At 39.2% G+C, this 144,179-nt stretch overlaps 3 protein-coding genes across 5 annotated transcripts in view; 2 read left to right on the top strand and 1 right to left on the bottom strand.

Annotated features, from left to right (window-relative positions):
* The first annotated feature begins 19,276 nt into the window (after window positions 1–19,276).
* On the top strand, window positions 19,277–34,866 carry LOC133620291 (chromobox protein homolog 1-like). The gene is made up of 5 exons (XM_061981651.1): window positions 19,277–19,522; window positions 21,759–22,020; window positions 22,094–22,265; window positions 31,833–31,927; window positions 33,268–34,866. The coding sequence occupies exons 3-5, from the start codon at window positions 22,155–22,157 to the stop codon at window positions 33,416–33,418; spliced, it is 357 nt and encodes a 118-aa protein (XP_061837635.1). The 5' UTR covers window positions 19,277–19,522; window positions 21,759–22,020; window positions 22,094–22,154; the 3' UTR covers window positions 33,419–34,866.
* A 50,242-nt stretch (window positions 34,867–85,108) lies between these two features.
* Window positions 85,109–117,722, top strand: copz2 (COPI coat complex subunit zeta 2). Of its 2 annotated transcripts, XM_061981649.1 has the most exons (10): window positions 85,112–85,453; window positions 94,377–94,445; window positions 94,598–94,682; window positions 100,580–100,671; window positions 107,740–107,795; window positions 110,579–110,656; window positions 110,758–110,809; window positions 114,742–114,780; window positions 115,807–115,839; window positions 117,371–117,722. In XM_061981649.1, the coding sequence occupies exons 1-10, from the start codon at window positions 85,436–85,438 to the stop codon at window positions 117,416–117,418; spliced, it is 570 nt and encodes a 189-aa protein (XP_061837633.1). In that variant the 5' UTR covers window positions 85,112–85,435; the 3' UTR covers window positions 117,419–117,722. The 2 variants fall into 2 exon arrangements, with proteins under 2 accessions (XP_061837634.1, XP_061837633.1); XM_061981650.1 differs by lacking the exon at window positions 115,807–115,839 and having other exon boundaries at window positions 85,109–85,453.
* Window positions 117,723–139,058: 21,336 nt separating this feature from the next.
* Window positions 139,059–144,179, bottom strand: part of igf2bp1 (insulin-like growth factor 2 mRNA binding protein 1) — a 66,914-nt gene continuing 61,793 nt past the window's right edge. Inside the window, exons 13-15 of one of the 2 annotated variants that reach the window (XM_061982191.1) lie at window positions 142,243–142,374; window positions 142,054–142,167; window positions 139,059–140,771 (exon numbers count right to left, since the gene is read on the bottom strand). In XM_061982191.1, coding sequence (XP_061838175.1) covers window positions 140,625–140,771; window positions 142,054–142,167; window positions 142,243–142,374 — 393 coding nt within the window. In that variant the 3' untranslated portion in view covers window positions 139,059–140,624. The remainder of the gene's footprint in view (window positions 140,772–142,053; window positions 142,168–142,242; window positions 142,375–144,179) is intronic. The other variant, XM_061982190.1, reaches the window with a different exon arrangement.

Raw genomic sequence — 144,179 nt, 5'->3', positions numbered from 1 at the left:
GAGGACATGTGGACATGAGGACATGACCACATCAAGACATGGGGACATGAGGACATGAGGACATGAGGACATGAGGACGTGACAACATGACGACATGACGACAATGATGACATGATGACATGACGACATGAAGACTTGACGACATGACAACATGCGGACACAAAGACATGAGGAGAGAAGTGAGGTTGTGTTCCACTGGTTTAGGAAATGTGACCCAGCCTTCAACTGTGACCTTTGACCTGGGCTGAGTTCATGCGGGGGTCTGACTGTGGGGTTCATGTGGAGGTCAGCGTGATCACATGACCCACTTCATCTTTCATGTGTGGCACATCAAAGGAACTCCTCAGCCTGCTTAATCACAATTAGAAGTACTTTATTAATCCCCCAGGGGCAATTTTATTGATACATGAACATGAATCATACGAGGGTTGGTATCAGTATCACAGTGATACCAGCCTCCTCAAATCGGTTGTCTTTGACTTGTATGATCCTAAATAGTTGTATTCAGATTTTAATTCTAAACAACATGAAAGACAAAATATATTAAAAACATTCCAGTACAAACTGTTAATCTTTACAATATTTACTGTATTGACATCTTTTTGATATCCCTCCCACCACAATATTTTTCTGTATTGACCTCTTTTTGATATCACTCCCACCACAATATTTTTCTGTATTGACCTCTTTTGGATATCACTCCCATCACAATATTTATTGTATTGACCTCTTTTTGGTATCACTCCCACCACAATATTTACTGTATCGACCTATTTTTGGTATCACTCCCACCACAATATTTACTGCATCGACCTATTTTTGGTATCACTCCCACCACATACAAAATATAATTATGTTATATCCTGAATATAATTATTTTGCACACAGAATATTACTATTTTAGGTGCAAATATGATAATAGAGAATATTGATCAGGATGGTGGAGTGATACTTTTGACTTTGTTTTGCTAAAATAATGATGTTTTATTAAAAGAGAATAATTGTATTGTTTTGTTGACATTGTCTTGTATTGATTGATGTATTTATGGTTGATGTATTTATTACTAATGTAATGTCATGTAAATCCAAGACAAAATCTTTGACTGATATAAAAATAAAAAGTCAGAGTTGATATCATCCATAATCACTTTGTATCTTCTTGATATCGCACAGCACAAAAACAAGTAAGAATATTCTCTCTTTCTATTCAATTGACTTCCAACAATTCATTCATTTTCTTTATGCTATGAACACAAAAGCTCAGTTTTAACACCCTTGTTGATGTAGTATTATTATTATTACATGAATAAATATTGCAGTGTAAACAATTACCATCATGTAGTGTGTGTGTAAGTACTTTAAATATCATGTAGTATTCTCTCTTTAAATTCATGATATGAATGTGAGTATTGAAATGTTTTCAATACTCCAAAAATACTCACTTCTTCAATAATTTCATATTTTACAGATTTATGTGTATATATATATATATATATATATATATATATATATATATATATATATATATATATATATATATATGAGATAGGCTCCAGCGCCCCCCTCGACCCCGAAGGGAATAAGCGGTAGAAAATGGATGGATGGATGGACATATATATTTATGTATATATGTTACACACACACACGTACACAAGCAGTATATAAATAGGACGTCAGTGTGTGCGCGCCTCCTGGTGGCAGCTTGTTTCTCCCGCTGGTGACGTCATATGTGTTGCCATGGTAACATGTGGCGTCTGTGGTGTCGTCCATCTTGTTAGTGACTTCTCTTCTTCCTGTTTCCTATCTGGGGACATCTTTGATGACATCACACATGTGACTCAGTCAGGACATGTTGTTCACTCAGCTAGCTGGGAGGGAACACACCTAACTTTATCACCTTTCAACTCATCTTCTCATTTTTACAACACAAGTTTGCAAATGAACAGAAACACTTCATCTTATACTTTTGGTACAATGGCATAAAAACCATAACTGCTCGACTTACTGACACTACACCTTATAATAGTCACACAACACTTTATGATAGTCACACTACAATTTATGATAGTCACACTACATCTTATGATACTGACACTACACTTTATGATAGTCACACTACACTTCATGATACTGACACTACACTTTATGATACTGACACTACACTTTATGATACTGACACTACACTTTATGATAGTCACACTACACTTCATGATAGTCACACTACATCTTATGATACTGACAGTACACTATGATACTGACACTACACTTTATGATAGTCACACTACACTTTATGATACTGACATTACACTTTATGATAGTCACACTACACTTTATGATACTGACACTACACTTCATGATAGTCACATTACACTTCATGATAGTCACACTACACCTTATGATAGTCACACTACACCTTATGATAGTCACACTACATCTTATGATATTGACACGACACCTTATGATAATGTCACTAAAATTTATGATAGTGACACTACACCTTATGATAGTGTTACTACACTTTATGATACTGACACTACATCCTATGATTGTCACACTACACATGATAGTCACACTACACCTTATGATAGTGACACTGCACTTTATGAGAGTGATACTACGCCTTACGATACTGACACTACACCTTATGATAGTCACACTACACTTTATGATACTGACACTACAACTTATGATAGACTACACTTCATGATGTAACACTACACTTTATCATAGTCACACTACACTTTACGATAGTCACACTACACTTTTTAAAAGTGACACTACACTTTATGACAGTTACACTACACTTTATGATAATGTTACTACACTTTATGATATTGACACTACACTTTATGATAGTCACACTACACTTTATGATAGTGACACTACATTTTATGATAGTGTTACTACACTTTATGATATTGACACTACACTTTATGATATTGACACTCCACCTTATGATAGTCACACTACACTTTATGATAGTGAGACTACACCTTACGATACTGACACTACACCTTATGATATTGACACTAGACCTTATGATAGTCACACTACACCTTATGATAGGTACACTACACTTTATAATAATGACACTAAACTTCATGATAGACACACTACACGTTATGATAGTCACACTACACCTTATGATAGTGTTACTACACTTTATGATAGTGAGAGTACGCCTTACGATACTGACACTGCACATCATGTTAACACAAGAGTTGTGTACATTAACACATCATGTTAACACAAGAGTTGTGTACATTATCACATCCTGTTAACACAAAGGTTGTGTACATTAACACATCATGTTAACACAAGAGTTGTGTACATTAACATCGTGTTAACACAAAACGTGTGTACATGTGAACACAAAAGTTGTGTACCTTAACACATCATGTTAACACAAGAGTTGTGTACCTTAACACATCATGTTAACACAACATCTGTGTACATTAACACATAATGTTAACACAAGAGTTGTGTACATTAGCACAACATGTTAACACAGAAGTTGTGTACATTAACACATCATGTTAACCCAACATTTGTGTACAGCAACACATTATGTGAACACCAGAGTTGTGTACATTAACATATCATGTTAACACAAACGTTGTGTACATTAACACGCCATGTTAACACAAAAGTTTTGTACATTAACACATCATGTTAACACAAAAGTTGTGTACATTAACACATCATGTTAACACAAAATGTGTGTACATGTGAACACAAGAGTTGTGTACATTAACACATCATGTTAACACAAGAGTTGTGTACATTAACACATCATGTTAACACGAAATTTGTGTACATTAACACATCATGTTAACACAAGAGTTGTGTACATTAACATATCATGTTAACACAGAAGTTGTGTACATTAACACATCATGTTAACACAAGAGTTGTGTACATTAACACATCATGTTAACACGAAATTTGTGTACATTAACACATCATGTTAACACAAGAGTTGTGTACATTAACACACCATGTTAACACAAAAGTTGTGTACATTAACGCATCATGTTAACACAAGAGTTGTGTACATTAACACATCATGTTAACATGAAAGTTGTGTACATTAACACATCATGTTAGCACAATAGTTGTGTACATTAACACATCATGTCAACACAGGAGTTGTGTACATTAACACATCATGTTAACACAACATTTGTGTACAGTAACACATTATGTGAACACAAGAGTTAAGTACATTAACACATCATGTTAACACAAACGTTTTGTACATTAACACATCATGTTAACACAAAAATTGCGTACATTAACACATCATGTTAACACAAACGTTTTGTACATTAACACGTCATGTTAACACAAAAGTTGTGTACATTAACACATCATGTTAACACAAGAGTTGTGTACATTAACACAACATGTGAACACAAGAGTTGTGTACATTAACACATGTTAAGATAAAACTGCGGGCAAAAACTTAACTTTTTTGTTTGTTTGTTTTTACTGGGGGGAACACAATAAAACATGCTGGATCACAAAATGTAAAATTAATCAACAAAAGAATAATGACTGTAAATGTATATATGTGTATACAGTATGTATATATTACTTTGTGTATATATGTGTATACAGTATGTATATATTATTTTATGTATATATGTGTATACAGTTTGTATATATTATTGTATGTGTATATGTCTATACAGTATGTTTATATTATTTTATGTATATATGTGTATACAGTATGTTTATATTATTTTATGTATATATGTGTATACAGTATGTATATATTATGTTATGTGTATGCATTATGTATATATTATTTTATGTATATATGTGTATACAGTATGTATATATTATATTAGGGACACTCTATACTATAAAGACTTTAAAGTTGTCTTTAAAGTACATGTTTGACTGTGATGTACTAAATCAAGTTACATAAACTGCTCAAATGCTGACACACATTTTTGTTTCATTCAGTAAAATGCTGCCACTTGACAAATTATCATCGAACTGTATTTGGAAAAATAATGTTTTCTTTTAAAGAACTCAGCACATTTGAAAGCAACTTTAGTTGAAGGCCCAAACTTGTGCATAAAAATGCATGAATTTGTGTCGTCGTTGGGAGCACGTCTGATGTTTTACCACTGGATGGCAGCATTGTATAAACTATATTCATTCACTGTCAGTGATTTATTGGCCACTAAATGGCAGCATTGTATCAACTTTATTCATTCACTGTCATTAAATGGTCGACAGGCATCAAAATTAGAACGAAGTCACAAGGTGAGCCGACCCCATCTCTGATCTTTTTAATAATTTTACCTTACTTTATCATTTCCATCGTTTTTTACTTCACTTCACTCAAATGAATACACTGATACTTTTATTCTGTATAATTTATTAGTCAACTAGTTACTCTTTTGGTTGATTATGCATTAGTCAACTAGTTGTTACACATTTAGTGTTATGGTTGGAGGAGGGAGTTGTGACGGCACAGAACCACAAGGAGGCAATATTGCTCTATGTATTTATTATATATATATATATATATATATATATATATATATATATATATATATATATATATATATATATATATATATATATATTAGAGATGCGCGGATAGGCAAATATTTAATCCGCAACCGCATCAGAAAGTCGTCAACCATCCGCAATCCACCCGATCTAACATTTGATCAGAACTGCATCCGCCCGCCATCCGCCCGGTATATCTAATATAGACAATGCAAGGCATTAGTGAGGCACCTGCCAACTACTCCGGTTTTCCCGTAATTCGTACGGTTTTCATCAACCTATTCCGGGTTACGGGTGCAGTGATAAAAAATACGTTTTTTCTTTAATTTTAAAAAAAAAGGGTGAAAACTACGCGAATTGCACCTTGTGCAGACAAGATTTTTCGATCGGACACGGAGGAATTAGCGATGTAAAAGACCACTTTGGGACAAAAAAACACAAGTCTAATGCCGTTGCTAGCGATACAAGTGGAAAGCTTTCAACGTTTTTCGTCGCCCAAACAGATTCTTTGGATGTGATAAATGCCGAAGTTTTATTTACGGAGGCAATAATTGAGCATGGACTTCCAATCGCACTGGCTGATCACATGGGACAGTTACATGTTTGTAATGCAACCTTTAAAAATCATTACGCGGTGATCGCGGTCCCAAAAATAAACTTTTCTTGCATGATAATGTCCAGAAAAATTCGCTTTATATTACTATAGAGTCCTTTTAACGAATGAGTTTGATGGTTTATCACAAACCTTAAATGAAAGAAGTCCTTTCTTCTCCTGCACCTGCATGCACTTTGGCCTTGCTTCCTGTGTGGTGCGCAATCCTGTCGGCTGTATTTCACAGCACGACATACTGTTAAAAGTGTTTATACTATTTATGCTTTCAAGTCCAAGTTGAAGAAATCTTGTTAAATGTTGACAGCATAACTACCAAAATACAGAAGTATGTCCTTAATATTTTTGCAGTGCTATTTCTGTTGAAAAGTTAAAATGATTACATTAGAGATGTGATGTGCCACTTTTCAAGTGTCTGATGGCTTAAATTAATTTTCATTAATTTTTCATATTTTGAATTCTTTTGAAAGGCTTACAAAAAAACTACATTTGAATTGTAATTCCATGCTATTGACAGGACTATTAATTTTAATGAAGTTAGCTTACCATGTTTACAGTATGATAATTGTGATAGAAATGTGAATTTCGGGGGGTGGCGGGCAGGTAAGCTGCTTACCTGCTGCGCGTGACGCCGGCCGCGGCGAAGGCGGACGAGGCGGGGTGTCGGTGCGGTGGGCGCGGTAGTGACCCTGGACATGCGTCGGGCCCTTCTCGCGGATCGCCTCAGCTACGGCTCCCGGTGGGGCCCTCTCGGGGGAAGGGGCCTCGGTCCCGGACACCGGCGAGGCGTCCCTTCTCCGCTCCGTAAAAGTGTCCATCTCTTTTCTTTTTTCTTCTTCTGTTGTGGCATATGCAGCAGGTGCCTGCTCGTTTTTTGTATGTGGGTAACAACATTTAACTATGTGTATATATTTCCGAATTGGTTTAACTGCCACCCGCAAAAAAAAAATAAAAAAAAATAAAAATCTAATTGATCCGCCCGACCCGACCCGACCCGCACGCGGATAAAATCTTATTTTTTTAAATTTCATCCGCCCGATCCGCGGATAATCCGCGGACTCCGCGGTTGTGCCCGCAAACCGCGCATCTCTAATATATATATATATATATATATAATATAATAAATAATGAACAATATTATTTAATTAAACAACAAGGAATGGATAGTGACAAAACCCAAAGGGGTGTATGGTGTAAGACTATGTGTAGGAATTAATTGCTGAGTGTTTACCAGAAGTGATGAGTGAGACGCGGAAGATCAGGAGGACAAGGGAGCTCGAAGGTCCGTGAGACGAGCAGGAAGTCGGGGGCTAAGCGGGGCGCCAAGAGGTCCGTGTCCAAAGCGGGGGTCGAGGATCAAGGGAGGCAGTCGAGATCCAGGGGGCCGGGGGGGTCCAAGGAAGCGAGACCCAAGGTAACGGAAGGAAAACACTGCGGGCACAAGACAGGGGACAAATCAAACACGGGGAAGAAAACACGGAGAGCAAAGAGCTAAGTTGCATAGAGCCAACTATCGCTTACGGGACATCAATAGATGGTTATGTTCCGGCAAGGATCCTTGGGTCCACTGGTTTTTATTCAGCTCGCCCTCATCGGTCCCAGGTGTGCTGATTGCCGGTGATTGATTGCAGCTGTTCGATGCCGCTGGTCTGGGGCGCGCATCGCGCGCTCTCGGAGCTACGCTCGGTGCAGCGCACAGACGAATGCGCACTGTAGCGCGCCCGGACAGTGACATTTAGTTGATTAAGCTTTAGTCAACTATTTGTTACACATTGAGTTGTTAACTTTTAAAGTCAACTAGTGTTTACCAATTTTTTGGTTAACCTTTTAAGTCAACTAGTTGTTACACATTTAGTTGTTAACTTTTAAAGTCAACTAGTTTTTACACATTTAGTTGATTAAAATTTAGTCAACTATTTGTTACACATTTTGTTGTTAACTTTTTAAGTCAACTAGTTGTTACACAGTTATTCGATTAGGCTTAAGTCAAGTAGTTGTTACACATTTCTTTGTTAACTTTTTTAGTCAACTAGTGTTTACACATTTATTTGTTAACCTTTTAAGTCAACTAGTTGTTACATATTTAGCTATTAACTTTTATAGTTAACTAGTGTTCTTTACGACCTCCTCTGTCAGTGCTGGGAGGAAGGAGCAGTACCTCAAGACATGAGAGACGCCAACATTGTTACCCTGTACAAGAACAAGGGTGATAGAAGCAATTGTAACAACTACAGAGGAATATCTCGCCTAAGCATTGTAGGCAAAGTCTTCGCACGCGTCCTCCTGAACAGACTGCAGAAGCTTGCTGATAGAGTATACCCAGTAGAGATGCTCGGTTTGCGGGCACAACCGCGGAGTCCGCGGATTATCCGCGGATCGGGCGGATGAAATTTTTAAAAATTAGATTTTATCCGCAGGTCGGGTCGGGTCGGGTTGGGTCGGGCGGTTGAAATTTAAAAAAATTTGATTTTAAATAGATTCAGGCGGGTGGCAGTTAAACCAATTCGGAAATATATATACATAGTTAAATGTTGTTACCCACATACGAAAAACGAGCAGGCACCTGCAGCATATGCCACAACAGAAGAAAAAAAAAAAAGAGATGGACACTTTTACTGAGCGGAGAAGGGACGCCTCGCCGGGGTCCGGGACCGAGGCCCCTTCCCCCGAGAGGGCCCCACCGGGAGCCGTAGCTGAGGCGATCCGCGAGAAGGGCCCGACGCACGTCCAGGGTCACCACCGCGCCCACCGCACCGACACCCCGCCTCGTCCGCCTTCGCCGCGGCCGGCGTCACGCGCAGCAGGTAAGCAGCTTACCTGCCCGCCACCCCCGTGGCTGGGGGCTCGTAACAGGGGTCACTCCGCGCGCTCCGCCCGCGCAGCTTACCTGCCCGCCACCCCTGTTGCCGGGGGCGCGTAACAGGGGTCACTCCGCGCGCAGTGCGCTCACGAAAGGGGTGGGGCTCACCCTGGTTGATATAGACAGCAGGACGGTGGCCATGGAAGTCGGAACCCGCTAAGGAGTGTGTAACAACCCACCTGCCGAATCAACTAGCCCTGAAAATGGATGGCGCTGGAGCGTCAGGCCCATACCCGGCCGTCGCCGGCAGCAAGACGCGCTTGGAGGTGCGCTCAGCGCGGCTCCCATATGATTGCGCACTGGTGTGCGTCTGGGTCGTGACAGCGTGGCACGCGAATGTCTGTACTGCATTGGATCAGCCTCCTTTCTTTAACAGGCAAAAGCTTTATAACCTCACTAATGCCTTGCATCGTCTATATTAGATATATAACAACGGGCGGGTGCGGGCGGGTGCGGTTCCGATCAAATGTTACATCGGGTGGATGGCGGATGGTTGACGACTTTCTGATGCGGTTGCGGATTAAATAATTGCCTATCCGCGCATCTCTAATACCCAGAGTCACAGTGCGGGTTCCGCTCGGAAAGATCAACCATTGACATGGTCTTCACCATCAGGCAACTGCAAGAAAAGTGCAGAGAGCAGCACAAGCCCCTCTTTCTGGCCTTCATACACCTGACCAAAGCGTTCGACCTTGTCAGCAGGGATGGGCTCTTCACAGTCCTAGCGAAGATTGGCTGCCCACCAAGACTCCTGAGCATGATCAAGTCGTTCCATGACGGCATGAAAGGCACAGTTCAATATGACGGCTCGACGTCAGATGCCTTCGACATCCGCAGTGGCGTCAAGCACGGCTGTGTCCTCGCTCCCACTCTCTTCGGCATCTTCTTTGCCGTTCTGCTGAAGCACGCCTTCGGATCGTCGACCGAGGGTGTTTACCTCCACACTCGGTCAGACGGCTGACTGTTCAACCTGGCTCGCCTAAAAGCGAAGAGCAAGGTCCGGGAGGTAACCATCAGAGACATGCTGTTTGCAGATGACGCTGCTCTGGCCACCCACACAGAAGAAGAGCTACAGAGCCTGATGGACCGCTTTGCAAAGACATGCGACGAGTTCAGCCTGACTATCAGTCTGAAGAAGACAAATGTGATGGCCCAAGATGCTGAACCACCCAACCTCTCACAACAAGAGGATTGGCAAGGCATCCACAACTTTGGCCAGGTTGTCGCAAAGAGTGCATGTGGAACAACAGCATGCTGACAATAAACACCAAGATCGCTGTGTATCGTGCCTGCGTGCTAAGCACTCTCTTGTACGCCAGCGAATCCTGGACTCTGTACTCCTCGCAGGAGAAGAGGCTAAGTGCCTTTCACATGCGCTGCCTCTGTCGCATACTCTGGATTATAAGGAGCGATCGTGTGACAAACAATGAGGTGCTGATGCAAGCCAAGATTCCCAGCATGGTCACTCTCCTCCGTCAGCGTTTCCTTCGATGGCTGGGCCATGTGCGTCGAATGGACGATGGCAGGATCCCCAAAGACATCCTCTACGCAGAGCTTGCCTCTGGCAAGAGGACAACGGGACGGCCACATCTCCGCTTCAAGGATGTCTGCAAGCGTGACCTGAAAGCGCTCGACATGTACCTGAACACCTGGGAAGAGCTTGCTCAGGACAGATCCAGCTGGAGACACACTGTGAACACTGGACTGAACACTGGCGAAGCAAAACTGCGCCAGCTTGTAGATGAGAAGCGAGCTCAGAGAAAGAGCAAGCAACTACATCCTGTAGCTGACTCAACCTACAAATGCACCAAGTGCAACAGAGACTGTCACTCCCTTGTGGGTCTCTACAGCCACAGCAGACGCTGTATGACCAACTAACTCATATCCAAGGGGCGCCAATCCATTGTCTTCCGAGACTTACGGATGCCAACAACAACACTAACACTAACTAAACATGAACATTGATCTTTATAAATGTCAGTTACTTAACCAGCATACGTATTGTACCTTGCAGGTTTACAATACAAACATGGATCATTATTATATTGTTATTATCATCTTAGCATTTAAGATAGCTAGCGATTAGCGCTGCAGTTGGCAGTTTATGACTAGCGACGCTAGCTGCCAGCCAGAGATTAGCACGCTAGCTACCAAATAGGAATTATTGATTTTATTTTTGGTTCATTTAATTTTTTTAACCTGTCCTGTCTAGCCAAATCATAATGTTGATGTAGATCAGGGGTGTCAAACTCAAATACAGAGTGGGCCAACATTTTAAACTGAACAAAGCCGCGGGCCAAGGTTGAACAAATTAACCTTTTAATAGGGACCCAAACAAGTTTTGCATTAAATATTGAACAACCAAGGCTTATATAACTTTATAGTGACATACAAAATCGAGTTTCAAATAATAACAATAAAAGAATATCAATGGCATATCAAATACAATTTAAATAAAAATTGAATGCCTCTTTTCTATTTGCAGTCTTCTGAGGTAAATATCAACATTAACTTTTTCCACAGGCTAATACATTTGAAAATAAAATAATGAATAAACCAACCATTCTGGACTTTAAACTGCTCAGTTTGCAACACACTGATCTAATCTGATGTGCCCAAGCCAGATACCTGCCATCTTTTCTTGGATGCTAGTTCATTAATGTCGGGGCTCAGGCTTTGAGCTGAGGCAACCTTCATTATCGAATGAAGGTGTTCATCAGTCATTATTTCTCGTATTCCACAGTCTTGGGGGCGTGCCTTACAGGCACTGCTTTTAACGTCCTCTACGAGCTGACGTCAAGTCCGCTTTTCATCCTTTCTAACAACGTGCCCGCTCAGTCACAAGATATGAGTGGCTCCTGTAGGCACACACACTAATGTTGTGTCGTTCGCGAACGATTCATTCGAACGAACGAATCTTTTAAGTGAACGTACTGAACCGAATCACTTCATGAACTGATTCGTTCCTTTCTCAGTTCAGTTGAGCTCCGCCGCGACCATGCCGGTATGAGTGGAACTGGCGCATTCTGTGACTCACTGAAACCTCGACGTCGGCGAACGACGCAGCCAGCTACTCATCATGGGGGCGGGGGGAGGGACTGAGCGAATGATTCGTTCACCGCGGATTAACGACATGAATCACTCAGTGAACGACAACGCTCTCGCTCTCTGCTCTGCTTGCCCCAATGCCGCGAGTGATTCTCCTCCCGTCGCGGGGATATGTTTCATGCCATTGGCATCCGTTCTCCATTCATTCTCCAAGCTAACGGCTAATGTTGACTCAAGCCACATGAAAACAAACACACACACGCGCCCCATCCCCATTATCTCAACACATAAAGTTATGAGAGTAGAGGAGACAGAAAGAAACTCAGTGCAGGCAGGGCAAGGCTGAGCAGCAGCGACGCGAGGTGGAGGGGCGGGGGGTAAAGTGTAGGGCAGGCTGTTTAGAGAAGATTTAAATAAAATAAATAAATATTTAAAAGAAAAATAATAACTAATGTATGTGCACATACATAGGCTATTATTTACACAGTTATTGTAACAAAAATAATCGGCTCAGCTCATCCAAAGTCGGCCAGCTTGTATTTTTAAATGCAAATCTGGAGTAGGGGCAAGATCTTTGGACGAAAATACCTTGAAAGAGAACATAATGTGCAAGAACAATCTTTCCTTTGTTTGACACTTTTGGTGTGTGTGTGTGTGTGTGTGTGTTTAGTTTCTTGATTTTTATAGTATTTAAGCTATATATTTTCTTTTTTATTGCATATTTAAATTGATATTTCAATTTTTATATTTCTAAATGTAAGCTACAGAAATTTTAGTTTTAATGTTGGCATTTCTGGCACTTGGTTTAATATTTGTTTTGTTTTATTTAAGGTAGCCTATTTATTTTCTTTTTGTTTGCACATTTAAGTTGAACGAATATTTTGAACGACTCAATTTAAGGAACTGATTCTAGTGATTCAGTACAGTCAAAAGAACTGCCGATCCCATCACTAACACACACGTAAATGCAAAGCATACTTCATCAACAGCGATACAGTTTACACTGAGAGTGCCCGTATAAGCAACTTTAACATTGTTAGAAATATACGCCACACTGTGAATCCACACCAAACAAGAATGACAAACACATTTTGGGAGAACATCCGCACAGTAACACAACATAAACACAACAGAACAAATACCCAGAACCCTTTGCAGTACTAACTCTTCAGGTGTTGTGCCGGATAATGCACCCACGCCGTAGAATGCACCCCCTGACGGGAGTGTTATATCAACTAAAGCCCACACTTAAAGTTTCCACATGCAAGATTGAATCTATTTAAAAAAGTAATTTAATAAGAAGCCAAAAGTGCAAAAACAATAATGTTCGTGTTGGAGGAGTTGTGAATGAATGAAATATGAAATCCGTGCTGCAGTCGCTGCTGGGCCACAACATTAGGTACACCTGCAGACTGCAGCACTGATTTCATATTTCATTCATTCACAACTCCTCCAACACGAACATTATTGTTTTTGCACTTTTGGCTTCTTATTAAATAACTTTTTCAAATAGATTAAATTGTAGTAGAGTAGTAGATATAACACTCCCGTCAGGTGGTGCATTCTACGCCGGGGGTGCATTATCCGGCACAAAACCTGGACGCTACAATATACACCCCCGCTACTACCCCCAACCCATCCCCCACCCCCCCACCCCCACCCCACCCCACCCCCCCACACACACACACACACACACCTTGTAGCGTCCCGGAATAGTTAGTGCCACAAAGAGTTCTGGGTATTTGTTCTGTTGTGTTTATGTTGTGTTACTGTGCGAATGTTCTCCCAAAATGTGTTTGTCATTCTTGTTTGGTGTGGATTCACAGTGTGGCGTATATTTCTAACAATGTTAAAGTTTTTTTATGCTGGCACCCTCAGTGTAACCTGTATCGCTGAAGATCAAGTATGCGTTGCATTCACATCTGTGTGCGTGTCAAAGCCGCATATATTATGTAAGTGGGCCAGCTCTTGTTGGACTGGACAAAAAGGGGACGTTACAATACTCGTGAGGGGCACTGAATTTGGGAGTCTCCCGGGAGGTTTGGCAAGTATGAGATTTAGCGATGTACCGCGGCACCGCCGCTTTATATGATCGGCGGGCCAGCTCTAGTGTTAATTTGATATCACCTCATGGGCCAAGTAAAATTGGCCCGCGGGCCAGAGTTTGACACCCATGATGTAGATGATCATAAGTGTGACATCGCTGCAGCCTTTAAAGCGAAGAAAGGAGGAGGTGGAAATACGGGCTGAAAGCAGAGATATGTGAGTACATTTAGCTAAGTCATTTTTAGCGTTAGCATCATGACTTTTCCTTTATGGGCTCACAGCAACAACAGGTTGTTGTTGTTATTCCTATTCAGGATGGCAAGAATACTTTGCATACGGCAATTCTCAGCTCCATTGGGTGTACTTCTGAAGTAAACAGAAAGTAAATAAGCAACATATTTAAAGAAAAAAATTCTGAAATACACGGAGGTGAAAAAGTCGGTAACCCAAACTTAAACTGTATTTAATGTAAGATTGCAACGTAAGCTATCATTTCAATGAAATAATGGATGTTATTTGCTATGATTTGAATGCCATCAGAATATATTTGCAGCACATGGAGAGACTGTGTTCACCTGAACCTCACCGGGAAGAAACATGTAATTCTTCACTTTTGGATATGTTTTATTCACCAATAATACAATTTGAATGTAGAAAAATGACTTTAGAGTTACAAAGCATGCAGAGATGACATGTGTGCCCGGTGCGCCTAATGTACGGAATAATTTTGATTGTGCTTACCGACCTCGAAGCCATTTTATTTGGTACATGGTACACAGCAGGCGAGTTGCCAGCTAACGATTACTGCTGGCGTTGCTAACTAGCATTTAGCTTGCTAGTTTGCCAGCGATCAATTAGCTTGTTAGTTGCCAGCCAGCGATTAGCGCATTAGTTGCCAGCTAGCTATGAGCGACATTATAGCGTATTATCTGAATAGCTTAGTATTGCACAATAATAAGGTACCTTTAGGACCAGTTTAACTTACAACACACTTTTATACAAGATATAGAAGTAGGGGCCCCGGGCCAAGTTCTGGGCCTGGAACATGTAGAAGTCTGCCGACCTGCAATATGTCATAACTACATGACCCTTATGAGAAAATTCATTTTGCATTCATGTTTCCCGCATTAGTGCACGGGTTGTGTACTTTTCTGCATGAGCAAGACCGGATGCGTTTGGCGTGTCCTAGAGGGCCCTGGCTGAATGTGCTTCTCTTCCTCATCTTCTTCCTCCCATCTTTTCATCAACATAAACAGATGTGTTGAATTTCACACACCAAACACATATTTGACATTCCTCCTCTACATCCAAACTCAACAAGATCATTTTCATTGTAGTGCAATTGTTTCATGGCTAGCTTTTATTTTTGTCTTTAATGGTTTAGTCGGCCTGCCGGAGTAATAAATAGTTTTCCTTGAGGATTGTGTCTCTTAAATAAGCAAATTGGTGTCACAACACATTGTGGGCTTGATCTACTAAGATCCAAATACACTCAACCACATGTGCAAAGTATGACATTTTGTGTGCGTACAGCAAAACCTCGATTTACAAATCCCTTTATTTCCGTTTACAAACTGTAAGATTCCACAAAATGTGCCTCCGTGTGCGAACCATGTCTCTGTGTGCGAATGATTCATTCATTCATTTTGTCTCCCGCCTGCAGGCAAAAAAACAGGGTGCTGCATTCTTGCATGACTTGCTGCACACTACACTATCAGTCACTTCTCAGCATGTCTACTTTTTCTGTGTTTTCTTCACCTTTTGACAAGTTTTGTCCCATTTGCTAACTCATGAGACTCCAAAAAAACAAAGGAGCAGCGTGGACAGAATGAGGGAATCACTGTGGAGTTAAAAAAAAAAAAAATACTATTTCCGAGGAGTACATTAATTGTGTCACAATAATGGAAGAACTGACGAAGCGGCGCAGCAAGTTTTAGTCAGGATCAGACCGGACTTGTCTGGAAAAATATGCCAAAGCAGACTTATTTCACAGCGGAAAAGAGCTACTCCTGTTCAGTGGCACCTCAAACACATAGCCCCTCCCCCCAAGCCCTGTCATCCCTCTGTCTGCTCTTTTCTAGTCAGCTCCTCCTTGCCAATGTTAATTTAAATGGATTTTACGTCCAAAATGTTTTATTATTGTAGCAATATGGTTGTTACAGTTAAGAATTTTAGTGATTTCTGATCATTTGTGAGGGCACCAAAGTGACCTCTGTGTAGCAGAGCAGCAGTTTAATGAGGGCAACAGCTTGTTGTTGTTATTTTAGCTTGTTAATAAATAGAAAGTTGACCCATCACCTTCTTGTTATCTTTGTTTGATATACAGTTCTGTGTAGCACTGAATATCATGGTCAAAGCGTACTAACCTTCACTAAAATATGGACTTCTGTCCAAGCTGGAACATATTATTCATATTTACATTGTTTCATATGGAGAAATTTGCTTCAATATACAAACTTTCCCATTTAGGAACCTTGGTCAAGAACCAACCAGGTTTGTAAATCGAGGTTCCACTGTATAAACTGCTGTCACCATGGAGACACTGATTTACTGCACATTCGTGTTAAATCATGATCCTGTGGTATTTTGTCTTTACATATATGCAGAATATATGCTGATTTTTAGAACACACAAAAATAGTCATTCAACGTCCGCCATGTGATTTACCAAACATGTAAGTGTTATGCTTCTATATTTAGCATGTTTGGAAGGTAGGAGCAAACTGTCACAGCCATGCACAAATGGCCGCAAGAAAGGAGGTGATCGCTTGCAAAGACGGACGATGGAGAAATAATAATCTTTGTGCGTGTCAACATATTTAAACAGTCAATATTTCAATATTAGACACGTTGTCTATTCAGCAATATCATTTTATATTTATATAGCTACAAAATGACTTAAAGGGTCGTTGAAAACGAACAATAATACTGTTTATTTTTTTCATATCTGAAAAAAATTATAATAAACATTTTCTTGTGAATTGTCGCAGCGATATTTTGTATTGAAAAACTACCAAGGCTAAATAAACAAATATATTTCAAACCGATAACCCCCTAACCCGTGGGTGTCAAACTCTGGCCCGCGGGCCCAATTTGGCCCGCCGTGTAATTTCACTTGGCCCTTGAGGCGAAATCAAATGATCACTAGAGCTGGCTGAGTTCTGGGTATTTGTTCTGTTGTGTTTATGTTGTGTTACGGTGCGGATGTTCTCCCGAAATGTGTTTGTCATTCTTGTTTGGTGTGGGTTCATAGTGTGGCGCATATTTGTAATAGTGTTAAAGTTGTTTATACGGCCACCGTCAGTGTGACTTGTATGGCTATTGACCAAGTATGCTTGCATTCCCTTGTGTGTGTCTGTCTGTGCTTGAAATTAATATTATAATTAAAAAAGTTAAAAGATCATACAACGTGTCAGCATTTCTTGATATCTTCGAGTAAAGACCATTGTTAAAACCCGTCCAACGCTACATTGTTGTGTGACTGTGCCGGCACACTGTTTATATGGAGGAAAAGCCCAATATTGTTGTCTGGATGGAAATCAGGAGAAATTCGGGAGAATGGTTGACCCGGGAGATTTTTGGTACGGGCACTGAAATTCGGGAGTCTCCCGGGAAAATCGGGAGAGTTGGCAAGTATGGTATCAAGGCATGCCGTGGTCGGAGAAGGCACATCTATTAATTTTCCTGAGGGAACTCTCCTGAAGGAATCAATAAAGTACTATCTATCTACTATCTATCTATCAAGCTGCATACGGAAGACGGTTTAAACAAAAACACCCGTAAACATGTTTTCATTGGTATGTTTTTTTATTATTATATAATCTTGTGTATTAACAGAAAGTTTTACGTTGACAATACAGTAAACCGCATGACATTTTTTATTTTCAAATGTACATGCATTGTCTTGGATGGGAAAGTTTCCCCCACCAAGATGACCAGCAAGTAGGTACGCCAATATTTTTGCATGTACTTTCTGTACTAATATCAATATATAGGTCAAAGTGGGCAGCACGGTGATACAGGGGTTAGTGCATGTGCCTCATAATACAAAGGTCCTGAGTTCAATCCCGGGCTCGGGATCTTTCTGTGTGGAGTTTGCATGTTATCCCCGTGACTGCGTGGGTTCCCTCCGGGTACTCCGGCTTCCTCCCACCTCCAAAGACATGCACCTGGGGATAGGTTGATTGGCAACACTAAATTGGCCCTAGTGTGTGAATGTGAGTGTGAATGTTGTCTGTCTATCTGTGTTGGCCCTGCGATGAGGTGGCGACTTGTCCAGGTTGTACGCCGCCTTATGCCCGAATGCAGCTGAGATAGGCTCCAGCCCCCCCCCCCCCCCCCCCCCGCGACACCGAACGGGACAAGCGGTAGAAAATGGATGGATGGATGGAGGTCAAAGTGTCAAGGCATGCCAAGCTTCATACGGTTAAAACAAAAACACCCGTAAACATTTTTTCACAAGTATGTTTTTTTTGTATTATCAAATGTTTTGTATTAACATTAAATATTTAATTTTTGATGTACATGCATTGTGATTATCTTGTGTGATGACTGTATTATGATGATAGTATATATCTGATAGTATATATCTGTATCATGAATCAATTTAAGTGGACCCCGACTTAAACAAGTTGAAAATCTTATTCGGGTGTTACCTTTTAGTGGTCAATTGTACGGAGTATGTACTTCACTGTGCAACCTACTAATAAAAGTCTCAATCAATCAATCAATGCCTTGGATGGGAAAGTTGCCCCCACCAAGATGGCCGCCAGGTAGGTACGTCACAAGCATGGCTCTTACAGCGTGCTGGCATAGCTATCTATATCTATAGTTTCAACAACCTTTTTTCTTATATGATATCCTATCTTATTGACTCTGTGATACCTGTTTACAAAATCCCCATTAACGATTTCCCCGGGTTATAACAGCGCATTTTCGCTTTGCATTCTTGCTCGGCTTTCTCGCCCTCACGTGCTTGAGTCCGAGACGACCGAAACCGGAAAACGCAACCAGAAGAGCATTGAGATACAGCCACATATTTAATGGAAATAATTAATTGTGCGCTCATTATTATTTTTTTAAATATCAAATAAAGGTGATATTTAACAACGGGGCTGATAAAACAAATACTTAGGAGGCATGTGAAAAAAATACAAATACCCATGATGCTTTGCTGTTGACGTGACTTCCGGTATTGGTGTTGGCGGGTAGACGAGGTTAGCTTAGTGTGCTAGCTGTGCTGGAGGTATTGTGTTATTAGCCTCCGTTAGCCGGACAAAGGAGCCAAGCATTGTTGAGTCTTTTGCAGTTTTTTGCTCACAACTACTGTAGTTCGCTCTGTTATTAGCTTCAAACAGAGCCGAAAGTACAGTTCAACTCTGCTTGGGGCCTACAAGCTCATTCAACATCTCCCAAGTTTTCTCCGATAAGGTAAGCTTGTCGGCGGGCTGCTGGTGAAGAGAAGGGCGCCATGTTGGCTCCAGAGGCCTCTTATTATATTATTTTATATTATTATTTTTATTTTTTTAAAGCATAATGATATTTTTCATTGCTGCTTGATGTTGTTTTTTTTTTAAACCTGTAGGCTTTGTGGTGGGCCTTTGTTTGTAGAACATGCTACTTTCTACCGTTTGTCCTTTCGATGCATAACGTGTGCTGATAGTTAGTGATAAGGTTTGATATCAACTACAAGTAAAAATAAAAAATAAAGCTCATGTTAATGCGTTTAGTGTACTTTTTTCCTTTTTTTTAACATTACTGTTTTTTAACGTAATTAAATAAGTGGGAGGAGCCGAAAAACCACCACTAAGCTAACAGGCTAATTTTTCATCCGCGTTTCCGTCGTTGTTAGCCACATCGTGTCTATTTATCGTATTATTTTGTTTATCATGTTTATGAATGTGTCACGCCAATTTGCTTACTGGCGAAATCCTGGCCGGAATCGAATGCTTTGAATGGTAGAAGCGTGTTCCACTATGATATAACTAACAGGCTAAAATACCCTTGAATAAAAGCACCAAGCTAACATACTAAAATACACTTGAATAAGTGCACCAAGCTAACATGCTAAAATACACTTGAAAAAACGCACCAAGCTTACAGGCTAAAACACACTTGAATAAATGCACCAAGCTAACATGCTAAATTACACTTGAATAAATGCACGAAGCTAACATGCTAATATACACTTGAAGAAGTGCACCAAGCTAACAGACTAAAATACACCAGAATAAAAGTACCAAGCTAACATGCTATCATACACTTAAATAAAACGTACCAAGCTAACGGGCTAAACACACTTGAATAAACACACTGAGCTTACAGAGTAGAATACACTTGAATAATTGCACCAAGCTAACAGGCTAAATTACACTTAAATGAACATACCAAGTTAACAGGCTAAAGACACTTGAATAAATGCACCAAGCTAACAGGCTAAACTACACTTAAATGAACATACCAAGTTATCAGGCTAAAGACACTTGAATAAACGTACCACGCTAACATGCTAAAATACACAGAATATTCGCACCAATCTAACGTGCTAAAATATACTTGAATAAACGCACCAAGCTAACAGGCTAAAATACACTTGAATAAACGCACCAAGCTAACAGGCTAAAATACACTTGAATATTCGCACCATGCTAACAGGCTAAAATACACCTGAATAAAAGTACCAAGCTAACATGCTATCATACGCTTAAATAAACGTACCAAGCTAAAAGGCTAAACACACTTTAATAAACGCACCGAGCTTACAGAGTAGAATACGCTTGAATAAATGCATCAAGTTAGCAGGCTAAAATACACTTAAACGTACCAAGCTAACGGGCTAAAATACGCTTAAATAAACATACCAAGCTAACAGGCTAAACACACTTGAATAAATGCACCAAGTTATCAGGCTAAATACACTTGAATAAACGTACCACGCTAACATGCTAAACTACACAGAATAGTCACACAAAGCTAACAGGCTAAACACACTTGAATAAATGCACCAAGTTATCAGGCTAAAATACTCTTGAATAAACGTAACAAGTTAACAGGCTAAAATACACTCGAACATTCGCACAAAGCTAACGTGCTAAAATATATTTGAATAAGCGCACTAAGCTAACATGCTATAATACACTTGAATAAGTGCAACATGCTAAAATACACTTGAATATTCGCAACAGGCTAAAATACACTTGAATAAACGTGCCAAGCTAACAGGCTAAAATACACTTGAATATTTGCACCAAGCTAACAGGCTAAAATACACTTGAATATTGGCACCAAGCTAACAGGCTAAAATACACTTGAATATTCGCACCAAGCTAACAGGCTGAAACACGTGAATAAAAGCACCTAGCTAACAGGCTAAATAACTTAAATAAATGGGGTGGCCACCTGTGCAGCATAACTAGCAGAAAGGAGCGGTGGTTATTTCCACTAACTTACTGCACTAATAACAATGTTTTTAACATTAAATACTTGTATTGTGTGTGTGTATATATTGATATATTTATGTTGTAGTTGTAAAAATATAAATATTGTCCAATGTTGACATACATCAAAAAGCCAAATATCGGAGCTGATAACTGGTCAATCCCGAGTCGAAACCAGGTTACACACGCTTTCAATAAAATGCTAACTATAACTTTGTCTCCATTGTTAGCTTTCACTTTGCTGGTCAAGCTGGCGACTGTCGCAGTGAAGACGAGCAATGAGGAGGTGGAGGAGCAGCAGCAGCAGCAGCAGCCGCCGCCACCACAGCAGCAGGAGCAGCCTGTAGTGCCTGAAACGCCCGTAGCAGCTACAGAAGCATCAGCAACACCCGAGGAGGAGGAGGAGGAAGAGTATGTGGTAGAGAAGGTGTTGGACCGTCGAGTGGTGAAGGGCAAGGCAGAGTTTCTGCTGAAATGGAAGGGCTTCTCAAAGTGAGCGCTTCTTTTTCACACATCCTTCAACTGATCTGGCATCACTTGTAGCTAATTCCTGCTTGCTCTGCAGCGAGGACAACACCTGGGAGCCTGAGGAGAACCTGGACTGTCCAGACCTGATTGCAGCCTTCATGCAGAAGTACCGAGAGAAGGAGGAGAAGAAGAAGGAAGGCAAAAGGAAAGCTTCTACTGACACTGCAGGAACACCAGAAGAGAAAGGAACCAAGAGGAAGAAGGAGGAGGTAATGCTCATGTACCTAAATACCTCAATCATGTACATATAAATAAATGATAAATGGGTTATACTTGTATAGCGCTTTTCTACCTTCAAGGTACTCAAAGCGCTTTGACAGTATTTTCACATTTACCCATTCACACACACATTCACACACTGATGGCGGAAGCTGCCATGCAAGGCGCTAACCAGCAGCCATCAGGAGCAAGGGGTGAAGTGTCTTGCCCAAGGACACAACGGACGTGACTAGGATGGTAGAAGGTGGGGATTGAACCCTAGTAACCAGCAACCGTCCGATTGCTGGCACGACCACTCTACCAACTTAGCCACACCTAAATCATGTACATCTATACACACTTAATGTACATGTATGTGTGTGTATATGTATGTATGTATGTATATATATGTGTGTGTATATATATATATATATATATATATATATATATATATATATATATATATATATATATATATATATATGTGTATATATAAATAAATAATTAGGGCTGCAACTACAAACCCCGTTTCCATATGAGTTGAGAAATTGTGTTAGATGTAAATATAAACGGAATACAATGATTTGCAAATCATTTTCAACCCATATTCAGTTGAATATGCTACAAAGACAACATATTTGATGTTCAAACTGATAACAAAAATTTTTTTTGCAAATAATCATTAAAGGGGAACATTATCACCAGACCTATGTAAGCGTCAATATATACCTTGATGTTGCAGAAAAAATACCTTTTTTTTTTTTAACCGATTTCCGAACTCTAAATGGGTGAATTTTGGCGAATTAAACGCCTTTCTATTATTCGCTCTCGGAGCGATGACGTCACGTTGTGACGTCACATCGGGAAGCAATCCGCCATTTTCTCAAACACATTACAAACACCTAGTCAAATCAACTGTTATTTTCCGTTTTTTCGACTGTTTTCTGTACCTTGGAGACATCATGCCTCGTCGGTGTGTTGTCGGAGGGTGTAACAACAAGAACAGGGACGGATTCAAGTTGCACCAGTGGCCCAAAGATGCGAAAGTGGCAAGAAATTGGACGTTTGTTCCGCACACTTTACCGACGAAAGCTATGCTACGACAGAGATGGCAAGAATGTGTGGATATCCTGCGACACTCAAAGCAGATGCATTTCCAACGATAAAGTCAAAGAAATCTGCCGCCAGACCCCCATTGAATCTGCCGGAGTGTGTGAGCAATTCAGGGACAAAGGATCTCGGTAGCACGGCAAGCAATGGCGGCAGTTTGTTCCCGCAGACGAGCGAGCTAAACCCCCTGGATGTCTTGGCTCACACCGTCCCTTATGCCACCGAAGATGATCAAGAGAAGAATATCGACCCTAGCTTCCCTGGCCTGCTGACATGAGGGTATGTCTACAGAATATATTAATTGATGAAAATTGGGCTGTCTGCACTCTCAAAGTGCATGTTGTTGCCAAATGTATTTCATATGCTGTAAACCTAGTTCATAGTTGTTAGTTTCCTTTAATGCCAAACAAACACATACCAATCGTTGGTTAGAAGGCGATCGCCGAATTCGTCCTCGCTTTCTCCCGTGTCGCTGGCTGTCGTGTCGTTTTCGTCTGTTTCGCTTGCATACGGTCGTCTGTTTCGCTTGCATACGGTTCAAACCGATATGGCTCAATAGCTTCAGTTTCTTCTTCAATTTCGTTTTCGCTACCTGCCTCCACACTACAACCATCCGTTTCAATACATGCGTAATCTGTTGAATCGCTTAAGCCGCTGAAATCCGAGTCTGAATCTGAGCTAATGTCTCTATAGCTTGCTGTTCTATGCGCCATGTTTGTTTGTGTTTGCATCACTATGTGACGTCACAGGAAAATGGACGGGTGTATATAACGATGGTTAAAATCAGGCACTTTGAAGCTTTTTTTAGGGATATTGCGTGATGGGTAAAATCTTGAAAAACACTTTGAAAAATAAAATAAGCCACTGGGAACTGATTTTTAATGGTTTTAACCCTTCTGAAATTGTGATAATGTTCCCCTTTAACTTTAGAATTTGATGCCAGCAACACATGACAAAGAAGTTGGGAAAGGTGGCAATAAATACTGACAAAGTTGAAGAATGCTCATCAAACACTTATTTGGAACATCCCACAGGTGTGCAGGCTAATTGGGAACAGGTGGGTGCCATGATTGGGTATAAAAACAGCTTCCCAAAAAAGGCTCAGTCTATCACAAGAAAGGATGGGGCGAGGTACACCCCTTTGTCCACAACTGCGTGAGCAAATAGTCAAACAGTTTAAGAACAACGTTTCTCAAAGTGCAATTGCAAGAAATTTAGGGATTTCAACATCTACGGTCCATAATATCAAAAGGTTCAGAGAATCTGGAGAAATCACTCCACGTAAGCGGCATGGCCGGAAACCAACATTGAATGACCGTGACCTTCGATCCCTCAGACGGCACTGTATAAAAAACCGACATCAATCTCTAAAGGATATCACCACATGGGCTCAGGAACACTTCAGAAAACTACTGTCACTAAATACAGTTAGTCGCTACATCTGTAAGTGCAAGTTAAAGCTCTACTATGCAAAGCGAAAGCCATTTATCAACAACATCCAGAAACGCCGCCGGCTTCTCTGGGCCCGAGATCATCTAAGATGGACTGATGCAAAGTGGAAAAGTGTTCTGTGGTTGATGAGTCCACATTTCAAATTGTTTTTGCAAATATTCGACATCGTGTCATCCGGACCAAATGGGAAGCGAACCATCCAGACTGTTATCGACGCAAAGTTCAAAAGCCAGCATCTGTGATGGTATGGGGGTGCATTAGTGCCCAAGGCATGGGTAACTTACACATCTGTGAAGGCACCATTAATGCTGAAAGGTACATACAGGTTTTGGAACAACATATGCTGCCATCTAAACGCCGTCTTTTTCATGGACGCCCCTGCCTATTTCAGCAAGACAATGCCAAGCCACATTCAGCACGTGTTACAACAGCGTGGCTTCGTTAAAAAAAGAGTGCGGGTACTTTCCTGGGCGCCTGCAGTCCAGACCTGTCTCCCATCGAAAATGTGTGGCGCATTATGAAGTGTAAAATACGACAGCGGAGACCCCGGACTGTTGAACGACTTAAGCTTTACATAAAACAAGAATGGGAAAGAATTCCACTTTCAAAGCTTCAACAATTAGTTTCCTCAGTTCCCAATCGTTTGAGTGTTGTTAAAAGAAAAGGTGATGTAACATAGTGGTGAACATGCCCTTTCCCAACCACTTTGGCACGTGTTGCAGCCATTAAATTCTAAGTTAATTATTATTTGCAAAAAAAATAAAGTTTATGAGTTTGAACATCAAATATCTTGTCTTTGGAGTGCATTCAATTGAATATGGGTTGAAAAGGATTTGCAAATCATTGTATTCCGTTTATATTTACATATAACACAATTTCCCAACTCATATGGAAACGGGGTTTGTAACAACTAATTTGATAATCGATTAATCTGTTGATTGTTACTTCGATTAATCGATTAATAAGCGGATAAAAGAGACAAGCTACATTTCTATCCTTTCCAGTATTTTATTGGGAAAAAAACAGCATACTGGCACCATATTTATTTTGATTTTTGTTTCTCAGCTGTTTGTAAATGTTTCAGTTTATAAATAAAGGTTTATTTATTAAAAAAAGTAGCTTCTGCGCATAGCATAGATCCAACGAATCGATGACTAAATTAATCGCCAACTATTTTTATAATCAAATTAAATCGATTAGTTGTTGCAGCCCTAATATATAGATATAGAGATAAATAGATAGCCTTAGGTCTGTCACACCTCCACCGGTGCCTGTGGTGGACTGCATGGCAGGGACGTCCTCTTCCCTGAGGCAGGCCTAAACCTGACCGCATACCAGAAAAGGTTTTGCTGCAGGGTCTTCAGCTGGGGACCACCTCTCATTGATGTTTCACCCCTTTAGCCCAGAACATCTTCTGGTGGCAGGGCAGTGAACAGGGACGTCTCCCTGACACCCCTGCAGCAAACCTACTCGGATGTTGCTCCCCAAGCCTTGTCGCGTCGTTTCAGCCAGAGCCAGTGGCTAGCTCTCTGCTACTTCTGAAAGCTCCTTGGTGGATCTGCTCAGGGTGGCTCCACATAGTCCCACCAAGCCATTGGTGGAGGTTTTTAGGGCTCGGGAGGGTGTCGTATGTTGCCCTGAAGAGGAACCTGAGCTGAGCCTGTGGCAGTTTCCAGGCAATCTGCCCAGCTGATTGCTCGGCTCGAGACACCTTCCTAAGTTGTCCACCTCCCCTGCTGCCCCTGTGCCACAGACCTCACTCTGAGCTCCTCCTGCTCAATCCTGGTGACCTCAGCAACAACAAGGTCATTCCTCTCCTTCCTGCCTGCCTTGGACCATAGGATGGGTTGATCTCTCCATTCAAGGCCTGCCCGGCCTGTCTGGACCATGCCCACGACTTCTTGGTGTCGCAGTCTCCCCATCATCTTCTGGACCTCCTCCTTGGCCCTCCACTTCCTTCGAGTCTCGACTCTGGCATTTGCATCCGCCACTACCGTGTCGGAGGAGTCCTTTAGCTCCATCACCAGCCTTGCCTTATTCTCCTGCCTGAAGCCCAGCGTGATAGATTTCAGGGGTAGCTGGAGTGAGTTCCATCCATACAGGCCAGCAGCTGAGAAGCACCGTTGCAGGCCAAACCATTTTCGGATGAAAGAGTTGGCTTTTGCTTGCTTACGGCAGATGACGTGACTTCGCACAGCTTCAGAGGCCACATCATCCTTGGGTGCAGGGTGAAGTGGTAACACCACACCTTGTACTTCCCAGGTAGCTGGCTTGCATCGATCTTGGACAGGCCCTCTGAAAGCTGCCAGAGGATGATTTTTCCCATGTCCTTGTCTGAGAGACCAGGTGTATAGAGTCTTCCCAGGCTTCAGATGGGCTGATCAACGATGCGTGGGATGTCTTCTCCGCTAATGCTGAAGGTGACGCTGTCGTTTGTCTCCCCCTTTCGCATTGAGAGGCTCCTTGACTTTTGAGGCTTGAACTTCATCCTGGCCCAAGTGATCAGCTCATCCAGCCTCTTAAGTAGCCTGGATGTGCATGGGGCGGTTCGTAGCATGCAGGTGATGTCGTCCATATAGATCCTTAGGGGCGGTAGCCTCTGGCCTGCAGGCAGCCGGACACCACCTGCCTTGCCCTGATCACTTCTTCCGTGCAAAGCACATGTGCATGTCCTGGAAGTAGATCTTGATCATGGTCCTGATGTTGTCTCGGATGTAGAAGAATTCCATGGCATAGTCTATGAGCAGGTGTGGCACTGACCCATAGGCATTGACTAGATCTTAACCATATGACGTGCAGATTTTTCTTCTCTCTCTTAGTGGTCTGGATCTGTTCCCAAATCATAGAAGCAGGCTCTACGCAACCAGGAAAACCTGGAATCCCAGCTTTCTGGCAGCTGGTGTCAATGTAGTTCTCCGTGAGGTAGGTAGTCATTCTTCTCGCCATCACAGAAAAGAAAACTTTTCCCTCTATATTCAGTAGGGCTATGCTTCTGAACTGCTCGATGGTCTTGGCGTTCTGTTTGGGAATAGAAACTGCCATTGCCCTCTGCCATTCGGATGGTATGGTCTGCTTAGTCCAGGCAATTCTCATCAGGGTCCATAACATCATCTTCTGGACCTCCTCCTTGGCCCTCCACTTCTTTCCAGTCTCGACTCTGGTATTTGCATCCGCCACTACCGTGTCGGAGGAGTCCTTTAGCTCCATCACCAGCCTTGCCTTATTCTGCCTGTAGCCCAGGGTGATAGATTTCAGGGGTAGCTGGAGTGAGTTCCATCCATACAGGCCAGCAGCTGAGAAGCACCGTTGCAGGCCAAACCATTTTCGGATGTAAGAGTTGGCTTTTGCTTGCTTACAGCAGATGACGTGACTTGGCACAGCTTCAGAGGCCACATCATCCTTGGGTACAGGGTGAAGTGGTAACACCACACCTTGTACTTCCCAGGTAGCTGGCTTGCATCGATCTTGGACAGGCCCTCTGAAAGCTGCCAGAGGATGATTTTTCCCATGTCCTTGTCTGAGAGACCAGGTGTATAGAGTCTTCCCAGGCTTCAGATGGGCTGATCAACGATGCGTGGGATGTCTTCTCCGCTAATGCTGAAGGTGACGCTGTCGTTTGTCTCCCCCTTTCGCATTGAGAGGCTCCTTGACTTTTGAGGCTTGAACTTCATCCTGGCCCAAGTGATCAGCTCATCCAGCCTCTTAAGTAGCCTGGATGTGCATGGGGCGGTTCGTAGCATGCAGGTGATGTCGTCCATATAGCTCCTTAGGGGCGGTAGCCTCTGGCCTGCAGGCAGCCGGACACCACCTGCCTTGCCCTGATCACTTCTTCCGTGCAAAGCACATGTGCATGTCCTGGAAGTAGATCTTGATCATGGTCCTGATGTTGTCTCGGATGTAGAAGAATTCCATGGCATAGTCTATGAGCAGGTGTGGCACTGACCCATAGGCATTGACTAGATCTTAACCATATGACGTGCAGATTTTTCTTCTCTCTCTTAGTGGTCTGGATCTGTTCCCAAATCATAGAAGCAGGCTCTACGCAACCAGGAAAACCTGGACTCCCAGCTTTCTGGCAGCTGGTGTCAATGTAGTTCTCCGTGAGGTAGGTAGTCATTCTTCTCGCCATCACAGAAAAGAAAACGTTTCCCTCTATATTCAGTAGGGCTATGCTTCTGAACTGCTCGATGGTCTTGGCGTTCTGTTTGGGAAGAGAAACTGCCATTGCCCTCTGCCATTCGGATGGTATGGTCTGCTTAGTCCAGGCAATTCTCATCAGGGTCCATAACAGCTTCAACACTCCTGGGCAGTTCTTGTACAGGTTGTACGGTATTCCGTTCGGGCCTGGTGTTGAAGCAGATCTTGCCTGCTGGATCACCTTCCTGACCTTGCTGAGCTTGGGTGGTGATGTATCAAACAGGGCTGATGGTTCTGAGGGTCTGGGCACATACCCTGGGGAACCTAGGGGGTTGTTCCTTGCTGGGTCACTGTACTGAGTGCGGATGTGCTCCTCCAGTTCTTCTTTGGAGATATCCAGGGTTCCACTTGTCTTCTCAAGAAGCCCGCGTGCAGAAGAAACTTGACCTTTCCTTCTCCTTCCTTTATCTCCGTCTTCTGATACGTTCTGCCCTCCAGAGGTTAGCGAGGCGTCTTCTGATCTCATCCCAGAGAGCTTTCAGGCCTTCCTTATCAGACTCCTCTGCCTTCCTCCAACGCTTGCGGAGCTGCCTTCTGTTTGCCACCAGGTCATCAATCTCTTTCTCCCTCCTGCTCTTTGGTCTTATTGTGGCCTCTCTGATGGTCACCTCACCATACCTGTTGCTGCATTCTTCATAGAGGATTTCCCCGAACAGGTTTAACTTGGCTACCACTGACCCGCGCAGAGCATTTTGCAGCAGCCCGCTGAGAAGTTCATCCAACCTTCTCCACTCCTCTGTCTCGTTGGCCTTTGGCCACTTGATCTTGTTCCTTTGGAGTGGGTTCTTCAGGTTTCTGGCCCTTTGGCTTGACTCTATTCTTGGGGTGCTTCTGGGTTCACTTCTTGGGGCTCATCAACATCCCTTTCTTCTTCCTCCCACCTTTCCTCCTGCTCTACCTCTGCAACATTGGGCCCATTGGTACTGTGGTTGTCAACCTGTCCTTGGATCCCATTTGTCTGACCTGCCCTTACCGGGGCAGTGCAAGGTTGCATCAGGCTCCCGCCACCACACTTCTTCTTTCCCATGTGGATATGAAGTCTGCTTAAAGTTGTTTTCTCCCAGCCGCACCCACACTTCCTTGGGATCTTCTCTTATGCCGATATACTTGCGGTCGTTACCGTGTGATCCGTCCTTGTTGGCCCTTCTTTCATCCTGCCTCTTGGAGGGCGTTCGGGTTGTTTTCTCTCACATAATCATGTACAGTTATACATTATTCATGTACAGCTATACATTATTCATGTGTATATATATATATACGTAATCAAGCACATATATATATGTAATCATGCACATATATACGTAATCCATCCATTTTCTACCGCTTATTCCCTTCGGTGTCGCGGGGGGCGCTGGAGCCCATCTCAGCTACAATCGGGCGGAAGGCAGGGTACTCCCTGGACAAGTCGCCATCTCATCGCAGGCCCAACACAGATAGACAGACAACATTCACACTCACATTCACACACTAGGGCCAATTTAGTCTTGCCAATCAACCTATCCCCAGGTGCATGTCTTTGGAGGTGGGAGGAAGCCGGAGTACCCGGAGGGAACCCACGCAGTCACGGGGAGGACATGCAAACTCCACACAGAAAGATCCCGATTCCGGGATTGAACTCACGACTACTCAGGACCTTCGTATTACGAGGCAGACGCACTAACCCCTCTACCACCGTGCTGCCGTATCATGTATACGTAATCATGTACATCTATACACACTTCTTGTACATCTATACACACTTCATGTGCATCTATACGTAATCATGTGCATCTGTACATAAATCATGTGCATCTTACTAAATAAAGCTTGGTGCTGGGCTCAGCGATCAAGACAGAAAGGGAAGAAAATGTCAACACAAACATGGAACAACCAAATAGTCAAATCACATTGAACACTTAACTATAACCTCTTAATATGTCAAATACGTAAGAAAAATGCTTAAAGTGAGACAAAATAGTGAAAATATAAACATAGAGAAGCCTAAGAACTATTTTCTGCGGGTTTAGTGTCAGGAAGTTACAGCTGTGCTCTAAAGGGTGAGCAAAGGTGGTGTGGTTTTGTCTAGCATCATTTACAAACCACAATGGTCTGACTACGCTCCCTTTGGAAATCCAAAAACTTTCTTTTATCCACAATCTCTTCATTTTGACTTTCTCTTCTTCCTCCATGCAAAGAATCAAGCAAACCTGATAGTTGATACTGTCACCTGATTGGCTGTTGGCGTGTCATGTGGTCACTTCCTACGTTACCAGAGAGCGAGTGTCTTTGTTCATGCAACCAACCTTGCTTCTATACTTCTGCTTTCTTCCCACCAAGAAGAAAAAAAAATCCCAAACATTTTATGGAAGACATTTTTTGTTGATATAAATTACGTGTACTGTCGATCTGGATGGTTATGGCACCAATAAAAATCACAACTATTTTTGATTATTTTTCATTAATCTTCAAACATAAATATTTATTTTAACACTAACTCAACTTTAAATAAGATTTAAAAGAAAGGATAAAAATTGGTAACGGTTAAACGGGTAAAATAATAGTAACAAAAAAATCAACATAGCAATATAAAAATACTTGTTTAGAATTATTTTTATTTGTTTTCCCCTAAAAAGTAGAAAATCAGAATTCGTGAAAATAAATGTCAGCTGTTATTTTGAGTTGACGTGCTGGAGGACATGAATTATGGACATTGTGATATTTAGTGATGACTAAACATATTTCAGAGTGGAAAAAACTCCTGTTTAATTATCTTGTGTATCTTGTGTGGTAGGCATGGATGTGAAATACTTTTCTCTCTTCTTTGCTGCCCGCGTCTCCAGGGAGAGAAGGTGCGAGGTTTTAAACGAGGCCTGCAGCCTGAAAGAATCATCGGTGCCACAGACTCCAGCGGAGAGCTCATGTTCCTCATGAAATGGTGAGACCCTTTTTTTTTGTCTTTTTTATTTTTTTTTTATTTTTTTTTTTTACATAATCCTCCTTTCAGCCATGTGAAATGTCCGCCAAAACTTAGACATCCGCGTTTTTAAACATACATTTTTGTGTCAAAATAGGACGTAAAGAAAATGTGTTAAAGTGGCAGGTACTGGCTGTTCTTCTTGCCTAAACACCACTGAGTTCCAGGACGGGGAGACGGTCTGGAGCATCCAAACTAGCTCGCGAGTTAGCTAACCACCCAGCTAGCTTATTTGTTGTCTTAGACAATGCTGCTCATATTTTGATGATTGCAATCCCAACACTTAGTTCCCAACCACTTGTACTTGTAGACTATTTATTAGCAGCCAGACAGAAGGTATATTTTTGACAGAGGTCGCAACACAGGAAGTATATAACCCAAGAGGGCGTGGCTACAGGATAGTGTTGCCAGAAGGGAAACTTGTTCTGACGTCTTAGCATGCATGTTATAGAATTAGACATTTTCAAAGATGATGTTAGTAAATTATGTGACACACTACATGGGACGTGTGTCAGAAGTATTAGGAAATGAGAATACATTTAAAGGTAAAATGTAGTATAGAAATGCACCCCATCGCAGGAAATAAGCCCTCATTTTCTTTCGGAGTTCATGTGGCGGCACTTCGTATTAATAAATGTTTTCTCCTTTGTACCGTCTATTTTCTTACTTTTTACCCTCGATTTTCCTACCGTTTTACCCCTCTATTTTCCTACCCTTTTACCCCTCGATTTTCCTACTCTTTTACCCTTCGATATTCCAACCACTTGTACTTGTAGAGTATTTATTAGTAGCCAGCCAGAAGGTATATTTTAGACATATAAAAAGAGGTCACAACACAGGAAGTAGATTACCCGAGGGGGTGCGGCTACAGGATAGTTGCCAAATGAGAAACTTATTGGGACTTTTTTGCATGCATGTAATAGAATTAGACATTTTCAATGATGATGTTGGTGAATTCTGTGACACACTACATGGGACAAGTATTGGTAGATGACAATACATTTAAATATAGTGAAGAAATGCACCCAATCGCAGAAAATTAGTCTTCATTTTCTACATTTTCTTTTGGGGTTCATGTGGCGGCACTTCGTATTTATCGTTTTCTCTTCTTACCCTCAACTTTCCTAACTCTTTTTAACCCCTCAATTTTCTTACCCTTTTACCCCTTTAACGTTTCTAAACCCCCCCTCACCCCCCAGCCTCCTTTGTTCTCCAAATGGCAATACCATATTTTATTGCCGTTGATGCAAGAAGAGTGACTGCCTGATTGATAAGATGTGTCTTTTTGTTGTCGTCCACAGGAAGAACTCTGACGAGGCGGACCTGGTCCCTGCCAAAGAAGCCAACATGGTTTGTCCCCAGGTGGTGATTTCTTTCTACGAGGAGCGACTCACCTGGCATTCGTACCCCACAGAAGAGGAGGACAAGAAGGAGGATGAGAAAAAGGACTAAGAGGACAAGATGGACGTGCAGGTTGGTGTTGAACAGCAGTTACAAAGCAACAACTGTTCTGTTGGAGCTCAAAGCTTTTCTTTACGCTTCTGAGGATTTATCATCAAATACTTGTATTTTTTTTCTTGTTTTTTTTTAGTATGACCAAACATGTTTTTGTTTAAAGTGTCTTGTTAGAATGATTTCACCTTTGTTGCCCTGCTTTCAACCAACACCATGAATTAGATCAGCTCTGCAAAACAATTGAGTCTCTAAAGTCATGTGACATGTTTCTCTGTAGTCATAACCATACCATCACTTCATGACTACAGTCAGATAATATTCAATGTCTTCTTTCACATCTTAAACATGTTTTAATGACGTCGACCTTGGTAAAGGTCTGTTATGTTTTAGGTATAAATCATACATTGAAGCTACTGTAATTCTCTGTGCTGTAAACACAATCATATTTCATATTTCTGCAAACACTGTTCTCGAAAGGATAAATATTGTTCCTATTTCCATCACTTTGTCACGTCGGTGCCCACAAAAATTTTGCTTTGACGCCTTTCCAAGCGTAATTAGGTTTGCAACGTCTTAATTTGTGACGTTCTCGCTTCTGATGGAAAGCTAAGCTAGTAGTTAGCCGCTGTTCACCTTCTCAAATACGTGTGAATGTGTTTGAATGGACGGACCGTCTCACACGTGAGGACCACGTTTTCTACATTAAAGATGCTAAAACCAACATTAATTAGTGCAACATCTCTCAAAGTGACTTTTAATTTTTACAATAAGGTTAAACTATTTCAATACATGCAGTGGGTCAAGTTACACATTACATTGTGACTTCCTGTTCAGTGCAAAGCAAGCATCAAAATAAAAGCCTGGCAGCAAGAATAAATGCACCAGAATAAAGATGAGCTTGTATACAAAATATTTGTCAAAACACACAAATGAAGAGTGTAGAAAATATGAAAGCACAAAAAATCCTATGTTCAAGTCTCCAACGAGCCGTTTTAATTTGGTTTATGTTGACTGCCTATGAAGCGTCGAGGTAAACGGTCTCCACTGTACTTAACGTGACAAACTGCATGCAAATATGATCGTCCCAGATATTTGATATCAAAATTGACTCAAACCACATCTTGTGGGTGAGGGGGAGTAGTGCACCCATTCATCTGTAGTAATCACTTTCACTTTGTACATAGGTGAAAGTAGACTCTTCCAGTGCCATCATTTGGACTAAGTGCTGGACTTGTAGTTTGTTAGTCATCACTGGGAGTTACAGTAAATGTGTAAAAGTGCTTAGCTTTCACTTTTCATTTCACTTGGTACATCAGTATTACTTCTCGCTAGATTGCTTTTGTCTCGTCTCCTTCCATGTATTGCTACCTGTTGTGTTGCATGTACTTGTTCTTGCAGTGTCTACTTGGAAAGGTTTTGAGCAATAAAGTTTTTAATTTTCCTAACTTGCTTATGTTGCGGTTTGTTTGACAAATATTACTGGATGAGTATTAGAGATGTGTAACGACTCACCGTTCAATTTGAGTCCCGATTTCATTCAACGCCATTCTTGATCAATGATTCTCACCAAATGTGGAATATGAAGTCTGATTTTCAAAAGCTGGTCTTGACAGGAAGTGGGGATGGTTTAACCGTGTGTGTGAATTTGATCGATCAGATTCCTTGGGTCACCATTGGTTTTCAGAATCAATTCTGAATTCAACACGATTCTGGCAATGTATTTGTAATAATTATATTGAAACTTTTTCTAAAACAGGTTGCAGGTTAGAAAAGCTACTTTCGCTCACATGGAGATGGCCTAAAACGTCCTTAAAAAAAAAAAATTCTTATAAAAATATATATTTTTTTAGTCTTTTAGACTGATAAATCGATTTTTAATCGGGATCAGCATGATTTGAATTTGAATTGAATTTTTAACATTACAACTACAACTTTGGAGAGAAATAGCCTTTTGGTCATGTGACCTACAGCCCTAAAACCACTTCTTTGTCAGGTCTTCATTCCCGTACTTGGCTCATGTGTGGCTTTTTTAGTTTTACATTTCTAACATGCTATAAATAATTGCTCACACGTTTAAAATACTTTGAATTGACAGGCTAATGGAAATTAGCATCGCTGTCAATGAGATAGTATGTTAGCATCAAGCCAACAGCATAAGCAACCACTTTTTCACTGTTTTCATTGCTTTTGTCACTTTCTACCAAACTGTACTGTTGATTTAACTTGATTCTTAGATGTTTTTGGACTTCCTGTGCCTATTATTAATGTACCATTATCTGCTTAGTTTTACAGTAACTTCATTGTGGAGGCCATCAATAAACAACCTCAAGTTGGAAGTTTCTTTCATTTAAAATATTATTTATCTGCCAAACTACATTCCAACACTCAGAGGGCAGAATAACATTTAATCTGCATAACTCTTAGTGACTAGTGTTTGAAGAACATCATTTTTTGACATTAATTCATTCATTATTATTCTTCTCCAGATTTTGGCGCGCTCAACCGTCCACATTCTTCATCCACTTCAAACTGTTCAGCCTATTCGGGAATTGCAGACTTTCCATTGACAATTCCAAAGATTCCCAGTTTTCCAGGACATTTTTACCATTCAAAATGAATTGGCCATTTTCCAAATTTCAACCCTTTCCACATTTTTCAACCGATTCAAACCATTCCACCTTCAACATATTCCACTCATCCTGGACATTCAAACTATCATTTTTTCAAGTTAAAAAAATTCCAAGAATTACCAGTTTTTCAAACAATTTTTTTTACCCTTTTTTCTGTCGACGACTCCTTCCACATTTTTCAACCCATTTCAACCGTTCCACCGTCAAAACATTTCTCTTAACCAGGACAAAAGACAAAGTTGTTTTTTGAACTGGAAAAATTCTCGGTTTTCCCGAAATTCCAGGAATTCTGTAATACCATTTGTCAATTAATAATGTTACTACTTCAACATTTGTCGACTGATTTAGAAAAATTCCAACACCAACCATCATTCAGTACATTACATTTATTTAGCATTAAAAAAAAATACAGCTTTTCCCGAACTTTCAATGGAATTCCCATTGTAAAGAATGGGATATTTTTCAAAGTTCCGCAACTCCTACATTTTTCCACTAATTCAAACCGTTTCAACTTCCAAATATTCAACCTGTTCAGGAATTGTGTGCTCTCCTTCAACAATTCTAAAAAATGTCCCGGATTTCATAGAATTCCCAGTTTTAGGGACATTTTCCCCATTCAAAATGAATTGGCCATTTTTCAAACTTCAACCATTGCCACATTTTTCAACCGATTCAAACCATTCCACCTTCAACATATTCCACTCATCCTGGACATTCAAACTATTATTTTTTCAAGTTTAAAAAAATTACAGGAATTCCCCGTTTTTCAAACCCTTTTTTCGGTTGACGATGACTCCCACCTTTTTCCACCCACTTCAACCATTCCACCGTCAAAACATTCCTCTTAATCAGGACAAAAAACGAAGTTGGTTTTGATCCGGAAAAAAGCAATTTTTTTCTGAAATTTCAGTAATTCTGTAATACCATATCTCAATTTAAAATGTTACTACTTCAACATTTCTTGACCGATTTTGGAAAAAGTCCAACACCAACTCATTCAGAACATAAATTTTTTTAGCTTTTTCTAAAAAAAATCCTGCTTTTCCCAAAATTTCCATGAAAATCCCATGGAAAAAAATGGGAAATTTTTCAAAGTTCCATAATTCCCACATTTCATCCGATTCAAACCATTCCAACTTCAAAATATTCAGCTTGTTCAGGAATTGTGTGCTTTACTTCAACAATAAAAAAAATCCCAGATTTCCTAGAATTCCCAATTTTTAGGGACATTTACCCCATTCAAAATGAATTAACCATTTTTCTACCAATTGAAATCCATCCATTTTCTACCGCTTATTCCCTTCGGGGTCGCGGGGGGCGCTGGAGCCTATCTCAGCTACAATCGGGTGGAAGGCGGGCTACACCCTGGACAAGTCGCCACCTCATCGCAGGGCCAACACAGATAGACAGACAACATTCACACTCACATTCACACACTAGGGCCAATTAAATCATCCTGGAAATTCAAACAACAATTTTTCCATGTTCAACACATCTCCAGGAATTCCTGTTTTTTCTAACCTTATTTTCAACCTATTAGTGCGATGACTCCTTTCACATTTTTCAACCCACTTCAACCGTTCCACTGTCAAAACGTTCCTCTTAGTCAGGACAAAAAACAAGTTGGTTTAAGAACTTGGAAAAATTCCCGGTTTTTCCCGAAATTCCATACCATTTTTCAATTTAAAACAACTGTTTCTACTTCAACATTTCTTGACCTATTTAAACAATTCAAACACCAACCAATTCAGCTCATTCAGGACATTAATGCTCCTGATCTTTTTTTTAAAATTCCCGCTTTTTCTCGAAATTTCAAAATTTCCGGGACGTCCCCATTGAAATGAATGGGACATTTTTCCAAGTTGCACAATTCCCACACTGCTCAACCTATTCAAACCATTCCAACATCAACACATTCCAGTCATCCTGGACATTCAAACTAGCACTTTCCCAAGTTCCACACCAAATTACAGTTTTCCTGGGAATTCAAACTATTCTTACATTCATACTACATTCTGTCAGCATTTCAGTTCAACTTCAGCATTGGAGCATTCACACGCAATTCCTTCAGGAATTGCTTAATCTAGTTATTTTAATAAATGACTCCAGTTTCTTACAGGTTGAATGCGTTTCAAATACCGTCTGATGTATTTCGTCTTTAGTACATTTCAAAATGAAATTAATACATTTTGCGAGCATTATCAGTGTTGAACCAAGGAAACGGTATTTAAAAAAAAAACAATGTTCATCCTCACAGAGCAGTGAAGCACATTTTGATACCCCTGACAGGATTTAAGATCAATTCTTTCAAAGAAACATGTTCTGTCTGCTTTCCAAAATTAAATTAGTTTTTTCTTGCCCTTATGTGGGCTCTGTACCGAGGATGTCGTTGTGGCTTGTGCAGCCCTTTGAGACACTTGTGATTTAGGGCTATATAAATAAACATTGATTGATTGATTGATAAACACATTTTCCCCCCAAAAAACTTTTTTTTTTTTTAAACATAAGTTTAAAGTGTCAGTATAAAATATCAGCAGGCACATTAAATATTCATATAAAACTGACATGTAGATTTCTAGCACAGTAAAGAGTGACATCACAACTTAACTGGTTGAGGCAGATGGCCGCCCCACACACACAGTCCCCTTTTATTAGGTGGAGTTACTTCCTCGCCTCCGTCGCTACATTGGTTTTCTGTAATGTGTGAAGATTATATTAAATTCATAGTGGAGGAAATAAGTCTTTGATCACTGCTGATTTTGTCACTTCAAACTTCAATTGACATTTTATTTTGACAGCGACAGAATATGAGTCAATCCCTCAGGATTTCATAGGCTCTTGTGATTGTTGCGGCCTAAAATACCAGAGTTTTTGCAGCCAAAATGGATATTATGAGGCTTATTTTTTTCAAGAACATTGAATCAACTTGTGATTTGTAGTTATTTATAATGTTTAAGAGTTCCTTGTAACCTTCCAAAAGAACAGGACTTCAACTAAAATTGTAAAACAAATCGTGTATTGATGTTTTACTCGTTCTATAGCACACTGACTTAAAAGAAGAAACTAGATGGTAGTAAAAACACGTACTCGGAGCTCTGTCAAATTACTGTACTGTTTTAATTATAACAGAAAACAGCAGCAAAGGCTTCCTTATTGTACGCTGTCTGCTCTGTGGTCCACAAGTTGCAGACATTCTCTGTGTACGTTTTACACTTAAAGTCTCAAACATTCATTTATGTTCCAACTAGTGTTGACCCGATACCAATATTTTGGTACCGGTACCAAAATTATTTAGATACTTTTCTGTACTCCTCTAAATAAAGGGGACCACAAAAAAGTGCATTAATGGCTTTATTTTAACAAAAAGAAGCTTACCGTACATTAAACATATGTTTATTATTGCAAGTTTGTCCTTAAATAAAATAGTGAACATACTAGACAACTTGTCTTTTAGTAGTAAGCAAGCAAACAAAGGCTCCTAATTTAACTGCTGACGTATGCAGTAACATAGTGTAATTTATCATTCTATTATTTTGTCCAAATTATTAAGGACAAGTGGTAGAAAATTAATTATTAATCTACTTCTTCATTTACTGTTACTATCTGCTTACTTTCTCTTAACATGTTCTATCTACACTTCTGTTAAAATGTAATCACTTACTCTTCTGTTTGATACTTCACATTAGTTTTGGATGATACCACAAATTTGGGTATCAATCCGATACCAAGTAGTTGCAGGATCATACATTGGTCATATTCAAAGTCCTCATGTGTCCAGGGACGTATTTCCTGAGTTTATAAAGATAATATAAATTTAACCGGACCGGTACTTTTCAGAGGTAGTGTAGTCCGTACAACCCTAGTTCCAACACATCTACCCCGCACATTAAGAACATTATCAACTGTTGACAACGATCTATGGGGCTTATTTTTGTTGGTAAACAAGAAACAATGACAGATGATCATGACACTTCAACATCTCTGGCATACTAAGTCAGTGCCTGCATGGATTGCACTTGCAGCAGTTGTTGTTCTGCGTTTAGCATTCCCCAAAACTTCCCCGATGATTGTGTCTCAGTTTTCGACCTGGTGGCCTGTAAATACAAAGTTCACAAGAAGGATGACCCATCAGAAGAATGTCCCAAATGAAAATATGTTAATTGTCTTACCCTGGACAAATACATGTCAGCTAGAAAGAAAACTTTTATACATTACATTACCCAGAAGACAGGAACAGGAAGTAGATGGTTATTGTTGTATGTTGTTGTCTCTGCTTTGTCCACACAAGAAACAAACATAAGTTTGGATTGGACCGTTGACGCAATCGTTTGAGAGAATTTGGTGAAAATGACGACTGGACAAAATGTGCGGGGAAGTTGCAGGCACTGAACAAAATTGCGCGGTTTGGTTGAATTATTGCAGAGACTGATTCATTTCTGTTGGATTTCCTACCAACCAACTGGCATTGTGACCCACATAAAGTGAGCACATGAGTACTGTCCCTTTTTAAGAAAGCATTCCTAGACTCAACTAACCAAATCTTTATTTCCTCTACTGTACACTGCTCATTTATATACTGTAGATGAAATACTTTTTTGCAGCTATAAAACTTTGATCATCAACAGTATGTGGGCTAATATTTCTTTTAAGCACATTTCCTGTATTGACGTCCTCAACATGTTTGCAACAAACAAACTCAGAAATGTTTGATCAGATATAATTTTTCTGCATTCAAGCTTGTTTTCTCAAGCATCTTCATCACAAAGAATTACAAATCTTTGAATTCCATATGCGATATTTGTTTTTTATTATTAGTGGAAAAGTCACGGTATTTTAGAAACATTACAAATCTTGTTCAATGTAATAAAGGATTGAAATCAAATCATGGGTTAGCTTGAAAAGTTGATCAGTTGTAGTTTCTTCTGTACTGTAAATGTCAAACATAAGCCGGTGTTGAATATTGTCCTGATAATTGCATATTTAAAATGCTTTATCAAGTCCCTACTAAAGTGGGAAGCAAAGATATTAACGTGACTTTTTTAACAAGAAGGTAAACATTATTTCTTACCGACAGTCTGCTGGATGTTTAGTCTGCTTGTCCAGCAACATTTCTATAAAATATGATTGTTTAAATGAACACAGTTCACACTAAATACTTGAAATACTTTTAGGCACACTTTGTTTTAACGATAAGGATGTGATGGTACAAGTATATTTGTAATCACAGTTTTCAGTACACACATGCTAGCATGTTTCCACACAGCCACCTTAGGTGAGGGACAGGAAGTACCGTATTTTCCGCACTATAAGGCGCACCTAAAAACCACAAATTTTCTCAAAAGCTGACAGTGCGCCTTATAACCCGGTGCGCTTTATATATGGATTAATATTAAGATTCATTTTCATAAAGTTTCGGTCTCGCAACTACGGTAAACAGCCGCCATCTTTTTTTCCCCGTAGAAGAGGAAGTGCTTCTTCTTCTACGCAAGCAACCGCCAAGGTAAGCACCCGCCCCCATAGAACAGGAAGCGCTTCTTCTTCTACTGTAAGCAACCACCCGCCCACGTAGAAGAAGAAAAAGCGCGCGGATATTACGTTTCATTTCCTTTGTGTGTTTACATCTGTAAAGACCACAAAATGGCTCCTACTAAGCGACAGGGATCCGGTTCATGAAAAGACGCAATCTCTCCATCCGCACACGGACTACTATTTCACAACAACTGCCTAAAGACTTTCAAGAAAAGCTGGCTACTTTCCGTGCATATTGTAAAAACAAGATAGCTGAAAAAAAGATCCGGCCAGAGAACATTATCAACATGGACGAGGTTCCACTGACTTTTGATATTCCTGTGAACCGCACTGTGGATACAACGGGAGCACGTACGGTGAATATTCGCACCACAGGGAATGAGAAGTCATCCTTCACTGTGGTTCTAGCTTGCCATGCTAATGGCCAGAAACTTCCACCCATGGTGATATTCAAAAGGAAGACCTTGCCAAAAGAGACCTTTCCAGCCGGCGTCATCATAAAAGCTAACTCGAAGGGATGGATGAAGAAAAGATGAGCGAGTGGTTAAGGTAAGTTTACGCGAAGAGGCCGGGTGGCTTTTTTCACGCAGCTCCGTCCATGTTGATATACGACTCCGTGCGCGCCCACATCACGCTGGTTTTTAATATATTATTAAAGTTTGACTGACCTATCTGACTGTTTTTTTGACATTCCTTTAGCGCAGTTAGATGCGGCTTATAACACGGGGCGTCTTATAGGTGGACAAAGTTTTGAAATATGCCGTTCATTGAAGGCGCGGCTTATAACCCAGGGCGCCTTATGGTGCGGAAAATACGGTATGTATCATATTACGTTTATATTATATTGCTGAACAAAAACAATCAAGTCTGACTAAGGATGGTGCCAAGGGGACCCCTGAGCATAAAAAAAAACCCTCTTCAGGCATCCCCATTAAAACGTAAACAAAGACCAGAAGAAGTAGGTTATTGATTGTTTTTCAATTACCCTTTCTGGCTGACACTTGATTTAGTTTTGGTCCCCCGACTTAAAACAAATAGGAACTCGTACAAATCAAAGAATGCTTCACTCTTCAAACTCTTAGGTTTGTCTTCACTGAAACTAAGTGCTTCTAAAAAGTCCTAGCAGTTCATCTTTTTGTTCCCCTATTATTGCAGTTGATTTCCTAAAAGTTCCACTTTTATTACAAGCTAATGTTCCCATCTTGCTCTTGAAGAAATCATGTATTTTTCTTTGTTTGTTTCTTGCTTAATCTTTTATTGGACATTGGTAGCCCCGCCTCTTGTTGCCGTGACGACGCTCTAATACTGCTTGGCTCCGAACCAAGCGCTTGCTGCGAGGTGTCGAGTGGTCTTTCCTCCTCGTCCTTCAGACTGGAAAAGAGCGCTTGGTACAAAATGCCGAGGCGACGCTTTGTTTCTTGAAGCTTCTTCACGGCTTCTTGGTTTTCTCTGCTCAATTTCAAGCGATGGCGTCTCAAGCGTGACACGTCTTCCTCCAGACTAAGCAAAGTATCGAGTTTCCTCCTCCGGCAGTTCTGAGCAGCTATCTTGTTCTTCCCGCGTCTCCGTATGTCCTTGATGAGGGTGAGCTGCTCTTTGCTGAGTGGGTGGTTGTCCAAGAGCTCGTTGAATTCCTCCACTGGCAGATGAACAAGAAGCTCGTTTGAGAAATTAATCTTTTGATGTTTCTCATCTCGAGTCCTACCTCGACTTTGTGACTTGCGTCTGAAGGAGGAGCGCTTGTAGGTCTTCCCAAAGTCATGTTGGGGAAAAGTTCTCATGGTCATGAATGAAGAAGGCGTTGACCTCTGCTTGTTATACGAGTGATCATGGACAATGTTCTCCATCCATGAGAAGTTCTTACAAATCTTGTGATCCCGAGACTGGAGAACATGATTCTCCTCCACATCCTCCTGCTTGATGGTCAGCCCGACTTCCACGTGTGATGCAAACAACTCTTCTTCCTCTTCCTTGTCCTCAAAGAAGGAACTTCTCACAGTGGAAGTGCCAGAGAAAGAAGAGGTTCTAGAAGTTGAAGGAGAGCAGGAGGAAGATGATGATTCAGATGTGCATGTAGAAGTAGGGCTATAGCTGAAGTCCAGAGAAAGTCCAGAATCTGAGTCTGCTTCGTTGTCACAGTCTGAGAAGAGAACACAAAGAAAAGGTTGAGGTTCAAGTACAGTTTTTTTGTTGATGGGGCCACTGGCAGATCTTAGAATAGTTGACTATTGACCGTAGGAGGGAGGTCATCGGAGTGCCCGAGGCCCCGTGTGCAACGAGTGTGTTGGGAGGATGTTCCGAGATGGACGCCTTCGGAACTTGCCGTAAGCTCCCCCATCCAACACAGCGCATGCCTCAGGAGGGCCGACACCCATGGTTGGCCGTGGTGGAACTCACCTGAAACTACAGCTGGCGTGCACCACCAAGGTGTAGCTTGGCCTGGAGGACTCACTGCTCCCCTCTGGCAACAGTAACGATCCTTTCACAGGTCCACCTACTAAAACAACTCACCACCATTACTTGCTCTAGAAGATAGTCAAGCTTAATTGTCTTCTTGGCACCAATCTGAGGACTCTACTAAACTATCCAATTCCTCGTGTTCAGTCTTTACACTTCTGGAGGTGCAAAAATCGCAAGTAAGATGGGTATTTTCGTGGGGATCCCCTAGAGTTGCCAAATCCCAGAATAATGTATTTATTTATTTGACAGGGAGAGGACAATAAAACATTGCTGCCTATAAGTAACAGATGTCAAAATACATAAGACTTCTATCCACAGGCTAATTTGCAACTCTCGTCCTTGCTTAGGCTTTTAAAGAAAAGTTGAGAAAAGTGAAAAACACATATACAAAAGGATTAAGACAAATACAAAAATAAAATTACATAAAATAATTGTCCCCATTTGTCCATACTACACCCAGTTCTAGTGCTCACACTTCTGATTTTCCTTAAGCCTCTTTTTCAGTTTTGTGTAGAAAAGTTTAATGTCCGACTGACTTTAACTCCAGTGGCAAAGAGTTCCACAGACGTGAGGCCTTCACTGAGATCAAGACTGACCCAGAGTGGTCCGGCACATTTTCACTCTACAGCTCCCACCAACTGCAGCTCCAGTCTGCACACCTTCACTGCTGTACTTTAGTCTACACATCACTAATCCATTAAGACACTTAAAAATAGCTTTTAAAAATGAGAAATGTATAAAATGATCAACTCATGTTATATTTTTGGCTAATATGGCAGTGATGTTTCATTGGTTTTTGGTCAAATATCTTTAGTATTTGTTTATATAACAGAGGCTTCACTACACATCTTGTGGCCTGTCCCCAGACAATGGCTCAATAAGACATATGGGATCAAATCACTGCATGCATGTAAACGTGTGCAGTTTGAACAGATAAACAGCCTGAAACAGTTTATTTCTTTTTATGGTCTTAGTCATTTTTTATAATATTGCCATCAAATTATAGCAAAATAACACCCAAATATTTAAATTCCTTTACCTGCTCTATTTTATTATGTTGACCTGAATTTCATGATTGTTTCTTCAAAGACATTGAGACTGTTTTGTTATAATTTAGGGTTAAACAGATATTTCGAAGCCATGTTAATATTTCAGCAAACTGTTTAATATCTCTGAAGCCTGTTGAATGAATGATTGTACAAAACCCAAAAGCAGTGAAGTTGTCACGTTGTGTAAATGTTAGATAAAAACAGAATACAATGATTTGCAAATCCTTTTAAACCTATATTCAATTGGTGCCATGATTGGGTATAAAAGTAGATTCCATGAAATGCTTAGTCATTCACAAACAAGGATGGGGGAGGGTCACCACTTTGTCAACAAATGCGTGAGCAAATTGTTTAAGAACAACATTTCTCAACCAGCTATTGCAAGGAATTTAGGGATTTCACTGTCTATGCTCTGTAATATCATCAAAAATCGAAATCACTGCACGTAAGCGACAAGGCCGAAAACCAACATTGAATGCCTGTGACCTTCGATCAATCCCGCAGGCGGTACTGCATCAAAAACTGACATCAGTTCGTCTGATTTTACACCATTTATTTGAACACATTGTGGGCGAAATTCAAGATATGATTTAAACCAATTTATGGTTTGTTTTGATACATTAAATTGTTTTTAATTTTGTCATCCAAACTAAGTGATTTACAGTGTCGAAAGCTTTTTTTAAATCTAAAATACTGCTCCGACATATTTACCCACAGCCGTTAGGGACACTTGGTTGGCAAGACCGCTTGATGGCCACTCGTCAGACACAAAAATGGCTCAACGCTAACCCCATTCATTCAAAAGACCAAATATTACTGTGGTGAGAAGTCCAAAGACCAGATACTCGACAGGTAACTCGCAGCCGTCCAGCTGAGGCAGAGCAGAGAGACCGCCAAAGCAAAGGGATTACGTGAAAATAGTTAAATAATTAAGCGATCAACACTTTTATAGACTATTTTGGATTTGAGCCCCTTTTTATCCAAACAAGGGACACATTCATCAATTCAGTTTTTCAAGGGACGATTGGCAACCCTATGACCCATTTAGATCTCCTCTTTTTAGTGTAGTATCTGTTACCATGTGAAGACACATGTTTTTCAAAAGTGTCAGCAGACATCCAGTTGTATTAGTAATGGGGCTGGACGATATATCGAGTTTGTAAGATATATCGATATATATTTAAACAAGATATGAATTAAGAAAATATCGTAATAGCGATATCATTTTTTTCACGTTAATATGACCAAAGGCCGCTTATTTGTTGTGTTCCTTGTTCTCCCCAGCAACACTCCATGGGCTATAAAACTCCTCCCCTTCCCCTTTCCAAGCCATGCTTGTCGCCCCCCCCCCCCCCCCCCCCCCCCCACTGCACTGACCCACAACAACAACACACAAGCAAATCTGAAGTCTGACTGTGCCACAGAAGTGTGCCAGTGACCAACTGCCAACAATTACGGTTTTCCTGTAGTGAGTACGATTTTTGATAATCCATTACAGTTTACGACTGCAGTGGTACAAAATACTGTTTTCAAATTAAAAATAGTTAACTTAAAAATTGAAGCTGCGTAGTTTAACTACATTTTCCAGTAGCTTCGCAGTACCTTTGTTACTTTTTAAACAAGTAACTATTTCTGTAGCTTAGCTATTTTTAGACCCATGTAGCGGTTAGCTAAACTACATGCTACAAAAGAAGAGAGCGGGAGAAGAGAAAGAACTGGTCAAGTGTAACTCCACGGGCAGGGGACAACATATACGGGAAAGATCAATGATTGGTTGGTTTACGTATAAGAACATCCATGATTGGTTGGTTGGTTTAAAATGAGTCACGATCGGTTAAGAGTAGAGCAAAACATTAGAGACAGGCCAATCAGAGGCAAGATAGGGCGGGTCATGGAACCAGGAAAGGGAAATCATAACAGACATCCCAAATGACGACGAGAGTCAGAGAAGAGAAAAGAGAATATTCCAGCGAAATGTACGCCGAAGTGAGGAAGATCATCGCCGCACAATGAGGTAAAGTCACTTACTTGGCGCTGACCACTTCTAGTAGGACCACAGGCGTGTGGTCTAGTTTAGTAGGACCACAGACGTGTGGTCTAGTAGGACCACAGAACAGTACGCGTGTGACCGTCCATTACATCGTCGACTGGGAATTAAAAAGTGCCTGCCTGCAAATGTATTTATCTTGAGTTTGATACATTTTGTTATATTTGCACAGCTATGTTATTTATTTTACGTCAAAATATTTTTCTATTTTATTTATGTTATGTAATTCTGTGCTACTTAAACAGTTTCTTTTCTGTGCTGTTAATACCCATCTTGACGAACTGGTTAATAAAAGTGCCACTGACTGTTTACAGTACATTTGTCATTCACTTCAATTTCAGGGAATATCGCTATATATATGTATACTTTCACCGGAAAATATATCAAGATATATATCGTACATCGAGTTTAAGTAAAAATGTATCGAGATGTACTTGTTCGTCCATATCGCCCAGCCCTAATTGGTAATAGTTGCTTATTGGCCAAACCTAAATAAGTTGATAAGTGTTGCCTCCAAAGGACGAAGTCAGGATTTCAGGGCTATTAGATAAAGATGGAACATCAAAGCCCTACCTCAGGACATCACTGAAGTAGGTCCATTGTGCATTGACCCGGTGACCCTAGCTTTATCTTTGGCTGCACACATCTGGAACTCATTACCAGCCCAAAGGCTAAGGGTCACGGGCTGTGACACGGAGACAATTTTGGGGACAAAAGAGTTGACGCAACTAACTCGGGAGGCTATAAAGATGGATGTTTGGTGCACACGCAGGAGGTTGGCTTCTCCCCTGCTTGTTCAATCAAGCAGTCTTTGTTCAAATGAACATCACCAGAATCGACCATGAGCCTCCACACACCCCCGCCACCCTTCAGCCCGAGACAAGGCCATGGTACAACACTACTGTATCGGCCTTTCCAAGATTTCCCAGGTTCTAAACCAAAGGCCGTGGGCTGAGCCAGCTTAAGTTTCTCATAAATATTTATTTGCAAAAAGGTCTTCAGTCCATGTACGTCCAACAGTACATCTAAGGTGAACAAAATACTAGTTTGACTACGTACAAAGCTATAAACAACGTTAGAAGTGGTCAAAAACTGTTTTCACCGCCAGACGTTAGTCCAATCAATTTCGCCTGTGCGTCCCTTCATGCTCTCGTCACAGGTGCTGTAAATGACAGTTTCTAATTCAATTATTTGCAATATATCAAAATATATTTTCATGGTAATTCAAAAAATCAATAGTTTAACTTAACATATGCAGTACTAGAAAAATATAAACACAAAAATGGCTACCACAACTAGCATACTTGCTAGCATGCACATTTAGTTTCTCATAGTTGACGGCAAGAAGCGACAAATCCAGTTTAATAATAATAAAACCCTTAGTCAAAGACCAGTCCTGATACATGTGACCTTGTATAGCTGATTAAGTAACCATCAGACAAACTTAATGCTAACACTTCAGTCTTAAATTGCCTGCTCCTCAGGCACACGGTGAGAAGTTTATAGGAACACGTTCTTAGACACTGGTCGACCAACACTGCATTTCAAAACCAGTCCACCACTTCTATGCTAGATTTATCCATAAAAAGTGCTGTCCATGTATGAAAGAAGGTGTATCTTACAGCTGACTAATGAATATTAGGATTGTCGGTCAATTACCTTGAGGATGAGTCTTTGGTTCCCTATCATCTTCTGCGGTTGTCATGGCTGAAATTGGATCTTCTCTCTCCGTCCTACTGGCTAACTTGTGCCTAAAGTGAGTTGCTTCCTGTCGGGCCGCCTCATGATCAAGGTAGTCATCTTGTCCGCCCGCCATCTCCGGACCAAAGCAGTCAAACGACGTCATCTGAAGGAAGTCACTCAGTGGACTCAGGAGATGATGGTCTTCAAGAAGGAAGCCACTTGAAGGAGATGAGAGAAAGTCCTGGTTGATGAAATGTCCCTCAAAGGACGGCGTGCAGCTCCAAGTGTGTGACTGACTGTTAGCATCCCAGCTAACGTAGTCCTGGTGGGACAAAGACTGTGAACTTTGCCATCTTTCCCTAAGATCTAATGTGCAGTTGGCATTCTGTCCCACGTGGACGTCTCCTAAGGGTCCTTCAACCATAAAACCAAGGTTGTCAGGTGGGAACATTCCAAAAGTCACGTCGTCTGCTGTAAAAGCTGAAGTGTGTTCATGGATCTCTGTGATGGAGCCAAGTGGCAGCAGGGACCATTGTGGTCCTAAATGAGGACATGGACATTCCAAACCTGAACAAATATAAAAAACACACAAATACACACGTAACTAACATATTTCTGAAATATTTGTTGGTATCAACTAGGGTTGTCCCCATACCAATATTTTGGTACCGGGACCAAAATGTATTTTGATACTTTTCCAAATAAAAAAGTTTCAATATTGACTTTATTTTAACAAAAAATCTTAGGGTACATTAAACATATGTTTCTTATTGCAAGTTTGTCCTTGAATAAAATAGTGAACATACTAGACAACTTGTCTTTTAGTAGTAAGTAAACAAACAAAGACTCCTTATTAGTCTGCTGACATATGCAGTAACATATTGTGTCATCTATCTACCTATTATTTTGTCAACATTATTAAGGACAAGCTGTAGAAAATTGATTATTAATCTACTTGTTAATTTACTGTTAATATCTGCTTACTTTCTGTTTTAACATGCTCTATCTGCACTTCTGTTAAAATGTAATAATTGCTTATTCTTCTGTTTGATACTTTACATTAGTTTTGGATGATACCACAAATTTAGGTATTGATCCGATACCAAGTAGTTACAGGATCATACATTGGTCATATTCAAAATCTTCATGTGTCCAGGGACATATTTCATGACTTTATGAATATAATATACATTAAAAAAAAAAGAAAAATATTTTGTGATGCTAAAAAGTATCGATGTAATCATAGTAGTATTGACAAGATACACTCTTGTCCTTGGTATTATTAGTGGATGTCAGGTGTAGATCCAACCATGGCATTTGTTTACATTGTGACGCCGGTGAGCTATTGTATCCTCCTATGGTGTGTAGTGAAGCATGTTTAGCTTCGTTCTTCGGTGATAATGCTATGTGTTTTAGCTACTTCTAAATCACTAATCCTCGTCTCCATGGCGACAAAGTAAGTTTCTTACAAGTAACATTATCGCTGCAGGAGTTCACTACACCATAGGAGGATACAATAGCTCACCGCTAACAACAAGCTAGCACCCCTGAACGTAAACAAATGCCATGGGTGCATCTACACCTGACATCCACTGTAATGATACCAAGTATCTAGTCGATACTACTATGATTACATCAATATTGTTTATCTTCACAAAATCTAAATCTAGATTATGTTTATAAACTCACGAAATATGTCCCTGGACACATGAGGAATTTGAATATGACCAATGTATGATCTTGTAACTACTTGGTATCGGATCAATACCTAAATGTGTGGTATCATCACATATATATGTATGTATATATAAATGTTGCTTGGAATGACCTTGTTGTCTGTCCTTGAGATTCTCTCTTGCATTTTTGTAGTTGTTGACATTTTTCTGCAGCACCTCTGAGTCGTAGCAGTCGTCCTACAGACAAAGAGGACATTTGGAACTTCATGTACAGTGATATAGAAAATAGAAGGATGACCATTTTTAAACATTTTCCTTTGATGTTAGGGGTGTGCTGATACTGATTTTGTTTTGATATCAGAAAAAGAAGAATGGCACATGTAAAATATCCGATACAAGCTGTTTTACTCAAGTCATTTACAAAAGGAAAACATGCTAGGCTAAAGGCTCCTAGGAGCTAGCAGCTACACAACAGCTAAGCACACAGTAGCACGCGAGCTCGACATAGGTAATAATCATTGAACAATAAAAGGGGACATTTGTCAATATAAACAAATACTTATAGTTACATATTACTTACACATACAACGTATCTAAGGCAGTATTAGAAAGTATCCAGTAACAAATGTGTTCGCATCATTCAACTTACTGCAGTATGAGCTCAATTTTATGAAATATTGTGACCACTAGGTGTCACCAAAACAACAACTACTCCACTTCAACTTAAAGAGAGCATAAGTCCATTCCAGAGGTTAATGATAATAAATTAGTGTTTTTAAAAACTACCATTGTTCTATTTGACTCATTCCACTTGATCAAATCTTTTATAACATTCCGCACTACTAAATAACACAAGTATGTGCGATTACTGCTGATATCGTATTGGATCGATATCCATATCGGCCAATACAGAAGGCTCCAGTATCATAATGCTACTAGGTCAGCTGTGGTTGCGGTTTTTAGGAATCTATAGGACTTTCCAAAATAACACCTGATACCTTCTGACCTCGTCTTATCAATATATCCATCACCTCAGGTTGGATGACAGCCAGCACGTCCTGCCAATCCAATTCCAAGGAGGAGCTCCAGGTGGGCATCATGGGGGGCCAGAAGAGGGCTCCAGGTGTAGTTGCACAACTGAGGGGAGAAACATTAACACGTCAGTTCCTGGTGATGGGGAAGAAGTTTTTTAATAAGAAGGCAAACCTACAAAATTTGTTGCTGATAGAGAATGAGACTTAAATGGTGAGGTGGTGTAAGAGTCAGATGCCATAATTTTAACAAGAAGGCAAGCCTACAAAATGTGTTGCTAATAGAGAATGAGAATTAAATGAGTTGGTGTGAGAGTCACATGCCATCATTTTAGGAGGAAGGCAAACGTACAAAATGTGTTGCTAATAGAGAATGCGACTTAAATGATGAGTTGGTGTAAGAGTCAGAAGCCATCATTTGAACAAGAAGGCAAACCTACAAAATGTGTTGCTAATAGAGAGTTAAATGAATTGGTGTAAGAGTTACATGCCATCATTTTAATAAGAAGGCAAACCTACAAAATGTGTTACTAGTAGTAAAGTGAAGTGAAGTGAATTACATTTATATAGCGCTTTTTCTCAAGTGACTCAAAGCGCTTTACATTGTGAAACCCAATATCTAAGTTACATTTAAACCAGTGTGGGTGGCACTGGGAGCAGGTGGGTAAAGTGTCTTGCCCAAGGACACAACAGCAGTGACTAGGATGGTGGAAGCGGGGATCGAACCTGCAACCCTGAAGTTGCTGGCAGAAGAGAATGAGAATTAGACTTAAATGAGGTTGTGTAAGAGTCATCATTTCAATAACAAGGCAAACCTACAAAAATGTGTTGCTAATAGAGAATAAGCCACAAAATAGCGGCATGTTGACATTTATATATGTATATACACATATACATATATATATATATATATACACATATATATACACACATACATACATACATATATATGTATGTATGTATGTGTGTATATATATATGTATATATATATATATATATATATATGTATATATATAGTCAAGGTTTCTGTAGTTTATCTGTTGTACAGTGCTCAATACTGGGGTAGAGCGGAATATACGTTAGGTCAGGAAAAACATATAGCCTTTGTGTTTACTCTGACCTAAGGTGTGTGTGTGTATGTATATATATATATATATATATATATATATATATATATAATTGGCGTACATCCCAAGCATCAAACTGAATCCTTGTCCCGATTTTACAGAACATGATGATGAAACATTTCCAAACCTTATTAAAGGTTGCACCAGAAATACATCTTTGACCCAGACACAGTACATCTTTGACCCAGACATCTTTAGAACAACTGTGAAGATAAACTCAACTGTCTGCAGCTAACACATGAACCTAGACACCCCTGGCAGCTGAAACCATACGCACTGTATCACTCTGATACTGTACGACTCTGATACTGTATCATTCTGATACTTTACGGCTCTTATACTGTACGACTATGATACTGTGTGACTCTGATTTGTGTATAAATCTGATACTGTGCGACTGATACCAGTGTAATAGTACCAACAATCGATACCAGTGTAATAGTACCAACGATCAATACAAGTGTAATAGTACCAACAATCGATACCAGTGTAATAGTACCAACGATCGAAACAAGTGTAATAGTACCATCGATCAATACCAGTGTTATAGTACCAACGATCGATACCAGTGTAATAGTACCAACGATTGAATTGAATTGAATTATTTATTTCAAACCTGCACAGTACAACAACACACATTTTTTTTACATTTTGGCAGAGACATTTATTTATGCAAGGCTTGAAAAGGGGTTGGATGAAGCAAATGCTTATAATATCCCAACCCCTAACGATCGATATAAGTGTAATAGTACCAACGATCTATACCAGTGTAATTAGTACCATCAATCGATACTGGATCCTTGGTACTATTACACTGGTATTGATCGTTGGTACTAGACATCAAAGGTCTCACACGTCCAGGACTTGGGAACATCTGGGGCAACGACCTCTCATGTGAAGACCATTTCACCAAAACCAAAACCACCTACCTGTACTTCAGGACTGTCTCGTCCTCCGCTGTCCCACACATGGAACCTTCATGGATCACCTCCAGATTGGACTACTGCAACAAAATCTTCTGAGGTCTATCCAAGTGATCTACAACATCAGTTCTGTGGTCCAACAAGTCAACTGGCTCCCCATCCCTCAGTGTATCCAGTTTAAGGCCACTCACACCCCTCCCACATGCAGGTCTGACCATCCCAGGAACCTCTGTCCAACTTGTCAGAACCCAACACCTCAGCAGGGTCTTCATTGCCAGTCTGGAATGCTGGCTCCCTACCAAACACAACATGACACCTGGCATCTCATCAGACTGGAGAACTGGATTGCTCCTGGTCTGAGATTCTTCCAGGTTCCAGGTGGGCGAGTGAGAAAATTATGTCCCAGAGATCTACAGACAGTTCCTTGGACTTGATGATTGCACCTCCACCTGGTGGACATTAGATAGGTGTGTAAGTTTCCAAGTCACCTCCAATCAACTGGACTCCAACGAATCTCATGATGGACAAATCAATTTTGTACCCTAAATTTCAGACTATTCCTATACTTTGAACCCTGCGGCTTATAGAACAGTGCTGCTATTTTATGGATTTGTCTTCGCTGACGGCCATAATGCAAATAGTTTAAAAAAAAACATGCAAAGCCACTTAAGTGTTGTTATTGTTTGTGCTGTGGCGCCTTCTTTTGGACAAGTTCACTCGTGCTGCAGTGTCCTTTTTTGAAACGGAAGTACAAGTGCCGTCCATAGCATTGCTACTCGTATGGATTCTTCATTCGTCACTCCAAGCAATGTGTGTAAGTTTTACAATATAACTAAAACAAGTCTTACTTACTAAAGTGTGATGTGTGTAGGAGTGTTTTCATGCATATTTGTACGTGCTGTTGTAATGTAATCAAGCTAGTGTCGTTAGTATTCGCTAATATGCTAACACGTTTATTCATGTCTATGTTACCACCAGAAAAACTGAATTTATTTTTTTCAAATTGCTATTGTTCTTTAAATTTCTGTAAAATTCCAGACTTTTAAGTAGACTCGCTTTCAACCGGAAGTAGAAGTGCCGTTCCGTCTTCTATCCGTCATAAGTTCCGTCTTCTATTCGTCCATTGCGTTTCTACCCGTATGGATTCTTCATGCATCACTCCAAGCAACGTTTGTAAGTTTTACAATATAACTAAAACTATTCTTACTTACTAAAGCGTCCCATATGTGATGTCTGTAGGAGTGTTTTCATGCGTAATTGTACTTGCTATCGTAATGTAATCAAGCTAGCGTCGTTAGCATGAGCTAACATGCTAACACGTTTACGAGTGTCTGCGTTAGTACTGTAAATTCTGGACTATAAGCCGCTACTTTTTTTTTTACACTTTGAAACCCGGCGGCTTTTAAAAATGATGCGGCTAATTTATGGATTTTTGTCTACCATAATAAAAATAGGTAAAAAAAAAACAAATACACCTAAAAAGTGTTTTATTGTTTGTGCTATGGCGCCATCTTATGGACCTGTTCGCTCACTGCAGGTAGTGATTTGCGTTGATCTTTCAGCCGTCCATAGCGTTTCTACTTGTATGGATTCTTCATTCATCACTCCAAGCAACGTTTGTAAGTTTTACAATATAACTAAAACAATTCATACTTCCTAAAGCGTCCCGTGTGTGATGTCTGTAGGAGTCATGCATATTTGTACGTTCTATGGTTGCTAGCATGCGCTAATATGCTAACACGTTCACGAGTGTCTGTGTTAGTATTATTAACTTACAACGGCATTCTTTTTGTATTGTGGTCAGTTTCACAAATTCTTCAGTAAATTCACCAAAACGTCAGCGTGGAGTTATTGAGTCAGTTTAGCTGATTGGAGAGCTAGCTTGCGCAGCTAGTGGGTCCATGACGACGACTGACGTTTTGTTTGATCAGCCGTTTTACTGCCGTGTTACAGACACCATTTGGAAACAATTAAGGTATATGTAAATAAACATTTCTGTGTAAATAAGTCATTTCACAAGGTATATATCTTCGACTTATAGTCAGGTGCGACTAATATATGGAGAAATATTTGTTTCTAAAATGTAGTGGGTGCGGCTTATATACAGGTGCACTCTATAGTGTGTACAATAAGTGTAACAAGTGATTTGAGAAGTAGTTGCTAGAAGTGTGCAGGTAGCAGGATGGTGTAAGACTTGTTTACTGGTCTGTCTCTGGCAGTCAACAGAAGTGCTGCGTGTGAAAGCGTGTCAGGACACTGGGATCAAGTTTCAAAACAAGTCGGTCATGAGGCCAGCTAATAAAAGTGCATGTGCACTTCTGTTGGCCACAAAGTGAAACTGAACATGAAATATGTCACTTGGATTACAGACTGAACGTCTGGAGCAGCAGCTGATGTTTTTGTAACTGCTGGAGGAAGGACAACATGTCCAACAAGGCTGCAACATTTAATTTTATATATATATATATATATATATATATATATATATATATATATATATATATATATATATATATATATATATATATACTGTATATATATATATATATATATACAGGTTATATATAGATTATATATATACATATATATATATATATATATATATACATATATATATATATATACATATATATAGGGTTGTACAGTATACTGGTATTAGTATAGTACCGTGATACTAATGAATAATTTTCGGTACTATACCGTCTCTGAAACATACCGGTCCCGCACAGCCAGCCCAACCCTCCCCCAACCCCCCTGCGCCCGCGTCGAAGTCACGTCGTGACATTGCTGGTTTACGAGCAGAGGAGCATGTTCGGCAGCGCGCGCACACAGAGTACTTACAAGCAGACACAGTTTGTAGACAGAAAAGGGAGAACGAACGCATTTTGGCTTAGAAAACTACAGATAAAGGTGAAGTTATAACACTGATACGCCCTCGGGAAGAGATGCTTTAAGACAGCTAACATCCATCCGCCGTCGGCAGTGATTTAGCTACTTCTAAATCTCTAATCCTGGTCTCCATGGCGACAAATAATGTAAGTTTCTTACAAGTATCATCCCTGCAGGACGATGAATAGCTAAACATGCTTCACTACACACGCTCACCGGCGTCAAAATGTAAACAAACGCCATGGGTGGATCCACACCTGACATCCACTGTAATGATATCAAATACGTATCTAGTGGATACTACTATGATTACGTCGATATTTTTTGGCATCACAACATCTTCTTTTGTTTTAAAAAAATGTATATTATGTTTATAAAGTCAGGAAATACGTCCTTGGACACATGAAGACTTTGAATATGACCAATGTATGATCCTTTAACTACCGGTACTTGGTATTGGATCGATACCTAAATGTGTGGTATAATCCAAAACTAATGTAAAGTATCAAACAACAGAAGAATAAGGGATTATTACATTTTAACAGAAGTGTAGACAGAGCATGTTATATAAGAGAAAGTAAGAAGATATTAACAGTAAATGAACAAGTACATTAATAATTAATTTTGTACCACTTGTCCTTAATAATGTTGACAAAATAATAGAATGATAAATGACACAATATGTTACTGCATACGTCAGCAGACTAATTAGGAGCCTTTGTTTGTTTACTTACTATTAAAAGACAGGTTGTCTAGTATGTTCACTATTTTATTTAAGGACTTAACTGCAATAATAAGCATGTTTAATGTACCGTCAGATTTTTTTTGTTAAAATAAAGCCAATAATGCAATTCTTTTGTGGTGCCCTTTATTTAGAAAAGTACCGAAAATTATCCAAATAATTTACGATACCAAATATCGGTATCGTTACAACACTAATCAATATATATATATATATATATATATATATATATATATATATATATATATATATATATATATATATATATTGGGACTCATTCCATATACACAACAGCAATAATACCGGGGTTAGAATGTGGGTACAGTATGGATCCTTTAGCTGGCTGCAGGGGGCGGAAGGGAGACGTCCCTGTCGCTGCTCCACCACCCAGAGATGTTCCGGGATTAAAGGAGCGAAACATCCGTGAAAGGTGGCTCCCGGCTGATGACCCTGCAGCCAGCACCACATGGCACTGTCGGAGGTGCGTCAGGCAGTAATGCCCTGCAAGTGTTAACTTGTGCTTACATCTATCTTAACTGGCCTTCCAGTGACTACTGTGAACAGAGCAGTTGGCATCCAGGAAAAGACTGGTGGGCTGCCAGGGAAGACTGGCTGGCAGCAGGAAAGACTGCACCAGGGGTGGAGGGGCTAGTTACCCTTTTCCACATGTCTGTGAAGCAAGCTCCATGGACTCCCTAACCTAACTACAAGCAATATAAGGAAGAAACAGCCCGGCGGTCCACCGAGAGGCGGGATGAAAGATGGACCAATCAGGACGGATAACACGGAAACGACTGGCACGACAATGACGAACGAGCAGAGGATCCTCAGAGAATGTGGCTGTGGGTGGGCCAAGGAAACAACCTACCTGGGCCTGTGAATACACCAGGGAAAGGCAAAATGCGGCGGCGGCCGCAACCAGATGCAAGCTTGCACTGCAGAAGCAGATCAGACAAGGAGGAATCTTAGCCAGGTTGAGCACCACAGTGCTATTGATCCCACCATTGCAACTGGTGAGGGAGAGGAGGACCAGCCTTCCCAGCAGGACGTGCAGCAACAACAGCACAGCCCGCAGCACAGTGAAACACCAAGTAGAGAACCCACAAGAGGAACATCAGTGAAGCTTATCCGGAAAGCCAAAGTGAAGTGGCCAAAAGCCAACGACAAAGACTCCTGGAGCAGCTTCGATTTTAACTTATGCACCACCCTCCAAAGTGCGCTAAGAGGCAGTGTAACTTCCAAACTAAACATTATGGGAGACATCATCTACGAAGAAGGGAAAGAGCGTTTTGGATTGATGCCACAGAGGAAGATAGTTCTCAAACAGAGCGGGAGACGGGAGAGGGAAATCCTCCAGCTTGTCAAGGAACGCCGCCTCTTACGCAAGCAGTGGAGGAAAGCCAATGACCAGGAGAAAGTCGGCCTGAAGAACTTGTGGGACCAGATCAAGTTAAGACTCACACAACTGAGGAGAGCTGAAAGGATCAGGAAACGCAGAAGCCGCAAGGAGAAAGCAAGGGCCAGCTTCTTCCGGGACCCCTTCAAGTATGCTCGAAGCCTGCTAGAGGAAAAGAAGAACGGGACACTCCAGACCAGTGAGCTGGAGTTGGAGGAACACATCACAGTCCAGCTCAGTGATAGCCAAAAGGACCTCCCCCTCGGATCACCGGGGCACGTACCTCGCCCACCTGAGCCTTCCTCGCAGTTTGACACCACACCCCCGAGATGGGCTGAGCTTAAGCAAGTGGTTGAGCGTGCAAGAACTGCTTCAGCACCTGGACCGAACGGGGTACCTTACAAGGTTTTCAAAAACTGTCCTGGACTCCTGAAGCTGTTGTGGAAGCTGATGGGCGTTGCCTGGAAAACCCAGTCAATACCATCATCGTGGAGCAGAGCAATAACAACTTTTATCCCAAAAGAGAGTAACTCCTGTAACATCGACCAGTTCAGAGGCATTGCCCTACTGAATGTGGAAGGGAAGCTTTTCTTCACCGTGGTGGCAAAACGGCTGACCAGCTACCTTCTGGCAAACAATTACATCGACACCAGTTGTCAGAAGGCAGGCGTTCCAGGCTTCCCTGGCTGCGTGGAGCACTCGGCCATGATCTGGGAGCAAATCCAGTCAGCAAAGCGCAACAAAGCGGACCTGCATGTGGTTTGGTTGGATCTGGCAAATGCCTATGGATCGGTTCCACATCAACTCATCAGCTTTGCACTCAACTTCTTCCACATTCCATCATGCATACAAAGCCTGGTAGTAAACTACTTTAACAACTTCAAAGTCTGCTACACGACCCAGGAGATCTCAACTGGTTGGCACCAGTTGGAGAAGGGAATAGCAATGGGTTGCTCTATCTCTCCAATACTGTTCATAACAGCCTTCGAGATCATCCTTATCGGTGGAAGACAGATGGTCCGAGGAGTGAGATCTGAGTCAGGCCAGCGACTCCCGGCGCTGCGGGGCTACATGGATGATGTTACCACCCTCCTCCAGACGGCTGCATGTACCACCAGACTCCTAAAAAGGCTCGGGGAGCTCCTAGCATGGGCACGGATGAAAATAAAACCTGCCAAGTCCCGCAGCCTCTCCATCCGGAAAGGAGCCAGGAATGACACAATCTCATTCTCAGTGGATGGTGAATTAATCCCACGCGTGGTCGACCAACCTGTGCGGAGCCTCGGAAGGCGTTACACTGCTGACATGTCTGATAAGAACATGGCTGCCTCTGTCACTTCTCAGCTGAATGATGGCCTGAACAAAATTGACCAATGCTATCTTCCAGGGAAATTCAAGGTCTGGTGTTACCAGTTTACCTTATACCATCGCCTGATGTGGCCCTTGAAGTTGTGCGACATCACCTCCACAACAGTCCTCAAGATGGACTCAAAAGCCAACAACTACATTCGCAAGTGGCTGGGCCTTCCCAGATGTCTTTCCAACACGGCGCTGTTTGGAAGAACCATCCTGAAGCTGCCACTGAAATCCATCAGCTTGGGCTACAAACAGGAGAAGGTGAGGCTCGTGTTTGAGCTCAGAGACTCACCTGATTCGTCTGTCCGTAACACCAAGACCCAAGTCTGTACAGGGCGTAAGTGGAATGCGACGCAGACAGTAGACCAGGCCATCGTCCGACTGAAACACCAGGAGATGGTAGGACAGATACAGTCTGGCAGAGCCGGCTTCGGATGGGTAACAGCATCCAAGATGTGGTCCAAAGCCTCAAGGAAGGAAATAAAAGATCTGGTGATCTCAGAAGTGGTCAAGATGGAAGAGGAGAGCTACATGATCAAGGCTGTGGGCCAACAGCAGCAAGGGAGATGGACCAATTGGGAGGCCGTTGTCAACAGAGTTGTTACGTGGGCAGACATGTGGAAGATGCCCCAGGCGAGGCTAAGTTTTCTCATCAGGGCCACGTACGATACCCTCCCCAGTCCCGGGAACTTGCATGTGTGGTATGGGGCAGAGGTGACCTGCCAGCTCTGTGACTCCCAGAACCCAAGCTTGCATCACATTCTTTCTGGCTGCAAGGTCGCTTTGTCGCAGGGCCGGTATGGATGGCGGCACGACCGCGTCCTACGGAAGCTAGCTGAAATCCTGGAGGCACGCAGAGTGGAAGCAAATAATACATATATATTAATATATATATATATATATATATATATATATATATATATATATATATATATATATATATATATATATATATATATATATAATATTCATATATATTATATATATATTAATATATATATAATATTCATATATATTATATATATATTAATATATATATAATATATTCATATATATTATATATATATTATTAAATGTTCTGTCAGTCATCTCAACACGATGAAAGTTGCACCTTCATCTCACAACAACTCAACATTATTGTTTGATTTATAATGAAATATGTTCCTGTGACATAAACACAGCCAGTTAGCATTAAAAAATGTATTTTGAAAAATCCTTTTTCAAAATTATGAATCGATTCAGAGCAGTGATTTTCCACCCCCCATTTTCCTGTTATGAAATATATATATATATATATATATATATATATATATATATATATATATATATATATATATATATATATATATATATATATATATACACATACACACACAGTCGTGGTCAAAAGTTTACATACACTTGTAAAGAACATAATGTCATGGCTGTCTTGAGTTTCCAATAATTTCTACAACTCTTATTTTTTTGTGATAGAGTGATTGGAGCACATACTTGTTGGTCACAAAAAACATTCATGAAGTTTGCTTCTTTTATGAATTTATTATGGGTCTACTGAAAATGTGACCAAATCTGCTGGGTCAAAAGTATACATACAGCAATGTTAATATTTGGTTACATGTTCCTTGGCAAGTTTCACTGCAATAAGGTGCTTTTGGTAGCCATCCACAAGCTTCTGCTTGAATTTTTGACCACTCCTCTTGACAAAATTGGTGCAGTTCAGCTAACTGTGTTGGTTTTCTGACATGGACTTGTTTCTTCAGCATTGTCCACATGTTTAAGTCAGGACTTTGGAAAGGCCATTCTAAAACCTTAATCCTCGCCTGATTTAGCCATTCCTTTACCACTTTTGACGTGTGTTTGGGGTCATTGTCCTGTTGGAACACCCAACTGCGCCCAAGACCCAACCTCCGGGCTGATGATTTTAGGTTGTCCTGAAGAATTTGGAGGTAATCCTCCTTTTTCATTGTCCCATTTAAAGCACCATTTCTATTGGCAGCAAAACAGGCCTCGTTTTAATACTACCACCACCACCACGGTAGGCATGGTGTTCCTGGGATTAAAGGCCTCACCTTTTCTCCTCCAAACATATTGCTGGGTATTGTGGCCAAACAGCTCAATTTTTATTTCATCTGACCAGAGAACTTTCCTCCAAAAGGCCTTATCTTTGTCCATGTGATGTCAGATGAAACAAAAATTGAGCTGTTTGGCCACAATACCCAGCAATATGTTTGGAGGAGAAAAGGTGAGGCCTTTAATCCCGGGAACACCAAGCCTACCGTCAAGCATGGTGGTGGTAGTATTATGCTCTGGGCCTGTTTTGCTGCCAATGGAACTGGTGCTTTACAGAGAGTAAATGGGACAATGAAAAATGAGGATTACCTCCAAATTCTTCAAGACAACCTAAAATCATCCCAGGAACACCATGCCTGGTGGTGGTGGTAGTATTAAAACGAGGCCTGTTTTGCTGCCAATAGAAATAGTGCTTTAAATGGGACAATGAAAAAAGAGGATTACCTCCAAATTCTTCAGGACAACCTAAAATCATCAGCCCGGAGGTTGGGTCTTGGGCGCAGTTGGGTGTTCCAACAGGACAATGACCCCAAACACACGTCAAAAGTGGTAAAGGAATGGCTAAATCAGGCGAGAATTAAGGTTTTAGAATGGCCTTTCCAAAGTCCTGACTTAAACATGTGGACAATGCTGAAGAAACAAGTCCATGTCAGAAAACCAGCACATTTAGCTGAACTGCACCTGCAGCTTGTAGATGGCTGCCAAAAGCACCTTATTGCAGTGAAACTTGCCAAGGGACATGTAACTAAATATTAACATTGCTGTATGTATACTTTTGACCCAGCAGATTTGCTCACATTTTCAGTAAACCCATAATAAATTAATTGAAGAAGCAAACTTCATGAATGTTTTTTGTGACCAACAAGTATGTGCTCCAATCACTCTATCACAAAAAAAATAAGAGTTGTAGAAATTATTTGAAACTCAAGACAGCCATGACATTATGTTCTTTACAAGTGTATGTACACTTTTGATCGCAACTGTATATAGATATAGTGTTTTATATATATGTATGAAACACTATATATATATATATATATATATATATATATATATATATATATATATATATATATATATATATATACATATAAAAAAAATATATATATATATATATAGTGTTTTGTATACTATTTTGGTATATTATTGTTTTTGATTATGCTTTGTAATATATTTCTATTATAAATATTACAAAAATGAAATATTAACATATTAACATTGTAAATGAATAATGTCAATGTCTGTGTACAATGTATGTATATAATATGTATAGTGTACATTATATATAATATGTATAGCATATATTATATACTCACACCCCCTGAATCAAGTGTACTTAGAAATAAAGTGTTGTGTCATAAAAACACGTTGATGTGTTCAAGTAAATAACAAGATCAGATCACAGAACATTCATTCATTCATATTCATATGAATAATATTCATCACTGGCTCATGTTAGTACCATCTTGGTGTGTTTATCTTTGAAGATATATACTTCGAAGATATATACTCTGAAGATATATACTTTGAAGATATATACTCTGAAGATATATACTTTGAAGATATATACTCTCAAGATATATACTTTGAAGATATATACTCTCAAGATATATACTTTGAAGATATATACTATGAAGATATATACTATGAAGATATATACTTTGAAGATATATATACTCTGAAGATATATACTTTGAAAATATGTACTTGTAATATCCCCCAGGAAGGTGTGTAGATTGGTATTAGTTTATTAGGGCTGTGTGAATTAAATACATATATTGTTATGTTATGTTGTATTAGAGATTGATAAATAGTATACATTGTTATATTTCATCAAATATGATATTATTCATCCAAACTCCAATTATTTGTATATCTTTTATATCGAATTATTCTCATATCTTCTTAAACTTGTCCTAAACAGAAAGTAAAACAACTGAAAATACTGCAGAACTTCGATTATAGTACTACAGTATTGTATTATAGATTTAACTATTTTTTTGCTGTACGTGTTGTTTCGTCACCACTCCAACAATATTTAAATGTATTTTCTCTTTCACATTTGCTTTAGTCCTTTTCAAACACGCCCATAAAAGTGTCACGTGATCAGTGGGGGTTCATCTTTTCCTTCCTATTTCCAAAACTATGCGTGTGAGATGGCGCTTCCCACAGGCAGGACGCAGTACTGCACACGGGAAGGTGACGTCACCGCTGGGTGATCTGACAAAATGCAGAAATGAGAAACAAGACATATTGAACTCAATCATCACGTTTTAAGGATTACACCCAAAATGTGATTTATTTCACTCTTTCAATGTTTATTTGTATTCGTTGGACTTTCTACTGTTACCTAATATTATTATTGTAGTCTGTTTTTGTCAAAGCATCTTTTTAATGTGTTCATTCCTTCTGTTATTATTTGTATTATCTTCTGTGTGTGAACAAAACACAGTCGCAAATACAACTAACTTGAAGTCCTTTGCAACTTTACATATAAACATTCATTAGTATTGGTCCCAGTATGGATCCCTGGGGTACACCACAATGTATATATGTAGTTCTGTATTCACGTATTATTTCCTGTTGATTAAAGTACTGCTATTTTTTTTTAACAGGTGCGAGAGTTGTATCTTTTCATGCAAACAAACAAAAAAGCATTGTAAATATTGAAGAAAAAATGCAATAAAAAACTTCTTAAAACTAAATTAAATGTTTTGATTTACAAATGAAAAAAATTCTCATGAAACAATAACTTTTGTTTGCAAATGTTGTTTGTATTTTATTAAGTTTTGTTTGCATTTTATCAACTTTTGTTTGCATTTGATGACGTTTTGTTTGCATTTTTATAAATTTTTGTTTGCATTTTATAAATTTTTGTTTGCATTTTATCAACTTTTGTTTGCATTTCATCCATTTTTTTTTGTGCATTTTATTAAGTTTTGTTTGCATTTTATTAAGTTTTGTTTGCATTTTATTGCGTTTTATTTGAAAAAAATGTATCAACTTTTTTTTTTTTTTATTAAGTTTTGTTTGCATTTGTATAAACTTTTGTTTGCATTTTATCAACTTTTGTTTGCATTTTATCAACTTTTGTTTGCATTTTTATAAGTTTTGTTTGCATTTGTATGAACTTTTGTTTGCATTTTATCAACTTTTGTTTGCATTTTATCAACTTTTGTTTGCATTTTTACAAGTTTGGTTGCATTTTATCAACTTTTGTTTGCATTTTTTATTCGCATTTTATTAAGTTTTGGTTGCATTTTATCAACGTTTCTTTGGATTTTTTAAACTTTTGTTTGCCTTTTATTAAGTTTTGTTTGCATTTTATTAAGTTTTATTTGCATTTTCATCAACTTTTGTTTGCATTTGATTAACTTTTGTTTGCATTTGATCAACTTTTGTTTGCATTTGATCAAGTTTTGTTTGCATTTTTATAAGTTTTGGTTGCATTGTTATCAACTTTTTTTGCATATTATCAACTTTAATTTCATTTTATTAACTTTTGTTTGCATTTTATAACGTTTCGGTTGCATTTTATCAACGTTTGTTTGCATTTTTTAAACTTTTGTTTGCATTTTATTAAGTTTTGTTTGCATTTGATTAAGTTTTGATTGCATTTGATCAACTTTTGTTTCCATTTGATCAACTTTTGTTTGCATTTTTTAAACTTTTGTTTGCATTTTATCAACTTTTGTTCGCATTTTATTAAGTTTTGGTTGCATTTTATCAACGTTTCTTTGGATTTTTTAAACTTTTGTTTGCCTTTTATTAAGTTTTGTTTGCATTTTATTAAGTTTTATTTGCATTTTCATCAACTTTTGTTTGCATTTGATCAACTTTTGTTTGCATTTGATCAACTTTTGTTTGCATTTGATCAAGTTTTGTTTGCATTTTTATAAGTTTTGGTTGCATTTTATCAACTTTTTATTTCATTTTATCAATGTTTGTTCACATTTTATTAAGTTTTGGTTGCATTTTATCAACATTTGTTTGGATATTTTAAACTTTTGTTTGCATTTTATTACGTTTTGTTTGCATTTGATTAAGTTTTGTTTGCATTTAATTAAGTTTTGATTGTATTTGATACATTTTTGTTTCCATTTTATTAACTTTTGTCTGCATTTTATTAGTTTTGGTTGCATTTTTATCAACTTTTGTTTGCATTTGATCAATTTTTGTTTGCATTTTATCAACTTTTGTTCTCATTTTATCAACGTTTGTTCGCATTTTATAAATTTTTGTTTGAATTTTATTAAGATTTGTTTGCATTTTATTAAGATTTGTTTGCATTTTATTAAGTTTTGTTTGCATTTTATTAAGTTTTGATTGTATTTGATACATTTTTGTTTCCATTTTATTAACTTTTGTCTGCATTTTATTAGTTTTGGTTGCATTTTTATCAACTTTTGTTTGCATTTGATCAATTTTTGTTTGCATTTTATCAACTTTTGTTCTCATTTTATCAACGTTTGTTCGCATTTTATAAATTTTTGTTTGAATTTTATTAAGATTTGTTTGCATTTTATTAAGATTTGTTTGCATTTTATTAAGATTTGTTTGCATTTTATTAAGTTTTCTTTGCATTTTTATCAACGTTTGTTTGCATTTTATTTTAACTTTTGTTTGCATTTGATTAAGTTTTGTTTCCGTTTCATCAACTTCTGTTGCATTTGTATAGTTTTTGGTTGCATTTTTATCAACTTTTGTTTGCATGTTATCAACTTTTGATTTAATTTTATCAACGTTTGTTCGCATTTTATGAAGTTTTGGTTACATTTTATCAACCATTTGTCTGCATTTTTTTCAACTTTTGTTAGCATTTTATTAAGTTTTGTTTGCATTTGAATAGGTTTTGTTTGCATTTCTATCAATTTTTGTTTGCATTTTATTAAGTTTTGTTTGCATTTTATTAAGTTTTGTTTGCATTTTATTAAGTTTTGTTTGCATTTTATTAAGTTTTATTTGCATTTTCATCAACTTTTGTTTGCATTTGATCAACTTTTGTTTGCATTTGATCAACTTTTGTTTGCATTTGATCAAGTTTTGTTTGCATTTTTATAAGTTTTGGTTGCATTTTATCAACTTTTTATTTCATTTTATCAATGTTTGTTCACATTTTATTAAGTTTTGGTTGCATTTTATCAACGTTTGTTTGGATATTTTAAACTTTTGTTTGCATTTTATTACGTTTTGTTTGCATTTGATTAAGTTTTGTTTGCATTTAATTAAGTTTTGATTGTATTTGATACATTTTTGTTTCCATTTTATTAACTTTTGTCTGCATTTTATTAGTTTTGGTTGCATTTTCATCAACTTTTGTTTGCATTTGATCAATTTTTGTTTGCATTTTATCAACTTTTGTTCTCATTTTATCAACATTTGTTCGCATTTTATAAATTTTTGTTTGAATTTTATTAAGATTTGTTTGCATTTTATTAAGATTTGTTTGCATTTTATTAAGATTTGTTTGCATTTTATTAAGTTTTCTTTGCATTTTTATCAACGTTTGTTTGCATTTTTTTTTAACTTTTGTTTGCATTTGATTAAGTTTTGTTTCCGTTTCATCAACTTCTGTTGCATTTGTATAGTTTTTGGTTGCATTTTTATCAACTTTTGTTTGCATGTTATCAACTTTTGATTTAATTTTATCAACGTTTGTTCGCATTTTATGAAGTTTTGGTTACATTTTATCAACCATTTGTCTGCATTTTTTTCAACTTTTGTTAGCATTTTATTAAGTTTTGTTTGCATTTGAATAGGTTTTGTTTGCATTCCTATCAATTTTTGTTTGCATTTTATTAAGTTTTGTTTGCATTTTATTAAGTTTTGTTTGCATTTTATTAAGTTTTGTTTGCATTTTATTAAGTTTTGTTTGCATTTTTATAAACTTTTGTTTGCTTTTTTTAAGTTTTGTTTGAATTTGATCAACTTTTGTTTGCATTTTATCAACGTTTTGTTTGAAATTGATCAACTTTTGTTTGCATTTTATCAACTTTTTATTTCATTTTATCAATGTTTGTTCGCATTTTATTAAGTTTTGGTTGCATTTTATCAAGGTTTGTTTGGATATTTTTGTCATGTCTGTGTAATCATGTTTTGTCTTAGTCATGTTTTGTTTAGTTTCTGGCTTTTCACTCCCTCGTCTTGTTTCCATGATTACCCATTAGTTCCACGTTTGGACTCATTGTGCACTCTTGTTTATCACCATAGCAACCCATTAGTTTTCACCTGTCACGTCACACACCTGTTTCACGTTTTGAGTCACGCACCTGTTTTCGTTAATCATGTATGTAGTATTTAAGTTCAGTGTTTTCAGTTTGTCGTTCTGACGACACCCCCACATTTATGCTCGACACATTTCTGACTCTTTTTCATGTCCATCGTTCATGCTGCTCCTTTTTTGTCCATGCCAAGTAAGTTTTTTTCTATTAATGCCACAGTTAGTGTTTTTGTTTAATTGTTCACAGTTTTTTGCCCACGTGCAAGTCTTTTTGTTTCATTAGTCAAGTTTGTACATCCGCCTTGAGCGCGCTTTTTGTTCCTTTGAGTGTTATTATTAAATATGTATTTACCTTCACGCCATGACCAGTCCAGCTTTACTTGCATCCCGGGAAAACAAACACACCATAGTCCACGTCTTGACAGATGTCACCAGCAAAAAAGTTCTCCCGCAAGACATTTGGACAATTTTGACGAGGGAACATGGGCGGTCCTGCGCGCGATAGAGGAGGAAACGCTGCGCTACTCCTCCGTGGAGCGCAGAGATATGATGTGGGGGCCAAATGGAAGACTGGTGCCAATAAACTCTGTGTGGACTCACGACATTGGCGCGTCGCTCCTGTCCCGGAAACGTCGCCAAGGACGAGGAAAGCCTTCCGCGAGCCGGCAGGACAAGTCGCTCCCACAAGCCCCTCCCCCTCCGGGCGGAAGCAAGCAGCAGCCAGCCCGGCTTCACCCTGATGACGTCACAGACCAGGATTTTTTTTTTCTGAATTATTTTTCTTTTGATTCCCCGCCCCCCAGGACTCAAGCCACACCCAAGTCACACAAACATTTTTTTTCACCCACAAAATCACAGGTTGAAAATAGACATTTAGGACAATTTAAAGGGGAAGTTTCTGCCCCCCCTCCGCCGACCCCTAGAGAGAGTTCCAGACCGCAGGGAGCGCGTCTGGTATCCGCCCCTTGAGGGGGGGGCTAGGGCTGGGAATTGTTCAGGTGGGGTGGCTCAGCATCACCATGTCAAGCCACAGCCTCCAGCACGGCCGCCACCAACAGTCTTCCGACCTGCCAAGCCACAGCCTCCAGCACGGCCACCACCACCGGTCTTTCACCATGCCAAGCCACAACCCCCAGCTAGGCCACCTCCACCTGCACCAAGGCTAGCACCAGTAGCAGCACCACGGCTAGAACCACGGCCAGCTCCACGGCTAGCTGCTCCAAGGATAGCTCCACGGCTAGCACCTGTCGCAGCTCCACGGCTAGCACCTGTCGCAGCACCACGCCTAGCACCTGTCGCTGCACCACGCCTAGCACCTGTCGCTGCACCACGCCAAGCACCTGTCGCTGCACCACGCCAAGACCCACCACGCCAAGTTCCACGGCAGGCTCCAGTACCCGCACCACGCCTAGCCGCACCACGCCAAGCTCCGGTACCAGCTCCACGTCAAGTGCCGCCAGTCGCAGCTCAACGACGCCAAGTGCCGCCAGTCGCAGCTCCACGACGCCAAGTGCCACCAGTTGCAGATCCACGACGCCAAGTGCCGCCAGTCGCAGCTCAACGACGCCAAGTGCCGCCAGTCGCAGCTCAACGACGCCAAGTGCCGCCAGTCGCAGCTCAACGACGCCAAGTGCCGCCAGTCGCAGCTCAACAACGCCAAGTGCCACCAGTCGCAGCTCAACAACGCCAAGTGCCACCAGTCGCAGCTCAACGACGCCAAGTGCCGCCAGTCGCAGCTCAACGACGCCAAGTGCCGCCAGTTGCAGCTCAACGACGCCAAGTGCCGCCAAGACCAAGACCAAGACTCGCCATGCCAAGACCAAGACCCGCCATGCCAAGACCAAGACCAAGACCAAGACCCGCCATGCCAAGACCAAGACCAAGACCCGCCATGCCAAGACCAAGACCAAGACCCGCCATGCCAAGACCAAGACCCGCCAAGACCAAGACCAAGACCCGCCATGCCAAGACCAAGACCAAGACCCGCCATGCCAAGACCCGCCATGCCAAGACCAAGACCCGCCATGCCAAGACCAAGGCCAAGACCAAGACCCGCCATGCCAAGACCAAGACCCACGCCAAGACCAAGATCTACGCCAAGACCAAGACCCACGCCGAGCTTCGCCGCCTGACTCACCACGCCAAGCCACGCCTGCCACGATGACGACGCGCCTGCCTCCTCGTCGGCTGCGGATATGGTCGCTACCTGGTCGCCCGCCACGCCAAGTGCGCCCACCTCCCAGTCGGCCACAAATGTGGCCAATCCCTGGGCGCCCGCCTCGCCTGCTGCAGCGGCGTTCCACTCGCCGCCGCCACTTGACTTTGCCTCGGTGGATTCGGGGCCACTTGGGCTGGCGACCCACCGCCATGTCCCCCTCCCGCCCTCCCATGACTCTTGTTAAGTTTTTTCTTGGACATCTGGGATCTGTCCGTAAGGGGGGGTTCTGTCATGTCTGTGTAATCATGTTTTGTCTTAGTCATGTTTTGTTTAGTTTCTGGCTTTTCACTCCCTCGTCTTGTTTCCATGATTACCCATTAGTTCCACGTTTGGACTCATTGTGCACTCTTGTTTATCACCATAGCAACCCATTAGTTTTCACCTGTCACGTCACACACCTGTTTCACGTTTTGAGTCACGCACCTGTTTTCGTTAATCATGTATGTAGTATTTAAGTTCAGTGTTTTCAGTTTGTCGTTCTGACGACACCCCCACATTTATGCTCGACACATTTCTGACTCTTTTTCATGTCCATCGTTCATGCTGCTCCTTTTTTGTCCATGCCAAGTAAGTTTTTTTCTATTAATGCCACAGTTAGTGTTTTTGTTTAATTGTTCACAGTTTTTTGCCCACGTGCAAGTCTTTTTGTTTCATTAGTCAAGTTTGTACATCCGCCTTGAGCGCGCTTTTTGTTCCTTTGAGTGTTATTATTAAATATGTATTTACCTTCACGCCATGACCAGTCCAGCTTTACTTGCATCCCGGGAAAACAAACACACCATAGTCCACGTCTTGACAGATGTCACCAGCAAAAAAGTTCTCCCGCAAGACATTTGGACAATTTTGACGAGGGAACATGGGCGGTCCTGCGCGCGATGGAGGAGGAAACGCTGCGCTACTCCTCCGTGGAGCGCAGAGATATGATGTGGGGGCCAAATGGAAGACTGGTGCCAATAAACTCTGTGTGGACTCACGACATTGGCGCGTCGCTCCAGTCCCGGAAACGTCGCCAAGGACGAGGAAAGCCTTCCGCGAGCCGGCAGGACAAGTCGCTCCCACAAGCCCCTCCCCCTCCGGGCGGAAGCAAGCAGCAGCCGTCACCCTGATGACGTCACAGACCAGGATTTTTTTTTTCTGAATTATTTTTCTTTTGATTCCCCGCCCCCCAGGACTCAAGCCACACCCAAGTCACACAAACATTTTTTTTCACCCACAAAATCACAGGTTGAAAATAGACATTTAGGACAATTTAAAGGGGAAGTTTCTGCCCCCCTCCGCCGACCCCTAGAGAGAGTTCCAGACCGCAGGGAGCGCGTCTGGTATCCGCCCCTTGAGGGGGGGGCTAGGGCTGGGAATTGTTCAGGTGGGGTGGCTCAGCATCACCATGTCAAGCCACAGCCTCCAGCACGGCCGCCACCAACAGTCTTCCGACCTGCCAAGCCACAGCCTCCAGCACGGCCACCACCACCGGTCTTTCACCATGCCAAGCCACAACCCCCAGCTAGGCCACCTCCACCTGCACCAAGGCTAGCACCAGTAGCAGCACCACGGCTAGAACCACGGCCAGCTCCACGGCTAGCTGCTCCAAGGCTAGCTCCACGGCTAGCACCTGTCGCAGCTCCACGGCTAGCACCTGTCGCAGCACCACGCCTAGCACCTGTCGCTGCACCACGCCTAGCACCTGTCGCTGCACCACGCCAAGACCCACCACGCCAAGTTCCACGGCAGGCTCCAGTACCCGCACCACGCCTAGCCGCACCACGCCAAGCTCCGGTACCAGCTCCACGTCAAGTGCCGCCAGTCGCAGCTCAACGACGCCAAGTGCCGCCAGTCGCAGCTCCACGACGCCAAGTGCCGCCAGTCGCAGATCCACGACGCCAAGTGCCGCCAGTCGCAGCTCAACGACGCCAAGTGCCGCCAGTCGCAGCTCAACGACGCCAAGTGCCGCCAGTCGCAGCTCAACGACGCCAAGTGCCGCCAGTCGCAGCTCAACAACGCCAAGTGCCGCCAGTCGCAGCTCAACGACGCCAAGTGCCGCCAGTCGCAGCTCAACGACGCCAAGTGCCGCCAGTCGCAGCTCAACGACGCCAAGTGCCGCCAAGACCAAGACCAAGACTCGCCATGCCAAGACCAAGACCCGCCATGCCAAGACCAAGACCAAGACCAAGACCCGCCATGCCAAGACCAAGACCAAGACCCGCCATGCCAAGACCAAGACCAAGACCCGCCATGCCAAGACCAAGACCAAGACCCGCCATGCCAAGACCAAGACCCGCCAAGACCAAGACCAAGACCCGCCATGCCAAGACCAAGACCAAGACCCGCCATGCCAAGACCAAGACCCGCCATGCCAAGACCAAGACCAAGACCCGCCATGCCAGGACCAAGACCCGCCATGCCAAGACCAAGACCCGCCATGCCAAGACCAAGACCCACGCCAAGACCAAGACCTACGCCAAGACCAAGACCCACGCCGAGCTTCGCCGCCTGACTCACCACGCCAAGCCACGCCTGCCACGATGACGACGCGCCTGCCTCCTCGTCGGCTGCGGATATGGCCGCTACCTGGTCGCCCGCCACGCCAAGTGCGCCCAACTCCCAGTCGGCCACAAATGTGGCCAATCCCTGGGCGCCCGCCTCGCCTGCTGCAGCGGCGTTCCACTCGCCGCCGCCACTTGACTTTGCCTCGGTGGATTCGGGGCCACTTGGGCTGGCGACCCACCGCCATGTCCCCCTCCCGCCCTCCCATGACTCTTGTTAAGTTTTTTCTTGGACATCTGGGATCTGTCCGTAAGGGGGGGTTCTGTCATGTCTGTGTAATCATGTTTTGTCTTAGTCGTGTTTTGTTTAGTTTCTGGCTTTTCACTCCCTCGTCTTGTTTCCATGATTACCCATTAGTTCCACGTTTGGACTCATTGTGCACTCTTGTTTATCACCATATCAACCCATTAGTTTTCACCTGTCACGTCACGCACCTGTTTCACGTTTTGAGTCACGCACCTGTTTTCGTTAATCATGTATGTAGTATTTAAGTTCAGTGTTTTCAGTTTGTCGTTCTGACGACACCCCCACATTTATGCTCGACACATTTCTGACTCTTTTTCATGTCCATCGTTCACGCTGCTCCTTTTTTGTCCATGCCAAGTAAGTTTTTTCTATTAATGCCACAGTTAGTGTTTTTGTTTAATTGTTCACAGTTTTTTGCCCACGTGCAAGTCTTTTTGTTTCATTAGTCAAGTTTGTACATCCGCCTTGAGCGCGCTTTTTGTTCCTTTGAGTGTTATTATTAAATATGTATTTACCTTCACGCCATGACCAGTCCAGCTTTACTTGCATCTCGGGAAAACAAACACACCATAGTCCACGTCTTGACAATTTTAAACTTTTGTTTGCATTTTATTAAGTTTGATTTCGATTTTATCAACTTTTGTCTGCATTTTATGAGTTTTGGTTGCATTTTTATCAACTTTTCTTTGCATTTTATTAGTTTTGGTTGAATTTTTATCAACTTTTGTTTGCATTCGATCAACTTTTGTTTGCATTTGATCAACTTTTGTTCGCATTTTATCAACGTTTGTTCGCATTTTATACATTTTTGTTTGAATTTTATTAAGATTTGTTTGCACTTTATTAAGTTTTCTTTGGATTTTTATCAACCTTTGTTTGCATTTTATTAAGTTTTGTTTGCATTTTTTATAAACTTTTGTTTGCATTTTATTAAGTTTTGTTTCCGTTTTATCAACTTTTGTTAGCATTATAGTTTTTTGTTGCATTTGTATCAACTTTTGTTTACATGTTATCAACTTTTGATTAAATTTTATCAACTTTTGATTACATTTTATCAACTTTTGATTAAATTTTATCAACTTTTGATTAAATTTTATCAACGTTTGCTCGCATTTTATTAAGTTTTGGTTGCATTTTATCAACGTTTATCTGCATTTTCTTCAAGTTTTGTTTGCATTTTATTAAGTTTTGTTTGCATTTGAAAAAGTTTTGATTGCATTTCTATCAATTTTTGGTTGCATTTTATTTAGTTTTGTTTGCATTTTATTAAGTTTTGTTTGCATTTTTATAAACTTTTGTTTGCTTTTTTTTAAGTTTTGATTGCATTTGATAAACTTTTGTTTCCATTTTATCAATGTTTGTTCGCTTTTTATTAAGTTTTGATTGCATTTTATCAGCGTTTGTTTGCATTTTTTAAACCTTTGTTTGCATTTTATTACGTTTTGTTTGCATTTGATTAAGTTTTGATTGCATTTAATCAACTTTTGTTTCCATTTGATCAACTCTTGTTTGCATTTTATCAAGTTTAGTTTTGTTTGTATTTTATCAACTTTTATTTGTATTTTATTAACTTTTGATTGCATTTTATCAACTTCTGTTTGCATTTGATTAACTTTTGAATGCATTTTATCAACTTTTGATTGCATTTTATCAACATCTGTTTACATTTTATAAACATTTGTTTGCATTTGATCAACTTTTGATTGCATTTGATCAACTTTTGATTCCATTTTATTAACTTTTGTTTGCAGGTTAAAGAACTTCTTATCCAGTTCAGCAAATGCAAATATAGTGTTAAAATAAATAAATAATAATAATAACAAACAATGTGATGAAATACAAAATTCAAAAAGAAAAAAAAAGGCTAATTAAAACACTTAGATTTTTTTCAATAAAGATATCAATTTAAGAGCTTTTGTACTTTTAATAATTTTCCAAGATTTAAACCATTAAACCTAATTACAAAATGTAGGTTTTACTTTCAGAAATCGACATTTATGTAGAAAAAATGTTGCTTGGAGCATAATAATGTTCTATGTTGCCATAATTTATAAATATGGCAAGTTTTATCTCTTCTATAGTGAATCTCCACCTCCTTGTCTCTCAGACAATCTCTGATCTTCTCCCAAATTCCACATTCCACAACCTCACAAATTGAGTGTCCAAGTTTGCCATCAACGAGACCGTTCAAAGTCGGCTACATTAGCACCATTTTTAATAATGCTATTTAATAATGCTCTCATAATACGTTTGTTCCTGTCTAAAAAATTACTATAATTCTTTACTACGTGTGCGTAGTATGCTAGTTAGCTTGTTGTACGTATTTTCTGCTTCTCTAGATCTTTGTGTTGTAAATATTCTATACAACGTATTCTTCTTATTGCAAGCATTTATCAGTCCCTTTGTCGTCCATGGTCGTTGGTTTTTCCTGATTCAGTGGACAAAGTTTGCCATAAAGTGTCATGAAAATATAAAGAAATGACCATAAGCAACATCAACAACATTTTCAGAGCGCACATTGTCCCCCAACCTTGGTCTCTCAGGTCTTTCTTGAAAGCAGTCATTCTTTTTTGTCATCCGTGTTCCTCTTCTGGTAGTTTCCATCGTAGATTGTAAAAACCGACAGATGATCACTTGTATCAGATATTAGCAGACCATTTGTTATATTGTTATTAGGGCTGTCAATGTTAACACATGTGATTAATTAAAAATGATTGGGGTTATCAGTTTCACTTCAGAACAAACTCCGATGGAACTTTAGACGAAACCGAGGTCATTTATTGGCATTGCCGCGACAAACGTTGTCATCATCGGCACACAACATGTTTAAAATAGTGTCTTAAAGCAAAGCACATACAGAGTTTCCATGGAAATCAAATTCATTCAATGAATTTTGCAAAAATGAAGGCATTAAATGTCATTAAAAAGCATTGAATTTGATGTCCAGAGGCATTAAAAATGTTTATATAACTGTGCTGACTGTGTCAGTCAAACGCTAAATGACTTTGCCATTATTGATAAATTACTGTGTTTGTCTGTGTTTCTTACAAAAGTTCTTATAAGGTTTGAAAGTGTGATAAGTGCTGCCTCCATTCAGAAAATGAAGCAGTTCTGGGGTCGTAAATGTTGCCATTCTTTGGTGTAGGCGTGTAGTCCTTAACTGCAGAGGTGGGTAGAGTAGCCAGAAATTGTACTCAAGTAAGAGTACTGTTACTTTAGAGATTTATTACTCAAGTAAAAGTAAGGAGTAGTCACCCAAATATTTACTTGAGTAAAAGTAAAAAGTATGTTGTGAAAAAACTACTCAAGTACTGAGTAACTGATGAGTAACATACACACTCATATCATACATATATATATATATATATATATATATATATATATATATATATATATATATATATATATACATACATACATACATATACATTGATATATACAGTATATAATTTATAAGTATTTATTTTGCTGTTTTTGTTTACATGTTAAAGGTGTTTTAATGAATATACATGCATGTTTAACATATAGATTCCTTTCTTTAATGAAGACTAGAATATAAGTTGGTGTATTACCTGATTCTGATGACTTGCGTTGATTGTAATCAGACAGTCGTGATGATAACGTCCACGTTTTCAAATGGAGGAGAAGAAAAGTTCCTCCTTTCTGTCTAATACCACATGAAAGTGGTGGGTTTTTGGCATCCTATTTGTCCAGCTTCCATATTCGTTTTTATACACTTTACAAGAAATATATTGGTGTCAAACTCCGTGGCTTGATAGCTTGTTTACGCTGGCTTTCGGAGACTCTTGTTTTGAAAGCGCAGGTGCGATGGCGCGGCACTTTTATTGTGAAGACAGGAACGTCCTCATGTGCGGTCAGTATTGAGGCTTTTGACGGTACGGTTGAAATAAAACAAGTATCTTTTTTCCTTCACACTTTTGATTGATTGATTGATTGGAACTTTTATTATTAGATTGCACAGTACAGTACACATTCCGTACAATTGACCACTAAATGGTAACACCCCAATAAGTTTTTCAACTTGTTTAAGTCAGGTCATGTGACCACCTGGCTCTGTTTGATTGGTCCAACGTCACCAGTGACTGCATCTGATTGGTGGAACGAAGTGAAACGTCACCAGTAAGGCAGACACTTTGAAGGTCTGTCTGACAGACCAAAACAAACAAAGCGTGCATTAACAGATCGATAAAAATTAGTAGCGAGTAGCGAGCTGAATGTAGATAAAAGTAGCGGAGTAAAAGTAGCGTTCCTTCTCTATAAATATACTTAAGTAAAAGTAAAAGTATGTTGCATTAAAACTACTCTTAGAAGTACAATTTATCCCAAAAGTTACTCAAGTAGATGTAACGGAGTAAATGTAGCGCGTTACTACCCACCTCTGCTTAACTGTGACATCATGTCATGTTCATCAGGAAGTACGTAATCCTTAACTGTGACATCATGTCATGTTCATCAGGAAGTACGTAGTCCTTAACTGTGACATCACAGTAAAAGAATAATAGTTCCTTCGTCATAACTTGATATCTACACATGTGAATCTGAGAGGGTGTAAAATACAAACTATTCAACATTGACTCCACTTATTTGTAACGCATTTAATTCAAAATGAGGGACGGCGTGGCGCAGTGGAGAGTGGCCGTGCGCAACCCGAGGGTCCCTGGTTCAATCCCCAACCTCGTCATGTCCGTTGTGTCCTGAGCAAGACACTTCACCCTTGCTCCTGATGGGTGCTGGTTAGCGCCTTGCATGGCAGCTCCCTCCATCAGTGTGTGAATGTGTGTGTGAATGGGTAAATGTGGAAGTATTGTCAAAGCGCTTTGAGTACCTTGAAGGTAGAAAAGCGCTATACAAGTACAACCCACCCAATATTCTATAATGTAAATACTGCACTATGTAAAGTTGTTTATGGGCGTGTTTACTATTTGTACATTGTTTGCTGTGTTATTGCAAATATTTAGAAAATGTGCTCTTAATTCTTACTAAACTTATTTTCACCAAGTTGGAAGCAAATCGATGCCTTGCAGTAAAGTAAAACGTTTATAAAGGTGCTTGGATTACATTTTATAAGTTTTGGTTGCATTTGATCAACTTTTGTTTGCATTTTGTTAAATTTTGTTTGTATTTCATCAGCTCTTGTTTGCATTTTATTAAATTTTGTTTGCATTTCATCAACTTTTGTTTGCATTTTGTTAAGTTTTGTTTGCATTTGTATAAGTTTTGTTTGCATTTGATTAAGTTTTGTTTGCATTTCATCAACTTTTGTTTGCATTTTATTATGTTTTTTTTGCATTGTATTAAGTTTTGTTTGCATTTTATCAACTTTTGTAAGCATTTGATTAAGTTTTGTTTGCATTTGATTAAGTTTTGGTTGCATTTCATCAACTTTTGTTTGCATTTTATTGTGGTTTTTTGCATTGTATTAAGTTTTGTTTGCATTTTATCAACTTTTGTAAGCATTTTATTAAGTTTTGTTTGTATTTTATTAAGTTTTGTTTGCATTTGATCAACTTTTGTTTGCAATTTATTAAGTTTTGTTTGCATTTGATTAAGTTTTGTTTGCATTTTATCAACTTTTGTGTGCATTTTATCAACTTTTGTGTGTATTTTATCAACTTTTGTTTGCATTTGATTACTTTTTTTGTGCATTTTATCAACTTTTGTTTTCATTTTATTAGGTTTTGTTTGCACTTTATTAAGTTTTGATTGCATTAGATCAACTTTTGTTTGCATTTGATTAAGTTTTGTTTGCATTTGATTAAGTTTTGTTTGCATTTTATCAACTTTTGTTTGCATTTTATTAAGTTTTGTTTGCATTTGATCAACTATTGTGTGCATTTTATCAACATTTGTTTGCATTTTATTAAGTTTTGTTAGCATTTTATTAAGTTTTGTTTGCATTTTTTGCATTTTTTGTGTGCATTTTATCAACTTTTGTTTGCATTTGATTAAGTTCTGTTTGCATTTTATTAAGTTTGTATGCATGTGATCAATGTTTGTTTGAATTTTATTAAGTTTTGTTTGCATTTGATCAACATTTTGGTTGCATTTGATTAACTTTTGTTTGCATTTCATCAACTTCTCATTGCATTTGATCATCTTTTGGTTGCACTTTATCAACTTTTGTTTGCATTTTATCAACTTCTGTTTGCATTTGGTCTACTTCTGTTTGCATTTGATCAACTTCTGTTTGCATTTTATCAACTTTTGGTTGCATTTTATCAACTTTTGGTTGCATTTTATCAACTTTTGTTTGCACTTTATCAACTTCTTTTTGCATTTTATCGACTTTTTATTGCATTTTATCAACTTCTGTTTGCATTTGATCAACTTCTGTTTGCATTTTATCAACTTCTGTTTGCATTTTATCAACTTTTGGTTGCATTTTATCAACTTTTGGTTGCATTTTATCAACTTCTTTTTGCATTTTATCAACTTTTTATTGCATTTTATCAACTTTTGTTTGCATTTTATCAACTTTTGTTTAAATGTTTAAATAACTTGTTATCCAGTTCTATGATGTTCCTATTTTGTTTTTTAAAGGAAGACCAAATGCAGATGTAAATACTGCACTATGTAAAGTTGTTTATGGGTGTGTTTACTATTTATACTTTGTTTTATTTTATTGTTGGTTTATTTTATTGCAAATACTTGAGAAAAAAAAGGGCTCTTAATTCTTACTATATTTACTGTCACCAAGTTTGAAGCAAATCGATGCCTTGCAGTTCAGTAAAACGTTTAAAAATGTGCTTGGATGATATCCTGGCAACAAAATGTATTTAGAGCCTCCTCCTCCTCCTCCTCCTCCTCCTCTTCCTCATCCTCATCCTCCTCCTCCTCCTCCTCCTCCTCTTCCTCATCCTCCTCCTCCTCCTCCACCTCCGTTCTTGTTGGTTCTGTTGATGTAATTTACTTCATATTCCTTCCCTTTTAAAATATATTCCTTTTTTCCATCAATGCATGGAACCAATTAACAACGATAAACGAGGGTCTACAGTAACAAAAATTAAAATCATCAATCAGCAGAATTGAAAAAAAAAGAAAAAAGATTTCTTGTATTCCGGAACCGGAAGTTTCTCTTCAAAGGAGACGGCGGGCAAGCCTGTAGCAAAAAAACATTTATAAAACAGTTTTTCCTACACGTTAGTTGTAGTACAGCGGATAAGCTCTCAAATTCTAGCACATTGTGCACTTTTTGATAAAAGAATGAAACTTCTAGCATAGTTAGTATATACCATAATAATTATTTTCAGATGTGGAGGGAAGTCAGATTTGACCTCTGAGTACCATGAGAGGTCAAATTCAAGATGGCCGCCAGTCCACCAGGTCTAATGTTCAAAGGTGCTTATATTTGGAACCCTATTAGTGAAGTAGAACATGTAATGTGTCATTTTCTACTAAATTGGGGGTGCCCATTCATTTGGTGATACTTTTGAGACCACTAGAATTTAAGAAAATGCACTTAGGTCAAAGTCAAGGTAATCATTCGCAAAAAAATAAGCAGTTGACATTTGGAAACGGACATCTCATAGTGCCACTGTGGCAAATTGTGTTTTTTAGTGTGTGTGTGTTGTGTGTGTTGTGTTGTGTTGTGTGTGGGACGTGGTGACATTGTATTGTATAGAGATACTCTCGTTTTTTCTTCTTTAATGAATGACAACATCTTTGAAAATGTCTATGTGTGTGTGTGTGTAAGGTCTGAAAATACAGAAAGTAAATACAAACCCCGTTTTCATATGAGTTGGGAAATTGTGTTAGATGTAAATATAAACGGAATACAATGATTTGCAAATCCTTTTCAACCCATATTCAATTGAATGCACTACAAAGACAAGATATTTGATGTTCAAACTCATAAACTTTATTTTTTTTTGCAAGTAATAATTAACTTAGAATTTCATGTCTGCAACACGTGCCAAAGTATTTGGGAAAGGGCATGTTCACCACTGTGTTACATCACCTTTTCTTTTAACAACACTCAATAAACGATTGGGAACTGAGGAAACTAATTGTTGAAGCTTTGAAAATGGAATTCTTTCCCATTCTTGTTTTATGTACAGCTTCAGTCGTTCAACAGTTCGGGGTCTTGGGCTTGAATTTAACCTCTCACGGTCATCAGAGGTCAAATTTTACTTCCCTCCACATCTGAAACTAAACATTAAGTTATATACGAGCTATGCTAGAAGTTTCATGCTTTCATCAAAAAGTGCACAATACATTGGGTATCCGCTGTACTAATGACAGTCCATCCATCCATCTTCTTCTGCTTATCAAAGGTCGGGTCGCGGGGGCAGCAGCCTAAGCAGGGAAACCCAGACTTTCCTCTCCCCAGCCACTTCGTCCAGCTCTTCCCTCTTCCCGAGGCGTTCCCAGGCCAGCCGGGAGACATAGTCTTCCCAACGTGTCCTGGGTCTTGCCCGTGGCCTTGTACCGGTCGGACGTGCTCTAAACACCTCCCTAGGGAGGCGTCCGGGTGGCATCCTGACCAGATGCTCGAACCACCTCATCTGGCTCCTCTGGATGTGGAGGAGCAGCGGCTTTACTTTGAACTCCCCCCGGATGGCAGAGCTTCCCGCCACCCGGCGGAGGAAAGTCATTTCAGCCGCTTATACCCGTGATCTTGTCCTTTCGGTCATAACCCAAAGCTCATGACCATAGGTGAGGATGGGAACGTAGATCGACCGGTAAATTGAGAGCTTTGCCTTCCGGCTCAGCTCCTTCTTCACCACAACGGATCGATACAGCGTCGACATTATTGAAGGCGCCGCACCGATCCGCCTGTCGATCTCATGATCCACTCTTCTCTCACTCGTGAACAAGACTCTGAGGTACTTGAACTCCTCCACTTGGGGCAGAGTCTCCTCCCCAACCTGTAGATGGCTCTCCACCCTTTTCCGGACGAGAACCATGGACTCGGACTTGGAGGTGCTGATTCTCATCCCAGTCGCTTCACACTCGGCTGCGAACCGATCCAGTGAGAGCTAAAGATCCTGGCCAAATGAAGCCATCAGGACCACATCATCTGCAAAAAGCAGAGACCTAATCCTGCAGCCACCAAACCGGATCCCCTCAACGCCTTGACTGCGCCTAGAAATTCTGTCCATAAAAGTTATGAACAGAATCGGTGACAAAGGGCAGCCTTGGCGGAGTCCAACCCTCACTGGAAACGTGTCCGATTTACTGCCAGCAATGCGGGCCAAGCTCTGGCACTGATCGTACAGGGAGCGGACAGCCACAATCAGACAGTCCAAAACCCCATACTCTCTGAGCACTCCCCACAGGACTTCCCGAGGGACACGGTCGAATGCCTTCTCCAAGTCCACAAAGCACATGTAGACTGGTTGGGCAAACTCCCACGCACCCTCAAGGACCCTGCCGAGAGTATAGAGCTGGTCCACAGTTCCACAACCAGGACGAAAACCACACTGTTCCTCCTGAATCCGAGGTTCGACTATCCGGCGTAGCCTCCTCTCCAGTACACCTGAATAGACCTTACCAGGAAGGCTGAGGAGTGTGATCCCACGATAGTTGGAACACACCCTCCGGTTCCCCTTCTTAAAGAGAGGAACCACCACCACGGTCTGCCAATCCAGAGATAATTCCCCCGATGTCCACGCGGTGCTGCAGAGTCTTGTCAACCAAGACAGCCACACAGCATCCAGAGCCTTAAGGAACTCCGGGCGGATCTCATCCACCCCCGGGGCCTTGCCACTGAGGAGTTTTTTAACTACCTCAGCAACCTCAGCCCCAGAAATAGGAGAGCCCACCACAAATTCCCCAGGCACTGCTTCCTCATAGGAAGACGCGTTGGTGGGATTGAGGAGGTCTTTGAAGTATTCCCTCCACCGATCCACAACATCCGCAGTCGAGGTAAGCAGAACACCATCCTCACCATACACGGTGTTGACAGTGCACTGCTTCCCCTTCCTGAGGCGGCGGATGGTGGTCCAGAATCGCTTCGAAGCCGTCCGGAAGTCGTTTTCCATGGCTTCCCCGAACTCCTCCCATGTCCAAGTTTTTGCTTCCGCCACCGCTGAAGCCGCACACCGCTTGGCATGTTGGTACCTGTCCGCTGCCTCCGGAGTTCTATGAGCCAAAAGAACCCGATAGGACTCTTTCTTCAGCTTAACGGCATCCCTCACTGCCGGTGTCCACCAACGTGTTCTAGGATTACCGCCACGACAGGCACCAACCACCTTGCGACCACAGCTCCAATCGGCCGCCTCGACAATAGAGGCACGGAACATGGTCCACTCGGACTCAATGTCCAGCACCTCCCTCGTGACATGTTCAAAGTTCTTCCGAGGTGGGAATTAAAACTCTCTGACAGGAGACTCTGCCAGACGTTCCCAGCAGACCCTCACAATGCGTTCGGGCCTGCCAGGTCTGTCCGGCATCCTCCCCCACCATCACAGCCAACTCACCATCAGGTGGTGATCGGTAGAAAGCTCCGCCCCTCTCTTCACCCGAGTGTCCAAAACATGAGGCCGCAAATCCGATGACACAACTACAAAGTCGATCATTGAACTGCGGTCTAAGGTGTCCTGGTGCCAAGTGCACATATGGACACCCTTATGTTTGAACATGGTGTTTGCTATGGACAATCTGTGACGAGCACAAAAGTCCAATAACAAAACACCACTCGGGTTCAGATCCGGGCGGCCATTCTTCCCAATCACGCCTCTCCAGGTTTCACTGTCGTTGCCAACATGAGCGTTGAAGTCCCCCAGTAGGACAAGGGAATCACCCGGGGGAGCACTTTCCAGTACTCCCTCGAGTGTATCCAAAAAGGGTGTGTATTCTGTACTGCTGTTTGGTGCGTAAGCACAAACAACAGTCAGGACACGTCCCCCCACCCGAAGGCGGAGGGAAGCTACCCTCTCGTCCACTGGGTTGAACTCCAACGTGCAGGCTTTGAGCCAGGGGGCAACAAGAATTGCTACCCCAGCCCGTTGCCTCTCACTGCGTGCAACGCCAGTGTGGAAGAGAGTCCAGCCCCTCTCGAGAGAGAACTGGTTCCACAGCCCTTGCTGTGCGTCGAAGTGATTCCGACTATATCCAGCCTCGCGCACTAGCTCAGGCTCCTTCTCCCCCAGCAAGGTGACAATCCACGTCCCAAGAGCTAGCTTATGTAGCCAAGTATCGGACCGCCAAGTGCCCTGCCTTCGGCTTCCGCCCAGCTCACAACGCACCCGACCTCTATGGCCCCTCCCATGCATGAGTGGTGAGCCCATTGGAGGGGGGAACCACGTTGCCTCTTCGGGCTGTGCCCGGCCGGGCCCCATGGGGACAGGCCCGGCAACAAGGCGCTCGCCATTGTGCCCCAACTCTGGGCCTGGCACCAAAGGGGGGCCCCGGTGATCCGCGTCCGGGCGAGGGAAATCGGAGTTTCGGTTGTTGCATTTTCATAGAGGTCTTCGAGCTGCTCTTTGTCTGATCCCTCACCTAGGACCTGTTTGTCTTGGGAGACCCTACCAGGGGGCATGGAAGCCCCCGGACAACGTAGCTCCTAGGATCATTGGGACACGCAAACTCCTCTACCACGATAAGGTGGCAGCTCAGAGAGGAGACTAATGACAGTATTTTCTTTAAAATACTAATGACAGTATTTTCTTTAAATAGCATCTTCCGGTTTTGGTGCTGGCTCAGTTTGTGGTTTCTGCTGAACATTTTTTTCCACATTAAGAAAGATGTTGTTTTTTTGTATGGAAATAAAGCGAAGGAAATGACTGGAACATACGGCAATGTGGCACTTCCGGTACCTTTCAGAGACGGTACACGCAGACTTTTATTGTGAAAGGCCAGGGAGGGAGGAAACGTGTCCCGAAAAAGCGTATCGGCTCGCAAAAACAGCAACCAAGAATGAAGGGATCGATGTAAACATGAAGTTATCTGAGAGGGAAGGCAAAAGTAGAGTATTAGAAACAGTAGAACATGTTTTTATGGAATATACTCAGTATATTATAGAACAACTGAGTATGAGGCAAAACTGAGGCTACGGGACGGGACGCGGAAGAGCCTCAAGGAGTGACTGTAATGTAGTTCTACAATGAAACTGAGGGTGGCAGTAATGCAACACATATGGATGCCAGCTGCCGTCAACCTGTAAAGAAGAAGAAGAAGACGAAGAAGAAGAGTGACAGCAAGAAGTGTCCACGTCAACATGGAGTCTTCGTGTCTGGTCAGCATCTTTTATACACCCTTCATCTTTCTTATTATTCACATCTTTAGTGCTATTATCCTTTTATTCACTTGCACGCTTTTCTGACGCACTTCGACGTCGAGGGCTTAGATTGTGCGACTCGTGATTCCGTGACATATGGCGGAGTGCTCGCCTTTTAATAAGTAATGTGACATATTTAATATACATGACAATTGTGTTCTTCACATGTAACAATATAAATATCATACATGACACTTGTGTTCTTCACATGTAAAATATAAATATACTTGAAACTTGTGTTCTTCACATGTAAATATATAAATATCATACATGACACTTGTGTTCTTCACATGTAAAAATATAAATATCATACATGACACTTGTGTTCTTCACATGTAAAAATATCATACATGACACTTGTTCTTCACATGTAAATATATAAATATCATACATGACACTTGTGTTCTTCACATGTAAAAATATAAATATCATACATGACACTTGTGTTCTTCACATGTAAAAATATAATATCATACATGACACTTGTGTTCTTCACATGTAAATATATAATATCATACACGACATTTGTGTTCTTCACATGTAAAAATGTAAATATCATACATGACACTTGTGTTCTTCACATGTAAAGATATAAATATCATACATGACACTTGTGTTCTTCACATGTAAAAATATCATACATGACACTTGTGTTCTTCACATGTAACAATATAAATATCATACATGACACTCGTGTTCTTCACATTTAAAAATATAATATCATACATGACACTTGTGTTCTTCTCATGTAAAAATATAAATATCATACATGACACTTGTGTTCTTCACATGTAAAAATATAAATATACATGACACTTGTGTTCTTCACATGTAAAAATATTGTACATGACACTTGTGTTCTTCACATGTAAAAATATCATACATGACACTTGTGTTCTTCACATGTAAAAATATCATACATGACACTTGTGTTCTTCACATTTAGAAATATAATATCATACATGACACTTGTGTACTTCTCATGTAAATGTATAATATTGCTGGCCTGCTTGTGTTTGACATGTAGCACACTCAAGTGCCACGTCCACCTCTTTCTCTCTCTCTCTCTCTCTCTTGCTTCCTCTCTCTCTTTAGCTCTCAATTTCATTCGCTCTAAATGTCTCTCTCTGTCTCTCTCTCTTGCTCCTTCTCTCCCTCTCTATCTCTCTCTCTCTCTCTCTCTCTCTCTCTCTCTTTCTCTCTCTCTCTCAACCTCTCTGAGATAGCCCTGAGATAATACGAGTGAGGGGCAAATGGCAGCAAAAAGTCGGGTTCTTTCAAGTAGAATTATCACTGGAGGACTAGCTAAACATGCTACACTAGAATATGCTAACCACTAAGTTAAATGAAGTTGGCCAATAATACAGTAATTAGTTAAATATCTGTTAAATATGAAAAAAAAATGTAGGTTGTATTGTTATTGTTTACAAACTTAGGAAATAAGTACCTGGACACAGGAGGACTTTGAAGGCTAAAACCAAAAAATTTCATTCAGAGCCAATGGTAGGAAACAATTCCAAATATTGATTTGATATTTTTACACCGCCATCTTGTGTTTTGTCTGATTATAATTGTGGCCCAAAAATTTAATAATTCCATGATATTAAAAATGTGGAGTATCATAGTATTGGTATGATACTGCCCCTGTTACTACTTGGTGTTGGAGCCATAGCCACATTTGTAGTACCGCCCAGAACGTATGTAAAGTATCCAACAACAAAGAATAAGTGATGATTATATTTTATGTAAAGTATCCAACAACAGAGTTAAATTATATTTCAAACAGAAGTGTAGATAAAATATGTCACAACAGAAAGTAAGCAGATATTAACTGTAAATGAACAAGTAGATTAATCACAGTTTTTATAAAATAATACAACTGGAAATTATGTAATATGTTATTGCGTAGGTCAGCAGCTACATTAGAAGCCTTTTTAACCCTTTTTGAAATAATTATATTGTCGTTAACAGTATATACCAAATAACATATATATATATATATATATATATATATGTATATATATATATATATATATATATATATATATATATATATATATATATATATATATATATATATATATATATATATATATATATATATATATATATATGTATCAGAGGTGGGACCAAGTCATTGTTTTGCAAGTCACAAGTAAGTCTCAAGTCTTTGCCCTCAAGTTTCGAGTCAAGTCCCGAGTCAAGACTGGAAAGTCTCAAGTCAAATCCCAAGTCCTGCATTTTGAGTTTCGAGTCCTTTCAAGTCCTTTTAACCACAGACTAATATATTTACACAGATTGTGTATGCTTTTAAAACGGTGTATTAATTTATTAACACAAGTGCATTTGAAATTGCAGGGAAAAAAATAGTGCTGACATTGCACTTCATAATAGCACTATTAACCAGTCATTTTAAACATTTAACTCATTCTTCTACAGAATAAGCACATTTGAAAAAACAAGTGCAACCGTATTTATTTGCACAAAAGTGTTAACATTGTGTTTCCATAGCATATTGCATTGTAACTAGTTCCACAGCAGTTTATATCCTGTTCTTACCTTATCTCATTGATCTCATCTCATACTGTATGTGTGTTTATGTGTGCGTACACATGAAAAACATAACAAATACATGAACATAACAATGAACAGAGTTGGTACTTTTTAGATGTCAGGGCCCTATGCAATATGTACACATATTCTTAATATAGTATGCATTTTAACTGACCTTTATTTGACTATGTTTGTCTTTTTGTAGGTGGCTAAAATACACGGTGCTGCTGACCGCCGTCTAACGTTACGTTACTGTGTGTGATACATTGACTAACGTAACGTTATGTACACATATTCTTAATATAGTATACATTTTAACTAACCTTTATTTGATTATGTTTGTCTTTTTGTAGGTGGCTAAAATACACGGTGCTGCTGACCGCCGTCTAACGTTACGTTACGGTGTGTGATACATTGACTAACGTAACGTTATGTATAGGTACCTCATGCAACCCTGCTTAAAAAAAATCACTTGACAAAAAGTATGAATAAGGTAGCGAACTGCAGTGGACGCAACAGATTGCTGTGTTTGCAATGACGTTATAACCATAGACATCTCATAAGTAGACGCAGTATTGGCTGCTGTGACGCGAGCAATTTGGCTGCCATCTTGAAGTGGTGATGAGGAGCCGGCGAGCAGCTTAAACTGACAGTTGACAGGTAGAAAACAAAGATGGTGTTCAGCGTTTTCCTGCTCAAATAAGCGGACTGTTGAAAATAGGAATCGGGGGATTACTTTTCACAAGTAAGATTTAACATTAACGTACTATTGGTCGTATTTTGTGAAAATAATATTACCACAGAGTTGAGAAGGAGCAAAGATCTTCAATATTTGTATGTGAAAATCACAAAGAAATCTTCTGGGGGAGGATGACGTCCCTACAGGGGTTTGGTTTACAAACTTTCAGCCCCACCTAAAACAAAATTCACCAGCCGCCACTGATCATGATGCATTCTCATTTTAGACAAAATATAAGACAATACTTTCTTAACAGTATAATTGTAACCAGGAATAAGTCTTCAAGTAACAAAATTAAAATACTAACATTGTTGGGTAAGACAGAATTTGGTTTTATTCTGAATCCAGTGAAAGAGATTGGTGGTTTTAGCTGATATAAAGACTTTCAGGTGTTTATATATGTTTATGTTTAAGTATTTGGCAGACGCTTTTATCCAAAGCGACATACATAAAAAATACATATAAAACAATCACTGTAAACATTATCATTTAAGGGAAGAATGTAATACAAAATATCAATACAAAGTGTCAAGACAGAATAAACTCTCTGCTGCTGCAGCAACAGAGATACAGTCTATAGGTCCCTAAGATTTATAGATATCTAATGTATTCATACATTGTTTATGTAGGATATACGCATGTATATATAACGTAATCATATTGTTTCTTCAACTTAAAAATAGCTGACCGTTTTTTCCCCCTTCTCTGGGATTATATTCCCAGTTTTGATCTCGGACGTCTGGTCACTTATAGCATATCAAATCAAATCAACTTTATTTATAAAGTAAGAATATTCTATTACTGTTAAGCAAACTATGAATAATAAAATACGCCAAAACACGTGTCCTTTATCATAGCTACATATATGACAAAAAAACACGTGAAAATCAGTGGTATTCAGTGAGGTAAAATTAATTAAATGCGCTGACAGTTCATTGCTCCTGCCAAATGAATTGCACTGAGTGGAGCGGATCACCACCCCAAGATGGCGGCCCCGCGTCTCGTCAGCGCCAGTAGGCAGTAGCGGTCGATGCTGCGTCTACTTATAAGATGTTTATGGTTATAACGTTAGCAGTGAGTTTACAGCCTCACTGATTTAACTACACAGCAAATAAAAGTCACGTTACTTAGCCAATAAACGTTATCTTACATTCAAAACTTACCCTTCTTTATGCATCTTCAAATGTCGAACGAAGTTGGAAGTTGTTGCATCTCCGTCTGTAATATTCGAACTGCATGTTTAGCATACTGCAATTCGTTTTTTGTTGACCAAGTCGTAGTTTTTATACCCTAACGAAACCAACTTTGGTATAAATCTTTCTCACTGGCGCGTTGTTTGACAACTCTTGTTCGGTGGTTGTCCTGCAATTTGATTGGATGAATGCTGTGGGATGAAAACAACGTAGATCTACTTTGATTGGCTATTGTACTGAGAGCACACACGCTGACAAGCAGCACACACGCTGATAGACAGACACGTACAAAATGAAAGCTACGGAGCGCCCCTGAATAACTTTTTAATCTTTGGGTTTTGGGGAAAATAGCAAGTCATGTCAAGTCAAATGGCTCAAGTCCAAGTGAAGTCACAAGTCATTGATGTTAAAGTCTAAGTCGAGTTGCAAGTCTCTTTACATTTTGTGAAGTCGAGTCAAAAGTCATCAAATTCATGACTCAAGTCCAAGTCATGTGACTCGAGTCCACACCTCTGGTATATATATATATATATATATATATATATATATATATATATATATATATATATATATATATATATATATATATATATATATATATATATATATATATGTATATATATATATATATATATATATATATATGTATATATATATATATATATATATATATATATATATATATATGTATATATATATATATATATATATATGTGTATATATATGTATGTATGTATGTATGTATGTGTATATGTATATATATATGTATGTATATATATGTGTGTATATAATGTAAATGTGTACATATATATACATACATATATATATATATATATGTATATGTATGATATGTATGTATGTATGTATGTGTATATGTATATATATATATGTATGTATATATGTGTGTATATAATGTAAATGTGTATGTATATATACATACACATATATATGTATATATATATATATATATATATACATACATATATATATGTATATATACACACATATATATATATATATATATATATATATATATATACACACACATATACCCTATTTTCCGCACTATAAGGCGCACCGGATTATTAGCCGCACCTTCAATGAATGGCATATTTCATAACTTTGTCCACCAATAAGCCGCCCCGGACTATAAGCCGCGCCTACGCTGCACTAAAGGGAATGTCAAAAAAACAGTCAGATAGGTCAGTCAAACTTTAATAATATATTAAAAACCAGCGTTCTAACAACTCTGTTCACTCCCAAAATGTACGCAAATGTGCAATCACAAACATAGTAAAATTCAAAATAGTGCAGAGCAATAGCAACATAATGTTGCTCGAACGTTAATGTCACAACACACAAAATAAACATAGCGCTCACTTTCTGAAGTTATTCTTCATTCGTAAATCCTTCGTCTTCGGTGTCCGAAGTGAAAAGTTGGGCAAATTTACGATCCACTGGCAGATGTTGGCGTCGTCTGGCGCTGCCTCCTCGTCTTAGTGAAGGTGTGTTCGCCTTCTGTCATCCATTGTTCCCACGCAGTTAGCAGTCTAGCTTCGAATGCCCTGTTGACACCAATATCTAGCGGCTGGAGGTCTTTTGTCAATCCACCCGGAATGACGGCGAGTATTGAATTAAGCGCGTAAGCGTGTCTCTAATGTGCTGTTATGAGCTAGCAAATATAACAACTACACTACCCAGCATGCAACGATAGTTACGAGCATGCGCGGTAGCCCTGAGAAGCGTTGTTGTATGCTGGGAGTTAGAATGTGGTTATGAGCACGCTGTGAGTAAACGTTGAGAACTCAGTTAACACGCCTCGTCTGCATTATTTATAATTAGACAGACAACACACTTAATAGGAGCCATTTTGGGGTCTTTACATAAACACACAAATGGAAATGAAACGTCACATATCCCAGCATGCACCGCGCGCTTCTTCTACGGGGAAAAAAGATGGCGGCTGTTTACCGTAGTTGCGAGACCTAAACTTTATGAAAATGAATCTTAATATTTATCCATATATAAAGCGCACCGGGTTATAAGGCGCACTGTCAGCTTTTGAGAAAATTTGTGGTTTTTAGGTGCGCCTTATAGTGCGGAAAATACGGTATATGTACACAGTGTGTATACGTCAATGTACATGTACACAGCGGGTATACGTCAATGTACACAGTGTGTATACATGAATGTACATGCACACAGTGTGTATATGTGAATATACACAGTGGGTACATCTTGAATGTCTTGCTGAAGCTGGAAGGGTCTGGTCTAAGTTCTGTGATTCACTAAGACTGTGACTCCATGCTAGTCAGTGCATAACAGAACTTTGACCCGGCTCCAAGAAGTCTGCACAGAACAAGAAGTGGAGGAGTCTCTTCTTAAGTTCATATCTTTAATATTTCCTTCTGTATGTGTTTCATTTATTTGTGGCGGTCTAAATGTATTTATGGTCTTGGTAACGTCCACATTTTATTACTGACACGGGGTGGACATTTTTAACAGCCACAATATTTCCAATAATCCACCATTACTGTTTATTACAAATATCTTAGAAAATAAAACTTGAAAATGTCTCCTAAAACTGCCCCTTGAAGTGAAATGCAAACATTAATTCATGTCATTTAACTAAAAGTGTCAAAATGGAACTAATCGTGTACCAGGTGAGAAAGTTCAATGTCAAGTAAGTACGAAAAACAAGTTCATTTAAATAGAATTTCACATATACTGTGATTTGTTAAAGCTAAAGTTAGCATTAGCACAATGGTTTTCTGTGCTGTGACTCGGCTTTTGGACAACAACTGCTAACCGACGCTAAAGACATTAAAGTAAGTTAGCATTAGCACAATGTTTTTCTGTGCTGTAACTCAGCTTTTGGACAACAAGTGCTAACCGACGCTAAAGACATTAAAGCTAAGTTAGTATTAGCACAATGTTTTTCTGTGCTGTAACCCGGCTTTTGGACAAAAAGTGCTAACCAACGCTAAAGATAGTAAAGCTAAGTTAGCATTAGCACAATGTTTTTCTGTGCTATAACTCAGCTTTTGGACAACAAGTGCTAACTGACACTAAAGACATTAAAGCTAAATTAGCATTAGCACAATGTTTTTCTGTGCTGTAACTCGGTTTTTGGACAACAAGTGCTAACCGATCAACAGGCTGTCCCATCCATATCGATATCGATACCAAATATCGCTCCCAATATCAGCGAAACAAATCACAGTATACGTGAAATCCCATTTATATGAATTTGTTCTTCGTACTTACTTTACCTTGATTTTGCTCACCTGGTACAAATTTAGTTGAGTCTGAAACCTTGAGTTCCTAAGTTGATGCAGCAGTGTAGGCTGGCTCCTGCCCCTGCATCATTTGTCTATGAAATTGTGATAAGTACACCTCTGCATAACATTGTGTCTTTATTAACATTCAAGACAACAAACAAAAAAAGAAATATGGATCAACTTACAACAAAAAACGCGAAAGTTCCATCGGAAACCTGAACCTCTGGCCTGGGGTCAATCGGAGCCTTAGAAGATGGCGCCAAGAATCCAAATCTATAATTTTTTAGGTTTAAACATACAGAACTAGTTAAAAAAAAGCTTGCAAAAAACTTTATTGTGCTAAGAGTATCATAACAGTTAACATACCGTATTCTTCGGACTATAATAGCGCACTTAAAATCCTTTCATTTTCTCAAAAATCTACAGTGCGCCTAATGTATGGAATAAATCTGGTTGTGCTTACCGACCTGGAAGCAATTTTATTTGGTACATGGTGTAATGATAAGTGTGACCAGTAGATGGTAGTCACACATAAGAGATAGGTGTGGACTGCAGGCTGACGCCAGTAAACAACGCCAAAACTTTAAATTGAGAATATAGAACATGACACACACAACGCCCAGAAACTGTCAAAATGTTTTAGTACGACTTTGGTAAGCTATGAAGACTCACCGTTTGATGGCTTGTCGGAGCATGAGGACTACCATAGTCAGATGTACTGTGTTCAAACAAATTTTAAGTAGTCAATAGCTAGCAACAAATTTTAGCATGCTAACATTTTACACATGTGCTAATTGCTTGACAGTCACAAACCATTATTTGTAGGTTTAAACATAAACAATTGACTGAAAAACTAGCATACAATGTCAGCATGCTAACATAAGCTTGTTAATATAAGAATCGTTAGCATTCTTCCAAGATGGCGCCAAGTATCAAAATTCATGATTTTTAGGTATGAACATATACAATTAGTTAAAAAGCTAGCATAAAACATTAGCATGCTAATATAAGAAACGTTAACGAAGTATCAACATTCATTTAGGTATAAACATACCCTTTTTTAATTCTGAATTCTTCATTGAACTATGAAATAATTGTTGTTGTCCTCCTTGCAGGAACCTTCCCTCTACACAATAAAAGCTCTTTTCATCCTTGACAACGATGGCAACAGACTTCTGTCAAAGGTAAACAACTTCTATATTTAATATACAATACAGACTTCTGTCAAAGGTATTTAATATACATTATTATTGTATTATATTCGGTTTTCATCAGTACTGCGTGTATTCTTGTATTATATTATTAATAGAATATATATATTCATGTTTCTATGTAGTACTACGACCCAGACTTGTACTCCTCCATGAAGGAGCAGAGGAACTTTGAGAAGAACATTTTTAACAAGACTCACAAAGCCGACAGTAAGTTCTTCTTTGTTTTGACACACATTATTGAACACATGACACCTCCAAGTGTCACTTTGTGCCCCAACCATCACATTGTGCCCCGAGTGTCACATGGTGCTCCGAGTGTCACATTGTGACATTCGTCTTTAACCCTACGTAGCCATAGTGACACACATAGTGAAACACTTAGTGACAGCAACACTTACTGTAAATGTAACTTCAGATAAACCTGAATTGAAGTCTCAAAGTGACATTCAGGAAACATTTAGTCATGTGACTGTCACTTATTGTCACGTGACTGTCACGTGACTGTCACTTATTGTCACGCGACTGTCACATATTGTCACACGACTGTCACTTATTGTCACGTGAATGTCACTAATTGTCACGCAACTGTCAGTTATTGTCAGGTGACTGTCACATTATGTCACATGACTGCCACATTATGTCACATGACTGTCACTTATTGTCACGTGTCTCAATCAATCAATGTTTATTTATATAGCCCTAAATCACAAGTGTCTCAAAGGGCTGCACAAGCCACAACGACATCCTCGGTACAGAGCCCACATAAGGGCAAGGAAAACTCACCCCAGTGGGACGTCGATGTGAATGACTATGAGGAACCTTGGAGAGGACCGCATATGTGGGTAACCCCCCCCCCCACCCCCCAGGGGAAACCGAAAGCAATGGATGTCGAGTGGGTCTGACATAATATTGTGAAAGTCCAGTCCATAGTGGATCCAACATATCAGCGAAAGTCCAGTCCATAGTGGATCCAACATAATAGTGAGAGTCCAGTCCATAGTGGGGCCAGCAGGAAACCATCCCGAGCGGAGACGGGTCAGCAGCGCAGAGATGTCCCCAACCGATGCACAGGCTAGCGGTCCACCCCGGGTCCCGACTATGGACAGACAGCACTTCATCCATGGCCACCAGACCTGTGTAACTCCCCCTCCACAAGGGAGAGGGGGGCAGAGGAGAAAAGAAAAGAAACAGCAGATCAACTGGTCTAAAAAGGGGGTCTATTTAAAGGCTAGAGTATACAAATGAGTTTTAAGATGGGACTTAAATGCTTCTACTGAGGTAGCATCTCTAACTGTTACCGGGAGGGCATTCCGTAGTACTGGAGCCCGAATAGAAAACACTCTATAGCCCGAATAGAAAACGCTCTATAGCCCGCAGACTTTTTTTGGGCTCTGGGAATCACTAATAAGCCGGAGTTCTTTGAACGCAGATTTCTTGCCGGGACATATGGTACAATACAATCGGCAAGATAGGCTGGAGCTAGACCGTGTAGTATTTTATACGTAAGTAGTAAAACCTTAAAGTCACATCTTAAGTGCACAGGAAGCCAGTGCAGGTGAGCCAGTATAGGCGAAATATGATCAAACTTTCTTGTTCTTGTCAAAAGTCTAGCAGCCGCATTTTGTACCAACTGTAATCTTTTAATGCTAGACATAGGGAGACCCGAAAATAATACGTTACAGTAATCAAGACGAGACGTAACGAACGCATGAATAATGATCTCAGCGTCGCTAGTGGACAAAATGGAACGAATTTTAGCGATATTACGGAGATGAAAGAAGGCCATTTTAGTAACACTCTTAATGTGTGACTCAAAGGAGAGAGTTGGGTCGAAGATAATACCCAGATTCTTTACAGAGTCGCCTTGTGTAATTGTTTGGTTGTCAACTGTTAAGGTGGTATTATTAAATAAATGTCGGTGTCTAGCAGAACCGATAATCAGCATTTCCGTTTTATTAGCGTTGAGTTGCAAAAAGTTAGCAGACATCCATTGTTTAATTTCATCAAGACACGCCTCCAGCTGACTACAATCCAGCGTGTTGGTCAGCTTTAGGGGCATGTAGAGTTGGGTGTCATCAGCAGAACAGTGAAAGCTAACACCGTATTTGCGTATGGTATCGCCTAGCGGCAGCATGTAAATACTGAAGCAGACCTGGGCATTCTGCGGCCCGTGAGCCACATCCGGCCCTTTGTGCGTCCCTGTCCGGCCCGCGTGAGGCCAATCATAAATGACAAAATACATTTTAAAAAGTATCTATGTCGAGTGTGCAATACAACGGTGCTGCTTTTGTTTTGAAAAGCGTTATTTGTATTACTTCCGTGTGGACGTATGCGCGTGAGTGTGAACAGCGGCAATCACAAATTACAAAATAAAGTTTAAAAAACATCTATGTCGTGCGCGCAATACAACTGTACTGCTTTTATTTTGAAAAGTGTTATTTATGGGCGTATGTCCAGGTGTAACCTGTGAGTGAAGGTGCACAGCGACAAGTGATGAGACGCTAAAAAGAGGAAAGTTGATGACGAATGCCGTGTTTTCAACAAGACATGGACTGCCAAGTGTTTCTTTACATAAATTAAAGGCAAAGCCGTGTGCTTAATGTGTGGTACACATGTTGCTGTGTTTAAAGAATATCATTTGAATCGCCACTACATGACGAAGCACAAGGAAAAATACCGGAATCTGTCTGATGAAGCGCGCGCAAGGGAGGCTGATGCGTTGATGGTAAAACTGCAAACCCAACAAGGACTTTTTGCCATATTTCACACCCCCAGAATGCAGCCGTCAGGACAAGTTTCGTCATTTCTCACAAAATCGCCAGAAAAAGTAAGGCGTTTTCTGACAGAGAGTTTATTAAGGAGTGCTTATTGGACTCTGTTGCACTGATATAACAGGTGTTGTGCCGGATAATGCACCCCCGGCGTAGAATACACCCCCTGACGGGAGTGTTATATCAACTAAAGCCCACACTTAAAGTTTCCACGTGCAAGATTGAATCTATTTAAAAAAGTTATTTAATAAGAAGCCAAAAGTGCAAAAACAATAATGTTCGTGTTGGAGGAGTTGTGAATGAATGAAATATGAAATCCGTGCTGCAGTCGCTGCTTGGCCACAACATTAGGTACACCTGCAGACTGCAGCACGGATTTCATATTTCATTAATTCACAACTCCTCCAACACGAACATTATTGTTTTTGCACTTTTGGCTTCTTATTAATGGGAAATGGGACAAGCTGGCAGGTGTGACAACAGATGGTTGTCCAAATCTGACGGGGAAAAATGTTGGACTTTTAAAAAGGATGCAGGATAAACTTTAAATTAACCCTGTGCAGAAATTGACATTTTTGCATTGCATTGTACATCAGGAAGTGTAGTGTAAGACAGTGTTAAAAATAAAACCATCAAAAGCAATCTGCTTTTGTATAAAGTTAAGTTAGGTTAAATGAAAGAATTATTATTATTATTAATTATTATTATTATTATTATTTATCTTACGGTATATCAAAAATAATATTGAGCAAAATTGAATTGAAATATTGTCGATGTGGCCCTCCAGCAGTGCTCGGGTTGCTCATGCGGCCCCCGGTAAAAATTAATTGCCCACCCCTGTGCAAAAGAGTGCAGGGCCAAGAACCGAACCCTGGGGAACTCCGCACGTTACCTTAACATAGTCCGAGGTCACATTGTTATGGGAGACGCACTGCATCCTGTCAGTAAGATAAGAGTTAAACCAAGACAAGGCTAAGTCTGACATACCAACACGTGTTTTGATAGGCTCTAATAAAATATTATGATCGACGGTATCGAAAGCGGCACTAAGATCAAGAAGCAGCAACATAGATGACGCATCAGCATCCATCATAGCAATAGATCATTTCATTTTTGCGAGGGCTGTCTCTGTAGAGTGATTTGCCCTGAAACCGGATTGAAAAGGTTCACAGAGATTGTTAGACACTAAGTGTTCATTTAGCTGCTGTGCAACAATTTCTTCGAGGATTTTCAAAATAAACGGAAGGTGGGACACCGGTCGGTAGTTTACCATGAGGTCAGGATCGAGGTTAGGTCTTTTGAGCAGAAGATGAATAACCGCTTTTTTGAATGCTAGGGGAACAGTGCCGGAGGAAAGTGATAAGTTTATAATATTTAGCACTGATGGACCTAATAATACAAAAAGCTCCTTGATAAGTTTCCCAGGAAGTGGGTCAAGTAAACATGTTGTTTGCTTTATCCCACTTACACGCCGTAATAATTCCTCTAATGTTATTTCATCAAAAAGAGAGAGACTATTTTTGAGGGCAGTATCCATCGTATATACAGTCGTATCTGTGTTAATATAACCCAGTTGTAGCTGGGATGCGTTGTCTTTAATCTCCTTTCTAATGAGTTCAATTTTCTTATTAAAGAAATTCATAAAGTCATCTGCCGAGTGGATGGAGCTACTGGGAGGAGTCCCTTGTTGGGTTAGCGATGCTACTGTACTAAACACAAATTTAGGATCGTTTTTGTTGAGGCGGATGAGATTTGAGTAATATTTAGCTTTAGCTAAGGTAAGCATGCGTTTATAAGTTATTAAACTACTGAACAGCCGATATGGGCATCTACATCAACTATATGATTTGCCTGAGAAGCTGGACAGGACAAAAAAAAAAATAATAATAAAAAATAATAATAATAATACATTTAAAAAATAAAGTTATTAAACTGTCATTCCATGCTTGATGGAAAACCTCAAGTTTAGTCGCGCGCCATTTGCGTTCCAGCTTTCTACATGATAATTTATGAGCTCTAGTTTCTTCTGTAAACCATGGGGTGCGCCTTTTAGGGGTCCTTTTTTGCTTTTGCGGTGCTATACTATCAATGGTTTCGCGCAGGGCGTCGTCAAAGTTGTTAGTGAGGTTATCAATAGTGACTGTAACTTATTGTCACGCGACTGTCACTTATTGTCACGCGACTGTCACATATTGTCACACGACTGTCACTTATTGTCACGTGACTGCCACCTATTGTCACGTGACTGTCACTTATTGTCAGGGGACTGTCACTTATTGTCAGGGGACTGTCACTTATTGTCAGGGGATTGTCACGTGAATGTCACTAATTGTCACGCGGCTGTCAGTTATTGTCACGTGACTGTCACATTATGTCACATGACTGTCGTGTGACTGTCACTTATTGTCTCGCGTCTGTCACTTATTGTCACGCAACTGTCACATATTGTCACACGACTGTCACGTGAATGTCACTAATTGTCACGCGACTGTCAGTTATTGTCACGTGACTGTCACTTACTGTCACGCGACTGTCACATATTGTCACATGACTGTCACTTATTGTCACGTGACTGTTACTTATTGTCACGCGGCTGTCACTTATTCTCACGTGAATGTCACTAATTGTCATGCGACTGTCAGTTATTGTCACGTGACTGTCACTTATTGTCACGTGAATGTCACTAATTGTCACGCGACTGTCAGTTATTGTCACGTGACTGTCACATTATGTCACATGACTGTCACATGACTGTCACTTATTGTCACGTGACTGTTACTTATTGTCACGCGGCTGTTACTTATTGTCACGTGACTGTCACTTATTGTCACGCAACTGTCACTTATTGTCACGCGACTGTCACTTATTGTCACGTGAATGTCAATACATGATGTCATCATAATACATGATGTCGTCATAGTATATGTCATAATACATGATGTCATCACAATACATGGTGTCATAGTACATGATGTCATCATAGTACATGATGTCGTCATAATACCAAATGTCAGCATAATACATGTCATCATAATACATGATGTCGTCGTAATTCATTATGTCATAATACATGATGTCATCATAATACAGGATGTCATCATAATACACGATGTTGTCATAATACATGGTGTCATCATAATACATGATGCCGTCATAATACATGATGTCATCATAATACATTATCTTTGCTCTGCCAGTATGTCTTGTAAAGCATTGGGAGCACAGCCCATAGGGGGCGCTACTAAAATAATTGACAGTCTGTTAAGCCTCTGATAAGCTTTTTAAAATATGTCTTGTTGTGAAATAAAATATTTGTATCGTGTTTCTACTCAGATGAAATTGCTTTCCTAGAGGGCATGACCGTGGTCTACAAGAGCAGTATCGATCTTTTTCTCTACGTGGTCGGCAGCGCTCAGGAGAACGAGGTAGGATGCACTCGCCTGGTCCACTACCGGGGTCCAAAGTGAAGTGAAGTGAATTATATTTATATAGCGCTTTTTCTCTAGTGACTCAAAGCGCTTTACATAGTGAAACCCAATATCTAAGTTACAAACCTCATTTCCATATGAGTTGGGAAATTGTGTTAGATGTAAATATAAACAGAATACAATGATTTGCAAATCCTTTTCAATCCATATTCAATTGAATGCACTACAAAGACAAGATATTTGATGTTCAAACTCATAAACTTTATTTTTTTTTTTTGCAAATAATAATTAACTTAGAATTTCATGGCTGCAACACGTGCCAAAGTAGTTGGGAAAGGGCATGTTCACCACTGTGTTACGTGGCCTTTCCTTTTAACAACACTCAGTAAACGTTTGGGAACTGAGGAGACACATTTTTTAAGCTTCTCAGGTGGAATTCTTTCCCATTCTTGCTTGATGTACAGCTTAAGTTGTTCAACAGTCCGGGGGTCTCCGTTGTGGTACTTTAGGCTTCATAATGCGCCACACATTTTCAATGGGAGACAGGTCTGGACTACAGGCAGGCCAGTCTAGGACCCGCACTCTTTTACTATGAAGCCACGTTGATGTAACACGTGGCTTGGCATTGGCTTGCTGAAATAAGCAGGGGCGTCCATGGTAACGTTGCTTGTATGACAACATATGTTGCTCCAAAACCTGTATGTACCTTTCAGCATTAATGGCGCCTTCACAGATGTGTAAGTTGCCCATGTCTTGGGCACTAATACACCCCCATACCATCACAGATGCTGGCTTTTCAACTTTGCGCCTATAACAATTCGGATGGTTCTTTTCCTCTTTGGTCCGGAGGACACGACGTCCACAGTTTCCAAAAACAATTTGAAATGTGGACTCGTCAGACCACAGAACACTTTTCCACTTTGTATCAGTCCATCTTAGATGAGGTCAGGCCCAGCGAAGCCGACGGCGTTTCTGGGTGTTGTTGATAAACGGTTTTCGCCTTGCATAGGAGAGTTTTAACTTGCACTTACAGATGTAGCAACCAACTGTAGTTACTGACAGTGGGTTTTTGATGTGTTCCTGAGCCCATGTGGTGATATCCTTTACACACTGATGTCGCTTGTTGATGCAGTACAGCCTGAGGGATCGAAGGTCACGGGCTTAGCTGTTTACGTGCAGTGATTTCTCCAGATTATCTGAACCCTTTGATGATATTACGGACCGTAGATGGTGAAATCCCTAAATTCCTTGCAAGCTGGTTGAGAAAGGTTTTTCTTGAACTGTTCAACAATTTGCTCACGCATTTGTTGACAAAGTGGTGACCCTCGCCCCATCCTTGTTTGTGAATGACTGAGCATTTCATGGAATCTACTTTTATACCCAATCATGGCACCCACCTGTTCCCAATTTGCCTGTTCACCTGTGGGATGTTCCAAATACGTGTTTGATGAGCATTCCTCAACTTTATCAGTATTTATTGCCACCTTTCCCAACTTCTTTGTCACGTGTTGCTGGCATCAAATTCTAAAGTTAATGATTTGCAAAAAAAAATGTTTATCAGTTTGAACATCAAATATGTTGTCTTTGTAGCATATTCAACTGAATATGGGTTGAAAATGATTAGCAAATCATTGTATTCCATTTATATTTACATCTAACACAATTTCCCAACTCATATGGAAACGGGGTTTGTACATTTAAATCAATGTGGGTGGCACTGGGAGCAGGTGGGTAAAGTGTCTTGCCCAAGGACACAACTGCAGTGACTAGGATGGTGGAAGCGGGGATCGAACTTGGAACCCTCAAGTTGCTGGCACGGCCACTCTACCAACCGAGCTATACCGCCCGGTGTATCATATAAATATTATATTATATAATGTACATATAAAGTGGGGCCTGGGGGCCATTTGTGTCCCGCAGCACATTCTGTAAATACTATTTTAAAAGAAACATAAAAAGTATAGTAAACGAGCAAACAGGTGAAATGTAAGAATAAAAAGTTACAGCTCTAATAACTCAAAGCTGCCACGCAGGCTCTTTTGTTTTCTTTTAAACTGTCATTGCTATGAAAATAATAATGAATCAAAATCAATGTTATCAATTATTGACCTATTCAAGGCTCCAATCACTTCAATGCAAATAGTGCATGTTTTGTGTGTTTGCCACAAAAAGCAGATAAAACAAAAATATTTAAAAAAAAAAAACAACAACAAAAAAAACTTATAACGGGTAGATAGATCTGAAGTTGATCTATAGATTTAAGTGTTAAACGTAAAAATAGTAATCTCCAGCGTTGATTTTTGTTGGTAAATGAGACAAGAGATGATCATCACACTTCAACATCTCTAACATGTAAATGCTGCCTCTTTGCGAGGTCAGCATTGCACATAAAAATATGTTCTTCTTTGTTTTACCCTGGATAAATACATATATAACTATGTGTCAACTAGGAAGTACATGTTTATGTACTACATTACCCAGAAGGCTTAGCGTTGCAGAACAGGAAGTAGATGGTTTGATCAATAAAGACTTGATATATTGTTGCACCTACACAACAACAAAGTGGTATTGGACAGTTGACACAAAGTTGCTCATATTGGACAGTTGACACATGGTTGCACATTTTATTTATTTATTTATGTATTTACAGACAAACATAGTTTTGTATTTCATTATTGTTTATTTTGTTAATATCAGAGTCCGTTCTGCAAAAAGGTCATCCCTAGAAGCACACAGCTTATGGACAGGGACCCACAGTTAAAATATACATCATCATATAATATACGAAATACAATACAATACAATATAATACAATATATTTCAAAATCTACCCACCAAATACCCATTTACAATTTCATTTATAAATAAAAAAGGAATCTTTAAATCCACCAAATCAGTCTCAATATCCTATTATTCAATATTATTGAACATTTGACACAAAGTTGCGCATATTGGACAGTTGACACAAAGTTGCACATATTGGACAGTTGACACAAAGTTGCGCATATTGGACAGTTGACACAAAGTTGCACATATTGGACAGTTGACACAAAGTTGCGCATATTGGACAGTTGACACAAAGTTGCACATATTGGACAGTTGACACAAGGTTGCACATTTTGGACAGTTGACACAGGTTTGCACATATTGGACAATTGACACAGGGTTGCACATATTGGACAGTTGACACAAGGTTGCACATTTTGGACAGTTGACACAGGTTTGCACATATTGGACAATTGACACAGGGTTGCACATATTGGACAGTTGACACACAATTGCACATATTGGACAGTTGACACAAAGTTGCGCATATTGGACAGTTGACACAAAGTTGCACATATTGGACAGTTGACACAAAGTTGCGCATATTGGACAGTTGACACAAAGTTGCACATATTGGACAGTTGACACAAAGTTGCGCATATTGGACAGTTGACACAAAGTTGCACATATTGGACAGTTGACACAAGGTTGCACATTTTGGACAGTTGACACAGGTTTGCACATATTGGACGATTGACACAAGGTTGCACATATTGGACAGTTGACACACAATTGCACATATTGGACAGTTGACACAAAGTTGCACATTTTGGACAGTTGACACAGGTTTGCACATATTGGACAATTGACACAAGGTTGCACATATTGGACAGTTGACACACAATTGCACATATTGGACAGTTGACACAAAGTTGCACATATTGGACTGTTGACACAAGGTTTCACTATTGGACTGTTGACACAAGGTTGCACATTTAGCACAGTTGACACAAGGTTTCACATATTGGACAGTTGACACAAGGTTGCACATTTTGGACAGTTGACACAAAATTGCACATATTGAACAGTTGACATAAGGTTGCACATATTGGACAGTTGACACAAAATTGCACATTATAGGACAGTTGACACAAAGTTGCACATATTGGACAGTTGACACAAGGTTGCACATTTTCGACAGTTGACACAAGGTTGCACATATTGGACAGTTGACACAAAGTTGCACATATTGAACAGTTGACACAAGGTAGCACATATTGGACAGTTGACACAAGGTTGCACATTATTGGTCAGTTGACACAAAGTTTCACACATTGGACAGTTGACACTAGGTTGCACATTTTGGACAGTTGACACAGGTTTGCACATATTGGACAATTGACACAAGGTTGCACATATTGGACAGTTGACACAAAATTACACATATTGGACAGTTGACACAAAGTTGCACATATTGGACAGTTGACACAAGGTTGCACATATTGGACAGTTGACACAAGGTTGCACATTTTGGACAGTTGACACAGGTTTGCACATATTGGACAATTGACACAAGGTTGTACATATTGGACAGTTGACACAAAGTTGCACATATTGGACAATAGACACAAAGTTGCACATATTGGACAGTTGACACAAGGTTTCACATTTTGGACAGTTGACACAAGGTTGCACATATTGGACAGTTGACACAAAGTTGCACATATTGAACAGTTGACACAAGGTTGCACATATTGGACAGTTGACACAAGGTTGCACATATTGGACAGTTGACACAAAGTTGCACATATTGGACAGTTGACACAAAGTTGCACATATTGGACAGTTGACACAAGGTTGCAAATTTTGGACAGTTGACACAGGTTTGCACATATTGGACAATTGACACAAGGTTGCACATATTGGACAATTGACACAAAATTGCACATATTGGACAGTTGACACAGGTTTGCACATATTGGACAATTGACACAAGGTTGTACATATTGGACAGTTGACACAAAGTTGCACATATTGGACAATAGACACAAAGTTGCACATATTGGACAGTTGACACAAGGTTTCACATTTTGGACAGTTGACACAAGGTTGCACATATTGGACAGTTGACACAAAGTTGCACATATTGAACAGTTGACACAAGGTTGCACATATTGGACAGTTGACACAAAGTTGCACATATTGGACAGTTGACACAAAGTTGCACATATTGGACAGTTGACACAAGGTTGCAAATTTTGGACAGTTGACACAGGTTTGCACATATTGGACAATTGACACAAGGTTGCACATATTGGACAATTGACACAAAATTGCACATATTGGACAGTTGACACAAAGTAGCATATATTGGACAGTTGACACAAGGTTTCACTATTGGACTGTTGACACAAGGTTGCACATTTAGCACAGTTGACACAAGGTTGCACATATTGGACAGTTGACACAAGGTAGCACATATTGGACAGTTGACACAAGGTTGCACAATTGGACAGTTGACACAAAGTTACACATTATTGGACAGTTGACACAAAGTTTCACATATTGGACAGTTGACACAAGGTTGCACATTTTGGACAGTTGACACAGGTTTGCACATATTGGACAATTGACACAAGGTTGCACATATTGGACAGTTGACTCAAAAGTGCACATATTGGACAGTTGACACAAAGTTGCACATATTGGACAGTTGACACAAGGTTGCACATATTGGACAGTTGACACAAGGTTGCACATTTTGGACAGTTGACACAGGTTTGCACATATTGGACAATTGACACAAGGTTGTACATATTGGACAGTTGACACAAAGTTGCACATATTGGACAATAGACACAAAGTTGCACATATTGGACAGTTGATACAAGGTTGCACATTTTGGACAGTTGACACAAGGTTGCACATATTGGACAGTTGACACAAAGTTGCACATATTGAACAGTTGACACAAGGTTGCACATATTTGACAGTTGACACAAGGTTGCACATATTGGATAGTTGACACAAAGTTGCACATTATAGGACAGTTGACACAAAGTTGCACATATTGGACAGTTGACACAAGGTTGCACATATTGGACAGTTGACACAAGGTTGCAAATTTTGGACAGTTGACACAGGTTTGCACATATTGAACAATTGACACAAGGTTGCACCTTTTGGACAGTTGACACAAAATTGCACATATAGGACAGTTGACACAAAGTTGCACATATTGGACAGTTGACACAAGGATTCACTATTGGACTGTTGACACAAGGTTGCACATTTAGCACAGTTGACACAAGGTTGCACATATTGGACAGTTGACACAAAGTTGCACATATTGGACAGTTAACCTAATAGTTGGAAAAAGGTGATTGCTGCACATATTGGACAGTTGACACAAGGTTGCACATTTTGGACAGTTGACACAAAGTTGCACATATTGGACAGTTGACACAAAGTTGCACAAATTGGACAGTTGACATAAGGTTGCACATATTGGACAGTTGACACAAGGTTGCACATATTGGACAGTTGACACAAAGTTGCACATTATAGGACAGTTGACACAAAGTTGCACATATTGGACAGTTGACACAAAGTTGCACATATTGGACAGTTGACACAAAGTTGCACATATTGGACAGTTGACACAAGGTTGCACATATTGGACAGTTGACACAAGGTTGTACATATTGGACAGTTGACACAAAGTTGCACATTATAGGACAGTTGACACAAAGTTGCACATATTGGACAGTTGACACAAAGTTACACATATTGGACAGTTGACACAAAGTTACACATATTGGACAGTTGACACAAAGTTGCACATATTGGACAATTGACACAAAGTTGCACATATTGGACAGTTGACACAAGGTTGCACATATTAGAAAGTTGACACAAAGTTGCACATATTGGACAGTTGACACAAAGTTGCGTGAAATAATAATCCTAATATTAACCATAATATTACTAATATTAATCATACTAATCCTAATATTAATCATAGTAATACTAATATCAACCATAATAATCCTAATATTAATCATGATAATTCTAATATTAATCAGAATACTACTAATATTAATCATGATAATTCTCATGTATTATATTAATGTGCACAATCTTACAGGGACTGAAGTGTAAAATGAGGAAGAGTGAAAGATGATTTGAGCAAACATAAACTTCCTAGATAGACACATGCACCAATATGATTTATAATCTATTTATTGATCGTTGATTTATTGATCATCAAGACTGACTCTTTTATTTTGTGTCCTCCAGTTAATGCTGACGTCTGTCCTCAATTGTCTCTTTGAGGCCCTTACTCACATCCTCAGGTAAGAACAACACAGTCGCACACACTAGTATGTGTTGTTGTTGTTGTTGTGTAGTGTTGTTGTTAAACACAGTCACACATTTTACTTTGTTACATACTATACACTAGTGCGCTTTTGTTCTTGTTGTTGTTGTTGTTGTTGTTGTTGTGTAGTGTTGTTGTTAAACATAGTCAGACTTTTGACTTTGTTACATACCGTACACTTTGGTGTGTTGTTGTTGTTGTTGTGTAGTGTTGTTAAACATAGTCAGACTTTTGACTTTGTTACATACTGTACACTAGTGTGTGTTGTTGTTGTTGTGTAGTGTTGTTGTTAAACACAGTCACACGTATTACTTTGTTACATACTGTACACTAGTGTGTGTTTTTGTTGTTGTTGTGTAGTGTTGTTGTTAAACATAGTCAGACTTTTGACTTTGTTACATACCGTACACTTTTGTGTGTCGTTGTTGTTGTGTAGTGTTGTTGTTAAACATAGTCAGTCTTTTGACTTTGTTACATACTGTACACTAGTGTGTGTTGTTGTTGTTGTGTAGTGTTGTTGTTAAACATAGTCAGTCTTTTGACTTTGTTACATAATGTACACTAGTGTGTGTTGTTGTTGTTGTTGTTGTGTAGTGTTGTTGTTAAACGTAGTCACACTTTTGACTTTGTTACATAGTCCATAATATAATTCATAGTATATTTACACTATATTTAAAGTATAAATATACTTTATATAAATGGATTTAAATGTACATATTCAGCATATTATTAAAGGCCTACTGAAATGCGATTTTCTTATTTAAACGGGGATAGCAGGTCCATTCTATGTGTCATACTTGATCATTTCGCCACATTGACATATTTTTGCTGAAAGGATTTAGTAGAGAACATTGACGATAAAGTTCGCAACTTTTGGTTGCTGATAAAAAAAGCCTTGCTTGTACCGGAAGTAGCAGACGAGTAGCGTGACGTCAAAGGTTGTGGAGCTCCTCACATCTGCACATTGTTTACAATCATGGCCACCAGCAGCGAGAGCGATTCGGACCGAGAAAGCAACGATTTCCCCATTAATTTGAGCAAGGATGAAAGATTTGTGGATGAGGAAAGTGAGAGTGAAGGACTAGAGGGCAGTGGGAGCGATTCAGATAGGGAAGATGCTGTGAGAGGCGGGTGGCACCTGATATTCAGCTGGGAATGACTAAAACAGTAAATAAACACAAGACATACAGTATATATACTCTATTAGCCACAACACAACCAGGCTTTTATTTAATATGCCACAAATTAATCCCGCATAACAAACACCTCCCCCTTCCCGTCCATATAACCCGCCAATACAACTCAAACACCTGCACAACACACTCAATCCCACAGCCCAAAGTACCGTTCACCTCCCCAAAATTCATACAACACATATATTTCCCCAAAGTCCCCAAAGTTACGTACGTGACATGCACATAGCGGCACGCACGTACAGGCAAGCGATCAAATGTTTAGAAGCCGCAGCTGCATGCGTACTTACGGTACCGCGTCTGCGCATCCAACTCAAAGTCCTCCTGGTAAGAGTCTCTGTTGTCCCAGTTCTCCACAGGCCAATGGTAAAGCTTGACTGTCATCTTTCGGGAATGTAAACAATGAATCACCGGCTGCGTTATCCGGCACAACAGTCAAGGGGTGCATTCTACGGCGGGGGTGCGTTATCCAGCACAACACCTGCCGCAATACACCGCTTCCCACCTACAGCTTTCTTCTTTGCTGTCTCCATTGTTCATTGAACAAATTGCAAAAGATTCACCAACACAGATGTCCAGAATACTGTGGAATTTTGCGATGAAAACAGACGACTTAATAGCTGGCCACCATGCTGTCCCAAAATGTCCTCTACAATCTGTGACGTCACGCGCAGACGTCATCATACCGAGACGTTTTCAGCAGGATATTTCGCGCAAAATTTAAAATTGCACTTTAGTAAGCTAACCCGGCCGTATTGGCATGTGTTGCAATGTTAAGATTTCATCATTGATATATAAACTATCAGACTGTGTGGTCGGTAGTAGTGGGTTTCAGTAGGCCTTTAAAGGGTAAATATATTTTATATAATAAATGATAAATGGGTTGTACTTGTATAGCGCTTTTCTACCTTCAAGGTACTCAAAGCGCTTTGACACTACTTCCACATTTACCCATTCACACACACATTCACACACTGATGGAGGGAGCTGCCATGCAAGGCGCTAACCAGCACCCATCAGGAGCAAGGGTGAAGTGTCTTGCTCAGGACACAACGGACATGACGAGGTTGGTACTAGGTGGGGATTGAACCAGGGACCCTTGGGTCGCGCACGGCCATTCTTCCACTGGCCACGCCGTCCCTATAAATGGATTTAAACGTAAATATTCTGCATGTTATTAAAGTGTAAATATATTTTATATAAATGGATTTAAATCGAGAGGAGCCAGATGAGGTGGTTCGGGCATCTGGTCAGGATGCCACCCGAACGCCTCCCTAGGGAGGTGTTTAGGGCACGTCCGACCGGTAGGAGGCCGCGGGGAAGACCCAGGACACGTTGGGAAGACTATGTCTCCCGGCTGGCCTGGGAACGCCTTGGGGTCCCCCGGGAGGAGCTGGACGAAGTGGCTGGGGAGAGGGAAGTCTGGGCTTCCCTGCTTAGGCTGCTGCCCCCGTGACCCGACCTCGGATAAGCGGAAGAAGATGGATGGATGGATAAATGGATTTAAACGTACATATTCAGCATATTATTAAAGTGTAAATAAATTTAGATTGTGTTTTTGCTGCAGAAAAAATGTGGAGCGCAGAAGTTTATTGGACAACATGGAAGGAGCGTTTCTTGTTGTTGATGAAATCATCGATGGCGGGTAAGAAAGAATTCTACTGGTGATAGTATTACCATACTGTACATACTGTACAATGTACTTTAGTATTACAATAATGTAGGATTGTCACATGTTCTTTCCAGAGTGATTCTGGAGAGCGATCCTCAGCAGGTCCTCCAAAAGGTCAATTACAAGGTAACCTTTAGTACTTTGAATAAACACGGTCCAGTAAACGAGTACTTTTTCAAACGAGTACTTTTTCAAACGAGTACTTTTCTCAAACGAGTACTTTTCTCAAATGAGTACTTACTCAAACGAGTCCTTTTCTCAAACGAGTACTTTTTCTCAAACGAGTACTTATTCTCAAACGAGTACTTTTTTCATGCAAGTACTTTTCTCAAACAAGTACTTTTTCTCTAACGAGTACTTTTCTCAATCGAGTACCGTACTTTTTCTAACAAGTACTATTCTCAATCGAGTACTTTTTCTCAAACGAGTACTTTTTCTCAAACGAGTACTTTTTTCATGCGAGTACTTTTCTCCAACAAGTACTTTTCTCAAACAAGTACTTTTTCTCTAACGAGTACTTTAGGATAGGATAGGGATAGGATAGGTATTTTATTGTCGTTGCACAAGTACAACGAAACTTTGTTTTTAGCACAGTTTTTCTCAAGTGATTACTTATTCAAAAGAGTACTTTTTTGAAACAAGTACTTTTTTCATGCGAGTACTTTTCTCAAACAAGCACTTTTTGTCTAACGAGTACTTTTTCTCAAGCGATTACTTATTCAAAAGAGTACTTTTTTCAAATGAGTACTATTTCTCAAACAAGTACTTTTTCAAATGCCTTGTTGCTTTGCTCACTGCTTCCTTTTCTTCCACTCAACATTTCTCTTCTTCTTCCCGTCGCCTCTGATTGGCGCCAGCTTGCGTCAGAAGCCACCTACGGTTTTGTGCTTTTTGATCACATGACCGCTAACCTGCAGACAGACAAGAGCCAGCTGTCGTAGCCACAGACGGGGAGAGAGAGAGAGGTAGAGGAGTGGAGAGAGAGAGAGAATGCGTGACTAACAGCAGCTCGTCCGTAGGGCTGGGCGATACGGCAGGACACTGTATGACCATATAGGGGTTTATAACCATAACTATTGATAAATTTAGGACATGTGGAAAACAAGGAGCAGGAGATAAATATGTTTCATTTCAAATGTAACTTCCCGTGGTTTTAACCCCTCAGCTATCAAGGCAGAAAGGAAACGTCAACACAAACATGAAAAACACAATGTCAAGAAAATAGTAAAATTGGACACTTAACAATAAGCTCTTAAAATGAATGTGCAAAAATAAGGAATATGTAAGAACTTCCTAATAAAGTGTAAGAAAGGGTGAAAATATAAACATAAACAAGCCTGAGAAGAACTACCATATTTTCCAGACTATAGAGCGCACTAGTATATAAGCCATGGCCACTACATTTTAGAAAGAAATGTGTTTCCATATATTAGCCGCACTGGACTATAAGTCTCAGATATATACGTGGTGAAATTACTTATTTACACAGAAATGTTTATTTACATATACCTTAATTGTTTCCAAACGGTGTCTGTAACACGGTTGTAAAACGGCTGATCAAACAAAACGTCAGTCGTCGTCATGGACCCACTAGCTGCGCAAGCTAGCTCTCCAATCAGCTACACAGACTCAATAACTCCACGGTGACGTTTTGGTGAATTTACTGAGGAATTTGTGAAAGTGAAACAACATAAAAAGAATGCCATTCTAAGTTAATAATACTAACACAGACACTTGTAAACGTGTCATATTAGCTAATGCTAACGACGCTAGCATGATAACATACGATAGCACGTGCAAATATGCATGGAAACACTCCTACAGACATCACCCATGCTTTAGTAAGTAAGAATTGTTTGTTATATTGTAAATCTTACCAACGAGCGACGAATGAAGAATCCATACGAGTAGAAACGCTATGGACGGTTCAAGGCATCAAAACAGGAACTACATTTTTAACCCGCAGCACCTGCAGGGAGCGAACTCGTCCAAACAATGGTGCCGTAGCTCAAACGATAACAAACGTTTTCAGTGTCTCTGCTCGAGTTTAATGACAATAGTCGCACTATTTTATAAGCCGCAGGGTTCAAAGTTTAGGGGAAAACAAGTAGCGGCTCATAGTCTGAAATTGACGGAAGGTGGTGTGGTATTAGCGGTCTTGCCTTGCATCACTTACAGACCACTTGATAGTTGATACTGTTACCTGATTGGCTGTTAGCGTGTCACGTGATCACCATCTGCGTTGCTGGGTTACCAGAGAGCGAGTGTCTTTGTTCATGCAACCAACCTTGCTTCCATACTTCTGCTTTCTTACGACCGAGACAATTTTTATATTCAACATTTCATCAAACACAGTTTTTATTGATATCGATTACGTGTCTATTGTGATATATACTGATATCGTTTTATCGCCCAGCCCTCCTTGTGAAGATTGCTCCTTATTAATAATAATCATTTGGATGTGTCACATGTTCGAGGGATGTAATGCACGGAGCAGCCTGTGTGTGGCGCACTTTCACTCATTTTTAGACAAGCAAACCTTCTTGTCACTTCAGGAGGAACAAGTTTCATATTTGAATATGATTTATGACACGTTGTTATAGTTGTGTAATAATCCATAAACTATAACAAAAATATGATTTATGACATGTTGTTATAGTTGTGTAATAATCCATAAACTATAACTAAAATGTGATTAATGACGTGTTGTTATAGTCGTATAATAATCCATAAACTATAACTAAAATATGATTCATAACATGTTATTGTTGTATAATAATGCATAAACTATAACTAAAATATGATTTATGACATGGTGTTATAGTCGTATAATAATCCATGAACTATAACTAAAATATGATTTATGACATGTTATAGTGGTATAATAATCCATAAGCTATAACTAAAATATGATTTATGACATGTTATAGTCGTGTAATAATCCATAAACTATAACAAAAATATGATTTATGACATGTTATAGTCGTATAATAATCCATCAACTATAACTAAAATATGATTTATGACATGTTATAGTCGTGTAATAATCCATAAACTATGACTAAAATATGATTTATGACATGTAGTCGTATAGTAATCCATAAACTTTAACTAAAATCTGATTTATGACATGTTGTTATAGTCATATACTAATCCATAAACTATAACTAAAATATGATTTATGACACGTTATGTCGTATAATAATCCATAAAGTATGACTAAAATATGATTTGACATGTTATGTCGTATAATAATCCATAAACTATAACTAAAATATAATTTATGACATGTTGTAGTCGTATAATAATCCATAAACTATAAAATATGATTCATGATATGTTGTTATAGTCGTATAATAATCCATGAACTATAACTAAAGTATGATTTATGACATGTGATAGTCGTATAATAATCCATAAACTCTAACTAAAATCTGATTTATGACATGTTATGTCGTATAATAATCCATAAACTATAACTAAAATATGATTTATGACATGTTATAGTCGTATAATAATCCATAAACTATGACTAAAATATGATTTGACATGTTATGTCGTATAGTAATCCATAAACTATAACTAAAATATAATTTATGACATGTTATAGTTGTATAATAATCCATAAACTATAACTAAAATATAATTTATGACATGTTGTTATAGTCGTATAATAATCCATAAACTATAACTAAAATATGATTTAAGACACGTTGTTATAGTCGTATAATAACCCATCAACTATAACTAAAGTGACATGTTACAGTACTATAATTAATATAATTAATTAAAATCAATGTGATGTAGTACTGCACACTGGCCACTAGGTGAAAAAGACAACATTTGTCTTTTTACACTTCAAAGGAAAATGAATAAACGTAAACAAAGTAGAAATGTGATATTTGCCAAGTTGTTGTTAGCATTATATCCCTCTCTCTTTGTCTTTTACAACATAATCATCTACACTATGCCCGTGTGTAACACACACACACACACAGACACACACAAGTTTTTCATTGTTTCTTGTCTTTCATTAATTTCTTTCTTTCCTCTTTTAGGTGGACGACAACCCACTGTCTGAACAAAGTGTCGCCCAGGTAACACACACACACATGCACTCACACGTACACACACACATGCACTCACACATACACACACACATGCACTCACACATACACGCACACACACTGCATGTGTTTATTATGTACCGCATGATCATAACTGCATTAACACTGCAAAACGCTGACTAAACCATAAAGCTGTATTAATATTATATGAACATTATTATATATTCATCGAGAGGAGCCAGATGAGGTGGTTCGGGCATCTGGTCAGGATGCCACCCGAACGCCTCCCTAGGGAGGTGTTTAGGGCACGTCCGACCGGTAGGAGGCCGCGGGGAAGACCCAGGACACGTTGGGAAGACTATGTCTCCCGGCTGGCCTGGGAACGCCTCGGGGTCCCACAGGAAGAGCTGGACGAAGTGGCTGGGGAGAGGGAAGTCTGGGCTTCCCTGCTTAGGCTGCTGCCCCCGCAACCTGACCTCGGATAAGCGGAAGAAGATGGATGGATGGATGGATATATAATAATATTAGTATTATATGATTATTATTATATATATTCATATATATTAATGATTATATATTCATATTTATATTATATGAACAATATTGTATAATCATATATAATATTAGTATTAAATTAATATTATTATATATATTCATGTATACTAATATTAATATTGTATGACTATTATTATATAACGATATATAATAATATTAATATGAATATTATTATATATTCATATAAAATAATATTAGTATTACATTAATATTATTATATATATTCATGTATACTAATATTAATATTGTATGACTATTATTATATATCCATATATAATATTAATATGAATATTATTATATATTCATATAAAATAATATGTATATTATATGAATAATATTACATAACCATATATTATAATATTAATATTATATGAATATTATGTATTCATATATAATAATATTCATATTGATAAAGTGTATTTTGATATTTGACTAAGTTTGTGCGTGTATTTATGCAAATCTTTCAACTTTCTGTCTTTTTTTCTTGCTTGAACCTCACAGCACATCAGTGACAAACTGACTCTGACTTCTAATGTAAGTTTGACTAACTCTTCATCAATGACTTATTCTGCTTTACTAATAGAAAAGTGTTTCCTGTGTCGTCATGATTCAGGAATGTGTTGAGTCTGCCCTCTAGTAGCCATGTTGTGCTATTGCACTAACTCTTCTGTTTCCTAACATGAGAAATATCTCAACGTTACTTCTTTCATCTTAGTCAAGTACAACATCCAATCACTTTCTTGTCACTACTTCCACTTATTACACACCTATGTACTCAAAATACTTCGCATGTCAATGAAAACTTTCACTGTGTACTAAAACAATTACTATCTTTGTCTACTAGTACTAATATATCACAAAGTTGTATTCTGTAAAAGCAGTAATATATACTACAGGTCCATTCTGTACTAGTAATAGTACACATAAAAGAGTAAATTGTGTGTTTGTTTCAGGTACTGCAGTCGGCAAAGGAGCAGTAGTCGTATTACAAGTAGTATAAATACACATTAATGTAGTAAACTGTGTGTGTTTAAAGTACTGCAGTCGGCAAAGGAGCAGTAGTAGTATTACAAGTAGTATAAGTACACATTAAGGTAGTAAACTATATGTGTTTCAGGTACTGTAGTCGGAGCAGTAGTAGTATAAGTACACAATAAGGTAGTAAACTATGTGTGTTTCAGGTACTGCAGTCAACAAAGGAGCAGTTATAGTATTACAAGTAGTAAAAGTACACATTAAAGTAGTAAACTGTGTGTGTTTCAGGTACTGTAGTCGGAGCAGTAGTAGTATAAGTACACATTAAGGTAGTAAACTATGTGTGTTTGAGGTACTGCAGTTGGCAAAGGAGCAGTTGCAGTATTACAAGTAGTATAAGTACACATTAAAATAGTAAACTGTGTGTTTTTCAAGTACTGCAGTCGGCAAAGGAGCAGTAGTAGTATTACAAGTAGTATAAGTACACATTAAGGTTGTAAACTGTGTGTGTTTCAAGTACTGCAGTCGGCAAAGGAGCAGTAGTAGTATTACAAGTAGTATAAGTACACATTAAGGTAGTAAACTGTGTGTGTTTCAGGTACTGCAGTCGGCAAAGGAGCAGTAGTAGTATTACAAGTAGTATAAGTACACATTAAGGTAGTAAACTGTGTGTGTTTCAGGTACTGCAGTCGGCAAAGGAGCAGTAGTAGTATTACAAGTAGTATAAATACACATTAAGGTAGTAAACTGTGTGTGTTTCAGGTACTGCAGTCGGCAAAGGAGCAGTAGTAGTATTACAAGTAGTATAAGTACACATTAAGGTAGTAAACTGTGTGTGTTTCAGGTACTGCAGTCGGCAAAGGAGCAGTAGTAGTATTACAAGTAGTATAAATACACATTAAGGTGGTAAACTGTGTGTGTTTCAGGTACTGCAGTCGGCAAAGGAGCAGTAGTAGTATTACAAGTAGTATAAATACACATTAAGGTAGTAAACTGTGTGTGTTTCAGGTACTGCAGTCGGCAAAGGAGCAGTAGTAGTATTACAAGTAGTATAAGTACACATTAAAGTAGTAAACTGTGTGTGTTTCAGGTACTGCAGTCAGCAAAGGAGCAGATCAAATGGTCCATTCTGAAGTAAGAAGTACACAGTTTGTTTACAAAAAAACACCAAAGGGAAAATCTTTCTGCAGTTTATTTGTGTATTACTGTCATCGCACAACATGATTGTACTTGTAAAAAAAGGACATTGTTGTGTACTACATGTGTTTCATGTACTTGTGACAAGTTGAAGTATTGAAGAAGTATAATGTACATATTAGAGTTGATCAATATTCATTATTGGGAAGCTAGAAGAAAAGTATTTAAATGTTACGTCCTTCATAAAAAAATATATTTTGCAGTATAAAAGTACATGTAGAGAACTAATAAAATATTTTTCTGCCCTCAAGTGTCTTTTTATTTATTGAAGATTTCACAAGATCAAATTGACTCCAGGTTGACACTCCTGATAAAGTTTGTTGTTCTTTCTTCACCATGGAAAGTTTGAAGTCTTAAAGGGAAATATATATATATATATATATATATATATATATATATATATATATATATATATATATATATATACATGCATATACACATACATATACTGTATGTAAAAATATATATACATATATATGTATGTAGAGTGAATGAATGATGGGTTCTCACTTCTCTGTGAAGCTCTTTGAGTGTCTAGAAAAGCGATACATAAATCTAATCCATTTTTATTATATATGTAAATATGTATATATACATAGATATACGTATAGAGACATATATACAGTATATATATTCATATATGAATGCATATGTGTATATGTATACATGTGTATATGTACAAACCGGGGCGAGGGTCACCACTTTGTCAACAAATGCGTGAGCAAATTTTGAACAGTTTAAGAAAAACCTTTCTCAACCAGCTATTGCAAGGAATTTAGGGATTTCACCATCTACGGTCCGTAATATCAACAAAGGGTTCGGAGAATCTGGAGAAATCACTGCACGTAAGCAGCTAAGCCCGTGACCTTCGATCCCTCAGGCTGTATTGCATCAACAAGCGACATCAGTGTGTAAAGGATATCACCACATGGGCTCAGGAACACTTCAGAAACCCACTGTCAGTAACTACAGTTGGTCGCTACATCTGTAAGTGCAAGTTAAAACTCTCCTATGCAAGGCGAAAACCGTTTATCAACAACACCCAGAAACGCCGCCGGCTTCGCTGGGCCTGAGCTCATCTAAGATGGACTGATACAAAGTGGGAAAGTGTTCTGTGGTCTGACGAGTCCACATTTCAAATTGTTTTTGGAAACTGTGGACGTCGTGTCCTCCGGACCAAAGAGGAAAAGAACCATACGGATTGTTATAGGCGCAAAGTTGAAAAGCCAGCATGTGTGATGGTATGGGGGTGTATTAGTGCCCAAGACATGGGTAACTTACACATCTGTGAAGACGCCATTAATCCTGAAAGGTACATACAGGTTTTGGAGCAACATGTGTTGCCATCCAAGCAACGTTACCATGGACACCCCTGCTTATTTCAGCAAGTCAATGCCAAGCCACGTGTTAACATCAATGTGGCTTCATAGTAAAAGAGTGCGGGTACTAGACTGGCCTGCCTGTAGTCCAGACCTGTCTCCCATTGAAAATGTGTGGTGCATTATGAAGCCTAAAATACCACAACAGAGACCCCCGGACTGTTGAACAACTTAAGCTGTACATCAAGCAAGAATGGGAAAGAATTCCACCTGAGAAGCTTAAAAAATGTGTATCCTCAGTTCCCAAAAGTTTACTGATTGTTGTTAAAAGGAAAGGCCGTGTAACACAGTGGTGAACATGCCCTTTCCCAACTACTTAGGCACGTGTTGCAGCCATGAATATATATATATACATATATATATATATGGTAACTTTAGTCTGGGGAACATATTCTAAGTAACAAAGACTTAATTTAGAGTTATTTGGACACTCTGGGAACATATTCTAAGTACCCTAACCCTAACCTTATTGAGGGAAGACTCTTAGTTAATGGCTTGCTGCTTGTATAATAAGGCCATGCAGAATAAGGCATTAATAAGTACTTAATAATGGCTCATTAAGTAACTAATTTGCATGTTAATAAGCAACTAATTAATGGTGAATATGTTACCCATACTAAAGTGTTACCATATATATATATATATATACATACATACATACATACATATTAGAGATGCGCTGTTTGCGGGCACAACCGCGGAGTCCGCGGATTATCCGCGGATCGGGCGGATGAAATTAAAAAAAAATAGATTTTATCCGCGGGTCGGGTCGGGTCGGGCGGTTGAAATAAAAAAAAATTAGATTTTAAATAGATTCAGGCGGGTGGCAGTTAAACCAATTCGGAAATATATATACATAGTTAAATGTTGTTACCCACATATGAAAAACGAGCAGGCACCTGCAGCATATGCCACAACAGAAGAAAAAAAAGAAAAAGAGATGGACACTTTTACGGAGCGGAGAAGGCCCCCGACGCCTCGCCGGGGTCCGGGACCGAGGCCCCTTCCCCCGAGAGGGCCCCACCGGGAGCCGTAGCTGAGGCGATCCGCGAGAAGGGCCCGACGCACGTCCAGGGTCACCACCGCGCCCATTGCACCGACACCCCGCCTCGTCCGCCTTCGCCGCGGCCGGCGTCACGCGCAGCAGATAAGCAGCTTACCTGCCCGCCACCCCCGTGGCCGGGGGCTCGTAACGGGTCACTCCGCGCGCTCCGCCCGCGCAGCTTACCTGCCCGCCACCCCTGTTGCCGGGGGCGCGTAACAGGGGTCACTCCGCGCGCAGTGCGCTCACGAAAGGGGTGGGGCTCACCCTGGTTGATATAGACAGCAGGACGGTGGCCATGGACGTCGGAACCCGCTAAGGAGTGTGTAACAACCCACCTGCCGAATCAACTAGCCCTGAAAATGGATGGCGCTGGAGCGTTGGGCCCATACCCGGCCGTCGCCGGCAGCGAGATGTGCTTGGAGGTGCGCTCAGCGCGGCTCCCATATGATTGCGCACTGGTGTGCGTCTGGGTCGTGACAGCGTGGCACGCGAATGTCTGTGCTGCATTAGATCAGTCTCCTTTCTTTAACAGGCAAAAGCTTTATAACCTCACTAATTCCTTGCATCGTCTATATTAGATATATAACAACGGGCGGGTGCGGGCGGATGGCGGGCGGGTGCGGTTCTGATCAAATGTTACATCGGGTGGATGGCGGATGGTTGACGATTTTCTGATGCGGTTGCGGATGAAATAATTGCCTATCCGCGCATCTCTAATACATACATATATACATTTGAGTCACACATTAAGAGTGTTACTAAAACAAACTTCAGTAATATCACTAAAATGTGTCCCATGTTGTCCACCAGTGACACTGAGATCATTATTCATGTGTTCATCATATTCATGTGTTCTTACGTCTCGTCTCCATTACTGTAACATATTATTTTCATGTCTCCCTATGTCTCGCATTAAAATATTACCCTTAGCAGCTAACACTGCCGGTAATTATGTAATACGCCTATAGAGACATCTTTTAAAAACAAAAGACTTTTAAGTGGGGTTAAAGTGACATTCTTATTGGAGGCGCTAACACAAAGAAGTACTTTAGTGGCAACACAACACCTCAGGCTACTAGCGAGTGGATCTGTGAGTTTAAAGTGAAGACTGATTACAAATCCCACATGTATTGTGGAAGATGATGACAATAAACTGAAAGGTTGGTCAACTTCGACATTTAAAAGTGACACAACAAATGTGATGTTCTGCTACAAAATACTACAAAAATGTCATGAAGGTTTCCTGTTACTGCTTCACTACTACAACCCCATCACCTGCAGTGTTAGCCGCCTCTTGCAAGCAGTCTTTACTCTTTAGAACACACGAGAAGAGAAGACATGTTCTTTGTGGAATGTAAACGACCGGCAAAACTTGTGAAAAATATTTTTTTTTTTACTTTTAATTTATATTTTTGTAGTCTCAACGACGCAGAAAATATTTTTTTTATAAAAACTGCAGAGAAAATGAAATGAAAAATTATGAAGATCTCGTATCATTGCTATTGCTTGTAAGTGAAGTCATGATAAATCATAGTAAAATCATCATGACTGAATCATTATGACTAAATCAATAAATGAACATAACTAAATCAATAAATGATCATGACGAAATCAATAAATGATCATGACAAAATCATCATTATAAATGATCATGATAAAAACATGACTAAATAATCATGGCGAAAACATCACAATAAATCATCACGATAAACTGTCATGATCAAATCATCAAGATTAATGATCATGACTAAATCATTATGACTAATTCATTACAATAAACCGTCATGATGAATCATTACTAAATCATCATGATAGAATCATCTAGATATGATGATCAATCACCATGATAAATCATAATCATATAAAATCATGATAAATCACCATGATAGAATCATCTAGATGCAATCATGATAAATCACCATGATAGAATCATCTAGATATAATGATGATCAATCACCATGATAAATCATGATATAATCAAGTAGATATAATCATGATAAAAACATCATGATAAATTATGATATAATCATATAAAATCATGATACAAAATCATGATAAATCACCATGATAGAATCATCTGTATCCATCCATCCATTTTCTACCACTTGTCCCTTTATCATGATAAATCACCATGATAGAATCATCTATATATAGTTATGATAAATCACCATGATTAATCATGATAAAATCACCATGATAAATCATGATATAATCATCATGTAAAATCACCATGATAGAATCATCTAGATATAATCATGATAAATCACCATGATAAATCATGATAAAATCACCATGACGAATCATGATATAATCATCATATAAAATCACCATGATACAATCATCCGAAAAAAATAATCATGATAAATCATTATAAAACCACTATGATAAATGATGATATATTAATCATATAAAATCATGATACATCACGATGATAGAATCACTATGATAAAATCACGATGATAAAATCATGATAAATCACCATGATAGATCATGATAAAAATCACCATTATAAATCAATATATAATCATCATAAAATATCACCATAACAGAATCATGACATAATCATCATACAAAATCAGCACAATTAAATCACTATGATATAATCATGACAAATCACCATTATAAATCATGTTATAATCATCTAGATAATCATGATAAAACCACCATGATATAATCATATAAAATTATGATGATAAAATCATGATAAATCACCATGATAAAATCACCGTGATAGAATCATCTAGACATAATCATTTAGATATAATCATGATAAATCACCATGATAGTATCATGATAAAATCACCATGATATAATGATAATCATCAATGTAATCATGTAAAATCACGATGATATAATCATCTAGGTATAAACATGATAAATCACCATGATTAATCATGATAAAATCATCATGTAAAATCACGATGATAAAATCACCATAATAGAATCATTGAGGTATAATCATGATAAAATCACCATGATATAATCATTGAGGTATAATCATGATAAAATCGCCATGATAAATCATGATATAATCATCATATAAAATCATGATGATAAAATCATGATAAATTGCCATGATAAAATCATCTAGATATAATCATGATAAAATCATCATGATAAATCATGATATAATTATCATATCAAATCACAATGATAAAAGTCATGATAAATCATGATTTTAAAAAAATCACCATGATAAATCATGATATAATCATCATATAAAATCATGACAAATCACCATGAAAAAATCATCCAGATATGATCATGATAAAATCACCATGATAAATCATCATATAAAATCACAATGATAAAATCATGACAAATCATAATGTAAAAAAATCACCATGATAAATCATGATATAATCATCATATAAAATCACCATGACAAAATCACCATAGAATCATGATTTATATCATATATAATCAGCATGAAAAATGACCATGATAGAATCATGATATAACCATCATATAAAATCACCATGATAAAATCACCGTGGATTGGCTGACTCACGTCGACATAAGTGGTTGTGGACACAACCGTGAAGAGACTTTTACGGTGACCTTCCTGTTCTCTTCTCGCGGTTTAGGTCAACACAAGCTATTAATCCTGTATAATGGCCGATTAATCACAAAGGACGTCACAACAACTTCACAAAGATGTCCACAGCCAACAAGGCGAGCGGTGTAGACCCAGGGCAATGTGGTCCACATCATGGCACCGTGGCTCATGTGGTAGAGCGGTCGTCTAGAAACTCAAAGGTTCCTGATACAAAACCTCGTCGTGGTCGTTGTGCCCTTGAGCAAGACTTCCACTGCGGCTCACACGGTGTATGGATGTTTGCTGGTGGTCCCAGACTTTGGTGTCCAGGTGGGCTCCATATCAAAATCCATCCTTTGAACCGTGATTAATCACGATTAGTCGTGTGATGATCGCGATTAATTGAAATTCTAAAGTAATTAAAAAAGGTAGTACTTGACGTCACTTTTTGGCATGAAGACAAAAGTGCTTGTAGAAAAAGACGTGATCAATACCAGGAAGTGATCGGTACTACGACACATGTCGACGTACACAAGACCATCTTTTTAGAAATGTCAAACATCACCTCGACTAAAGCAGTCCAACGTTTAGGTCGAAGTCAACTTCACCAGCATTTTAGTCAGAACAAACTAGAACTCGGAGTAAGTCAACTTAAAGGTGAGGTTAACCACCTCTGTGTTGTTAACTAATGCTAGCCTAGCTAGCGTTAGCTATTATTATATGTATATTCTATCTTTAAATGTAATTTCTATCATTAAATGTAATTTCTATCATTATATGTCAATTCTATCATTAAATATAATTTCTATCATTAATTGTCATTTCTATCATTAAATGTATATTCTATCATTAAATGTAATTTCTATCATTAAATGTATGTTCTATCATTAAATATAATTTCTATCATTAAATGTCATTTCTATCATTAAATATATTTTTTATCATTAAATGTATATTCTATCTTTAAATGTAATTTCTATCAATAAATGTCATTTCTATCATTAAATATAATTTGTATCATTAAATGTCATTTCTATCATTAAATGTCATTTCTATCATTAAATATAATTTCTATCATTAAATGTAATTTTTATCATTAAATATATTTTTATCATTAAATGTATATTCTATCATTAAATATAATTTATATAATTAAATGTATATTCTATCATTAAATGTCACTTTTATCATTAAAGATAATTTATATCATTAAATGTATATTCCATCTTTAAATGTAATTTCTATCAATAAATGTCATTTCTATCATTAAATATAATTTCTATCATTAAATGTCATTTCTATCATTAAATGTCATTTCTATCATTAAATATAATTTCTATCATTAAATGTCATTTCTATCATTAAATATATTTTTATCATTAAATGTCATTTCTATCATTAAATATATTTTTTATCATTAAATGTATATTCTATCATTAAATGTCAATTCCCTTCGGGGTCGCGGGGGGCGCTGGAGCCTATCTCAGCTACAATCAGGCGGAAGGCGGTGTACACCCTGGACAAGTCGAATATAATTTATATCATTAAATGTATATTCTATCATTAAATATAATTTCTATAATTAAATGTAATTTCTATCATTGAATGTCATTTCTATCATTAAATATAATTTCTATCATTAAATGTCATTTCTATCATTAAATGTCATTTCTTTCATTAAATATAATTTATATCATTAAATGTCATTTCTATCATTAAATGTATATTCTATCATTAAATATAATTTATATCATTAATTGTCATTTCTATCATTATTAAATGTATATTCTATCATTAAATGTCACTTTTATCTTTAAATATAATTTTTATCATTAAATTTAATTTCTATCATTAAATGTCATTTCTATCATTAAATGTATATTCTATCATTAAATGTCACTTCTATCATTAAATATAATTTCTATCATAAATGTATATTCTATCATTAAATATCATTTGTATCATTAAATGTAATTTCTATCATTAAATGTAATTTTTATCATTAAATGTCACTTCTTTCATTAAATATAATTTATATCATTAAATGTCATTTTTATCATTAAATGTCATTTATATCATTAAATGTATATTCTATCATTAAATATAATTTATATCATTAATTGTCATTTCTATCATTATTAAATGTATATTCTATCATTAAATGTCACTTCTATCTTTAAATATAATTTCTATCATTAAATTTAATTTCTATCATTAAATGTCATTTCTATCATTAAATGTATATTCTATCATTAAATGTCATTTCTATTATTAAATATAATTGATATCATTAAATGTCATTTCTATCATTAAATATAATTGATATCATTAAATGTTATTTCTATCATTAAATGTATTTTTTTATCATTAAATGTATATTCTATCATTAAATATAATTCATATCATTAAATGTAATTTTTATCATTAAATGTAAATTCTATCATTAAATATAATTCATATCATTAAATGTCATTTTTATCATTAAATGTATATTCTATCATTAAATATAATTAATATAATTAAATGTAACTTCTATCATTATTAAATGTCACTTCTATCATTAAATATAATTTATATCAGGGGACGGCGTGGCAAAGTTGGTAGAGTGGCTGTGCCAGCAATCGGAGGGTTGCTGGTTACTGGGGTTCAATCCCCACCTTCTACCATCCTAGTCACGTCCGTTGTGTCCTTGGGCAAGACACTTCACTCCTTGCTCCTGATGGCTGCTGGTTAGCGCCTTGCATGGCAGCTCCCGCCATCAGTGTGTGAATGTGTGTGTGAATGGGTAAATGTGGAAGTAGTGTCAAAGCGCTTTGAGTACCTTGAAGGTAGAAAAGCGCTATACAAGTACAACCCATTTATCATTTATATCATTAAATATATATTCTATCATTAAATGTCAATTCCATCATTAAATATACTTTCTTTCATTAATTGTAATTTCTATCATTAAATATGTATTATATCATTAAATGTCATTTCTAGCATTAAATGTAATTTATATCATTAAATGTATATTCTATCATTAAATATAATTTCTATAATCAAATGTAATTTCTATCTTTAAATGTTATTTCTATCAATAAATGTCATTTCTATCATTAAATATAATTTCTATCATTAAATGTCATTACTATCATTAAATGTCATTTCTATCATTAAATATAATTTCTATCATTAAATGTCATTTCTATCATCCATCCATCCATCTTCTTCCGCTTATCCGAGGTCGGGTCGCGGGGGCAGCAGCCTAAGCAGGGAAGCCCAGACTTTCCTCTCCCCAGCCACTTCGTCCAGCTCCTCCCGGGGGATCCCGAGGCGTTCCCAGGCCAGCCGGGAGACATAGTCTTCCCAACGTGTCCTGGGTCTTCCCCGTGGCCTCCTACCGGTTGGACGTGCCCTAAACACCTCCCGAGGGAGGCCTTCGGGTGGCATCCTGACCAGATGCCCGAACCACCTCATCTGGCTCCTCTCGATGTGGAAGATCAGTGGCTTTACTTTGAGCTCCCCCGGATGGCAGAGCTTCTCACCCTATCTCTAAGGGAGAGCCCCGCCACCCGGCGGAGGAAACTCATTTCGGCCGCCTGTACCCGTGATCTTGTCCTTTCGGTCATAACCCAAAGCTCATGACCATAGGTAAGGATGGGAACGTAGATCGACCGGTAAATTGAGAGCTTTGCCTTCCGGCTCAGCTCCTTCTTCACCACAACGGATCGATACAACGTCCGCATTACTGAAGATTCCGCACCGATCCGCCTGTCGATCTCACGATCCACTTTTCCCTCACTCGTGAACAAGACTCCTAGGTACTTGAACTCCTCCACTTGGGGCAGGGTCTCCTCCCCAACCCGGAGATGGCACTCCACCCTTTTCCGGGCGAGAACCATGGACTCGGACTTGGAGGTGCTGATTCTCATCCCAGTCGCTTCACACTCGGCTGCGAACCGATCCAGTGAGAGCTGAAGATCCTGGCCAGATGAAGCCATATAATTTCTATCATTATATATAATTTCTATCATTACATGTCATTTCTATCATTAAATATATTTTTTATCATTACATGTATATTCTATCATTAAATATAATTTATATAATTAAATGTAATTTCTATCATTATTAAATGTATATTATATCATTACATGTCACTTATATCATTAAATATAATTTCTATCATTAAATGTAATTTCTATCATTAAATGTAAATTCTATCATTAAATATAATTTCTATCATTAAATGTAATTTCTATCATTAAATGTCATTTTTATCATTAAATGTCATTTCTATTATTAAATGTATATTCTATCATTAAATGTCATTTCTATCATTAAATATCATTTCCATCATTAAATGTCAATTCTATCATTAAATATCATTTCTATTATTGTCATTTCTATCATTAAATATATATTCTATCATTAAATATTTAAATGTAATTTCTATCATTAAATGTATATTGTATCATTAAATATAATTAATATCATTAAATGTCATTTCTATCATTAAATATCATTTCTATCATTAAATGTCAATTATATCATTAAATATCATTTCTATCATTAATTGTCATTTCTATCATTAAATATATATTCTATCATTAAATATATATATGTAATTTATATCATTAAATGTATATTCTATCATTAAATATAATTAATATAATTAAATGTCATTTCTATCAATATTAAATGTATATTCCATCACTAAATGTCAGTTATATCATTAAATATAATTTCTATCATTAAATGTAATTTCTATCATTAAATATTCTATCATTAAATGTCATTTTTATCATTAAATGTCATTTCTATCATTAAATATAATTTCTATCATTAAATGTCATTTCTATCATTAAATATAACTTCTATCATTAAATGTATATTCTATCATTACATATAATTTGTATCATTAAATGTAATTTCTACCATTAAATATAATTTTTATCATTAAATGTATATTCTATCATTAAATATCATTTCTATCATTAAATGTATATTCTATCATTAAATGTCATTTCTATCATTAAATATAATTTATATCATTAAATGTAATTTCTATCATTAAATGTAATTTTTATCATTAAATGTATATTCTATCATTAAATATAATTAATATCATTACATGTCATTTCTATCATTAAATATCATTTATATCATTAAATATCATTTATATCATTAAATGTCATTTATATAATTTCTATTCCAACATAAATAAAAAGAAGGTTGTAGAGATTTAACAAACAAACATGCAAGCTTTGCTTTATGATCAATTTTAATGAAACATCTCTTTTGAAGGTCAAAAATGGAAGTTTGTGTGACTAAAACCCAGGAAAAAGAAAACTTTATTCAATTTTGATAGTTTGAAAGCAAGAGTGCAATTTAAAATGTGTCAAATGTGTTCCATACATCTTATATTACTGTTATTGTTATTATCATTATTATTATTATTGTTGTTATGAATGTGTGGTCATATGTGTTCCATACATCTCAGTGCTGGATTATTATTGTTATTATTATTATTACTACAAATATTACTATTATTATTATTATTTTGAATCTGTGGTCAAATGTGTTCCATACATCTTAGTGCTGGATTATTATTGTTGTTATTATTATTATTATTATTATTACTACAAATATTATTATTATTATTATTATTATGATTCTTATCATTATTTTGATATGTGTGGTCAAATGTGTTCCATACATCTTAGTGCTGGCTCCTTCCAGCCTTAAGTAAACACTTTATTATTATTATTATTTTTACTGTTGTTAATACTATTATGATTATTAATATTATTGTTATTGTTATTATTATTATTGTTATTATTATCATTACTATTATTACTATTGTTGTTATCACTGTTATTATTATTATTATTATCATTACTGTTGTTATAATTATTATTATTATTACTATTACTGTTATTTTTATTACAGTTGTTGTTATTGCTATTATTATTATGATGAATGTGTGGTCAAATGTGTTCCATAAATCTTAGTGCTGGATTATAATTGTTATCATTATTATTATTATTATTATAATTATTATTATTACTATTCTTATTATTATTTTGAATGTGTGGTCAAATGTGTTCCATAAATCTTAGTGCTGGATTATAATTATTATTATTATTATTATTACTATTCTTATTATTATTTTGAATGTGTGGTCAAATGTGTTCCATACATCTTAGTGCTGGCTCCTTTCAGCCTTAAGTAAACACTTTATTATTATTATTATTATTAATGTTATTAATACTATTATCATTATTATTATTTTTATCATTAGTTATTATTACTATTATTGTTATTACAATTATTATTACTATTGTTATTATCACTGTTATTAATATTATCATTACTGTCATTAATATTATTATGATTATTACTGTTGTTAATACTATTATTGTTGTTATTGCTATTATTATTATTACTATTATTATTATTATTATTATTTGTATTATTATTTTCAAATTGTACATCTGGAGGGTTTTTATCGGCCGTGTTTCTGCTGTAGGTGCAAGTGTGCTCCAAACAAAGTGTTGACATATTTGACAGTAACTTTTGACAAACAACTCTTGGATTTGTTGTGAAAAAAGTATTTCACTTTGTCAAGTTGGAATTGTTGTATCAATTGTTGTGTTCTATTGGTGCATCAATTGTTGTGTTATATTGTTGAATCAATTGTTGTGTTCTATTGTTGTATCAATGGTTGTGTTCTATTCTTGCATCAATTGTTGTGTTCTATTGTGCAGTGTCATGTAGAACACAAGTTTATTTGTGTGTCTTTTATTCTCAAAGTTGTTTCTGAAGGTTCCAATTTGCCACAAAAAACACACAATACAGTATTTCTGCCTCATTCCTGTGATTATCCTGCGTGTGACCGACGCATGGAGGAGTGGGACCAGCTGCAGTGTGCTCAAACGACCAGCAGGTGGCAGATAATACTGCATCATCTCTTTCCGACGGATCAGCTCTCTTTCAGGGAGGGACCAGGCAAAAACTAGGGCAGACCTCCACCAAGCCCCCTTGAGGAGGAGCCTTGTGGGGAGGAGTTACATTGTGAGTAGTCTTTGCTCATTCACCGGGTCTTCTACCAAGTTGGTACTTAAACGTTCCAGGAAACTGAAACTGAAAGTTTCCTCAAGTCCTCTGGTAATATTTGGCACGGCGTCCCTGGCCCCCCATTGGCCGGTCTCAGGGGCCCGAGTGTTGTTGTCAGAAGGCAAAATGGCCGACAAGACTCTCCTGAACTCAGCAAACATTAAAAGACAAACTTCAAAACTAAAAATATTCAGGACTTTTGTATAAAAGGTCACAAAAAGAAGACTGAGGTCATAAAGGTCACAAAAAGAAGACTGAGGTCACCTGAGGTAGATTCTTTGATTACATCCTTCTCTAAGCAGTGTTCCCTTTAAATCCTTCCCCCTGTCAGCCATCACAAGCTGGAAAGTTCCGCCTGGAAGCTTTTTTGCAGACAAGGAGAGAGAAGTGATGGAAGATGTTTGAGGAACTTTAGTTCCAAAGCTGCTGTGTCACTGGCAGATTATCATCATTATTATTATCATCATTATTATTATTATCATTAACTATTATTATCATTGTTAATATTATTATCATTATTATTAATTAGTAATATTATCATCAGTTATTATAATTATTAATATTATTATTCTTAATTATCATCATCATCATCATTAATAATGTTATTAGTATTGTCATTATTATTATTAATATTATCATCATTATTATTAATATTATCATTCATTAATCATATGAATTATAATATAATGATAATAATAATAATGATATAACGATGATGATGATGATGATGATGATAATATTACAAATATAATTCATTATCATCATTATTATCATCATTATTATTATCATAATTATTATATTTTATTATCATCATCATCATAATTATTCAATATTACCATCATTATCATTATCATCATTATTATTATCATTATTATCATCATCGTCATTATAATTATTATCATTATTATTAATTATCATCATTATTATCATCATTATCATCATCATCATTATCATAATTATCATCATCATCATCATTATTATCATTATTATATCTGTCCCACTTCAAAGGGTCACTATAGTCCTCAGGGAGAAGGAGTTTTAAAAAAGGAATTTCCACCATTTTTAATTCCTTCTTGTGAAAAATGTCATGTGACAAACGAGAGCCAATCAAATCTCACGTTCCACTTCTAATTCATAGATACATCAACATTTATTTGTTAAATTGCTTCTCTGAAACAACTACAGTGGGAGTTTGTTCTCTGAAACAACTACAGTGGGAGTCTGTACTATAAAACAACTACAGTGGGAGTTTGTTCTCTGAAACAACTACAGTGGGAGTTTATTCTCTGAAACAACTACAGTGGGAGTTTGCTCTCTGAAACAACTACAGTGGGAGTTTGTTCTATAAAACAACTACAGTGGGAGTTTGTCCTCTGAAACAACTACAGTGGGAGTTTGTCCTATAAAACAATTACAGTGGGAGTCTGTACTCTGAAACAACTACAGTGGGAGTTTGTTCTATAAAACAACTACAGTGGGAGTTTGTTCTATAAAACAACTACAGTGGGAATTTGTGCTCTGAAAAAAACACAGTGGGAGTTTGGTCTATAAAACAACTACAGTGGGAGTTTGTTCTAAAAAAACTACAGTGGGAGTTTGTTCTCTGAAACAACTACAGTGGGAGTTTGTTCTATAAAACAACTACAGTGGGAATATGTACTATAAAACAACTACAGTGGGAGTTTGTTCTATAAAACAACTACAGTGGGAGTTTGTTCTATAAAACAACTACAGTGGGAATTTGTGCCCTGAAAAAACCACAGTGGGAGTTTGGTCTATAAAACAACTACAGTGGGAGTTTGTTCTAAAAAAAACTACAGTGGGAGTTTGTTCTATAAAACAACTACAGTGGGAAAATGTACTATAAAACAACTACAGTGGGAGTTTGTTCTATAAAACAACTACAGTGGGAGTTTGTTCTATAAAACAACTACAGTGGGAATTTGTGCCCTGAAAAAACTACAGTGGGAGTTTGGTCTATAAAACAACTACAGTGGGAGTTTGTTCTAAAAAAAACTACAGTGGGAGTTTGTTCTCTGAAACAACTACAGTGGGAGTTTGTTCTATAAAACAACTACAGTGGGAATATGTACTATAAAACAACTACAGTGGGAGTTTGTTCTATAAAACAACTACAGTGGGAGTTTGTTCTCTGAAACAACTACAGTGGGAATTTGTTCTCTGAAAAACTACAGTGAGAGTTTGTTCTAAAAAACAACTACAGTGGGAGTGTGTTCTCTGAAACAACTACAGTGGGACTTTGTTCTATAAAACAACCAGAGTGGGTGTTTGTTCTATAAAACAACTACAGTGGGAGTTTGTTCTATAAAACAACTGCAGTGGGAGTTTGTTCTATAAAACAACCGCAGTGGGAGTTTGGTCTATAAAAAACTACAGTGGGAGTTTGTTCTACAAAGCAACTACAGTGGGAGTTTGTTCTATAAAGCAACTACAGTGGGAATGTGTACTATAAAACAACTACAGTGGGAGTTTGTTCTATAAAACAACTACAGTGGGAGTTTGTTCTATAAACTGCATTGGGAGTTTGTTCTATAAAACAACTAGTGTGAGTTGTTTCTATAAAACAACTACAGTGGGAGTTTGTTCTATAAATCAACTACAGTCGGAATGTGTACTATAAAACAACTACAGTGGGAGTTTGTTCTATAAACTACAGTGGGAGTTTGTTCTATAAAACAACTAGTGTGAGTTGTTTCTATAAAACAACTACAGTGGGAGTTTGTTCTATAAAGCAACTACAGTGGGAATGTGTACTATAAAACAACTACAGTGGGAGTTTGTTCTATAAAACAACTACAGTGGGAGTTTGTTCTATAAACTACAGTGGGAGTTTGTTCTATACAACAACTACAGTGGGACCTCCATTCACAAACTCTTCTATTTGCGGTTTGCCAACTTTGAGATGCCACTAAAGATGTTTGTGTGTGAGAACAAAGTCTTGTGCGTGAACATTTTGTGTGAAGATGAAGGCTTTGTGTGCTGCCATTGTGATGACATCACTTCCTGTGCAGTAAGGACACACAAAGCGTGGCCATTTTGGAGAGTCTCAGCCCCCTAAATCACATTCTGTTGACATATTCTCTGGACATTCACTCATTCACAACTGGATTGTTTGGTTGGTCTTAGAAGACGTTTGGAGTCTCATCCAAGTAGACTTCATCACATCTAGTCTTAGACTTAGATCGGTCACATCTAGTCTTAGACTTAGATCGGTCACATCTAGTCTTAGACTTAGATCGGTCACATCTAGTCCTAGGCTTTGATCGGTCACATCTAGTCCTAGGCTTTGATCGGTCACATCTAGTCTTAGACTTAGGTCGGTCACATCTAGTCTTAGACTTAGATCGGTCACATGTAGTCTTAGATTTAGACCGGTCAGATCTAGTCTTAGTCTTAGATCAGTCACATCTAGTCTTAGACTTAGACCAGTCACATCTAATCCTAGGCTTAGATCGGTCACATCTAGTCTTAGACTTAGATCGGTCACATCTAGTCTTATACTTAGATTGGTCACATCTAGTCTTCGATCGGTCATATCTAGTCTTAGACTTAGATCGAATATAGAAGATAGAAGTTTTGTTTATTTTGGTACCCAATATGGCTCCAAAAAAGCACTCCGGAAGAAAGAAGAAATCGCTGTGGACTTAGACTTAGATAGGAGAGGGAACCCTGAAATAGGACTCTCCTTCTGAGCAGTAACACACAGCCCCTTCTCCTGCTACCCCCGAGATAAAAACAATTTTATTTTTTTATAACTTTTTTTTATTATTGTAGCAACATGGTTGTTAACGTTTTGAGAGCACCAAAAATACTTTTGTGCGTGTGCATGACAGTTTAGCATGCCATTGATGTATTGTTTTGATAATACAGAGATTGATCCATTATCCTCTTGTTGTGTTTGTTTATTGTATAAATACACACATGTATATACATATACGGTATATACATATACATACATATACATATACATACATATACATATATATACACATACATATGTATATATATATATATATACACACACATACACATACATATATATATATACACACACATACACATATATATATAAACATATACATATATATATATATATATATATATATATATATAAACATATACATATATATATATATATATATATATATATATATATATATATATATACAAACCCCCAAAACTAGTGAAGTTGGCACATTGTGTAAATGGTAAATAAAAACAGAATACAATGATTTACAAATCCTTTTCAACTTATATTCAATTGAATAGATACAAGATACTTAACGTTCAAACTGGTAAACGTTATTTTTTGCAAATATTAGCTCATTTGGAATTTGATGCCTGCAACATGTTTCAAAAAAGCTGGCACAAGTGGCAAAAAAGATCCCACAGGTGAACAGGCTAATTGGGAACAGGTGGGTGCCATGATTGGGTATAAAAGTAGCTTCCATGAAATGCTCAGTCATTCACAAACAAGGATGGGGCGAGGGTCACCACTTTGTCAACACATTGTCCAACAGTTTAAGAACAACATTTCTCAACCAGCTATTGCAAGGAATTTAGGGATTTCACCATCTACGCTCCGTAATATCATCAAAAGGTTCAGAGAATCTGGAGAAATCACTGCACGTAAGCCATGATATTACGCACCTTAGATCCTTCATGCGGTACTGCATCAAAAAGCGACATCCTTGTGTAAAGGATATCACCACATGGGCTCAGGAACACTTCAGAAACCCACTGTCAGTAACTACAGTTGGTCGCTACATCTGTAAGTGCAAGTTAAAACTCTACTATGCAAAGCCAAAGCCATTTATCAACAACACCCAGAAACGCTTCCGGCTTCGCTGGGCCCGAGCTCATCTAAGATGGACTGATGCAGAGTGTAAGTGTTCTGTGGTCTGAGGGGTCCACATTTCAAATTGTTTTTGGAAACTGTGGATGTTGTGTCCTCCGGAACAAAGAGGAAAATAACCATCCGGATTGTTATAGGCACACAGTTGAAAAGCCAGCATCTGTGATGGTATGGGGGTGTATTAGTGCCCAAGACATGGGTAACTTACACATCTGTGAAGGCATCATTAATGCTGAAAAGTACATACAGTACATACAGGTTGCCATCCAAGCAACGTAATCATGGTCGCCACTACTTATTTCAGCAAGACAATGCCAAGCCGCAGCGTGGCTTCATAGTAAAAGAGTGCAGGTACTAGACTGGCCTGCCTGTAGTCCAGACCTGTCTCTCATTGAAAATGTGTGGTGCAATATGAAGCCTTAAATACCACAACGGAGACCCCGAACTGTTGAACAACTTAAGCTGTACATCAAGCAAGAATGGGAAAGTATTCCACTTCAAAAATGTGTCTCCTCAGTTCCCAAACCTTTACTGAGTGTTGTTAAAAGGAAAGGCCATGTAACACACTGGTAAAAATGCCCCTCTGACAACTTTTTTGCAATGTGTTGCTACCATTAATTCTAAGTTTAAAAAAAAAACGTTTCTCAGTGTGAACATTAAATATCTTGTCTTTGCAGTCTATTCAATTGAATATAAGTTGTAAATCATTGTGTTCTGTTTTTATTTACCATTTACACAACATGACAACTTCATTGCTTTTGGCTTTTGTGTATATATATATATATATATATATATATATATATATATATATATATATATATATATATATATATATAAAAATGTGTGTGTGTGTGTATAAATATGTGTGTGTGTATATGTGTGTGTGTATATATATATATATATATATATATATGAGTGCATGTGTATATAGTATATATATATATGTGTGTGTGTATATGTGTATATACATACATATATAGCTATACATTCAAAAGCTCGAAGACCTCGATGAAGAACACAAACCAAGGACCCAGATTTCTCTCGCCCGGACGCGGGTCACCGGGGCCCCCCTCTGGAGCCAGGCCCGGAGGTGGGGCACGATGGCGAGCGCCTGGTGGCTGGGCCTGTCCCCATGGGGCCCGGTCGGGCACAGCCCGAAGAGGCAACGTGGGTCCCCCCTCCAATGGGCTCACCACCCATAGCAGGGGCCATAGAGGTCGGGTGCAGTGTGAGCTGGGCGGCAGCCGAGGGCAGGGCACTTGGCGGTCCGATCCTCGGCTACATAAGCTGGCTCTTGGGACGTGGAACGTCACTTCGCTGGGGGGGGAAGGAGCCTGAGCTAGTGCGTGAGGTGGAGAAGTTCCGGCTAGATATAGTCGGACTCACTTCGACGCACAGCAAGGGCTCTGGAACCACTTCTCTTGAGAGGGGCTGGACTCTCTTCCACTCTGGCGTTGCCGGCAGTGAGAGGCGACGGGCTGGGGTGGCAATTCTTGTTGCCCCTCGGCTCAAAGCCTGCACGTTGGAGTTCAACCCGGTGGACGAGAGGGTAGCTTCCCTCCGCCTTCGGGTGGGGGGACGGGTCCTGACTGTTGTTTGCGTTTACGCGCCAAACGGCAGCTCAGAGTACCCACCCTTTTTGGATTCACTCGAGGGAGTACTGGAGAGTGCTCCCCCGGGTGATTCTCTCGTTCTACTGGGGGACTTCAACGCTCATGTTGGCAGCGACAGTGAAACCTGGAGAGGTGTGATTGGGAAGAATGGCCGCCCGGATCTGAACCCGAGTGGTGTTCTGTTATTGGACTTTTGTGCTCGTCACAGATTGTCGATAACAAACACCATGTTCAAACATAAGGGTGTCCATATGTGCACTTGGCACCAGGACACCCTAGGCCGCAGTTCCATGATCGACTTTGTAGTTGTGTCATCGGATTTGCGGCCTCATGTTTTGGACACTCGGGTGAAGAGAGGGGCGGAGCTTTCTACCGATCACCACCTGGTGGTGAGTTGGCTGCGATGGTGGGGGAGGATGCCGGACAGACCTGGCAGGCCCAAACGCATTGTGAGGGTTTGCTGGGAACGCCTGGCAGAGTCTCCTGTCAGAGAGAGTTTCAATTCCCACCTACGGAAGAACTTTGAACATGTCACGAGGGAGGTGTTGGACATTGAGTCCGAGTGGACAATGTTCCGTACCTCTATTGTCGAGGCGGCCGATTGGAGCTGTGGCCGCAAGGTGGTTGGTGCCTGTCGCGGCGGTAATCCTAGAACCCGTTGGTGGACGCCGGCGGTGAGGGATGCCGTCAGGCTAAAGAAGGAGTCCTATCGGGTTCTTTTGGCTCATGGGACTCCTGAGGCAGCAGGGCGTTGAGGGGATCTGGTTTGGTGGCTGCAGGATTAGGTCACTGCTATTTGCAGATGATGTGGTCCTGATGGCTTCATCTGGCCAAGATCTTCAGCTCTCACTGGATCGGTTCGCAGCCGAGTGTGAAGCGACTGGGATGGGAATCAGCACCTCCAAGTCCGAGTCCATGGTTCTCTCCCGGAAAAGGGTGGAGTGCCATCTCCGGGTTGGGGAGGAGATCTTGCCCCAAGTGGAGGAGTTCAAGTACCTCGGAGTCTTGTTCACGAGTGGGGGAAGAGTGGATCGTGAGATCGACAGGCAGATCGGTGCGGCGTCTTCAGTAATGCGGACGCTGTATCGATCCGTTGTGGTGAAGAAGGAGCTGAGCCGGAAGGCAAAGCTCTCGATTTACCGGTCGATCTACGTTCCCATCCTCACCTATGGTCATGAGCTTTGGGTCATGACCGAAAGGACAAGATCACGGGTACAAGCGGCCGAAATGAGTTTCCTCCGCCGAGTGGCGGGGCTCTCCCTTAGAGATAGGGTGAGAAGCTCTGTCATTCGGGGGGAGCTCAAAGTAAAGCCGCTGCTCCTCCACATCGAGAGGAGCCAGATGAGGTGGTTCGGGCATCTGGTCAGGATGCCACCCGAACGCCTCCCTAGGAAGGTGTTTCGGGCACGTCCGACAGGTAGGAGGCCACGGGGAAGACCCAGAACACGCTGGGAAGATTATCTCTCCCGGCTGGCCTGGGAACGCCTCGGGATCCCCCGGGAGGAGCTGGACGAAGTGGCTGGGGAGAGGGAAGTCTGGGCTTCCCTGCTTAAGCTGCTGCCCCAGCGACCCGACCTCGGATAAGCGGAAGAAGATGGATGGATATAGCTATACATACACATACATACATTATATAAATATACAAATATACACATTATATATACACACATATATATACATACACATGTGTACACACAGTGTGTATATACACATATATGTGTGTATACACATGTGTGTACACACAATGTGTGTATATATATTTATATATATATATACACACACATACATATATGTGTGTATATACACATATGTGTGTGTGTGTGTGTGTATATATATATATATACATATATATATATACATATATGTGTGTGTGTATACACGTATGTGTGTGTATATATACACACACATATATATATACTGTACTGTAATATATATATATATATATATATATATATATATAAAGCTAAAATGGAGCCTTTTGTGGATGCGAGAACCATTCATTCAACTTTATATAGTTTCTTATAAGGAACTCTGCTTCACTATACAAACTTCTCATGTATTTTTTTTTTTATTTACGAACCATGACCAAAAACCAATTAGGTTCGTAAATGGAGGTTATGCTGAAATGGTACAAGTGCGAGCTGTGGTGTTTTTGGTGTAAAAAGATGTGTCATCTGCAGCCAGTGACAGACAGCAGCTCGAATATTTCATTTCCTGTTTACAATAGAACGAGTAAGAAGAATAAGTCTTTGAATCCCTGCTGAGTGTGTAGTTTTCAGCAGTCCATCATTTTGATGGTGAATTTATTTGAGCAGACAGAGACAGAACCTTTAGAGATCCAGACATGAATCAGTCCCTCCAGGAATTTGACATGTCCTCAAAGATGATGCACGGCCTGGCAGCTTCACAGAGAATGAATGAAAAGAGTCATGAATCACTCCTAGTCAGCTGTGAGTATACTGCCCTCTAGTGTCCAGTCTGTGTCAGTACAACATGCATGCAGGCTTTGCTTGGACTCTGCTCTTACCCTACTTTTTTGGAGGTCCAAGGACAAGGAGCACCTCAAACATTGCTCACAGAGTCTTAAAATCCCAAACTGATTCCCAGCAACTGTTGCCCTGGGACTTTGAGACACAGCTGGTCTGCAAGAGTCCCAAAAGAGGCTGAGAGAGCCTGAAGGGAGTGCAACTGGCCTGCAGGAAGGCCAAAGAACTGATCTCAGAACCAAGCCTCTTCCCCACCATGAGCAAAACCAAAGGGCTGATCTCAGGACTAAGCCTTTTCCCCACCGTGGGCAAGACCAAAGAACTGATCTCAGGACTAAGCCTTTTCCCCACCATGAGCAAGACCAAAGAACTGATCTCAGAACTAAGCCTTTTCCCCACCATAGGCAAGACCAAAGGGCTGATCTCAGGACTAAGCCTCTTCCCCACCAGGGGCAAGACCAAAGAACTGATCTCAGGACACGATTGTAGACCTACACAAGTCTGGAATGGACTACATGCCAGCATTACAGCTGTAACAACCCATCAGTGGGACAATGAGACTCAAATTGAGCTCTTTGGCAGCAGCTTGACTCGATTATTTGATTGGTTCTGTCTTCCTCTGTTCAAGGAGTCCACCATGAAAATGAAGGTGTGAGGATCAAAGACATATCTTCACCTGAGGAAGAAATATGTTCCTCGCCAGCCTTCCTGCTCCCTCTCCTGACTGCTTACTACTGCAATAAAAACATTTCTATACAATAAAATTCTCTTAGGGACCGTAGAAAACGTCCGACTGTAAGGGACCTCAAGTAGAGGATTTGCAAGCACCAAGACTAGGACAAGCAGGTGGGCTCACAAGGTCTGCACGGCCACCAAGGCACACCAGGAGGACACCTTTCCCTCCTTTCTTTCATCCCTCAATCAGTCTCTCTTCTTGTCGTTGGCTTTCTTGGTCCTAAAGTCCTTTCATCCAAAGTCTTTGACTCGCGCTTCCTTTCAAATCTTTAAACTTCTCAATTTGTGTCTCCGCATCCGTCCGTCCGTCCATCCGTCCGTCAACCAGGCGAGCGTCTGCCCGGCGGTGCGCGAGGAGCGAGCACGGTCCCTCACTTCCTGCGCAGCTGGTCTTGTGTCAGTCCCTGCGTGGGGCTGCACCTGTCGGAGAACACCTGGCTTTGGGCGGAGGGGCCGCCCCCGCCCTTCTGCGGCGGTTTTACCTGAGTCAGAATGTCTCGGATCTTCCTTTGGGCCAACTGGAAGACAAAAGACCGCAATGCTCAACACAAATTTCACTGAAGACACAAAAATATCAACGCAAGGTTTTTCTTCAGGAAGTCAACTCCGAAAGCTGACAGCTTCTTTCAAATATCAGCACTTCCTCTTTGACCAGATCATCCACGCACCTCACAGGTGTGCATATTAATGTTCCAAAAAGTGCAGTTTTGTAAGACAAGCAAACACCTGCTTGACAAATTTGCTTGGCAGTGAGATATTTCCTGTGCAGCTCTTGGACGGCTCGGCCTGAACCTTCACGGGAAAAATCTTCACAAATATTTAGGATGATATCTTATGACAATGAAGCGACAGTTTCTTCTGACAAAGACTGTTGAAGATGCTGAGGTCCAGTTCCATCAGCAACAGTTCTGGTGAACATATTTCTACAGTCAAAGATTGTTGAAGATGCTGAGGTCCAGCTCTATCAGCAACAGTTCTGGTGGACTTGTTTCTACGGTCAAAGACTGTTGAAGATAGTGAGTTCCGGCTCCATCAGCAACAGTTCTGGTGGACATGTTTCTACGGTCAAAGATTGTTGAAGATGCTGAGGTCCAGCTCCGCCAGCAACAGTTCTGGTGGACATGTTGCTACAGTCAAAAATTGTTGAAGATGCTGAGGTCCAGTTCTATCAGCAACAGTTCTGGTGGACATGTTTCTACGGTCAAAGACTGTTAAAGATGCTGAGGTCCAGCTCCATCAGCAACAGTTTTGGTGGACTTGTTTCTACGGTCAAAGACTGTTGAAGATGCTGAAGTCCAGCTACCTCAGCAACAGTTCTGGTGGACATGTTTCTACGGTCGAAGATTGTTGACGATGCTGAGGTCCAGCTACGCCAGCAACAGTTCTGGTGGACATGTTTCTACGGTCAAAGACTGTTGAAGATGCTGAGGTCCAGCTTCATCAGCAACAGTTCTGGTGGACATATTTCTACGGTCAAAGATTGTTGAAGATGCTGAGGTCCAGATCCATCAGCAACAGTTCTGGTGGACATGTTTCTACGGTCAAAGATTGTTGAAGATGCTGAGGTCCAAATTCATCAGCAACAGTTCTGGTGGACATGTTTCTACGGTCAAAGACTGTTGAAGATGCTGAGGTCCAAATTCATCAGCAACAGTTCTGGTGGACATGTTTCTACGGTGGTAAAGGTGCATCTGTGCTGCCTAATCAGTAGCGCACCTGTGAGGTGGATGGATTATTTTGGCAAAGGAAGAAGCGCTCTCTATCTCTCCAGTTGATCAAATTGATGAGTTTATAGACTACCTGACTGGCGTAGAAATGTCCAATAATCTTGACGATGACTTGGTCGTTTTCATCAGGTGTCTGCTCCCTTGGCACGACCACCTCAGCTGCCGTGAGATTCTGCAGCTCGTTCACCTAATAACATTCCAACGTGGTTACAAGACTGGTAGAAATAATGCGGTAAAGCAAGCGTCAAGTCTTTTATCTCACCGTCTTGCCACCTTTTCCAATCACCCTTCCTGCAGCGGCAGCCGCCATCTTGATGTGGGTTTCCAGCTTGACTTCTTCCTTTGGCCCAAAGAAGTTCTCTTCCTTCAGCTTGCCGTATATTCGTCCCTGCGCCTGGAAAGCAACGTTCAAAATGTTGCATCCCAGAATGTCCCATGTTGGAAATATTTCAGGTATAGCAGATTAGTCTCGCTTAACAAGTGGCTGGCTAATTTTTATAGGGACTAATGTTTATTGATAATTGGCCCTCTTTCTGGGGCAAACTGGGCTTGCTTAGGAGGGACAGCTTTCACCTAACCAGGAAGGTGCCAACACTCTTCCCAAAACCATAGATTACTGTTTGAGTCACACTTGACTAACTTCACTAGAGCAAGCTCGGACACAGGCAATTACAGTGTCTGTTAGTCCGAGTGAGGAGTCAGTTAAGCTAGAACTAACCAGCACACAAATTCCTGCACACACAGCATTTCTGGAAGAATAATACACAACTCACATAAAGTTTTTTCTGTAGAGACTGTGCCAGAGGTGAACATGTATTCTACTGAGGTGGCAAAATATGACACCTTCAATCTATCGCAGCACCAAGCAAATAATCTGAAGATCCTCATCATATCAATTCCTAGATGTGATCAAAATTATTTAAGGCGCACAACACAAAATAAACGTAACTTACTATGAGGTCTGTCACACCACTACCTCTCTATCTGGCTGTTATCTACCGCCCCCCTGGGCCCTATTCAGACTTTATCAGTGAATTTTCAGAGTTTGTCGCTAATCTAGTGAAGGACACAGATAATATAATTGTAATGGGGGATTTTAATATCCATATGAATACCCCGTCAGACCCTACGTGCGTGGCGCTCCAGTCTATTGTTAATAGGTGTGGTCTTGCATAAATAATAAATGAACCCACGCATCGCAATGGTAATAGGATAGATCTAGTCCTTGTCCGGTCACCACCTCCAAAGTTATCATACTCCCATACACTAAAGTAATATCTGATCGTTACCTTATAAAATTAAAAGTTCTGACTCATTGTCAACAAGCTACTAATAACCATTGCTTTAGCAGCCGCAACATTAATGCTGTCACAATTATGACTCTTGCTGGCCTACTGCCTTCGGTAATGGTGCCATTCCCAAATGATGTGGGCTCTATCAATAACCTCACTAACAACTTTAACGATGCTCTGCGCAACACCATTGATAGTATAGCACAGCTAAAGCTAAAAAAGGTCTCTAAAAGGCGTACCCCTGGTTTACAGTATAAACCAGAGCTTTGATCTATCATGTAGAAAGCTGGAACGCAAATGGCGTGCGACTAAACTTGAGATTTTCCATCAAACATGGAGTGATAGTTTAATAACTTATAAACGCACGCTTACCTTAGCTAAAACTAGTTACTACTCCAATCTTATCCGCCTCAATAAAAACGATCCTAAATTTTTGTTTAGTACAGTAGCATCGCTAACCCAACAAGGTACTCCTCCCAGTAGCTCCATGACTTTATGAATTTCTTTAAAGGGGAACATTATCACCAGACCTATGTAAGCGTCAATATATACCTTGATGTTGCAGAAAAAATACCATATTTTTTTAACCGATTTCCGAGCTCTAAATGGGTGAATTTTGGCGAATTAAACGCCTTTCTAATATTCGCTCTCGGAGCGATGACGTCACAACGTTGCGTCACATCGGGAAGCAATCCACCATTTTCTCAAACACCGAGTCGAATCAGCTGTGTTATTTTCCGTTTTTTTCGACTGTTTTCCGTACCTTGGAGACTTCATGCCTCGTTGGTGTGTTGTCGGAGGGTGTAACAACACGGACAGGGACGGATTCAAGTTGCACCAGTGGCCCAAAGATGCGAAAGTGGCAAGAAATTGGACGTTTGTTCCGCACACTTTATCGACGAAAGCT

This window comes from Nerophis lumbriciformis, linkage group LG24, assembly GCF_033978685.3.
Source record: "Nerophis lumbriciformis linkage group LG24, RoL_Nlum_v2.1, whole genome shotgun sequence".
Lineage (NCBI taxonomy): Eukaryota > Metazoa > Chordata > Actinopteri > Syngnathiformes > Syngnathidae > Nerophis > Nerophis lumbriciformis.
Note: the sequence above shows the minus strand (reverse complement) of the source record. Positions and strands in the feature narration are given on the sequence as shown.

What these genes read in the sequence shown, in the direction of transcription:
- LOC133620291 (XM_061981651.1), top strand. Translation starts at nt 22,155, where the DNA reads ATGCAGAAGTACCGAGAGAAGGAGGAGAAGAAGAAGGAAGGCAAAAGG. An exon ending in CCAAGAGGAAGAAGGAGGAG is followed by an intron (nt 22,266 to 31,832) that starts GTAATGCTCATG and finishes CCGCGTCTCCAG; the next exon opens with GGAGAGAAGGTGCGAGGTTT. An exon ending in CTCATGTTCCTCATGAAATG is followed by an intron (nt 31,928 to 33,267) that starts GTGAGACCCTTT and finishes TGTCGTCCACAG; the next exon opens with GAAGAACTCTGACGAGGCGG.
- copz2 (XM_061981649.1), top strand. An exon ending in GCCCTTACTCACATCCTCAG is followed by an intron (nt 107,796 to 110,578) that starts GTAAGAACAACA and finishes TTTTTGCTGCAG; the next exon opens with AAAAAATGTGGAGCGCAGAA. An exon ending in TCCAAAAGGTCAATTACAAG is followed by an intron (nt 110,810 to 114,741) that starts GTAACCTTTAGT and finishes TTCCTCTTTTAG; the next exon opens with GTGGACGACAACCCACTGTC.